Source organism: Jaculus jaculus, chromosome 7, assembly GCF_020740685.1.
Source record: "Jaculus jaculus isolate mJacJac1 chromosome 7, mJacJac1.mat.Y.cur, whole genome shotgun sequence".
In the NCBI taxonomy this organism is placed as follows: domain Eukaryota; kingdom Metazoa; phylum Chordata; class Mammalia; order Rodentia; family Dipodidae; genus Jaculus; species Jaculus jaculus.
The window spans coordinates 138,030,634-138,140,510 of record NC_059108.1 but is presented as its reverse complement, the minus strand read 5'-3'; the positions used below and the strand labels follow the sequence as shown (position 1 = coordinate 138,140,510).

The following is a 109,877-nucleotide window of genomic DNA, read 5'->3' as shown; positions in this document are numbered from 1 at the left end:
AGTGGAGACAGAAACCCCTGGGGCTTTCAGGCTATCTAGTTGCCCACCTGGAATCATGTCCCTGGAATTACAGAAACCAGCCCTTGGAGTTCACTAATAGGTTGCCATCTCCAGCAGCAAGCCTGAGGGAAAAGAAAGTGACCTTCCAGTTGTTTAACCCGCTGAGTCTGCCCTGGGAACTGCTCTGATCTTTCTGCAGCTGTAGCATTTTTCTCATGGGCACTCTTTGGTGATTTTATTGAACAGGCCAAAAAAAAAAGCGTACTGTTATATGGGCAAAGGGCAGGAATTTTTTACTTTGAATAATCCTTAAACATTTGTTAAAGGAAGGGATTCAGGGGTATGACCAGTTGAACTCTGCTGATACAGAGCACACACACAGATGCTTCATTCACAAATAAGATCACACCTGCTGCTGTCATCAGATCTATGGTGGTAATATGGACAGTTCATTACTGATCTTGATACCTTCAATGAGCACTTCTTGCACATATATACTTACTCTAAGTCAATAGTCCAAACAGAGTAAATTGGAAAAAGAGCAGAGCTCAAAATCAGCCAGCATCTCTAAACATTGCTTGTCAATATTCATCATCTATGCTGTTCAGGCCAAAGGTCTACCAAGGCAGAGGAAACCCACTCACACTGCTTTAAGAATGTGAATTACATGATTGTAAGATGCACTCAGGGCAAGTTACAAATAAGGAATCTAGCAGAAAAGCTTGTCATAGCAATCATCTCAGAAAAGTTGTTTGTAAGGTCCACAAGAAATATTCCCATAGTTTTCCTCTAGTCCATTCCCACATTTCATTCTTATAGCACATTTCTATAGTTTGTTCTTAGTGTTAATTTCTATAGTTCATCCCTACAGCTGGTCTAGACAAATCACTGATCTCTAAAGTCAGCAACAGACACTGTTGCAAAAAATAAATAAATAAATAAGATGGAGAGATGGCTCAGCAGTTAAGGCACTTGCCTGCAAAGCCTAAGGACCCAGATTCAATTCATCAGAAACTACATTAGACAGATGCACATGGTGCATGCATCTAGAGTTTGTTTGCAGTGGCTAGAGACCCTGGCATGGCCATTCTCTCTTTCTCTCTCCCCTCATAAATACGTACATAAATAAATAAAAATATTATTTAAAAAATGGAGAATGATTGAGAAAGACACCTGACCTCTGACCTTCACATGCACTCAACTGCACTGACACATATACCCTTACACACACACACACACACACACACACACACACACACACACACACAAAAACATGGACAGGTTAGGAATTAAAGCAACTACAATAATAAGGCAATCTCCCCTCCTCTCCTTACTTTTCTAATTCTTCTTTTAAACTTCTCGATGTAAATACCATGTTGCTCAAATATATTTTAAGAGCCTAAGCCACATTCTGCCTGGTGGGTCAACCATCCTCGACTTCTTCTCTTGTCAGATGAGGAGCTGTGATTTGATAAACCAACCCGGGGCATTTACTCTTACAGCTGGACAGAGGGAGGTTGCACACCATTTTCTGGCAAGTGTGTTTGAATGAGCATTCAGAAAGGAAATCTGATGACTGCCAAATCATGGGTAATACTGAAAACATTTTTCTGTTCGAGGATTGCATTCCCACCAGATGTTGGCATATGATTTTTGATCTTTTCAAGCAAGCCATACTAACTCCAGAATGCCCTGCGCATGTGCACAAAAGCAAGGAGAAGTCGTCAAAGCTTCCGTCAGCCCCACAATGCTCAGATGAAACTCTGGATCCTGAGGGCCTCTGTGAAGAAGCTCGTGCCTCCTGCCCAGTGGCATCTGAGTGCTGCTGACGTTGGCAGGTTAGAGTTGGAAAACACAGAAGGGACTGATTTCCCTTATCCCACCTCAAAGAAGCTTGGGTTTTCAGTTTATTTTTAAAAGCAGATGCACAGTAAACATGGGACTGTGAGTTTTATGCTAAATACATTTTGGTTTAAGAGCAGTTATCTCATGCTGCCAGAATAGCCCTGAGGATTAAGATGGTTTGTTGGGATCAAATGCCTAGGAGATTTATTACAGTGCAGACAGCATCATCCCATTAAAACGTCCATTATGCTTATTCCTTTCCTCTTTCCCACCTCCTTTCTTCCCTTTCCCATAACCCATCATTCATTATTTTATTTTCCTGCTTTAAAATGAATCTTAGATTTTTAAACTTTATTCAAGTGGAGTCCTTGGAACCTTCATGACTTTATGTCTGCTAAGGAGTGGAAATGACACCTAGGTCACCCTTAGATTTTGAGAACACTATGCATCTGACAAACAACTGTGGTCCATAGAGTTAATATTTTCAGGAACCATCCCATGACTAGAAACATGGACACACACTTCTAGTAACTTACTTTGAAGGATCACATACACCCTGGTAATCATTTGCTGTAATATAAATCCAGGTAAATGTAATGATAATTTTGCCAGGCATACTCTTTACTTGGAATAAAGGGGAAACTATTTTGTAGCCAAATTCTATGTAAAATGTTCAACAAGGCAGATGAGTTTATACACAATATACCAGTTTTGAAGAAAATTGGCATCATTTCAAGCAAATACAATTACTTAAACAAGAGAGCCAATCACAGAGTCCACTAGGATAGATAGAATGATTCTGTGAAAATTGTGATAGTTTAAGCAAATTTTTGTTGTGCCCTTATAAACTTATCCTGAATCCTTAATGATTCCCAGAGAGTTTGGCACAGGCCAGATGCTCATAGACAACTTAAGTGGAAGGTACGATTGCATATAGCTACTCACAGCATATACAAACACATCACTGTAATCTACTTCGGTACTCTTTGTGAGAAGGTCTGGATCAGTCATTGCCCGATCTATAATTGGTCAGTCTTCTGGAGGCCTCTTGGCAGCAAAGGTATCTGGGCACCATCACCAGAGTCACCAGATGCAGAATATTGTCTCAGAACTTACTTTCGTAACATGCAAAGGCAATGCTGGGTGGTTGTTCCATTGATTGCATTTTGAGAATCACTGTGACCTATAAGGCTACAAAAGAGAAACTACATAACGTAGAGCAAAGAGGTAGTCCACTTATTATTTAAACAATCTAGCTTGCTGGTGAGCATTTGTGTAATGTCTGAGAATGCTTTGAGTCTCAGGTGCATGATCTGGATGCTACTGTTAAGGAAGAGAAGTTGGTTTACTAGAGGTGAGTGATAAAAGAGAGACTGAAGAGCACAGGGCATTGAACACAGTGCTTGCCAAACTCCTTTATATGCATTTCCATCACTCATAATAAAAAAGAAAAAAATCCCCTGAGATCAGCACTTTCTCCACTGTAGTCACAGTTGAGAAAATTCAGGCTGAAGAAATTTACTTGACTAGCCCAAGGTCATACTTCCAGCAAGTGGTACAATAAGGACTGGAGACTGTTGCAGGTTCTAAGAGTGACAGAACCTTTCTCAGCTCTGGTTGGGCTGAGCTTAGGAGTTAAGAATGCCAAGCCAACAGTCACTAGAACTGTGTAAGCAAGTGGCTCTTGGGAGGCCATTATTTTATGGCTGCAAGGAATTGACAGGTGTAGACAAAGTCAAAGGGCAAGAGCAAAGTTTTATTCTTAGAAAGTAAGGCAGAAATATCCCTGCTGGGAGGGACCTAGAGGTGTTATCCCACCTTTTGATGGATAGCCAGGGGTTCTGATATCCTTTGGAATGTAAATTAGGCATCAGGACAGGATGAAATAGTTTGGTTACTTCTCATGTGGGTGAAGGCTTTATCCTAGGAGGTGTAAATTAGGCATTATGTCAGTTTCCTAAATTGGCTATTTTGAATAACAATGGGCTCTTAATGAAAAAGAACAAAGGCACAAGGGCTGGTGGTCAGCAGACATCTTGGAGGGTAATGGTGAGTCAGGGATTTTGGGGATTCAGTCTTTGGACTCTGTTATCTGGACTTATTAGTGAATTTTTTGGTCTGGTAACCCTGACTACCCACAAAATGGGAATTAACTTACTCCTAATTCCTGTCAGTACTTTCCAGATACCTCTGAACTTAAAAATACGTAGGTTCATTTCCAAATATGCTTATGGTAGCAGAACCAGTATTCATAGGATTATGAACATAGTCAATTAGTATTACTCCTAGAGTTCTCATAGTGTTATGGGATGGGGAGTACCAAAGCCCCTCTAACCTCTGGATAGGCTTAGAACTCCCCAAGCAAGTCGATTTTTTGAGCTCTTGTCTTATGGTTAGCAAAGAATTGAGAAACAGAGACACAGAGAAGGGTGGATTATGAAAGGCTGATTTTGCAAGAAAGTGGAAATACAGGAGATAATCTTCCAAGCTAAGAGGGCACCCCTTCCCTAAAGTAGGAAAGCTCCCAAGAGGAAAAATGAGGGAAAGCCACGTGTATATTGATCATGGATTCTAAAGTTCACATTGTTAATCCTATGCAATCAAAACATACCATCCAGGGCTAGAGGGATGGCTTAGCAGTTGAAGTGCCTGCCTGCAAAGCCAAAGGACCCAGGTTCACTTCCCCAGGACCCACATTAGCCAGATGCACAAGGGGGTGCACGTATCTGGAGTTTGGTTTGCAGTGGCTGGAGACCCTGGTGTGCCCACGCTTGCTGGCTCTCTCTCTCTCTCTCTCTCTCTCTCTCTCTCTCTTTCTCTCCCCATCTTTCTCTGTCAAATAAATAAAAATAAAATATTTTTAAAAAATATCATCTAGCACTACCCTTCCTAGAGCTTTCTCAGGCCATCCACATGTTTGAGAAACCTATTATACTATAGTTATTGCCAAATTCTACCCAGGAAAGACTCATTGCATTCCCATTGAAGACAGAAGAAGCAGTAATGAGCTGTTATTAGTCTCTTATGTCCATAAGTAGCTCAGGCAACTGAGTCACACAGAGATGGTACCAGAGATAGAGTGGAGAATCAGAAAATTTATTCATGTCAACAATGACTCAGGGGAATAACTTACAAAGCCTGATTCGTGAGCTCTTGTAGCTGAGAGGTTTTATAGACCATATGGCAGGCAGCATGACAGCACCTTGAATTCTTTACATGATTGGTGGGTTACAGGTTTCTAAGGTTACATGATTTGGGGGCACAACCAAAAAATTTCTTAGCAATCAGTGTTAGGAAAGTACAAATGCAGGGGTCTGAAGAGATGGCTTAGTGGTTAAAATGCTTGCCTATGCAGCCTAAGGTCCCAGGTTCGATTCTCTAGTACCCTGTACAGCCAGATACACAAGGTGGCGCATGTGTCTAGAGTTCACTTGCAGTGGCTGGAGGCCCTGACACACCTGTTACCTCTCTTCTATCTGCCTCTTTCTCTCTCTAATAAAAAAATAAATAAATAAGTAAAATACTTTTTTTAAAAAAAGAAAGTACAAATGTAGAACAGAAAGCTGTTTGTTTGGAGTGTTTGTGCCAGTGGCTGCTCTGACCAGATAACATAGAAGCAGGGTGCAACTGAACAGATAGTGGGGAGACTCAGAGTCACGCTGACTCTCTGCAATAGAAACTATGTTTTAGAGCATCATCTTGGTCTGGTTTCTTTTTTGAAAATTTCTTCTCCCACAGCAATAGATTGATGGGGGAGTCCAAGGATATGTTTTCTTTTCTCGTTTATTTTTATTGTTATTAAAGCAATATATGCGCATAGCTCAACAGGACAAATAGAAGGTTGATCACAGCAGCAGCAGCCTGCTGCTCTGTCTCCTCAGCCTCGCCTTCACCCTACTAGTCAGAGCAGCGCTTCCTCCTCTACTCTTTCTTCTAGTAATTATCTCCCCCTTCTCAGGTGAGCTGGCCCTTTCCTTTGAATTACTAATTTCAAATATGAGTAACAGCATCCTAAAGTGCAGCATAAGGATCTTGTCTATTATTCCTCTCTTCTCTTTCCTTCAGTAGACTTACATTATCCATTACGATTAAATGCAATTTGGTACTTTCATGATGATAATGTAAGTATTGCTTTTTGTTGAGAATAACAGTGTGTCATGATTATCATCATGATTGTCTTTGCTTTTTTTCTGTATAACTTTTCATATAATGCATAGCTTCTCCGGGAACTGAGAATGACCTTTGTTTTTTTTCCTCCAATTTTCTTGAATCTATTTGGACCTGTGACTAAATCTTCTCCCTCCCACTGATTGCCTTGAAAAATGACTTTCAAAATCTGCTTTTACATTACTACATAGGCAAGGTGATGTAGCTATTCTTGTGAATCAGTCTCTGAGATGCCCTTCTCAGAGTTTTTCGCTTTCTTCAAGTTGAACTAAATGTCCTTTGATCCATCTTCTAGCTGTCATTCACTAGCTCCCAACTTCCTGTTTTCTCACCCTTTCCTGTAACGTATTTCTTGTCTTCTGCATTTGATACATTTTTCTTTCATTAACTTTATTCCCTTGTTTTGTTTTCCTTAAAAAATATTTTATTTTTATTGGAAAGAGAGGCTGATAGAGAGAGAGAGAGAATGGGCACACCAGGGCCTCTAGCCGCTGGAAACAAACTCCAGATGCATGCACTACTTAGTGCATATGGCTTACGTGGGTACTGAGGAATTGAACCTGGGTCCTTGGGCTTTGCAAGCAAGTGCCTTAACCACTAAGCCATCTCTCCAGCCTCATTCCCTTCTTTTCTAAAGCATGGTCTTAAGTGGCTTCCTATAAAAGAATGGTTAGTTTTCACTTTTTAAGGTTTGGAACACCTGAAATTGCCCCCCATTCAGATGACTGATAATTGTGTTGGTGTATAAACCCTAGGTAAACAGTCATTTTCTCTAAGAACTACATTCCATTCTAGCTTCCAATGTTGCTACTGAAGGGGTAGATGCCATTTTGATCCTCTGTTGTCAATGTGTGACCTGGTTTTGTCAGAATCTTCTTCTCCTGGAGTTTGAAATGCCATGTAAAATATGGAGGCTGCGGCTGGGCCAGCTACTCTAAGACTATAATCTTATCAAAGACCAGAATGAATTATGGCCTCCAAAGTTTATAAAAAAATCCCCTCTTTAGACTGTGTTCATTCAATGCAAGAGAGAGAGAGGCTTGTGTGGATGATCTAACCAAATTTAAATAAAAATTAAATCACAAATTCTACTGACACAAGTAAGGAATGCATGCTTACTTGCTTTTTTAAGAGGGCCCGTACAGGACACAATTCCCCCTTCCAGAGTACTTAGAATTTAGCAAAGCAGGTGTAATTTAAAGACACCTAGACCACACTGGAGAGATGGTTTAGCAGTTAAGGCACTTGCCTATAAAGCCAAAGGACTCAGGTTCAATTCTGCAGGACCCATGTAAGCCAGATGCACAAGGTGGCGCATGTATCTGGAGTTTGTTTGCAGGGCTAGAGGTCCTGACACACCCAAATTTCTCTCTCTTTTCTCTCTCTCTCTCCCTCCCTCTCTTTCTTTGTCTCTTTCTCTCAAATAAATAAACAAAAATAATAAAAATGTTAAAAATAATTCGCAGCCATCCTGTGACTGCAGAGTGAATTCCAGGTCAGCCTGGGCTACAGTGCGACCCTACCTCGAAAACCAAATAAACAAACAAGCAAAAAGAAAACTGGGCCATACTAGAATGGAGAATTCATAGTGGTTCATGTAAATAGCTAAGTGTCTCAAGGCCATAGGCACACACTTCAGGTAGGGAGACAGGGAATGTGTCGAGGGGAAGGGACATTCAGTGAGTCACAGTGGCAGAAGAGTGCTAACCACAGGGCTTTGCATTAGCATCAGTATTTCTGAAGCCTGAGTGCGTTAGTCCCAGAAGGAGAGGCATGCAATCACGGCAGCAACTGCTAAAAGGCATGAAGATCAGGACTTTACAAACACATCCTACACATCAAAACTGGACTAAAGCCTAGCTGACAGATGAAGAGGAGATATATAAGAGGAAATCTGTAACCAAAATATGGCAAGTTTTACATAGAAATGCAATTGTGGAGGAGTACTTTATTTCATTCATGTCTTTTTCATTTGCTAATTCACAACCTGCTGAGTTACTGTGTTATGTTAATGGTTGAAACACCTTGCTGTTGTTTGATGTGCTTTCTTAGTTGGTGTATGTTTATAAGCATGTGACCTAGAACAAATTTGTCAAAGTGCTATGAAGTGAACTGACTCCAATCCCTCATCCAAGATAAAACACATAAACATACCTCCACCCCCCCCAAAAAAAATAGGAAAAGGTTACTTGTTTTCTACCTCACATTCTTTTAAACCAAGGAAATAAATTGCCAACAAGTGCCACCTCTTCACTTCATGTTTTTACTATTCATTAGAGAAGGGGGGCATGGAGCCATCCCCAGTCATCAGGCCTCAGACATGCTAATAATAACGTAACTGCAGCGCTTGCCACTTGGAAGCAAGAGCAGGTTGTCATAACCCTTGGCTGGGGTGGAAAGCCACATGGGCAGCATGAAACTTGCTCTGTAGGCTGTTAAAGTAATTGGCACTGTGGCTACAGTGTGTCATTCCCCCATCTTTGGTGCATGAGTAAATAATTCCAGGCCTATGTTTGCCATCCTGCAGCACGGGCTATCACTAACCTTGAGCTCTCCTTTTGAAAATTTCTCCTCATGACGACCTCTCCACTTTTCTTTTTGGATGGAAACACACTGCAATTAGTACTAAGCAATAGGGGCTCATTCTATACGAAATAATACATGATCTGCCACATGGAAATAAGGGTTGCAAGCTGGCTCAGGGATAGAAACATCTACCCTGTCATTCATTCCTTATTTGCTGTAGTAACCAACTGTGGTAGCGGGAATAGATGGGCCCCCATTACCTTCAGTGTTTTGTTAGCTTGTAGTTTGGACCCTTATTTCCAAAACAGCATTAACATTGTAGGTAAATGTATTCACAATTATGTGATAATTAAATACTGAGTCATAAACAAGACATCCATATCACCCCTTCCAAGGATCAGGGAACATCATAGAAAAAGGGACAGAAAAAAAAAAATAGAAGAGCCAGAGGAATAGGGAGAATGGTGTGGAGCTCTGACTACCGAGCATGACACAGTCAATGTCACTCATGAACTCACAGCTGCTTGAAACCTGCACGAGATTGGGTCCAGCCCATATCCTGACAGGAAAAAGAGGAGCTCATGAGGTCCTGCCCTCCCCTGAGAATCTATAAGCAATTAAGGGGCACAGAGTGAGCAACTAGTTCTATTGGATTACTCTTTACTTTTAAGGTAGCCTTTATGGAATTTCCCCAACAGGAATTCTAGTGTGGCCTATTCCTTTAATTCAACTCAACTTCCTTTTGGGATGGAAGGTCCCAGACTTCTAAGTTTCCCTGATGGCTAAGGTTCACTTGTGGTTTATTTTATTTTATTTTTATTTTTAAATCTCGACTATCTTGGGCTTTCTCTGCTAAAATATGCTAGTAAGCGCATATTCTTGCCTTACTACACTTTTCCTTCCCTCCCCGTTGTCTTCTCCTCCAATCAGCTTCCTGAAGAAATAAACAAGCTGTGAGAGAGGAAAACTTTGCCCACTGGGGCCTCCAGGCCTTCCAGACGCAGGACTGATCCCGTTACTTGCTCATTGCACTCCAACCCTAATTTAGGGCAATTCAATCTTCACTTTTATGACCGAGTGATAGCACCTCATGAATAACAATGAGGGAATATCCCATCACCCCACGCTCCCCTACAACTAGTGCCCTCTAAATGCAACGCTAATTGCCATTTAAAAACAAAAGCTCAATTTATTTTTTAATTTCATTCGCACACAACCCATTGAAAGGAAAACCTAGACAAAACATGAATGCACTTGGCTTTCTGGCATTTATAAGAGTGGGCTTCAGTCTAGCTAAAGGAAATAGCCTTTGACCTAGGGAAAGCATCACTTAAGCATGCCAATGATGTCTAAAGAAAACTAAAGTAACAAGATTTGGAGCTAAAACCCGGCAATATGCATTAGATGCAAGATGGTAATAAAAGGCGATCAGTACACATGCAGTTAGGGACTCAAGGATCAATTGTGCTTTTAATTACTCAGTGCATCAGAAGCCTGATCTCAATAATCCAAACCACATAGGGTAATTCTTGCAACCATGGAAAAACTGGGTAGCTAAAATAATTAAAGACCACACATAATCCCAACCCTGATGGCAACAATTCATTAAAATCTCCTCCCTTGGAGAAATGGTTTTATAAGTGCTACAAATCATTACAAAACTGTCTGGCTTAGGCTCTTCTTTGATTAGCCTGCTGTAGTCTCAAGGGAATACCACGTGAGGCCTTGAAATTGCTAAGTCAGGAGAGAAGGAACAGGACACAGCCTCAAGGAGAATCCGTAGAACTCCCAAAAGACAACAGTGCAATGCACAGGAATACTGATGGAGGCAGGAACCAGTGCACAGATATTCTTGTGAGCTATGTATTTATAGTGCAAAATCTCAGGACCTAAAATGTATAGCATTTAATGCTGTTTTGCCTTAACCTATCATTTGTTACTTATTTTACTTATTCTGAGTACTGTGTTACAGATTTACCAATCTCTGTCTTTCCCTTCCTGTCTTTCCTCTTCCCTTCTTTTTCCTTCCTTTCTTTTTTTCTTTAATCCTCTTAAGATAACTCTCATTGGCAGGTGAATTTATCCAATTGCTCAGAAACAATTCAGTACTGTCTAGCAAGGCTGGATATGTAATAAGATTGTCATGTCACAGAAATTATTATCCCATACCAAAAGGAACTTGCTCATGTGGTCAAGGGCCAAATTTCAAGGGGACAATAGACAAAATTTGGGAGAGAGTTACCTCTGGGGAAGAGGCAGAGTAATAAGTAGGGAAGAAGTACCTACAGAGAAGCAGTTCTATGCCTGCTTGATGAATGCTCCTTACATTAGTAAAAGTAAAACCAATTAATAAACAAAGACATTTCATGAATCAATGACTATGTTCTCTGACTCAAGGCTTAAGACTAATGAAAATCTGAAACTATAAAGTCCATAAGAATAAATACACATCATTGTTTGGATTTTGTAGATCCAAAATTTTGATTTCTAAACATAACATCGATTCTAAAATTATATTCATTTTACTTAGAATATAAATTATATTACATTTTAATATTGGCTTCTCTTTGACAGATTTACTCCCTTAAGGCATTGGATAGATTCCCATGCAATGGAAAAAAAATTAATGAGAATAAAAACCAAACATTTGGTTGGCACTTGAAAACATTATCTCATGATTAATGACCAGATAGTCAGATTTACTCTCTCAAGGGCTTCTCATTTAAGGAGAATTATAGGATTTTCATGAGTTATCTTGAGCATTAATAAATTAATATAGACCTTTTTTTCAGAAAGACTGAGACAGGTCAATTCACAAGATTAGCTACTTTATAGTCATTTATCTTGAGACAAAACAATTGTTCACATTTATTATTTAAAGCCCATGTATTACGTACCATCTGGTTTCTCATGAACATTCAAGGAAATTTCCATTCTTTCAAAGAAAACTGATTCATAGTGAAAAGTAGCAGTGAAAGAGACCTGATACCTAAATAATTCATCTAAGAGTAAAACTTAAAAAAAAAAAAAAATGAGAGAGATTCAGGGTTAAATTTTCCCCAATGAACTCCACTGTAGTTTTCGGCTGAAAACATGAGTTTTAAAATTTTTAAATAAAAAGTTCCTGCTCTTAATGAAAGATATTTTATGTTTTGTTTATGAAGCATGAAAATAGCTTAATCACTTTTCCTTAAAAATGGGGAAAAGTCATAGAAAATGAAAGTGGAAATGTGGACAATATTAGCATATCATAATTCCTTGATAACCACTATATGTGGAGGATGATTTTGAGAGTATAAACTTCCAAGTTTATCTTCATGACAAAAGCTTGACTACATTAATTGAAATAGTGAAAGATAAAGTTGAGGAAAGCATCCCTTAAGTAAACATGAAGACAAAAAGAAACCATCCAAAGGGCTGTGGAAACAATTCAGCCATTAAAGTGTTTACTCTGGAACATGAAAACTCAGGACCCACATTGAAAAGCTAACAAGCCAAACACGATGCTGCTGGGGAGTTGGGGGCAGGTGAATCTTTGAAGCTTGCTGACCAGCCAGTTTAATCTAATTGGCAAGTTCATGGCCACTGAGAGAGCCTGTCTCACAAAAGACGATGACATCTGAGGGATAACACCTAAAGTCCTTGACCTTCCCATGCACAAGTACACATGTACACACACATTGACGCATGTATCCATACATCTATGTGCGCAACAAACTTACACACATGCACAAACAATATGAATTTCTCTAGTAGAAATTGTTTTAAAGGGAATAGGTATTTATGTAGATTTTAGTTATTATGCTTTAGAATTTTAGATAAATGCCTCAATTTGTGCTTCATAGGATTTTATATATATACATATATATATATATATGCGTGTATATATATATATATATATATATATATATATGTTTGCAATTTTAGAAATCAGCTCTTATGTGAACAAAAACTACCTATTCTGTAAATATTATAGTTAAAATAAGCATCTAATTTTTGTATCAATATAATATTAAACAAGTAAAAATATTCATAAAAGAATTGAATTATGTTACAGACATTATTTAAAAATGCAACTAAGACAATTATCAGCTGTTGGAAATTTGTTAAAATCATTTTACACATTAAAATTCATGTTCAAAACAATTTTATTTATATGTTCAAAAACTTATGTTATGGCATTAAGTTTAACAGACACACAAAAAACTAATTGAAAGTAGGTATAGAGAAAAAGTTAAAAATATAAAAGAGTGAAAGATAGGCCTATTATGTTTCACTATTGTCATGTCTCCATTTTGGAGCAGCAAGAAATATTCTGAATTTTTTAATATATTAATATTTCTTTATCCGCAAGCAGAGAAGGGGTGAATGTGGGCACATAAGGGCCACTTGCCACTGTAAATGCACTCCATGCACGTGTGCCACTTTATGTATCTGGATCTATTGAGGTATTGGGTAATGAAATGCTCACCCATCAGACTTTGCAAGTAAGAATGTATTCTCCTAGTGGGATTTACCAAAGGACTAAATAAAAAGGGAAGAAAACTCAGTAGCAGAGGCAAGTTAGCTAGAAAGGAAATATAAAGGGAATAGAAAGGGAGGAAGGGGGACTTAATAGGATGGCATTGTATAATATGTAAGTAGAAGAACAGATTAATGGGAGTGAAAAGGCCTAAGTGAGGTCAGGGGAAGAAATTGAGTAAAGGAAAGGTAGAGGGAGGGCTAATCAAAAATCTAAGAGGATATAAATAAGTCATATGGTAACCTACTTTTTTGGACAATAGAACATGCATTATAGGCCATTGCCAAGGCCCTTGGTTTCCCACCAGGAATAGATGGTAAGACCCTATTGCTGAAAATACCACATATTTGGGCTGCAAGGTCACTGAGAAGTTCTACCGGAGCTGAGATGAAAACCTCCTCCATGTAGACCAGCTGACAGAAAGCTGGAAAAAGCAACACTTCATGCAGTTCAATGGGAGAGAGAAAAATCACCAGTGAAGATACTGAACAGTGGACACTGCAAGCCTCATATTTGGCCAGCCAGGACAAATGAGTCAACAGGTGCAATAGTGGGATGTCTGTTATGGGGGAAACCAACCACTCTTTAATTGGACTGGAGGCCCGCTCCATGGGAGGGAATACATCCCTGATACTGAAAACCTACACGAGGGGTAGTCATGAGTCCTAGGAGTGTAACGTCTGCTGGTATCTGGGCAAATGTATATACTATGCTCACCAAACTGCCAAGGAAGCACTTCTCTTAATATATTAATGCTACTCTCACTTTTGGTTAGAGAACCTTCTCTTTTCAGATGGCAGTGGCAGTGGCAGAAGGCACCATGGTGCTGAGAAGAAGTGACAGGAGTGCTCAGCACTGCAATATCTCTGTCTCACCTTTCATGGCTCAGGGTCTGATGTGGAAGAGGTGGTGGAAAGAATATAAGAGCCAAAGGAAGAGTAGGACTCCTTGCAACATGTCCCTCCAGACACAAAATGGCCTGGATATCCATGACCTCACAGTGCCTGACACTACCTACATAAGACCATCATAATAGGAGGCAAAGATCATGACATCAAAATAAAAGAGAGACTGATTGAGAGGGGGAGGGGATATGATGGGGAATGGAGTTTCAAAGGGAAAAGTGGGGGGAGGGAGGGCATTACCATGGAATATTTTTTACAATCATGGAGTTGTCAATAAATAAATCAGAAAAAAAATTTTAATTCACATTGTTTATTATAATAGTTACATAAGAACCTGGCTAAAGTTTATTGTATATAAGCATCTGCACACACGCACAAAAATAAAACTGGGTGAAAATAAAAACTATGTTTTGAAGGGGAGAAAACTCTAAACCTCCATCATTTTACATAGCACAGAGTCTAGAAGAGGTGGTAATTGTGGAGTGTTCTCACTCGGAGCAGCTATGAATTTCTTTGACCATGTAAACTAGTGGGGAATATATTTCCTGAGGATATTTACAAAGTGTCCTAGTCAGAGAAAATGTCAGGGCGGGTCCCCACATGCTTAGTACCATGTGACTTAATGGTTTCCACTCAATTCTTTTCCTTATTTCCTGTAGTAATAAAACACAAAGACAAAGTAGGAGAAAATGGGCTCAAATCCTGAAGGGTCTTTCCACATCTTCCCTTTATACAAAGGATGGATGACAATTGGGATAATTCTGAGGATTTCTTTTGTTTAAATTTATTTACTAGTATGTTAGCAATGTAGAATAAAGTGAACAAAGGTTTTCTTCCAAGAATGCTTATGTGTGCATTATTTTTCCCGTGGCTGTGATGAAATAACTGAGCAGAAGCAAAGGAGGCAGGGTAGATGTTTGCATATAGTTTCAGGGGCTCTCGTCCACCGTGGCAAGGAAAGCAGGGTAATACTAAGACCGCTGGTCACATTGCATCCATGGGTGGGGATTGGAGAGTGGACAGGACGTGGGGCCAGGCTATCAGATCTCAAGGCCTGCCCTAGTGATTTACTTCCTCCAGTAGGACTCTACCTCCCAAAGGTAGCACGAACCTTCCAAAACATCACCACCGACTGGTGTTCAGATGGTCAGATGATTAAACACATGCATATATGGGGAACATCTTTTATTCAAACCATAGTGTCGTGGAAACTGTAAGTTCTGAACATAAAAATTCAGGGACTAGAGAGCTGGTTTACTGGTTGTAGCACTTGCCTGCAAAGCCTAACAAGCCAGGTTCGATTCCCCGGTACCCACATAAATCCAGATGCACAAAGTGACACTTGTATCTGGAGTGTGTTTGCACTGGCACTTTGCCCTGGCACACTCATTGTCTCTCTGTCTCTATTTTTCTCTCTCTCTCTCTCTGCTTCCAAATAAACAAATAAAATATTTGCTGGGTATGGTGTCACATACCATTAATCCCAACACTCAAGAGGCAGAGGTAGGAGAGGATTGCTGTGATTTTTAGGCCAGCCTAAGACTACATGATAAATTCCAGGTAAGCCTGAGTTAGAGGGAGACCTAACCTCATTTTTTTAAATAAAAAAATATATATAACACACAGGAGAGTGACTTTAATAAGGAGCCTCTCCCCATGGACCTAACTCTCCAGACCTAAACACTGATGCTTCATTACCTAGATAGGTGTCCTGACTGTGTCCCTTCATTTCTCTGCACTTAATCTCTCACCTATAAAATAAGGAACTAAAAAGGAAGAAAGAAAATTAAAAACACAATCAGGAACCAAAGGTACCTAATTTACATCATTGTCGTGAAAATTAAGAGGTAAGAGGTTGGCATAGAATGACTATAAGTAAAGTGCATCTTAATTATCCTTGTCTTGTCTTCCTCCTGAGGGGTTGGCTGTCTTTGATGAGACAACGCATCCCTCTTCCTCTCCCCTGTCAATGACTCTGGGTATGGTAGAGATTGCAAATTATAAAAGGAAGCACGGCTCACTGGTCAAGCAAAATGTATTGCTTTGCCTGCCATTTCTTCTTCTCTGCTACAGATATTAAAAACTAATTCTTTCAGCTGTTCATTGCTTCAGTGTTGATTAATTTAATCTTCATGGATAAAGTAAAATGTTTGGACAAAAGCAGCAGCTACTCTGCTGAAGCTAATTGTGAGACACATTCGGGTGAATAACTCATTGTGTGCAATATAACGGTATCATAGATGGCTAGGCTAGAACAAACATCAGTTCTATAAGGAAAATTAAACTAAAAACCCAAGTCGCCTTGGCAGTGGAAAATGAATACAGCCCCTTTAGCTACCACACATCTCACTTTGGTAAATCTTGCCATCGTTTTGGAAGATTCTATTTTCATCAGTTGATTATAGTCTATCATATATGCTATTATTTCTTCTTGGCATAGATTCTTCACCTTAAGTAAAATCACATACACTTGCCCTAACATACTTTAGAGTCTTAGAGAGACATTGGTAAAAACCCACTACAGTTAAGGTACTCTGTAGCATTGGGTAAATTAATCTTTTTCAGCTTCCTGTCTCTTAGCAGAAAAATGACAAAAACAAAACATTAGGCTATTGTAAGCATTACACACACACACACACACACACACACACACACACACACACACACAAACATTTCATGTTAAGTGTTGGTAAGAAAAAGATGGCTTTTAATTCTGGACTGTTACATGAGCTTTCTTGAACTATACCATTGAATAATGAACCTTTCATATTTAGACAGTTTTCTCTTGAAACCCTATTCAACAAAGCAGGTTTTAGTAATCTGCCTCCAGGCCTCTTTTCCATTTGAATAACAATTAATATAATTACTAATTTTTTCTGGGCCTGAACAGTAAACAGAGGAACTTCCTATTTTCTTACTTTCTCTGTCCTTTTTCTGTTTGTTTGTTTGTTTGAAATCATGTTGGAAAGTACTTTTGCTTTCTTATTGAACTTTCTTATTGTGAAAGAAATATGGAGGTCTGTTTGTTCTCTGTAGAATCTTTTCTTTCTTTATCTTAAAAAATATTGGGCTGAAGAGATGTCTTAGAGGTTCAGGTGTTTGCCTGAAAAATCAAAGGACCCAGGTTTGATTCCCCAGGACCCACGTTAGCCAGATGTACATGGGGCACATGCGTCTGGAGTTCATTTGCAGTGACTAGAAGCCCTGGCATGCCCATTCTCTGTTTCTCTTCTATCTCTATCTCTCAAATACATACCATATATATATATATATATATATATATATATATTCATTTGTGTGTGTGTTTGTATCTTTTGCCACTGCTTGGCTTTATGTGAGTGGTTTGAAAATTGAACCCAAGGCAACGGGCTTTACAAGCAAGTGCTTTTAACCCCAAGCCATCTTCCCAGGCCAGGCCCTTTTTTTTTTTTTTTTTTTTTTTGTCGGTGATTCATTTTCATTCATCTCGTCACTCGTTTTCTATAGTATATTTTCTGCATAGCACTATTTATGCCATTAAGCCATTTTTGCTTTTGCCTTTGAACATTCGTCAGCCATCAACTTCTCGTCTCTACATTCTCCCTAGCGTAATCCAAATGGTAGTCATAGCATTCAGGGCTTCATTCAAAATGTTCATTTTAGGATACATGGACAGCAGTAGGCCCAACGGGCACTGCCTTTGGGATTCAAAGAAGCTCTAAATACACAAAAGCAATAACCATAATTTTATAAATATGAAATAAAAAAATGGTATAGCACCTACACAAGACCCTCACAAGAGGAGAAAAAGATGATGACATCAAAGTAAAAGAGAGACTAATGGAGAGGGGAGAGCAGAGTTATGAATGGGAAAGCGGGAGAGGGGAGGAAAATACTATTGTTTGTTGTCTGTAAGTATAGAAGTTGTTAATAAAAAATATATGTATTAAAAATGGTATAGCCAAGCATGGGGGTGCATGACTTTAATCCCAGCACTCGGGGCACATGTATCTGTAATTTGTCTGCAATGGCTGGATGCCCTGGCATGCCCATTCTCTCTTTCTCTTTCTATCTGTCTCTCTCTCTCTCTCTTTCTCTCTCTCTCAAATAATCAATAAAAATTTTTAAAAAGTTGGTTTTTGTTTTAAAAAGTATTTTGGCCACTCATGAGCTTGTTTTCTATCCCTTTCCTTTTTTATCCTTTCCTTAGCCCCGTTTATTGTCTCCAATCTGGCCCAAGATACTTATCTCTTTCTTTATTATGTTATAGTCTCCTTAATATGCCCAGAGAAGCTAGATATTTGTGCCCCAAATTAGCTAATCAAGCTATACAGAGGCAAGGCCTCTACAGTGAAATGATGTGCCTCCATTGGGGAACAGGAGCAGCTGTATCCAACTGGGATTTCCCAAAGGCCTTCTGTGCTTGCTTGCTTTGTTCTGGAAGCTTCCATGATATCTATGCAGATGTGCTGGCAGATGGAGGGGTGACTGCAAAGGTGAGGTTTCTAAGAGGAGGTGGCGCTTTTACAGAGCTCACTGTGGGAAGGGGCATATTTAACAAGGGCAAGGGATAAAGATTAAGTCTCTGGGGAGATGCAGGAAGGTAAGTGAAGGTGGGGAAACGCCACAGTCCACATCTGTGGAAATGCCTTTTCCTGTGTTTACTTTTGAAAGCAATACAATTTGCAAAAGTAATAAATATATTCATTGCTTAAAGAAATTCCCTAGAGCCTAGGGCAATGGCTCAGCAGTTAAAGGTTCTTATTTGCAAAGGCTGCCAACCCAATTTCAATTCTCCAGCACCCATGTACAGCCACATACAAAGTGGCACATGCGCCTGTGGTCCCAGCATGCCAACCACAATGGGAGTCAGGAGAACCCAAAGCCCGAGGGCCAGCTGGACTGGCATTCATTTGCAGCAGCAAGAGACCTCGATTCAAAGACGTGGATGAACACAGAATCGGAAGGTTGTTCTCTGACCTGCACACACACACACACCATGTCACACATGCACTCATATATACATACCTACATACACAAATTAAAATGTTCTTAGCATATCAATATGTTAAAAAATGTAAGATCTGCCTTATCCCCAATTATTTCTATTTCAAAGATCTAGCCACTCTTTATTGGTGATGCTATTTAAGATTTATTTTTCCCTTCAGGTTGTCCATTTCCATACTTACATTGGGACTAGCCATGTAATGTATGTTAGGCATTGGGATGATTAAAAAAAAAAAATGTGACTCAGGCTGGGAAGATTGCTTAGTGGTTAAGGCACTTTCTGGCAAAGCCTAAGGACCCAGATTTGACTCCCCAGTATCCACGTAAGCCAGATGCGCAAGATGGCACATGCACCTGGAGTTCGTTTGCAGTAGCTGGAAGGCCCTGGCGCTCCCATTCTCCTCCAACCTCATGTGCAAGCCCTATCTCCCTCTCTCTGTCTGCCTTTCTAGTTTCTCTCAAATACATTATTTTTTAAAAATCTGCCTGAAACAAGAACTTGAAAATTCACAACCATGTGAGCAAGCGTCTGTTGGTGTCCTGATAGATGAGTTGCCACATAGAGAAAGCACCTCCTCCACCAGCTTCTTGTAATTCCAGACATGTGAGTGAGTCTGAGACATCGCTCTAGACCATCCCTTATAGGCTCCTGTATTTGAACACTTGGTCCTCAGCTGGTGGTTCTGTTTGTGAGGGTGGAAGTAAAGTCGAGCCCTGCTGGAGGAAGTAGGTCACCAGGGGGTTTCATATCCTGTCTCTACTTCCTGTTCATTGTCTGCTTCCTGACTCTCACTACAATAGGAAAAGCTGGCCTCCTGTTCCTGCTGCCATGCATGCCCACCCATGATGCACTGTGTCTTCTCAAAGTTGTAAGCTATATTGAACCTTTTTCTTTCTTCAGCTACTTCTTGTCAGGTGTCTGGTCCCAGCAACAAGAAGATAAAATACAATTCAAAATAATATTATCACTGGAATAGCATAGGATTATATTATTTAAAATTTCTATGATGCCAGTCATTCCCAGCACGTATCCTTTAATCAGTAGCCCACTATTCCAATCCCAAAGGTGCTGTCTCATCAGTAGATGTAAATTCTTCTCAAACTATGCATGCCTGCTTTGTGAACTACAACACAGAAATTTCACTTTCTTCCATTTAACAGTATGCCCTGGAAATATCTAGATACCAGTAAGCACAAATCTCTCTCTCTCTCTCTGCATACAGCAGACTACTTCTTAAAGCTTTAAGATTTGAAATCTGTTAGTCCTAGTTACTGTCAATTTATGCTTTTTCAAAACTTCCCTTCTTGTTCTTGCATATTTATTGTTTTACCTGAATTTTAGGCTCAGCTGATCAAGGAAGATAAAACTATCTAGTAAGGAATTCTGTGGGAATCCACTGAACTTACTACATTTGAAGGAATGTAACTTCCCATTCACAAACTTAAGTCTTTTAATCATCAGCAGCAATTTTGATAATTTTCTCTACATTACTGCAATTTATTTCTAGATTTATTCCCCCTTGCTTTATATTTCAATGCCACTAGAAGAGAATATGTAATCCCATCTTGTTTTGCAGATATACAGAAAGCTTTATGTTTTATTTGCATCATTTATCTTTGTCAGGCCACAACGCTGCACTCATTAATTCCAACAGGAGAGTTAAGACAAATGAAAAGCCATAGAGACATATCACTTGTAAGTAATAACAAAATTGTCTCTTCCCCTTCATATATATGCTTCATATTTGTTTCTTGTGTTAATCATAAGAGCCTTACAGCCACATCAAGCAGTGAAGATATTAGCAGGCAGCTTTATCTAGTTCCTGACTTTAATACGAACATTACTTCTTCCATTCTTGGTGGTGCTTTGAGTCAGGTAGCCCCCTAAACTTAGGTGTTATGGATGCTAGGATCTCCATCTAATGGAGATTTGGGAATTAACTCCTCATGGAGGTGGTGTATTGTTGGGGGCGGGCTTATGGGTGTTATAGCCAGTGTCCCCTTGCTAGTGTTTGGCACACTCTCCTGTTCCTGTGCCCACCTTATGTGGACCATGGGATGATGTCCACCTTCTTGCTCATGCCATTGTTTTCCCCTGCCATTGTGGAGCTTCCCCTCGAGCCTGTAAGCCAAAATAAACCTCTTTTTCCCACAAGGTGCTCTTGGTTGGGCGATTTCTCCCAGCAATGCAAACCTGACTGCGACAAGGCTGCTGGTAAAAAGCTCATCTCAAGTCAGAGTTGCCGTTTAGTTCTCATTGCTCATAGTGGTGGTAATGTTTAATAAAGAATGAGCCTAGAAAATCACCAAATACTTTTATATATTTATTGAGATGATACTCCAATATTCTTTACTTACATACTGTTCTTACATTCATGAGCTAAAAACTTAATTTCATTGTATTGTCTACATTATTATCAGTATTTTATTTTAGAGTTCATACTTCTGTTCACAGATGAAATTATTTTCTTACTTTCTCCTAGCTTTGATAACAAATGAATATGATAGTATCCTGCTCTTGACGGTTCAGCTCATGATTTTCAGACTTGACTCTGGTGCCTCCTTCACTAGAAAGTGCCCATTGAAATTTGAATTTAATTTTTTCCGAGCCTGGCCACAAGTGATGCTCTGTCGCCATCATAGTGGGCAGCAAAAGTAAGCGGTAGCTCCGTCAACCATGGGGGCTCATGAGTAAAAGACCAAGGCTGCAGTGCAATCTGTTTCTGAACTGTTCAGTAGACAACAAGTGGTAAATGAATTTTTTTTCTTTTTTTTTTAATATTGTATTTATTTATTAGAGAGACAGAGAGAGGGAGGGTGGGCATACCAGAGCCTCTAGCCACTGCAAATGAACTCCAGACATATGTGCCACCATGTGCATCTGGCTTACTTTGAAGGAAAGTGCCTTAACTACTAAGCCTTCTTTCCAGCCCCCAAAGACATTTTTTTTTTTAACTTAGGAAATTTCCACTTTACAATGTGATAGCATAAGCACAGCCATTTTATGACATGGTCCACCATGTCACAAGCTAGGTTTCAGAAATTGAGAAAGCAAAGCTCAGCTTCCCCCAAATCAGGTAATCATGACCAAGCCCAAATGCCCCACCCACCCCCGCCCCCGCCCCCAGCAAGAACCTCCCTGCCTGATAAAATTCTGCCCGAGCCCACTGGCTGCTGCTCTCGCTCACTTCTCAGACAGCCTGTCAGACCTCGGACATTAAACTTCTGCTCCTAAGGCATGAAACTGAAGTTCCCAAGGGTTCGTGTGCTCTTTCTGGAAGTCCCTTTCATGCGAGCCGTGACTCGGAGTGGCTGACACCGGAGGCTATGGTGTTCCCTCTCCGGAATCAGAGCTGTCCCCCAAGGCCAGTCTCAGAGACTCCAGAGGTCCACCAGCTCAGGCGCTGCCTCCTCCGGTCCCGAACACTTCTTCACATCCATGCATGGGCCTTAATTTGGGTAAGTCCCTCAAGTCCTGAGGCTCCCTCCTATGGCAACTTCTCCTCTATAAGGCCTGGTTTCTGCCAGAGTCCCGGCGCAGGGCACTAAGGTCTCTACGGGCCCTGACTGATGGCTCAATTCCCCGACTTCCTCTTCCTGCTTCAGCGTCGTTTGAATTATGGGGATGCCCTTCTCCACCCAGCACAGTTACTATTGCCATGGAGTTCTTAGTCTCATCCCTCACAAAACTGCCCTCTTGGCTGCCTACTGAATAACTTAAGGCCACTTGGCTTCACCCCCCCCAACATCTCAAGGTTGAAAAGCTCATATGCTTTTGCAAGCAAATCTGGCAGTGGGTCCAAATGGCCGCTTAATGGCTCCCTCAATCCTGACATTATCAGGGATCTTTACAACTTCTCAGGGAAATGGAAGGAGATCCCCTACATTTAAGCTTTCTAGCTCTTCTCCTCTAAACTGACCTTATGCCCCTGCTGCCCCCTGCACAAGTTCTCCTGCCTCTAGAGCACTTTTCCCCCACACCTTTAGCTAAACTCTCAATCCAGCCCCTAAGCCTTCCCACCTTCAGGCAGACAATTCTCTGTTGGTGACCCCACCATATGGGGAGCTACCAAGAGCTCCAACTGCTCCCTCTGCCTCCCCTCCTCCTACCTCTCCTCCTACTTCTCTCTCTGAAACCCCAAGTACTAAGTTCAGCCTTCCTAGGACAGGCCCTCAGGGTGTTCCCCCAAGCCCTGCGCCCCTTCTCTCTGTCCGTGAGGGGGCAGGCACCAAGGGCATGTTGTGAGTTCACGTCCCTTTCTCTCTCAGTGACTTCTCTCAAATTGAAAAACGAAAAACCCTTCTGGATTTACAAAGGAGTCCCAGTATCTTACACAGTCCGATGACCTTACTTTTCATGATATCTACAGGATCCTTTCCAATAAACTCGTGCTGGGGTAGTGCTGGCGGCTCTGGGAACTGGCTGGCTTACTTGCAGATGAAACACACCGCACTCAACTGCCCACCCTCCAGGTCCAGTAGCAGCTCCAGACAGAGACCCAGATTGGGGTTATAACATAAGAGCTGGTAATACCAGCTGTTGCCAATTTATTCCCTGTCTCCTGGCAGGCCTTAGGCACTCTGCCCATAGGCCATCAACTATGAAGAAACTTCAAGAGATCATACAAGATAAAAATGAAAATGCTTCCAACATTTTTGGCCCTCCTAACAGAGGCCCTCCTACAACGCACTTAGAGCCAGAACCTCCTGACGGCTGTGACTTGCTGGTGACTCGTTTCTTCTCAGAGCTTCCTGACATTCTGGCGAAGCTTAGGCACCTAGAGAGAGGCCAGCTAACACCACAGACCCAAGTACTGGCAGTGGCTTTTCAGGTGTACAATGGACGAGTTGAAAAGGCCAGCAGATATCAAACGTTAGCCTGGGCTGTCTGACAACCGGCCCCTGCACCAACCCAGGTCGCAGACTGAAAGTGACCTCCAGGGCCTTGCTACATATGTGGTCAGACGGGACACTGGTGGGCCCAGGCCTGCCCCAAGCCTCAAAAGCCCCCAGGTCCCTGTAGAAAATGCAGCCAACATGGCCACTGGTGATTGATTGGCCTCTGGCCCTCAGGGGCAAAAGCCATCCATCCTGGCTCAGACACCAGCGGCTGAGGAGGCCCAGGGACTCACAACCCACCTGCCATCACCGCACGGGAACCCAGGGTAACAATCATAGTACTGGGCAGACCAATCTCGTTCCTCTCAGACACTGACTTGTCCACTTTTGGGAGCCAACCTCTACTGCGTCAACCTCCATTGTTGAGGGGGAGTGCAAACCTTATCAACTTGTGGGAACACCTACGCTGCTCTGCTCTTTTCAAATTGTTCCCTTTTCATTCTCCTTCTTGGTTGTTCCCTACTGCCCTATCCCACTCCTGGGCAGAGATCTCTTACACAATTCAACTCATATGTGTCCTTTGGTCCATCCACACTGGACCATTTCCTAGACACTTGGCATTTCTTCTGTTTCTCCTTCCTTCTCCTTTCTGGTCTGATATTACACCAACCTCCACATCTTGCCCTCTTCCAGCCTCTATAGTAGGACCTAAGGTGTGGGACATCTACAGCCCCTTCGTTGCCTCCCACCACCCTCCTATACAAGTAAAACTAAAAAAATCCTCCACTTTCCCTTCTTGCCCCCTTGCTAGCTTGAGAGGCCTTCAGCCCATCATTTCAGTATCTCCCTGTTATGCCTTATAGCAACTGAAAATGTTTATTCTGCACCATTATATGTTGAAAGTATATAACTTGTTTGCTTTTGCAGAACTCACAGCTAAGAGACAATCTTAAATCTCAGAGAAGAGTTGGGACTTTGGGACTATCAAGTTGGTAAAGACTGTGGAGACCTTTGAAATTGGACTGGATACAATTTACAGTGTGAAATGGGTATAAATCTATTGGGGACCATGGGTGGAATGTGGTAGTGTCAATAGATGGCCCTCAACATATTCAAGATTTTAGTACAGTTTGTAATTTAGACCTGTAGCCACCTGGCTGGAGGAGGTATTACTGAGTGGATCATAGGGTCCAGTCCCAAGATGTAGTGGTGGATTTGCAATTCCAGTCTGAAGATATGCAAAGGGCCTTCAGTTCTTGAAGTATGCTCTGTGGTGTGACTACTTATTTATTTATTATTATTTGGGGGGGGGGCTTCTCTCTCGCTGCTTGGACCTATGACAGCAGGCCAACTTCTTCTGCCATTATGGAACTTCCCCTGGATCTGTAAGCTTCAATAAATATCCTTTCTTCCATAACTGTGCCTGGTTTAGAAGTTCCTCTCGGCAACCTGAGGCTGCCTGCTACATCTTAAGGTGTTATTTGTGTGTGTTTGTGTCTGTGTATGGCTATGTTTTTTTCTGCCAATGGTGTATATCTATATCACATTCAGGTAAATTGCCTATCTCTAATATAATCTTCTAAATATCTACTATTGGCTGATCTGAGTAATTTCGAATCTCACCTTCTAAAACACCTGCTAATATTTCTAGATCTATCTTTAGTACCTGTTATTTTCTTACATTTTCTCAGCTTTCTGAGATAATCACTAATAATAAAGTTAACACAGACCATTTTATATACAGCCACTCTTCCCGGTGTTCTTTGCACACAATGTGATATTCATTACCACCCACTTTGTTTGATAATGATAGAATTAATTCAAGGAAACAAAGCCATACTGGGAGTTTCAACAGAAACACATGGAGAATTGTGTAAGCAGGGGTTAGGGCAGGGGAAACGCTGAAGGAGCTCCCAGAGTTGGGCAGGAGTAACAGTGGCTGGAAGTGTCTACTCTCCCCAGGTTTGTGGAATTGAGGGGAGGAAAGGTCATGGGAATCAAGTAACTCAGGAGAGCTGGAGCGCACAACCAGAAGAGAGGAGCGGTGCACAGGGAAAGGCGGGATGGGCCTGAGAAGTGGGTCCGGAACCCATTAGGCTGACAGGTGAGGGAGTATAAAAAGACCAGCTCCAGATTGCAGAAGCAAGAGAGTAGAACAAAGCTATTTCTTAGGTCACTTGCAGCTGTTAAGACACTGGTTTAGAAACAACAAGAAACAGAGATGTTTACCACTGCCTCTTACCTCTTGGTTGTTTTGTGCTCTTTCATATGACTGCACAGGAAACCAAGGTTCAAAGCAGGATTAAAGACTTACAAAGTGCTACTTCCACTTGCACATAAAGGGAGTTAAGGGGTATATTTGGAGCTTAGTGAAAATAGTCTAATAATGAGCACAAAAACATACATAGCTTTTTTTCTATTGCATAGGTAGTAAGACATGCTTCCCTCTCAAACCCAGGCAGTGGGTTTCTGTGCTCTAAAAGGATGAAAGCAGCCTCTAGAAGTATCTGAACTTTGAATTCTAGCATATTTGAAATACAGAATTTCTTGGCTTAATATCCCAGATCACTAGTTTCTCTTAAACTCTTGAAGCTGCTGAGCTCTATTTCTGTGGTGACAGCTTTAATTTCCACTGTCAGGGTGATTTTTATTATGGGTGAAATATCTTACATCTTTAGGGACAGAAATTGTCCTTTTGCTATAACGTCCTGTCCTGCTTCTTATCCCCAGTCTCCATCCTCAAGACTCAGTTTTTCTTGCAGGAACAGCAAAGTCCTGACTCTCCTGAAGTGACTGGTGATGGGTGTGCTGTCACCTGGGTGGCAGAGACCTCTTCCTGGCCTGTCTCTTTACCAGAAGGGCTGCCACAAGTGACTATGACTTGGGCTCAGCTCAGTGATGCACCACAGTTCCCTGCCACGGCATTCAGCAATCACCTGACTCCTCTTAACTCCAGTTGCTCACTGCACCTCGCCTACAACCTGACGAGCCTGACATCCCTGTGGCTACTTGATGCAGAAGGTGGGATTTGCAGAATCTGACCTCTTCTTCCCCGTCACATAGCTGGTAATGTTTACATCAAGTATGACACTCACTAATACTCCCAACTTTTCAGACAAAGATGATCTTTGTTTTAGGACTTTATTTATTTATTTATTTATTTATTTATTTATTTATTTATTTATTCCTGTTGTGTTCCTTTCATTTTCCATCCTTCATGAATTTCTCATATGTTCAGGTCTATCAAGAGTTCCTTTACTTGGGCTGGAGAGATGGCTCAGCAGTTAAGGCACTTGCCTGCAAAGCCTAAGGACCCAGGTTCAATTCCCCAGTACCTACATAAAGCCAGATGCACAAGATGGTACATGTACCTGGAGTTCATATGTAGTGGCTAAAGGCCCTGGGGCACCCATTCTCTCTCTCTCTCTCTCTCTCACTTTCTCTCTCTCTCTCATAAATAAATAAATAAATAAACAAATTCATTTTCTTGGAGCTGGGAAGAGTTTTCAGTGGTAAAGGGCACTTGTTTACAAAACCTGATGAGCAGAGTTTGATTTCCCTGTGCCCATGCAACACCAATGTACCGAGTGCTGCATGTGTTTGCAGCTTGTTTGCAATGGCAAGAGAGCCTGCAGGAGCACCCACTCTCTTTCCCTGTCCCTCTCTCTCTCTCTTTCTATCACTTGCTCATTCTCACTCTCCTTCTTTCACTCTCTATGCTTCCAAGTAAATAAAAATATTTTTAAAGAGAGTCCTTTTCTTGACTTACATATTATAAATTTTAAAGGGAATTATAACTACTCCTTGTATATGAAAACTGCCGTGGTGGCCGGTTGGCGGTCTAGAATAGAAATCTTGTATCTTTTTTCAGGGGCTAGCGGTGTAGCTCAGTTGGTAAAGTGCTTGCCCAGCATTCATGAAGCCCTAAATTCAGTCTCCACCATCACATAAACCAGCAATGGTGGCATACGCCTGTACCCCAGGGTGTGGTTACAGAAGTTCAAGGTCATTTTCATAGTTCAAGAACATCCTGGGATACATGAGACCATATCTCAAAAAACAAAAGAGTGAGTTCGAGGCCACCCTGAGACTCCATAGTGAATTCCAGGTCATCTTGGGCTACAGTGAGACCCTACCTCGGGAAAAAAAAAAAAGAAAGAAAGAATTAAAAACAGGTTTAAGTTAAGGGATTGGAACATAGATTAGTCAGTAGATTTCCTGTTTCCCAAGTATGAGGAAGAGTTCAGCCCCAATTATCCATGCAAAATGCCCAACATGGTGCCATGTACCTGTAATCCCAATGCTAGGAATGCAGAGAGATACTGGTAGAAAAGAAGCTAAAAGTTGAACTGATTCACTGAGTTACTGAAAGAGTTAATTGTTGAGGAGCTAAAACTTATCTTTGTCAGCAGATGGAAAAATCCCAAAGAAAGAACTGTCCAGAAAGGGCCCAAAGGGATGATAAGGAAAGACAGTTTATGCTAAAACAAAATAAAATGGAGTTTATTGTTAGGGTGGCCTGGCTAAAGAAATGATGGATATGCAAATTGCCACATCTTTTTTATTCACTTAACCCTCCCCTTGACTATGGAAACTATAAAATGGAAATAAACTCTCAGCTCAGGGCCAAAGGTTCTTCACAGGGCTACCTCAAGCTTCCCCCATCCCCGTAATAAACTCCTCTACTTTTACTCATTCTGGCATTGGAGTGATTTTCTAGAGAATTTCTACAAGATCACTGGAGCTCACTGGTCTGCTTGTCTAGCCTAATTAGTAAGTTCCAGGTCAGTGAGGGCCCCTGTCTCAAAGGAGGTGAACAGCATTCCTAAAATGGCATCTGAGGTTGTCTTGTAGCCTCGGCATGCACAGCTACCCATGTGCAGGCACAGTGTACAAGCATGTGCATACACATGCATAAGATTATATGTATTATATTATACCATTTATATATATATATAATATACTATATATATGGAATAGGATTTTGCCCCTCATCATGTTTTGCAAATAATAATAAACTTTTGAAGGGTTAATGGACTTTCTTCAGGAAAGATTGATGAACCTTCTTTAACTCAGAAAGCTCTGAGGAACTAAAACAATTCAAGACATTCCACCCTGCAGCAAAGCACTGAGGCGGCTCCTCTGACTCACGGTGGAAGATCCAACAAACCTGGCTTTGTCATTCGCTTACGGTCTTCCCCACCAGACTGTGCCTGATTCCTGTGTTTCCTCAAATAGCGCCCTTACAAGATGAGCCCCTTCCCCCGCTGAGTTCTTCAGCCTCCCTCCCCCTCAGAAAGGTTACAGCCCCTCACCATGCTTCAATGAACAGTCTTCTGTTGAGAACCAGTCTGGTCTGCTTTTCTCTTTCACTTTCCTGACAACTGTTAGTGCTATTTTAGTTTTTTGAGACAAAATCTCAGTTTGTAGCTCAGTGTTGTGTTAACTTTTCTAGGAAGATGCGAACATCTGCTCAACCCATGTAGGATATTAATGAGCTACCAAATTAAGTATCCACCGAAGTCTAACTGGGAGCATGAGTTTACTGGGCTTCCTTATGGAGATTGTGAGTAAAGTGTTACTGACAGGACCGTAGATGACTCCACGAAAGCACCATCGCCCACCACGTCTCCACCGCCTCCTGGAGGAGAACCTTCTTGAAGCTCTATCATGAAGCTCCCTGTACTTTTGCACACTGTGCATGAATAGAAGAGTCTCTTCACCCAGCAAATGCCACTGTTGGGGCCCTTTGAATCTGGTAAGTTTTAGAAGCTTCCTGACATTTGTAAATTTTGTTTACTTCCTCAGTCTTATGAGCCTCCCACCTCCTTCCTGGAGAGGAAGATTCAATAATGGAGAGACGGGTATAAAACGCTCAGGCTGACCTTGAATTTGTGATCCTTATGCGTCAGCCTCGAAGTACTGGGATTAAAGGCAAGGGCCACCAATTGAATTATTTTTAATACGTCAATAAAGCATAATAGTACTTCCATGGAAACATTTTGTTTGCCAGCTGCAAAAAAGTAAATTTTATAGATGTAATGTGGCACATTGACATTTATTGACAAACACTGTGTTTTGTTTTCAATTTTTACTCTTACAAACAAAATGATGAAAAATTTCATGTATTTTTAACCTATTTCTGTAGAGTAGGTTCTTCATTTCAGATTTGTAATGTCATAGGAAGTGTTCATGCAATATGATTTTCAAATAAATAATTCTTTTTCTCATATCTTTGTTTACACTGAACTGCATGAACTCAAGCTTTGCTATCTGACATGTTTTATTATTGGTGCATTCTCTTTTCTCTCCTCTCTCTCTCCTCTCTTCTGCCCCTACTTCCCTCTCCCCTCCCCTCCCCCTTCCCCCTTCCCCCTTCCCCCTTGTCCTTTCCAACCATCATTCAAAATTGTGTTTGTATGGGTTTCTTTAAATTCATCTCAACTTGAGGTTATATATATATATATATATATATATATATATATATAGTTTTAATATCAAACGTCCCTGAAATGCCTATGGCTAAAGCCTTTCTATGGATGTTAGAAGGTGGCCTTTTTAAAAATTTTATCAATAGCTATGTACACAGTGTATACAATCATGTTGGTACCATCGTTAGCCTCCTCCCTGTCCTCCATCCCTCCACAGGGACCCTTCTAGTTGGGGATTATGGGTCATGCATTGTGGGGGCAGCCATCAGTTATGGGTGAGAGGCAATGTCTCTGTGCATAGTAACCCAACGTGTGGCTCTAACAATCTTTCCGTGCCCTCTTCCACAAATTTCCCTGAGCCATTATGGGCTCGTTTTAGGTCTGCTTCAGTGATGAGGTCTTGAGAGCCTCTGTGTCTCTGGATCTCTGGTTTGGCAGGAGTTGAGTGTTCTCTGTGCTTATCTCAGAAGGTGGCCTTTTAAGGAAATCCATAAGTCACTTCAGGCACATCCTCAAAGGGGATCATGGAACCCTAGTCTTGCGTTCTTTGTGACCTTTCTTGTGATGGGCATGGTTTTGCTCACCAAATGTTGGCCCCAAAGACCCAAAACTATTGGACCACTAAATTTAGACTAGAACATCTAGAATTGCACACCAAGAATAAATATTATGTATTCATGCATGAATTATCTTGGGCATTTCTTTATAGCCATGCAAACCTGCCTAATATGAATTAAATTAATATAAATAATATAATATATATATATAATATAAATTAAACCTCTAAGATTTTATTTATTTATTTTTTGTTTTGTTTTTATTTATTTGAGAGTGACACAGAGAGAGAGAGAGAGAGAGAGAGAGAGAGGCAGGCAGGCAGAGAACGAGAGAGAGAATGGGCACACCAGGGCTTCCAGCCACTGGAAACGAACTCCAGATGCATGCGCCCCCTTGTGCATCTGGATAACGTGGGTTCTGGGGAATCGAGCCTCAAACCAGGGTCCTTAGGCTTCACAGGCAAGCTCTTAACCACTAAGCCATCTCTCCAGCCCCTCATTGTTGTTTGTAATTTACTAATTATTCCTCCTGCTTTGATCTGCCTTTGAATGCCCAGTAGTCAATTTCTTCACTGAAATTGTACTTCCCTGTGTCCAGGATATCTTTTGGGTTTCTTATTAGATGATCTTTATTGACAGATATCCTTTTCTTGACTTCCTTTATTTCTTTGTAAAAATTGAAGACCGTTCTCCAAAGTCATTTAATATCTTCTATCAGGTCTTTTTCTTTTTTAATAGCAAGTTATTTTACTTCTTTTAAACATGTTATGCATTGCTGTTTATTTTTATATCTTGTTGTTTTAATTGAAGAACACTGGACATTTAAAGTAAGTACTGTGTTAATGCTGGGGATGATATCTTTCCTTCCTCCAGATTTTCTGGGGAGGAGTCATCACTGTTAATGGTAGAAAGTCTCTGTCAGTCTTTAGGCTGAGGTTTCAAGTTCTCCCTGACATTTTTTAAGATGTGCTTTCTATATGTGCAAGGATACTTTAAGGACCTAGGAGGGAAGGGTGACCTCATTTAGAATCCAGTTGTAGACCCTTTCAGCCAATGTGGTGGGACTTGAAACCCTGAGAGGAAATGCAGGAAGAATGGCATCTCTGGCTGCAGCTCTCTCTACCCAAAGCTGCAATCATGACTCGGATCACTGAGCAGCATTACAATAGACAGCCCTGCTTTTGCTTGCCTTGGATGCAACAAGCTCTCACAAACTGTTGCAGGAATACATGAACAGCTGCTTGTTAAGGTTGAGTAGTAGAAGCTGGCTTAGCAACTACTGTATCAAGAACATAAATTGAAAAAAATGAACCTCACTTACAGTCCAGATCTTCCTCTAAAAGTTGCCAGACTTCAACAGACTTCAGAGATTTCACATAATAACAGGAAGTAAATTCTGCCAGTGCCATTGTTATCAATGTGGTAGACAAGCTTATGATGCCTCCTGCTCCTCCAAATTTCCAGAATCTACTTTCTATAAACATTTTGTTTTTTTACTTATTTATTTGAGAGAAAGAGAATGGGTGCACCAGGACCTCTAGCCACTGCAAATCAATTAGACGCATGCACTACCTTGTGCGTCTGACTTATGTGTGTCCTAGGGAACCGAAACTGAGTTCTTTGGCTTTGCAGGCAAGCGCCTTAACTGCTAAGCCATCTCTCCAGCCACAGAAATTATTTTTTTAAAAGTCACTAAATTTTGCCAAATATTTTAATGCAGTAGTAGCAGCAACAGTACTAATAATAGCCTGACACCACAACACTAAACAAAATGGAAACTTGCCTTTTCTAATAGAAATACATAAACATTGTAGGTTGTGCTTAAAACACGGGCTATGAAGAGAGATGGACACACACACACACACACACACACACACACACACACACAAACACACAAACATACACACGGTCTTGGTGCAAATTCTAGTGCAGAATCTTATTACTGACTAGCAGTGAAGCTCGGGTGGGGAAGGGGTGGGGCGCTTGTTCAGTGGTTTAAGGTACTTGATCTCAAGTCTGCTGGCTCTGGTTCAGTTCTCCAATACCCACCTAAAGTTAGCTGTACAAAGTGACTCATGAGCCTGGGTTGTTTTGCAGTGGCAAGAGGCCCTGGTATGCATGTTCTCCCTTCTCTCTCCTTTCCCCCTTCTTCAGCATTTTGTCGTGTTCTGAGTTGGACGTGATTAAAGTTGCACTATGTCCTCTCCATGTTTCACTGAGCACTGCCCTCCTTATGAAGCAGTTCTGTCAGCCACCTTTCTAAGGACTTGTTGGCCTTGACCCTGACATCACATGCTAAACATTTTTTTGTGGAGATTTATTTCTCTTCCTCCTCAACACCTGCATTTCCTCACTGTTCAGTTTGGTAGATTTGATGAGAATTAATAATTTATTCATTTGGAAGAAATTGATAATTTTATTATTTAGCAAGTGTATTTCAATATGCCTTAGGCTCATCCATCTAGCGTTTCCTTTTCCATCAGCTCATGAATAAAACAGTAGCCAGGGTCTTACCCATGTAACTTACTAGGTCAACCTTTTGAAGAAAAAAATCCAGTTGGTCCGGACCCGCCTTGGATTTTAGTCATCCTCAGTAAAACTGGTTTCTTGACCTGAAGGCTCGATGCAGAAAATACTGGGAAATTTTCTCTCTGTGTGTTATTGTGTAAAATAGTCATGAAATTGTGTGTGAATCTTGTTCAGCTAAACATGAGCTCACATTCACAGGGTATCACTAAACCTGTTACAATGATGAGATTAAAACTTAAAAAAATCTTATGCTGAAGCCAATTCTAATACAATTGCTATCTTCCTACATTTATAACCCCTGCCATGCCATTTATGGATAAAATAATGAAATTTCACAGAGGATTAATTTAATGTTCCTAGAACAACTTTCCATATCTGTTTGTTCTTCAATTACTCAAAATGGCTCTGTCTGAAGAAGGGGTAAAAATCTTGAGAAGTTAGATTCTATTACATGGCTTGATTCAGAGCTAAAACAGAAAGGAGCTGTTCCTCTTCCTTATTTTCCAGATTAAAAAATGACGTATTTATTTATTCATTTTTGGTTTTGTTCTCTGTTGGTTGTTTGGTTTGATTTTTCTTGAGACATGGTCTCACTCTGTAGCCCAAATTGGCTTAGAACTTACTATGCATATAGCCCAGACTGGCCTTGAACTCACTGCAACCCTCCTACCACAGCCCCCTAGATGATGGAAATTTTTCTACTGGTCATCAGTCCTTTACTTTCCTAGCTAAGACTCATATAATGAGATGAGGCTGCTCATTTTGAAGATGTGTTACAAAGCCAATAGGACCAAGTGGCAATTCGTAATTTGTTGGGCTAAGTAGTCCAGTATTATTTTAAGTCGTTACCACATATGTAATTGCTCAAAGTGCTTGAAAATTGAAAATATGAAGTATTGATAAATTGTATCTTGAAAGTTTGGAGGTTCCAGAAAACACTTATAGTCTGGGCATGAATGCACACATGTATGTGTATGTGTGCATATTTATAATGAAACAAAGACCATGGGACTGTGCTTTCTGAAAGAATGGATGTGAAAACAGGCAAAGCTAATGTCCCGGAATTATTGAGAACACACAGCAGAGACCCCTGAGGGACATTTCTTTCCACTTATTATAGAGCTGATGGTGAGGCAGCCTGTGAACGAACCCCACTCCCTTCTCTTCTGCCCCCTTCAAGCTAGACCATCAGAGGCTTCTCATCTCATCCAACCTTCCATTCCGGCAGTTTCTGATCTTTCTACTCTGTCACAACATAATATGTGTCTAAGAGACCTTAGGAGATAGTGGGCATTAATAGAATATTTTCATACAATTATAATTGGCTAGAAACATATGCTTGTACTTGGGTAGAATGTCTTTTTTTGTTGTTGTTTCAATGTTTCTATACTTTTTTTTTTCTTCTTCTTCTTCTGGATTAACTTCTTTGGTTTTTCTGATTTGGGGTTGTGTTTCATTTGCTTAGTCATAGGAGAAATTACCAAGGTGTGTTTATTAGGCAGTTAATCTCATGCATCCTAGTGATTGTGCTGGGATTTCTGAAGTGGTTGTAATTTTCTTCCCTCCTCTTTATACACCACTACAAAATATTCTCCACCCAGTCAATGCTTAACTCTGATCTATGATGTGTGACCAAATCTGTTGCTGAAGAAATAAGTGCATACACATTTGTAAGATAATTAGCATGTACTCCACAGGCACAGCTGTTTTTCCCTTAAAGAACTCAGGGTATATTATTTTCAAGCCATACCATACCAGGGAAACCATACCAGGCTCTTTTTCATTTTTGGTCTGTCTCCCTTCCTTCCTTCCTTCCTTCTTTCCTTTTCTTTCTTTCTTTGTTTCTTTCTTTCTTTGTTTCTTTCTTTCTTTGTTTCTTTCTTTCTTTCTTTCTTTCTTTCTTTCTTTCTTTCTTTCTTTCTTTCTTTCTTTCTTTCTTTCTTTCTTTCTTTCTTTCTGTTGTTCGAGTAGAGTCCCACTCTAGCCCAGGTTGACCTGGAATTCACTATGTAGTCTCAGGGTGGCTTCAAATTCACAGAAATCCTCCTACCCCTGCCTCCTGAGAGCTGGGATTAAAGGCATGCATCACCCTGCCCAGTCTTCCTTCTCCTTTATAAGTGATAAAGACCAGTAATATTTTTGTGGGCACCTACCAAGTGTCACATTTTGCCTAATGTCAATCCTTGTGAAGAAGGTATTAGACTTATTTCACTTTACTGGAAATAACAACATTGTTAGCACCAGCCAGGCTGAGTTAACTGTTCCATTCAGAATTCATTCAGATTTTGCTGGCCAATTTCTACCTTTGAATATCAGCACCACATGAGATAAGCATGTCTGATTTGAAGTGATCAGGAAGAAAGCAAATACAAACAATTTCAAACAAGCAGATAAAACCAAAACCAACCCAAAAGCAAGGGTTGGGATTTTTGTTATTTCTTTTATTTCACCAAATAAGCACCAAAGCTATTATAAACATGACTTGAATCAGTTAGGGGAACTTTAACTTCTGAATTTTTCTTTGAATTTTACTAAAATAGCCATTTTTAATGGTGTCCTAAGGATTTTTACTAACCGAGGAGTGAATATTTATGTATTTTTGTATGCATACTCAAATTCTAAACTGCCTAAGACATTATTTCTACTCATTTTTAAATACTAGAAATTATGACTGAACTGTAGTTAACCAAGAGTTTTATTAATCCAGGTGTGGTAACAGACATTGTTTGTCATTCCAGCACTGGCTGAAGCAGGAATATCCTGAAGATAGTCTGGTCTGTACAGTGAAACCCTGACTCCACAGTGACATTGACTATACTAAATATTATTATTACTATTATTGTTGTTGCTATTTGTATTTGTATTTCACTTTGAAAAATCATTATCTTATTGAGGAAAACCTAGGCACCTACTAGACTGAGGTTGTTTAAAGTCACTGGGTCTTGGGCCCCCATCCACATCAAATAAAATTTAATTAAGTTTTATTAGAAATACAAGGCACTAAACTACATTATTCCCAAAATAGTAGAAAATGGTACTGCGGGGTACAAAGGAATATTAATAAATCTCAGCTAGGAAAAGACGGCATGCATTTCCAGTCTTCAGGGTTAGAAGAAACATCCACACAGATGTGAAGTGCTCCTTAGGAAGATGCGAAACCTTGGTCCGGGATATGAAGAAGCTTTGCAGTGTCCCCTGCACAGAAGTGGGTACATTAAAGCATCTGCTTTATCCACAGAGGCACCTTTGGTGATTAGGTCTCCCTAATCTGAATTTTCCAGATCTCAGTGACATCCAGTATTCACAGCAGAACTGAGTATCAACATGTAATAAATCACACACAGGACCCAACAGTCTTCCCTTTCTATCTCCTACACTCCAAAGCTCATATTCCTCCAGGGAGAGCATTGTTTTACTCTTAGGGTATCTTTTTCTTCTGAACACTTTAAAGTGAAGTCATCATTAAATCTGCAAGTCAGTCTTTTTTTTTTTCTTTTCTTTTTTTCTTTTTTCTTTTTTTTTTTCTTTTTTTTTTTTTTTTTTTTTTGCCCAAGACTCAAGTGGCAATACGGGTTGTGGTTATCTAAACAGCCAAGGGCTTAGTGGCAGACAGAATTCCAAACCCAGATTCTGAACTAAAGCAGTCATGCAGACCGTAGGCATTGATTTTGCACCAGGGAGTTTCATTAGGAGAAGGGGAATTCTACTACAGCGGTCAGAGATTATTTATTTAAGCATGTATAGCACACATGTGTTGAGTTCTACCCTGTGAAATACAGACTCTGAGCCAAGTCACTCTCTGGGAACTGTTCTGGAAAAGAAAATATTTTCATAGGAGACGATAAGCCCACAGTGGATTAGCAAGTTCTTAACAGCTGAGACTTTAAAGGATTCGTATTGAAACTTTCCAACTGGAAGCAAATGCTGGAAAAGGCTTGGGAGTCACACAGCTAATTCCATAGCAGTTCATCAAGTCCAAAAGACTTCATTAGAAACCCCCTGTCTGAAGTGCCCCAAAGGGATTGTGCAGAATTTGCTATGGATGTCCAAACCAATGGTTGGTTAGAAGTTGGCACCTCCCTGTTCCCTTGAATTTTAAAGAGAAAGTTTCCTTTCGCCTTTTGAGCCTTTTACCTCCAGTCATTTCCTCCTTATGCAATGCTTACCTCATTTTATTACCATTTCCATGTAACTGTGATTTGGAAGTGGATGCCTAAGGACTTTTTAAAGCATTTGCCAAGTCCCTTCCTTAGAAAGTGACTTGACAGTTATCTCAAATTCACTAGAATCTCTGCAGTTCACATCACATACAAATAAGAATAAGTACTGGACTCAACTATAAGGCCAAGAAAGACATATTTAATTATCCCTAGGTGAGTGTCTCTAGTTATCCATTCTCTAAATTATTTTCTTATTAAAATCTGGTACCAAGTTTCTGTACCACTTTGATCATTATCTGCTTTCATTTGCCAGATAGTAAGATGGAGTTTTTCTTGATTTACTTTCATTTATGTATTAAAGAACTGCTTTCCTGGATTTGACACATTGCTCTTTATCTACTGCCTAGCCTTTTCTGGTCAAGAGCTTAGACTATTTTTGTTTTAATTTTATACCCCTTAAAAGACCCTCTTGCAAATTATAAGAAAAAAGCCAAGCTTGCCTTGAATTAGAAACATACACCCTCTTTGTTCAACTCAGGGCAAATTATATATATATATATATATATATATATATATATATGTGTGTGTGTGTGTGTGTGTGTGTGTGTGTGTGTGTGTGTGTGTATATATATAGGTTTTTTGAGGTAGGGTCTCACTCTAGCCCAGACTGACCTGGAATTCATTATGGAGTCTTAGGGTGGCCTCAAACTCACAGCGATTCTCCTACCTCTGCCTCCCAAGTGCTGGGATTAAAGGCGTGCACCACCACGCCCAGCAAATAATATTTTTTTTGAGGGAGGGTCTTGCTCTAGCTCAGGATGACCTGGAATTCACTATGTAGTTTCAGACTAGCCTGGAACTCACAACAATCTTCTCCTACCTCACCTCCCAAGTACTGGTATTAAGGGTGTGCATCACCATGCCCTGCTGCAAATCAGTTTTCAATCCAGTAATTAAATCATTATTTACTTAAGGGGAGAGAGAGAATATATATGCTTCTTTATCTCCTCTATTTCCCTCCCTCCCCCTCCTCTTTCTCTCTCTCCGTCTTTCTCTCTCTCCCTCTCTCTCTCTCTCTCTCTCTCTCTCTCTCTCTCTCTCACACACACACACACACACACACACACACACTCCCTTTCCCTCTCCATTGTAGCTTGTAAAGTACTAAATATACCATGATGGCACTGAGGAAAATATGCTGGCATACTTTGAAGAAATAGTAATATAATAATAATAAAACCTTTCATTCTCTTTCCTAGTTTTCTAATCTAAACTCTGTGTCTCTCTATCAATCATTCTTATGGTTCCTCTCAGCTCCCTTCATTTCAGTTGTATTCTTCCCCTAAAAAAAAATATGAACAAACCATTGTCAAGTTTCAGGTGGCAATCTCATGCCTTCCCCTGGCTTTATTTACTCTGCATGCAGGTGGCAGCCAGCTCATTCCATCAATCACAGAGGCAAATTCCCATGAGTTCCCAAGATGCCTCGATCTATTATTCCTGGGCCATTCCCTTTGAGAGATTTATCAATGAAAGGATGTTTCAGAGAAACCTAACAATCCTTGAATTGAGGCTCTTTCAATCACTTAGACAGTCTAAAGCATCACATTTGTGAAGCCTCTTGAAGAATAGACTAATGCAATAAGAGGAAAAGAATTCCCACTGCATTTTCAGTAGTGGGAAAGCCTGAATTGTAGAGGTTAATAACACAGGCTTTGGATCAGTCAATCTGGGATCAAATCATAACCTCTCAACCCATTAACTACTATCTGCATGCTGGGAGAGCAGTTTCTCAATCTGTTTCTAGATAGATGACAGAAATAGATAGATAGATAGATAGATAGATAGATAGATAGATAGATAGATAGATAGATAGATAATAGTCAGATAAATGATAGATGATAGATTATAGATGATAGGTAAATAGGTAGATAGGTAGGTAGATAGATAGATAGATAGATAGATAGATAGATAGATAGATAGATAGATAACTACTAAAAAAATCAAATGAGATAACATTTATAAATATAAAATTTTGTGAGGCTCTGGGAATGTAGCTTAATTGATAGAATGCTTTCCTAGCATGTATGAAGCCCTGAATTCAATCCTCAGCACTACAGTAAATTAAAAAGAAGAAAACCTGATGTGGAGGTAAATGCCTATAATCCTGACACTTGGGAAGCATGGGCAGAAAGATCAGAAGTTCAGTGTGTCTTTGGCTACATAGCAAGCTTGAAACCGACTGGGGCTATATGAGAACCTGTCTCAAAAGACCACACACACAAAAAAAAAAATAAAATTTAAAAAGGCTGGAGAGATGGCTTAGTAGTTAAGTGCTTGCCTGTGAAGCCTAAAGACCCTAGGTCAAGGCTCGATTCTCCGGGACCCATGTTAGCCAGATGCACAAGGGGACGAACATGTCTGGAGTTCGTTTGCAGTGGCTGGAGGCCCTGGGGCACCCATTCTGTCTCTCTCTCTCTCTCTCTCTCTCTCTCTCTCTCTCTCTCTCTCTCTCTCTCTCTCTGTATGCCTCTTTCTCTCTCTGTCACTCTCAAGTAAATAAATAAAAATATACAAAAAAATTTTAAAAATAAATAAAAAGGAAAACCCTAGTGAAATGTCTAGAACATGTTCAAGGCTTCTAAGACAACAACTACACACAGCTGTAAAGCCCACCAATGAGTCAGTGTCATTATAAAGCAGTTTTGATAGTTCTGTGCAATAGAGTGTATGCTACCGACCCCGTCAGTCCCCTTCACCATGGCCAGCATCATCAAGTGTGAAGTCAGCATTCCCAACATACTTTGAAATGGTCAGCATGGCAAAAGAATGTGTAGCCTGATTCAAGGACTGTAAGTCAATTTGCGTAAAAGCCAAAGGAGTTACTTGACTTTAACTTTAACTTGAAAATTTCAATTTATTTCTCAGTTCCGTGCTGTTGTAATATCCATAGCTCTTAATTAATTGAATGGCTTCTCGATGCTAGGCACTAAAGGACCTGGCACAAACCTTTCTTAATTTCAGGACATACTCAGGAGCATTTTGGGGACACAAACCCTGGGCAGAGCAGTAACAGCGTCAGAATTCAAACCCACTTCTCCTTTGGCTTTAGGTATGCCGGTGTCTCACTAGGCCATGGATGACTCCCTGACTCTCCTGCTCTGAAGGCTGCATGTTCCCAATTTACTCACCAATGTGCAGAATATTTAACATCTAATGGGTTTTTACAGACATGTGAGAATGCCCTGGCACCAGCTGTGCCAACATGGTGGCCATTGGCAATGTGTCTAGGACATTTCTTATAGTCCAAATTTTATCAATATGATGGCAGAAGAGCAGAAATACTGAACAGATAACCCTGACTGATATGTCCTAACAGATTGTAAGTAGACTATCTAATACAATGCCCAAGCATGGAAGCAGACCTTTCATCATGGGGAGAGTGCCTCAGGGTCTTTCTTTTCCCAGTCTTGATTATGCAGACCTGAGTCTGGGTGCCAGCATTCTAGAGTCATAAGCTCACTGCCAAACATTAACACAGAAATCATCGTCTGTGACACAGGTGGCTACGTCACCGCCAAAAAGACCATAAAAGCCAAAAATAAAACCAAAATACATAGGGCACAAAGCTCATCCAACTGGTCTCTGGTCTTTTCTCTTCAGAGGGATTGCAAATGCACATTGTACTGGGGAGACCTGTGCTCTTTACCAGTTCCTCCAGAGCTGCAGCTCAGGGTGAGTAGTTTTGTAGTCTTGCATAATTACACATCAATTTCTTTTTGAATGGAGGCAAACTTTGCCTGACAAAAGGTGCTTAGGTTTGAAATGTGTTTCAAGTTATATCCAAATCGAAAATAATAATAATAATAATAATAATAATAAAGTAGCTCTAATGATGTAGCTGGATCTAAACTTGGAATCAGTACTGACAAAATGTAACACTCCAGTTTCTTGTTTTACAAATAATGATTTTTTTCAAATAGGAAAAACATCTGAAGAATTTAACACTTAAGTTTATTGTATTACAAATGATAATTTTTCAAAGAGGAAAAAAATATGAAGCAAAATATGACAACTAGGGGCCTGGGGATATGGCTCTGTTGGTAAAGCACCTGCTGAACAAAATGAGGACTTGAGTTGGCAGTCCCAGAACCCACGCAAATGCTGGGCCCATGGGCTGGTCTTCCTGTAGTCCCAGCTCATGGGAGGAGGAGACAGGGGATCCAGGAGCAAGCAGGCTAGCTACCCTAGCCAAATTGATGAGCTCTAGGTTCAACTAAGAGACCTAAGTCTCAACAAATATGGTAGAGAAAGATCAAACAAGACATCTCAAGTCAATCTCTCACTTCCACAAGCAAAAGCACACATGAGCATGTGTACACATATGAACACGTACGAATACAAGCACATGAAAGAATCACAAATAGAATATATCAACTTTTTAATATAATCTTATTTCCATCAGTGCTATAATTGACATCCTGTATGAACATTTTTTTAAACATAAAACTTAAATCTACCACTCACCTGATAACAAAACACTTAAAGGGTTCTTCTAAAAGTGAAGCTCAATCACCAGAATGATATTAAGTAATTTCAAATAAGGCTGACTTAACTTTCCAAACGTTCCTTCTACCATTTTGTTTCACTTCCAGAATTTGTACATAAACCATGGGTCTGTTGACATTTTTCTAATGTGCCATGAATTTATACCTCTTTGTTTCTTCTGCTTGAATAACTCACACTCCTTCTCTGCATGAAAAGGTCCAAATTGTTTTGCAAACACCAACCCAGTGAAAGCTGACAGAAGGGATTGCTTTTTGCTGTGTGTGCACAGTGCCTGTGTCAGGGCACCTGCCTTGTGCGCTGGCTCTGAACCACATCACAGTGACCAATTCTATTTTGTCATTGTATCTCTAGCACTTGAAATGCCTTTGGGGATCCAGTGAACAGGAACAACATTGTTGTTTGTTTTTTGGGTTTTTTTCCTGAATGAATCATTCCCAGGACTACTGTCTATAACTTTGCAGCAGCCTCAGGGGCTGTAGTTCATATAGAACATGGTGTGAATAAGATCGCTTGTAGTTATGAAGTGCACATCATGAATGACCATTTGGAGTAGCTGATGCCTCAGTCATGCGAATGCTCATTCATACTCTTTCAGGTTAATTGTCTTTTGTCTGCTCCCACCCTTCTCTATCAGGTGTAGAATCCTGCTAAGTCAAGATAAACTAAGGTTGGGCTGCAGAAATGAAATTATGCCAACACCTCAGTAGTCAGACACACAAAAGCTAATTTCCAGCAAAGGAACTTGGTTCAACACTATTCATCATGATCCAAGGCTCACTTTGGGTTCCATCTTGACACATCAGCCAACCCATGATCACTGAGGTGCTGAAATCAGATTGCTATAATGAACGACTTCTTAGATCTTCTGCTTGGATGTGGCATACAACTTTCTCTAGACTATCTCCTTATCCAAAGAAAGTCCTATGGTCATAAGCCATATCCAAAGGTCAAATAAAATGTGTTTCTCCTAGGTGTTATAAAGAAAAGGAAAATATGTATAAACATCTCTATGTATAGGCACAAATGACTCTTTGATGTGACAATTTGTTTTTTCTTACTCCGTGTCACTAGTTTAACTCCATAACTCAAAGCTGGGCTGTTACCATACCTCCCCTAGCCTCTTTGCTCATGCTTTTATTTCCCCTCCATTTTCCCTCAACCTTTTTTCCCATCACAAATGGATAATCACTCTAACATCTATTCTTGTCTTTCAAGAAGACATTTTAATTAAAAAATTTTCATTGATTCCTCATTTGACTATCAAATTTGACCCTCATGTCTTCCTCTACCAAACTCATCTTTCATTCCTTCTGCATTTCAGTGCCTAATGAGGACTAGGTCCCACCCACCTGAGACAATTAAGAGAAACAAGCTGTGGTTCCTGGATATTATAGAACATACTCCTGGGTGAGTCAGTCACAGAGTGAAGATAAGTGTGATGGACTTAGTGTTGTAGTGGCGTAGGTCAGTGCTATATTAGTCAGGGTTCTCTGGATGAACAGAACCATTAGAATGAATATATAATGAAAGGTTTATTACAGTTGCTCACCTGATGAGGGCTGGGTAGTCCAACAGTGGCCAGTTGCTGTCTACATATTAGAGAGCCTGAGAACCAGGCGGCTGCTCAATCCACCATGTTGGATGCCAGTGTGGGACTGGGGAGATGGTTCAGCAATTAAAGTACTTGTTTACAAAGCCTGCTGGCCTGGGTTTGATACCCCAGTATGCATGTAAAGCCAGATACAGAAAGTGGCACATGTGCCTCAAATTTTTTACAGTGACAAGAGGCCACAGTATGCCAATTCACTCTCTCCTCTTTGTCTCACAAGTATATAAATAGAAACACTCAAAGAAAATAAAAGTATTTTCTTCTAGAAGTCCCAGTCTGGTACTAAAAACTAGAAGATGTCTGGAGAGCTGCTAGTCTTCAATTTATATTGGAAGACCAAACTGGGTTCTGAGGTCAGTAAAGGTCCAGCAGTAACAACAAGATAGTCATACTCACCAGCAGAGAGCAAGGGACAAGCAAAAGGCACCTCTGCTTTTTCCTGGAACTCTTGGTATCTAGGCCAGAAAGTTACACCCAGTCAGGTAGAAGGCCTTTCTCCTGTAGTTAATCCTTTTTGGAAAAGCTCACACAGATCTACCCAGAGGCAAGTCTTACTTCATTCTTGATCTAATCAAATTGATAATCAAGACCAACTATCTCAAATGGTACCTCAAGGAGTCAGTAACTTCAGTGAGAGGTGAGTGAGAAATATCTAGGCAAGAGATTTTGAGGAGGTACTGCAATTTTCAGTACATATTTTCCAAGCATTTATCATGAAGAATGGAAGGACAGGTAAATGAAGTTTACAGATAACATTTACTCTGCTGAGAGGTATTCAGAGAAACAGCATCTTCCTGTTTTGCCTTCAGACTGAGCACACATTCAAACCTAAAGATTGGGTCTCCTGGGTTACAGGCTTGCCAGGCCACCCTGCAAATCCTGATGAGCTGGCTTCCATAATGGAATGAGTCCAATTCCTTATATTAAACTGCTTCCTATCAGCTCACATCCTATTATTTGTGTTTCTCGGGAGGACTCTTGCTACACAGACCGTGGTGCAGAGAAGTGTTCAGAGAAATAGCATCTTCAGGAGCAATCTTCAGAGTTGGTTCTGGGGTTTCTGAAATTGGCTTCTTCCTAATTTGATTATTCCAAAGTACTAATGACTCTTATTTTAATGGAAGAAAAAGAGAACACTGATGGTCCACGGTGCGCTCTAGCAAGAGATTCTCCAATGGATACTCCTAAGTTATAGTATTGAAGAATATGGGTGATCATCTAGGGACATGTTTGAGACATTGTTATCCAGTTAGTGAGTGTGGGTGGAACAACTGCTTGAAATTGGACAAAGTAGGGAAGGAAAAGAATGGGCCCAGAAATCTGAATTTCCAGTGCAAACATTGTGCATATGACCTGAAGGTTGCTATGTTTGCCCTGAAAGACAGATACTTACTTGTCTCCAGTAGCTGCAGGGATGAAACTGCTGAAAACTAAACTCAGAATCCCATCCTGAAAATTGCTGAATTACAATGCAAATTGAATTCCCAGCCTTTCTCAACATCTTGAAGACCTCTGTAATGACTCTTTTCAGCCGACCATAACTTACAGTGGAAACTTCTATTTTTAAGTTGGAAAAGTTACATGTGATGCGAGTCACTGGATTTTGGAGGGGCAGGGCCAAGTGTCACCAATCAATGCCACAAGCAAGGTAGACATGGTTCCCATTAATGGCAGATGAGCCAAAGTAGGAAGCAGAATAGTCAGACCTGTGCAGAACATTAGTGCTGGGTACTCGATCACAGTGTTCCTAGAAGTGTAATAGGCAGCCTACTAAATTGTTATTTATCTGTATAAGCAGAAAAGTTCTTGGATAACTGAATTAAAGGTCTAACCTTATTTACAGAGTCACAACCTCTCAATCATTTCTTAGACTTGAGTATGTTTACAGAACCTAGAACTGATCAAAAGACAAGGAAGTTGAGTCTCCTTGAGAAAGTACTCTGGTGTAGTGCCCAAGATTTATAATATTCATTCTTCTTCCAGCCGTCTAAAAAGTGACTTACAGCCTTTTCCCAGGGTAGCCATGCATCAGAGGAAAGGAAATCAACTTTCAGAGATGGGCACTGGCTCTGAAAGTTACTGGAATCCTCAGGCAGACAAGTGGTGCAGCACAAAGAGAAAGAATTTATTCATCACAGCTCCATTGGGAAGGATCAGGGATAAATAGCACCTTACCATGTCTTTGGGGGTATTGGTGAGAGCTTGAGAATTGATCACATAGAGAAGGAAGAGATTCAAAGATCTTAGACTTGCACATCCAGTAATCTTGGGGTGTGATGTGGTTAATCATTATCTCAGAATGGTCCTACAAAGACTGTGGGTGACAGGTACATTGCTGCTCCTTAAGAACACTCTGACTACAAGATATGCAGAGACCAGCTCTTTGTTTCGGTAACCCAGGGTGACTGCAGGAAAGGATTGCTCAGAGAAAAGACCAGTCAGAAAGTCAAGATGGAATGCATTAGGGCAAAGATTGGACCCTTTTTCAGGTTAGGACAATGATTGGAGACTTCCAGCCACCAATCTGGTGGACCTGGAGTAGTATGATAGAAAGTTAATCTTTTTTTTCTAAGAGAGACAGACAGTGGGAGGGAGGAAGAGAGAAAGAGAGAGAGAGAGAGAAAATTGGGTGCACCAGGGCCTCAGCCACTGAAATCAAATGCCAGACCTTGCACCAACTAGTGGGCATGTGAACCTTGTACATGCCTTGCCTTTGTCTGTGTCTGGCTAATGTGGGATCTGGAGGGTTGAACATAAGTCCTTAGGCTTCACAGACAAATGCCTTAACTGCTAAACCATCTCTCCAGCACTGGAAAGCTAATCTTTGACAATCTGTTGACTATTATGTCTCTGAAGAATTTTTTAAAAATACCTTACTTACCCTTAACATCTTAGACTTTGAAGTGAAAGAATTATCAGTTTTTGGCACAGACACAAAATGATGCCAAGCTTTTATCATGTTGTCAGCTACCTGTTGGTCATCAAAAAGCCTGCCATGGTTGGAGTGTGAAATGCCCCCTCAGAGGCTCACATGTTTGAATACTTAATCCCCAGCAGGCGGTGTTGTTTAGGAACTTCGTGGAATCTTTGGGAGGTGGGTTTTTGTTGGAGGAAGTGGTTCACTGGAAGAAGGTCTTGAGATTTCATAGTCCTTCCCAACTTGCCATTTTGCCTTTGCTTTCTGTCTGCCGGGGTAACTGTAGTCTCCAGCTCTAGCCTGCCAAGCCTTCCCCACCATGATGGAGTCAACCTCCTATAACTCTAAGTTGACTTAAACCCCTTTTCCTTCCGTAAGTTCACTTCTGGTTGTCTATTCATTTGACTCTTATATCAGTAAATGTTTTTATTGCTGGCAGAAATAGAGACAGCACCTGTTACATGTACCAGCATAATTTCAGGACTTGCAAGTATCACTAGATTCTACCAAGTTAAACTGACCACTTTAGCCCATGTCTGTCACACAACAAGCCAGAGGAGAAGACTGGGGTAGGAAAAGCCACCACATTGAAGTGTGCGAAGTACTGTCATGCAGAAAAGTAAATTTTGTTTTCGGTAAATTATGGGGTTAGGCATATGGCTCAGCAGTGAAGGGTGCTTGCTATATAAGCATGAGGACTTCAGTTTGATCCTTGGCACCCACGCGCTGAACCACACATGATTATATAAGCCTGAAAACCCAGTTCTGAGGGAAGCTAGAGCAAAGCAATTACTGGGGCTTACTGGAAAACAGTAGATTCAGATTTAGTGAGCTTTTCTGTCTCAAGGAAATAAAGCAGAAGAGCAATAGAGGAGGACACCCTGTGATCTCTGCTGGCCTGTACACAAGTGTGTGCGGTGTGTACACATCTGCATACATGAGTCCATACATCAAACATACCACACATAAAAAATAGAAATTTAATTGTTTAAAAATTTATAAATTACCAGTGGAGAAAAAGCTACTTGTGCAGCATTTTAATTTTTTAATATTATATTTATTTACTTATTTGAGACAGGGAGATAAGACAGGGAAGAGTCAGATAGACAGAGGGAGTGGGCATGCCAAGGCTTCTAGCCACTACAGACAAACTCCAGATGCAGGGGCCATCTTGTGCATCTGGCTTACATGGATACTAGGAAATCAAACCTGGGTCTCTTTGGCTTCACAGGCAAGTAAGTGCCTTTACTGGTAAGCCATCTCTCCAGCCCACATGTGAATTTTGTGTCACTTAAAATTCCTAGTAGCATGTTGGGCATTTTGTATTTTGTATATGCTCATTGAATGGAAGAATGAACAAGGAGTGAATCAATCAATAGAGTTATAAATATTCAATTGACTTAGCAATAAACATGGGAAAAGGCTGAAGCTAAGATAAGATTGTGATAAGAACCAGAATTTGATGTTTGGAATTACAGACCTGTGCCATGGAAAGAAGAATGCCAGTGTGACTCCTTACCACTGTTTTGCAAGTAGTGTCTACAAATCAGGTTAAGAGCTAACTAACCAAGTCCTCATAAATTCATAGGACCCTGCCAGGTGGCAGCCTAGAAACGCTCCTAGGAGCACTTTTCCACATGTGGCCTGATTTACAGTGTGGGTCTCATTTATACACATTGTGACATTCAACCTTTTTATAAAGCTACTACTCTTTCCTTACTTTTATTAGATATGAGCATATGTAGTACGTAAACAACACATGTTGGCATCATTCTTTCCCTCCTCCCTGCCCCTTTCCTGAAGAGGACTTCCTTGTTGTGGATGCAGGTCAAACCCAAAATGGGGCATCAGTCACTTATGGGGGAGAGGCAATGTCACTGTGCAAAATGTCTTTCTACCCCCTCTTCTGCAAAATCCCCTGAGCCATGCTGGGAGCATTTTAAGTCTACTTCAGTGATGGGCACTTAGGAGCCTCTGGATCTCTGGTTTGGTAGGTGTTGAGTGTCCTCATTGTCTATCTCCATCACCCTTGTGCTGATGTCACATTCACTAAGAAAGCAGCACTCATGCTCATTTCCGCAATTCCTCTGAGGTTCCAGACGGGGTGAGGTGGAGTGTGTGGGGTCATTTATCTCCTCTGGCCCAGCTCCCATCTGAAAATCTGCTTCTCTAGCAGATTCTCCAAATGAATGAATGAATGAAGTCAGCACCAGTTAAATGGGATAACCATTATTACTTTAGAGAGAATTAAAAGGGTGTAGACCTTCTTATAGTCATTCCATCCTTTTGATGATCTTACAGGCTTAGGATTTGACAAGACAGAAAACAGTCCAAGAAATGGTCATTGACTTGCCAAAGGAAGAACAATTTAAAGAAAGGAGTGTCTTGGGCTGAAGAGATGGCTTAGCGGTTAAGCGCTTGCCTGTGAAGCCTAAGGACCCCGGTTCGAGGCTCGGTTCCCCAGGACCCACGTTAGCCAGATGCACAAGGGGGCGCACGCGTCTGGAGTTCGTTCGCAGTGGCTGGAGGCCCCGGTGCGCCCATTCTCTCTCTCTCTCTCTCTCTCTCTCTCTTTCTGTGTGTGTGTGTGTGTGTCTGTCTGTCTGTCTCTCTCAAATAGATAAATAAAAAAAATTAAAAAAAGAAAGGAGTGTCTTAAGACCACATTTACTAACACTAGAACAATATTTTCTGTACCATATTGCATTGCAGCTAATATTATCACCAAAGTGGAATGGAACCCCAGATTTCTGTTCCAGGCCCTCACACTTTAATTAAACCTTGCAACTCCCTGGAAGGAGCCCAGACATTTTCAGTGTAATTATCATGCAGATGTGGATGACTCACTAACACTTACAGTAGACATCATCTAAGGAGACTGACCAACGAGTGGCTCAAGCTCCCCACAAAAAAATTTCCATAGATGTAAAGAACCTGATCACATTAAACACTGGCAACATTTTCTGCTGGCCTTCTTGACAACTGGCAAGCAATGGTTAAAAATTGGATCATTTCTTCAGATAAATTCAGTTGGGTATAATATCACTTGAATTTATGTGTTAGGACCAATGATGAGTATCTGTAACATAACATGCTAGTAAGACCATGAAAGCACTGTTATACAGATTCACTAGGAAGTAAGCTAAAAACAATGGAATTGTATCTTTATGTTTTAAAAGTGTTTATTAACAAACTTCTCCAACTGTCTGGGGGGAGAAATATCATTCAGTATTTTCTAATCAAGGAGGATTAAAAGGTTGTGAAACTATATCCAATGCACAAATGTTGTAATTATGATAAATATTTGTCCTTTCTGTTTTTACTACAAACTCAAAAATCCTAGAGTCTGTGCTTGGCACATTCAAGAGATTATAGCCATCTGCTTGGAGACAAAGCTGTCAATTATAAAGCAATCTGGCTTTTACTCCATCCCATTTCCAGGTTAAATGTGGTCCAATTGAGGTAGTATCTTTTTATCATCATTATTACTAAATCCGGAAGCTTCTTGTTACAATCTGCCCCATGACCCTATTGTCAGGAACCCAAGAGGGCCAATCACCCTTTGAACAGGTTATTTAATAAGATAACACACTCACTCTCAGCAAACACTGAGCTATTTATCCATTTTTTGAACACAAAATGAGGGTTTCCTTCGATTAAACTGTGCTTTAGGCTAAGGAGGGAACTGACGGCAGACAGAAACAAAGAGATGTGGACAGGACTGTCCTCTGTCAGCTGGAAGGTGAGCATTTAAAAAGCCCTCTGTGAGGTCTGAAAAGAAACATCACAAAACATGGAAAGCAAAGTGGCCACTTTAATAACTTCAGATTCAGTAACTCCAGGAGCTATAGTGGGAGACCATAGCAGAAACATTTTAATGGGAGAGGCAGTGGCCCTAACAAAGAGGCCATTAAAGTCCTAATGGAAGTGAATTAGCCTTTGTTTTGGCCACATTCCAGGCTAGAAGATTCACTTCACTTCCTCCAATTCTTCCTGCAGCTTTACTGGAAACAGTTATCTTGTGTTATGTCTTAAAATAGTTAAATTATCTTTCCCAAGACTGTTCAGAAACTTGTATTTCTGAACAGCAAAGAAGACAAGAATTGGCTTTTTAAACAAATACCTCATAGTGAAAAAAAGATTTTTCACACTGGATATGTATGTGAGTCAGACCTGAGGACACCTCAGAAAGGCCATGGAGGGCTAATGACTAAGTTTCTGTTTACATAATGCTAAATAGTATATTCTGGAAGAATTCTTACTTAAGGCCATTAGTGACCAGAAAGAGGAGAAAATAAACTTGACCTTTCCCTAATGCATGTTTCCTCTCTTCAATTCAACCCAATAACCATGTTATTTCATCATGGCAACCCAATCTCAGTGAATAAATTCAAGTACACACACACACGCACACACACACACACACACACACACACACACAGTTCTAGGGGAAGAGCTCACTGGATAGCAATTTCTAAAGTAGATCATACTTATCAGATAAATATTAAAATGTCCACTTGAAAGAATTCAGTCTGAAAGTTAGGCAACAATCAAGGGCATCTGTCTAGTCATGGAAACAAATTTGCGTGGTTTAGGAAGGTTAGTTTCGACTTCAAGTTCCAGCAGGTAATATCCGGTGGTGTGGGAACTGCCTATTAGAGCAGTTTCCTAGGTGCTACCCTTACAGTCTTTCTTTGCCATCCACATACATGTCTCCTGGACCTCACTCCTGGCAAAAGGACTGATTGTTGACCTGTGGTAACAGCTGTTACCTAATCTCACTGTTGTGTGCAGCCATTGTCCACTGCAATTTCACACTGCTGTGGTCTAACTAACTGTGAGGTTCATTACAGGTATTTTGACCTCTACTCTGGCGTTCCTGTGCTTAAGGAATCTAACTGTCTGATGCTGTACAGTTATGTAGGAAACATCACTCTAAAATAGGATAATTCTCTTACCTCCAGTAATTGCCCTTAGTGACTCATCCTCAAAACAGTACTGAGGGCTTGTTGCAGTCCGGTTCGCATTGCTGGTAGAAATCACCCAACCAAGAGCAGTTTCTGGGAAAAAGAGATTTATTTTGGCTTACAGGCTTGAGGGGAAGCTCCATGATGGCAGGGGAAAACGATGGCATGAGCAGAAGGTGGACATCACCCCCCTGGCCAACATAAGGTGGACCACAGCAACAGGAGGGTGTGCCCAACACTGGCAAGGGGAAACTGGCTTTAATACCCATAAGCCCGCCCCCAACAATACACTCCCTCCAGGAGGCATTAATTCCCAAATATCCATCAGCTGGGAACCTAGCATTCAGAACACTTAAGTTTATGGGGGACACCTGAATCAAACCACCACATTCCGCCCCTGGACCCCATAAACTGATAATCATACATGATGTAAAATGCAATGCACTCATCTCATTTTAAGTCCCCATAGTTTTTATCAATCCTAAAGATGTTCATACATCCCCATAAGTCCAAGATCTTTTAACTGAGCCATAATACCAAAATATAACCTCAAAAAAACCATAATGGCACAGAATAAATATTCACACTGAAAAAGATGGCATTGGGCATAGCAAAGAAACATTCAACCAATACAAGATTTAAACTACCAGGGCAAACATCAAACTCTGTAGCTTCAAGTCCAACAACTCTAGCCAGTGACAAATCTTCAAGTCCAATAATTCTAACCAACAACAAGTCTTTGGAATTCCAATTCTGCCCCTCCAGCTAGACTACTTACAGTCCTGGGAAACATCATCGGGGCCGGCAGCTCCTCAGCAGCCATCTCATGGTCTTGGCATCTCCACTGGGTCTCCACTGCAAGCCACGGTTCATCCTCATGGCCCCATGGGGTCTCTATCCAGGCAACCAGCAAACCTGCTTCACACTGCCCATGGCCATTTCCAAAACACAAGACCGTGTTGCAAACTCAATGACCCTCTTTCCAGCATTTCTTATACTCCACGATACCAGGTAGGGTGCCAATTTGTTAATCCAGGGGGGATTAAAGCAGACTTTGAAGAACAGGACTCCTTGAGCACTCAGGCCCCTTCAAAAGAGTCTACATTCTTCTTGTTGCCCCAGCGCAGGTCAGCTAGCCCAGTCTCAAAGGTTGTAATCTTTCAGTTGCAGCTGAATGGGCAACAGTTCACCCAAGGATTTTTCTTTCTGTGCCATATCCCTCTGCACACACCAGTTCATTTCTACGCAAAGCAACCCTGCACAACTTCTCAGGACATGGGCATAAGAGCAAGCTTCTCACACAAACTGCTAGCCCAGTTCAAGCAAAGCTCTTTCTCACCCTCATAAGCCAAACCTCACAGTCCATAGTTCTTAATGCCTTCAGGTCTTTCAGCTCTGACCAGAACAGTCCATCGAGCTGTACTTACAGCACTGCAAGGTGTCTCTTAGGCCAAGGCTTCAACTCCTTCCACATTCCTCTTGAAAATCAGCCCCAGAAGGCCGAAACCACATAGTCAGGTGTCTAGCAGCAATCCCACTCCTCGGTACCACTTTACTGTGGCAGTCGGTTCACATTGCTGGTAGAAATCACCCAACCAAGAGCAGCTTCTGGGAAAAAGATTTATTTTGGCTTACAGGCTCGAGGGGAAGCTTCACAATGGCAGGGGAAAACGATGGCATGAGCAGAAGGTGGATATCACCCCCTGGCCAACATAAGATGGACCACAGCAACAGGAGGGTGTGCCAAACACTGGCAAGGGGAAACTGGCTTTAATACCCATAAGCCCACCCCCAACAATACACTCCCTCCAGGAGGCGTTAATTCCCAAATATCCATCAGCTGGGAACCTAGCATTCAGAACACCTAAGTTTATGGGGGACACCTGAATAAAACCACCACATGGCTGGAGAGATGGCATAGTGGTTAAGGTGCTTGCCTGCGAAGCCTAAGGACCCAGGTTTGATCTCCCAGTACCTAAGTGCACATGGTGGTGCATGTGTCTGGAGTTTGTTTGCTGTGGCTACAGGTCCTGGCATTTCCATTCTCTCTTTCTTCTCTTCCTCTCTCAGTATCACTATCTCTATATGCCTCTCTCTCTCTCTCTCTCTCTCTCTCTCTCTCTCTCTCTCTCTCAAATAAATAAATAAAAACAAAATATATATTTTTTAAAAAGGGAGTATTGAAAGAGATCAGAAGATTTCACTCCAACTATGCTACTTTGGTTTAAGGATCATTTTGAGCTAAAAGTAACTGAACAGGCACCTGCCCTTGTGAAGGTGCCTTCATTTTAACAGTAGGACTGATTTGCCCATGAAAATGGAGTGAACACAGATGAGTATGCTAAATATATACCACCATGTTATTCCTCATCTTCTACCCTTTAACATTTCCTAGTTACCTCGCTAAGATTTATTGCTCCTCAAAGGCTAAATAGCCGCTTCTTCATTAAAGTGCACTACTGATTGCTGTTGTCAGCTTGATGGTATTTTTAAAAATATTTTATTTTTACTTATTTACTTGGCAGAAGAAGAGGGAGGGAGGGAGAGAAGGAGAGAGAGAGAAAATGGGCGTGCCAGGGTCTCCAGATGCTGCGAATGAACTCCAGATGCATGTGCCCCCTTGTGCATCTGGCTAACATGGGTCCTGGGTAATTGAGCCTGGGTCCTTTGGTTTTGCAAGAAAATGACGACTTAACCTCTAAGCTATCCCTCCAGCCCAACTTGATGGGATTTAGAATGGCAATGGAAACCAACTACTGAGCATGTATATGAGGAAGTTTCTAGATTAAATTAAACTGAACTGGGATGGCCATCCTAACAGTGGGCAGCTCCATTGCATGGGTTGGGGTCCTGGACTGATTAATAAGAAGAAAGTGAGCAAAGCAGCAGCCATCATCGCTCTGCTTCCTGACTGGCTGCAATGGGAGCAATGGGAAGGGTAACGTAACTAGTCCAAGTCTCTGAGTCTACCGCTTCGTAGACTCACTTCTTTTCTGTGCCCTCCCATGCACATATATGTCACTGAAAATTGCAGGTAAATTCACAATCTTATAGGCATAAGGAGGGGAGAAAAAAAGTTTTTCTTTCCTGACACCACCTAGAAGTGGTGTCAATAGTCAATATTTCTAACAGGTTGATACTGGAAAAGGATAGGAATATCGTTGAGACTGTAAAGCTCAATGATTCTGATGGACATGGATGGTGTAGGCCCCCAGCAATTAACATCTGTGCATCATCAAGTTGGATGGCAAGGAGGAAAATGATGGTGACTAATGGAGTTTGTGTAATCCATTAATGTCCTATGTGGCAATCACTGCCCAATTATCTATAATATCTATTATCCATGTCTTCCTCATTTATAACCCTGAATTCTTTATGAGGTCACATTTTATTCAGAATAACACTGCTTAATGGTTTAGGCCAACAAAGAGAACCTTCCTCCTCAGACCTCCATTACAACTAGTGGATTATATAGCCTACTGTCCACTGATGGCCTTCCTCCAGGTAGAGATTGAGAATGCTACTGTTCCATGTCAAAAAGAATTTGAGTCATCTAGATGGAACCTGTTTCTGCTTATTGTTCTTTTGTCTTTTAGATGGAATGAAGCAGAAATGTTAGGTTATAGCAGCCATCTTACAGCCATGAAGTTGAAGGATACAAGGTAAGGACTAAGACAGAAAGTCTGGTGTGTAGTGACCTCCAAGAGCAGCTACACCAGTTGCGCACTGCCCTGCTCTGCACTTCTTGTTATGAGAAAAAAAATCTGTTTTCTTCAACAGAGTCAGGGTTTCTGCTGACTTCACATTAGCAATTCTAAGTGACACAAACTGCTTCTGCTGATTTTAATATTGATGAGGCTAGTCTAATTTGGAAACAAAAATTCTAAAAGATATGACTTTAAAACTTTGAAGAATCAGCTCACCTTGTTCTACAGGACATCACTGGATGAGCAAATAAACATTCCCTTAATCATGACTCTGTATATTTATCTATTTACTGTGACACACTCTTATGTACCCCAGGCTGGCCTTGAACTCATTATATAGTGAAGGCTTGCCTTTAACTCCTGATCCTCCTGCCTCTACCTACAAAATGCTAAGATTATAAATATGTATCACCACATCAGATTTATGTGGTACAGGGGATCGAACCCATAGCCTTGTGCATACAACACAGGCTCTCTACGAACTGAGCTACATCCCCAGCTCTATAACTATTCAACTGTGAAAGAGCTAGCTAAGCATTAAGGGTTCATTAAATTACTTATCTTAATCTAAGTGCTCTGAATAATACTCCCATAGCAAAGTCTCCTTCCTCCCTGTGGAAGTGCCGTTGTGATAGAAGGGTGACATTCCTGGAATTGGGAGCATGCCCATGGAAGTCTGTGCTGCGTGTCCTTTGGCATATTCATACAAAGAAATATTTTTTAAATTCTACTAGGTAAAAGCAGTCATGGCTCACTCTCTGATTAACATACTTCAACTGTAACAATACCTCTTGACCTAACAAAATGCTATAGACGTATGTGGAGGTTTAGGGAAATTGTCCTTTTCAGAATTCAAAATTTTTTAGTTCTCTACTGTTGAGGCTCTTATCAAACATAAGTACTGGGTCAAGTCAGAGTTGAAAGAAACTAAAGGAAGAGGATGCGATATCCTCCTTCGGAGCACCTTGAATATGGGTCTTGACTTTTGCTCAGTAGTAGTCCCTGCCCAGAAAAATATGGGCTATGCTTCTCCCCCACCCCCACCTCGGAAGCTTCCATTCTCATAGCTGCTTCATGGGAATCTGCCTCACTACTAGCTCCTTGTCCCCTCCTTGCATCAACCAGCAACAATGTTCCAGGAGTATTTGCAGTCCAAATGGCCAGAGATTCCCGATGGATGATGATTCCAGGCAATCATCCTGTTCAAGATAAATGCATAGGAAAGATGGCTAACATTCCATGTCCTCAACCCAGCACAGAGCTTGTGCTTACATTCTTGTTTTTACTCCAGTGGGCTGATCTGTTTTATAGCCACTTAGTCATGCCACCCAAGACTAGAAAGCAGTATCAGATCCGATGGAATCTGCAGGGGAAATTTCAGGTAGCAAAATATAATCACCTGAGTTATGACACTGAGGTTAAATAACATCTAGACGGTCTTATTTAAAAGGTATCTCAGACCTTTACCAGCCATAAACGAGTTGGATGTGAGTTTTATAACGTGGTGGTGGAAAGGTATGCCATGCTTCAGCAGATAGCAATCTCTCCTCAGAAGCCCTGCTTCCATCCAGCATGGCCTGCATGTGCCCTTGGCTGGCATCCCCAGAGAGATGAGGATAGAGCCAAACTCACCAGTCTGCCAGGGCAGCCAGGAGTGCAGCAGAAGGCCGCGGGCTTCCTGGCCTCTCGCGGAGGCCATCTGGTCTCTCCAGCACACCTGCTTGGGAGGGATTCCGTGGCCTGGTTTACAAATGTCAAAGTAGCTCAGAACATTCTGGTCCAGTGCTGGTCACTGGCTGGTACTTTTGAGGGAGTTAATTATGCAACAAGATCATTGCTAGGCTCATTTTCCTCTTCCATTACCAACTTTAGATGGTAAAAAATGGTGTGGCTTGGTACTATTTTTTTTAGTGGGATGAACAGATGTAAAAGTGCTTTCAGTTCCTTAATAAAGGTGACATTAGGCCAGATTTGATATTACACCAAGTCCCATGTAACATTTAAAAATGAGTTTTTTCAACCATAAAATTACTAATTGATCTGTCTTGTAAAAAGATAAAGGAAATGAATGCCTATTTGAGTTTCATTTCTGTCAGCCTCCCTATTCCTTATTTTATGTACTGCAAAATGAATTTTAATGAAGCAGCCTCCAAATTTCAAACTGTGCCATTTCCCTGTGAAAGTGATGGCTTTTCCTTCCTATACTCTGTCTGCCTTTCATGACTGGAAGGCACTGTTCCATCCTACCTGTTCTTCTGCATCCCAGACAAGAGAAGTACGTGAGAACAAGACAAGACCAGAGAAGTCATTCACTTGGCTGCTCAACAAGTATTTAGGAAAATTCTGTAGTTTTTAGATGCTATTTTCAAGTGTGTCTAAAAAAGAACGAATTATAAAACTGAGAAATTCCCTGCCCCAAGAGCATTTCCATTTTAGTCTCAAAGAAAAGAAAACAAACTGAAAATGTACTCATGTAATATTTAGGTGATGATCAGTGTTATGAAGAAAAATAATGCACGTAAATGGAAGACAATTGGTAAAAGGAAGGTTGTGTGCATAGCACCACATATATGTTGTGGGGGTCAGAAACAAGGAAAGAGAAGGTAGTGTAAGAGCTCTTAAAAGAATAGGTCCATGTTGTGAAGGCTAAGAAGAAGAAATCTGCAATGAATGCCAGCAGGCAGGAAACCAATGGATGAATCCAAAGGCAGCATAGTAGTTACATTCTCATTGCTAACACAAAACACCCAACCCAAAGCAGGTTTTGGAAGGAAACGGTTATTCTGAACTTATAGTTTTGAGAGGGAATTTCCATCATGGCTGTGAAAGCATGACAGGAGCAGACTGCCAGGCACCCATCATCACATCAGCAAGAGGAAGTAGAGAAGGAGTTTACTGAGTCCAGCAAATGGAGCTGGGCTATAACATCCCAAGGCCCACTCACACCTCCTCAGGCAGCACTCCACCTCCAGCAGAGCTCCACCTCCCAAAGGGAGGAAATTAAGTATGAGGCTTAATCACAAATACATGAGGCTATAAAGGACATTTTACATTCAAACACCCACAGACCATCTGGAAGTGGACTTCTTCCTTCCCTGGATGGCTCCTTCCAGATAGTTGCTCAGAAATTATTGCTGCAGAGGCCTTTCAGGGTCACCCTGGTTAAACTATACTATATATACAATACTCTATATCACTCACTAACTTTTCTTTGTAGTCCATCACTGCTTTATATCATATTAAATATGTGCTTGATAAATGTTTGCTAAATACAACAAACTTCCATACCTCATTTCCAAAATATCCAAGGCTCGAGAACCTGACCATAACATAATGATGCACAACCGTATCTGTCAACTGAATGACCAACAGTCGTCATCATAGTATCATAGTAGTATTCTACAGAAGTGCTCGCAGGATTGTGGAGAAGAATCAATATGGCAGTATATGTGCACCAGAGACTTCTAATGTTAACTCTCACTCCATTTAATACTAATCTACTCCTCAATTTTTATTTGGTACATGGATTCCCAGAATAATGACTCTGTTTTCTGACCTTTTTATGACTTAGTACTAGCCAATAAGGGGCAAGCAGAAGAGCCATATGCAACTTCTGGGAAGAAATTTCCAAAAGACATAGGGGGTAGGGAGCTGGGTATTATGGCTGCGACCCCTGACTTCTGCCATCCATCCTGAAAACGAGGTGACCTTGTAGTAGAAGCCAAGCGCAGAGGATCACACGACCCCAAGTCCAGGCCCTTGCTGCCCTCTACTGTTATGCCATGCCCTTCCCTGCCTCATAACTACTCGAGTTAGAGAGAAAATGTACTTCGGTGCTAGTTCATTTCCTCTTACAGTTACAAAATACCTCAAACTGGGTAACGTTATAAAGGAAATATGTTTCTTGAGCTCACAGTTCTGGAGGTTCAAGTATATGCCCCTGTACCACACTGACTCTGGCAAAGGTCTCTGGTAGATGGCATCTCAGTGGCAAGAGCTTACCTGGGAGGAGGAGATCACATTGCAAGATAAGAAACCAGAAAACAAGTGGCCAGGCTTGTTATTTATGACAACTACCCCACGCATGAGAACTGACCTGGAGTACCATTAGAACTTCCACAATGCCTTTCAAGAGCAGTGCCCCAATTACCTTCTTCCTCTAGACACCCCTTTTTAAAGTCCCCACATAAACTAAACTGTACCACACTGAGAATTATTCCCTAGCACATGAGCCTTTGGGTGACAAATCTCATCTGCTCCTGGCTCTCAAGTTCAAGGCCACCTCACAAAACACATGCATTGCATGTCTAACAGCTACAAAGTCCTATATGGTTTAAAAGCCCAAATCCAGAGCCAGACATGGTGGTTCATATGTGTAATCTTAGCTCTTGAGAGTTAAATATAGAAGGATCAGGAATCCAAGGTCATCTTAACCTGTCTAGTTTGAAGCCAGCCTATGCTACATGGGATCTTATCTCAAAGCAACAAAACAAAACAAAAATAGTACAAGTCCAAAGTCTCCTTTAAGACTCAAAGCAAACTTTCAGTAGCAAATCACATCAAAAATGGGCCAGAGGAGATAAGTCAGTCTGGTAAAGGACTTGCCTTGCAAGCATGAGGAACTGAGTTTGATGCCCAGAACCTACATTAAAAAAAGAAAAGAAAAAGCTAGGCATGGTGGTATGTGCTTGTAATCCCAGCACTCGGAAGGTGAAGATAAGCAGATCCTTGGGGCTTCTGGCCAGCCAATATCTCCTACTTGGCAAGTTCCAAGCCAAGGTGGATGGGAGCTGGGGAGATTACTCATCAAGTAAGAGCACTTGGAGAAAAAGCATGAAGACATGACTTTGATTCTTCACACCCACAAAAAAGGATGGGCATGGTCACTCATGCCTGTAACCTCAGTGCAAAGGGCTCAGAAATTAAATAAATGCTAAAGCTCACTGATCAGATGCTTTGACCCCGAAAATTCACCTACAGGTTCAGTAAGAGATTCTGTCATGAGCAAACAATGAAAAAATGATTGAAAAGGGGGGGGTCACCCAATGTCTTCTTCCACTGGCCTCTGCTTGCATGTGCACAGGCACATCCCTCTGCACACATGTGCAGACATCATATACACACAACATACACAGACAAGGTGTACAACATATGAGGAACAACATCTGAGGTTGTCCTTTGGCCAAACACACACACACACACAGACACACACACACCCCACACAAACATGCACACATGTATAAACACATATACAATCAGAGAACTAGTTATAGCTGTCTAAAACATAATGGGGGTTGAAGAGATGGCTTAGCAGTTATGGCACCTGCCTGCAAAGACTAAGGACCCAGGTTCAATTCCCCAGTACCCACGTAAGCCAGATGCACAAGGTTTCACACGTGTCTGGAGTTCATGTGCAGTAGCTAGAGGTCCTGGTGTGCCCATTCTCTTTCTCTTGCTCTTTCTCTCTCTCTCAAGTAAATAAAGTAAAATATAAGGATGAAAGGCATCAGATAAACATACAGATTTCAAAAGAAGAGACAGGAAAATATAATAGAGTCTATAGTCTGAACCAAATCCAAAACCCAGCTGCAGACATTAAACCTAGAAGCTCCAAGCCCAACACAGTCACCCTGTTGCAGGAGTGCCAGCCCTGGCCAACATGAGCCCAGTCTCCACTGTGTCCATGGCAGCTCTCAGTGGCTCACATTCACCATGGCTGTTGCCAAGGATCTTTTCACTTGAAAATAATCCTGAGGTCCTGTGCAGTCCTGGTTAGAAATCCTGTGGAGAACACCCGAGGCTCTTGCCTGCAACATTTCTCCTCTGGAAGTCCTGAGACCTGTGATGGGAGGTATAGCTGCAAAGGTATGTGACATACCTTCCAGGGCTTTTCTAATTGGCCACATGTTTACCAACTAGCTCTCCTTTATCCACACAAATCTCTTCAGTGGACAGTAACCTTGCCCTGTGCTTTCATGCTTTTTGCCTCCCTATTTTCCTGACTAGGCTGCAAATTTTCAAAATCATTCCACTCTATTTCCTTTTGTTCTCAAGCCTCAGTGTAAATTTGACTAAAAGCAGCAAATAAAGCCCATGTTATAACCTGAATGCTTTGTTGTTTTGAAATTTCTTCCACCTAATAAGCTAGTCCATTATTTCTTATTTCCACCTTTCACAAGGTTTTAGGGAATGAACACAATCATAACATTATTTGCTATGGTGAAGCAAGAATGACCTCTGCTTTTAAATCATTTTCCTTTTTGTGTGTGTTTTAATTTTTCTGTCTGAAATAGGTTCCCTGGACTTACGATTTGAACAATCAGCAGAATTACCCATAGTGCTCTGCTCAGACCATTCATTTCCTTTTCAGTAGAATTACCCATAGTTCTCTGTTATTTCCATTCACTTCCTTTCAGTAGAATTACCCACAGTGCTCTGCTCTTTCCATTCACTTCCTTTTCAGTAGAATTACCCACAGTGCTCTGTTCTTCCCATTCACTTCCTTTCAGTAGAATTACGCACAGTGCTCTGTTCTTTCCAGTCACTTCCTTTTCAGTAGAATTACGCACAGTGCTCTGTTCTTTCCATTCACTTCCTTTTCAGTAGAATTACCCACAGTGCTCTGTTCTTCCCATTCACTTCCTTTCAGTAGAATTACCCACAGTGCTCTGTTCTTTCCATTCACTTCCTTTTCAGTAGAATTACCCACAGCACTCTGTTCTTTCCATTCACTTCCTTTTCAGTAGAATTACCCACAGCGCTCTGTTCTTTCCATTCACTTCCTTTACAGTAGAATCACCCACTGTGCTCTGTTCTTTCCATTCACTTCGTTTAAGTAGAATTACCCACAGTGCTCTGTTCTTTCCATTCACTTCCTTTTCAGTAGAATTACCCATAGTTCTCTGTTATGTCCATTCACTTCCTCTCAGTAGAATTACCCACAGTGCTCTGTTCTTTCCATTCACTCCCTTTTCAGTAGAATTACCCATAGCACTCTGTTCTTTCCATTCACTTTCTTTTAAGTAGAATACCCACAGTGCTTTGCTCATACCATTCACTTCCTTTTCAGTAGAATTACCCATAGTGCTCTGCTCATACAATCCACTCCTTTTCAATAGAATCACCCACAGTGCTCTGTGGATACTATTCTGTTCCTTTTCGAGCCTGTCTTTTCAAATTCTTCTAAGGTTTTAAAATTTCAATTCCATAGCTTCTACTACATTTTATAGTAAAAGTATGGTAATAACCACATTCTTAGTCAATAAATTTTGATTTTAATCAGCTTTACATTATGATAACAGAAAACTTGAAGCTGGGTGTGCATAAGAAATTTACTTAGCTCATCCGTTTCACAGCTCAAAGAGCAGAGTGCTGGCTCTGGCGAGAGCCCCCTCGGCTGTATCATTTCATGGCCAATATTATCAAAGTGGCAGGAGCTTATGTAAGAGGGATCCCATCACAAGACAGGAAACTCAAGAGGCTAGTGTTAGCTAGAATTGTTCTATAATAATAACCCTTTCATCAGAACAACTTCAGGGGTCTGTTAATCATTTTAAAGGTCAATGGTCCAATATCCTAAGGACCTCCCTTTATATACTCCACCTCTTAAAGGCCCATCACTTCCCAATATCACTACACTGATGACCAAGCCCTCATGTCCCTTGGGAGACACTCTCAAACCATATCAAAACTATGGTAACTTCTATCATGTTAACTTACAATTATTTTGGAGATTTTTCCTTGCAATCCAGTGTACTCCTAACAAGTTTAACCTGCAAGTTGATTGAGACAAACCTTGCCTCATTCATAGTAAGCCTTCAATAAATATTATATTTTACTATGTGTCCTAATTATCTCACTTCTATTTTTTTCTATATCTTCTTAGCATTGCTATTGTTATTACATGTTGTATCCTTTGCCAGTATCTAAGGATGAGAACAGGAAGAAGAAATTGACTTTAAAGGGCACCATAATGCAGAGAAGGCAGAAATAAAATTACAACACAATGTAAAATGTATTTTAATAGACATAATAAAATCATGTTGTGGAGGGGCTAGAGAGATTGTTATGTGGTTAAAGCACTTGTCTGCAAAGCCTGATGATCCAGGTTTGATTCCTCAGTACCCACATAAAGCCACATGCACAAAGTGGCTTGGTGCACATGTCTTAAATTTGTTTGCAGTGGCTAGAGGCCCTGATGCACCCAGGATCTCTCCCTTTCTTTTCTCACTCTTTCTCAGTCTTCCTCTCTGTTTGCAAATAAGCAAATAAAAATATTTCGATAAAAAACATGCTATGAGTATACATACAAAGTGTAGTAAAATGAAGAGGGCGTCAATCTTGAACTAAGACTCAACTCTGTGTAGGAGATTATATATAATAAGGTCAGGGGATTAGGCAAAACATACGGACCTCCTTCTCAGGTAAGCTGAAATCATATAGGTCTTACCAAAATAAGACTTTATTGTTCTTAAGCCAAAGCATTAATTTGCTTGTTCACTTCACCCAATGCTTGATTAAGTAATCAGTTTCTTTCATACTGACAGTGTACCTATTTTGATACCTTCTCATATCAGTAATCAATTTAAGCTATTCTTTATACTTATCAGAACTAAGTTTTTCTCCATGCAAACATACCTCTGAAAATATATCAGAAATCTATTATAAAATTCTTGACATAAAAATTCAATTTGCATATTTTAAATTTCAAGCAATACTTTAATGTAAACAAAACAAATGAATTTAGTCAATAGAGCAAAATGAGCAAACAAAAACATAAACCTATCCATATGTTAACTGGTGTCTTGAACTGAAAAGAAAAGCAACATTTGCTTAATATTAACCTATTAAAATGTATCTATCAGTTCAGCTTCTCTTTGCTGAATTCTAAGGCAGTAACCCTTCTCCTCGACTGTATAATTCAAATCTTTCTTTGGAGAACTATGCAATAGTTGGTAATGGCATTTATTCTGAAGCGTCTCATTTTATGTCCCCCAAATGCATGGTTTACTTTCAATGATAAATATGGCTATGAAATGGAGTGTTTCCGGCATTCACAGATCAAATGTAACCAGGGAGGAATAACTCAGCTGCATCCTGATGTTTTATATTTCCACACACTAATATTTGCTTCACACCATATGTCCCAGTAATACAGGAATGTGATCATGTTGAACAGCTCAGTGGTTTTCTCTTCGAACATCTGGTCTTCTGAGAAGTCTAGTACTTCAGAGGCTTGGGTTTAAATCCCAAGATAGGTGGCATAATCGAATGCCTTTGTGAAGGGTAGCAAAGGGAGGGCCACAAGGGCTTGTTTGCTGTCATTGGATTGTCATCTGTGAATACTATGACAGTCTCAGTGGATTTCAGCAGAATGAGGACTCTGCTGGACCCTCCCTAGAAAGCCACATGCAATGCCCACTCACTGATAGTAAAGAGAATTAGATGTCAGTCTGCCTTTTAAACGGTGGTCACCCTTCAGGCCTGCTGACTCTGTGTTTAAGGCAGCAGCCAGGAGGGATTTCAGCTTCCTAAAGAATTAAGGGAACATCATTTTTCTCTAGAGTGGGCATTGCTGTCTGCCTGGCAAACAGAGCAAGACCACATAAGCTCGACTGATGGAATTTACAATTTCTTCAGTCTTTTTTTTTTTAAAAGGAAAATACACACTTTCATTTTTCCTACTCCTCTGTATGTCCCCACTCTTTCATAGAAACTACCCACAGGGGTCCCAAAGGTCATCTCAGAAGTTACATTACGAATAATATACCTTTTCCAACTTTGTTTTTCTGTACCACAGCATTTAGTGTGGCTGACTGCTTACTCCTTCCTGGAATATTCTTTATGCAAAACAATATACTTCTCTGCTTTTTAAAAAAACTACTCTTTTATAATTTGTTTTTGTCATTTCTTAATGTTTTTTTTTATACCCTCCAATTTGAATGTTTAACAAGACCATACTTAGGCTTTCTTTTTCCTGACTACACCCACTCCTAGATTATCCCTATTTTCCTCAAGATTCCAGTTACAAATCACCTACGTGCTACAGGCCTTGTTACCTTGTTGGCCTCCGATTTCTACTGCCTGGCTTTGCACCCTAGGATGCTGATCTCTCTGGACTGCATCATGAGATCCCTCAGTATCTGGATGATGGTTTGCATTCACTCATGTGAGGTACTTCTAGGAAGAGGAATGGTAGGAGGAGATAGATGTAAGATAGTAATGTATTATTATTCAATAGGCTATTCTTACTGAGTTCATTTTTAAAAATAAAACATGCTAATACATTTGTGTGTGTGAGTAGGGGTGGGTGTTGGCTCTCTGAGGTTCTTGCTCCACAAATGAACTCCAAACATATGTGCCACATTGCATCTGGCTTTATGTGGGGGCTGTAGAAGTGATCTTCAAATGGCAAGCTTTGCAAGCAAGCTCCTTCAACCACTGAACCATCTCTCTACCTTCTCCATTTATTGATGTAAATGGTATTGTGTTTTGAGTTTCAAACTCTTGTTATTGCAGTATATAAAAGAATGATTTGCATATATTGGCCTCCTATCCTGAAATCTTGCTATAATCATTTTTTAATCCTAGACTTGTTTTTCTTGATTTTTGTTGCAGATTTTCTGTAAGGTTATTTATATCATCTATAAACAAAGGCAGTCTTATTTCTCCCATTAACATATACAGAATGTACATGTATATGTGTACATATGTGTACATATATTCTTTCTTTCATGTTTTGCCTCATACTGGGAGCTAGGGTTTCCAGTATGATGTTGAAAAAGAGTGGTGAAAAGAACTTGGTCCTTGCCTCATTCCTGATCATGACAGGAAAGTTCCAAGTGCTTCCCTATATCTGTTGGATTTTAGCAGATGTTCTTTAATAAAATGAGGAAATTCTTACTTTTATTGTTTTGCTAAATCAAGAATACCTTTTGAATTTTTTCAAATGCCATTATTTTGTTGTTGTTGTTTTGTTTGCAAGATAGGGTCTCACTCTAGCTCAGGCTGACATGGAACTAAACCTGTAGTCTCAGGCTGGCCTTGAACCCATGACAATCCCACTACCTCTGCCTCCTGAGTGCTGAGATTAAAGATGTGAGCCACCACACCTGGCTCAAATGTCTTTTTTGACCCTGTGAATATTATCAGGTGGCTTTTCTATTTTAGCCTGTTGATTGATGGGTTGTTAGAATCAAGATGGTTATTTTTCCCTTCTTCCCTCTGGAAACATTAGAGATTTTTTTTTCTCTGATATTCAACATGAGCACCTGTTATAATCCCTGAAATCACCATCACAAAATGAGCCCTCTTCTCACAAATACGATCTCGTGGAGTTTTTCTGTCTCACACATACCCACATGGAACCTCCAACAATTTGCAAGTTACAATCAGGTTTTCCTACCTTAGAATCTGTACCATGGAGGTCTCGTTCTTTCTCTCTTACATACATAAATAGCTAAATAAATTTAAAAAAATATTTTCAAAGGATATTGTTTTCCAGTGTGCTACGATATCCTGGCAAAACCCTTACCCTTGCCATGATGCCACCCTAATCTTTAGCTCCAGTCTATTTTTCAATTTTCAATAAGTGGCTTCGACATTTGAAACAATTAAAGCCAGTTTCCTCCATTCATCCTTTAACCTAATCATACCTTCAGTTCCTGCATCCAATTTAATGTCAAGTGCTATGGACTCATCTTTTTTTAAGTCTAAATTTGACTTTATTTGGACAAGTTCATGTTACATACGCAATATATATGTAGATATATTCATCACGTTCCTCCTACTACACTCTCATCCCCTCTCACGACCACCACACTCACTCTTTATCGCTTTTTTTTTTTTTGGATTCATCATTTAATAGTTTTTAAATTCATACACCTTTTCCACCTCTATCTATGCTAGACTACATCTCTTTCAACTTTTGTGCTATTTTCCCAACAACCCACATTTCCACAAGAAGTCTTTTTGGCTTTTTAAATACCAATTCCAGTAAGCCAAGATACTATTTAAAAGCCTTTAAACGTATTTGTGTTGCCTTTTGATAAAATCTTGTCTCCTTACCATGGTTGTATGACCCCCTCTATGTGACCCAAGCTCTTGTAAAATATTCATTATACTTTAATATATTTTTTAAATGTCAACCTACCTCCATTAGAGTAAAGTTCATAAGTTAGGTTTCGTGCATTGAATTGTGTGTCCTCCTAAAATTCATAGGTTGAAATTATAATTCTTAGGACAGCAGGATGTTACTCTTAGAAATGTACTTCTGTAGAAATAGATCATTGCAGATGAAATTAGTTAAAATTAGACATACTGGAACAAATTAGATCCTTAGTCTGATGTGACTTGTGTCCTTATAAAAGAGGAGAAATTTAAACAAAACAGCAGGCATGCACAGAGGAAAGAGTACGAAGAGACGCAGAGAGAAGTGGACCTTGTGCCAGCCATAGCGACCAATCTAGAAACCCACCTTCCCTCACAGGCCTGAGGAGGAACCCCAGCCCTGCTGACATCTTCATTTTATACTCAGTGTCCTCAGAACTGCATGACAGAATGTTTCTGTTGTGTCAATTACCAGTTTGTGTTACACTGTGGAACACATCTGCCTTGATTACTGTGGTCACTCAAGGTTCCAGCAGAATCTCAAACATACACTGTAATTGTCTGACAAGTAGCTGTTGAATGAAACAGGCCATGATGGAGCACACCTTTAGTCCTAGCACTTGGGAGGCAGAGGGAGGAGGATCACCATGAGTTCAAGGCCGCCCTGATACTACAGAGGGAGTTCTAAGTCAGCCTGGGCTAGAGTTCTACAGTGAGGCCCTACCTCGCAAAAACCAAAAAAAAAAAAGTTGTTGAATGGTTGAATTAATTTCTATAAGTATTCTGAAGTAAAATCAACAAAAGAAGTTCAAGCATTTCAATATGACATAATGAAATATCAAGTATCTATCCATGAAACCTACAACCACAAAGTTCATATAACCCAGCACTCAAGAGGCTGAGGCAGGAAGAATGCCAGGAGTTTGAAGCCAACCTGGGCTATATAGTGAGTTCCTGGCCAGCTTGGGCTTCAGAGCCAGTCCCTGCTTCAAATAAATAAATAAATAAATAAATAAATAGAGCAAAAAATCTAGCATACAAACAAAAAGAGCAACAAAACAAACAAAAAACCTCCACAAAAACAAGAATAGGCCTGACCCCCTCCACAGAAAACTAAAGGCAATGTTTTAATCAATCCATTTGACATTAACTAACAAATTAGGAGAATGGAGAAACATAGGAAGAGTTACATACTCAAGGCCCTCACTCAGAGTAAGTCATTTTGAAGACGCTGTGTCAGGTTTACCTTATTCCATGCACAAGCCCTTCATGTTTTGCCTACCTGCATAACAGAGTCCTTATTGTCAATGGAGACATGCACACAGGGAGTGGAGCCATTTGAGTGGGTTCATTATTATTTTTACCTACATCACAGGCACCAGGCAAAGGAGACTGTTTGGTGCTGCTTTTTGAGTTTATCTCCCCATAAGTCAACCCAAGAGCTTCAGCTCACCCTACAGAGTACCTCTGGGCTAGAGACAGGAAACCCTGTTAACATTCTGTGGACCAGAATAAAACATATTGGTTCATTCAGCTTTGTTCAGAGCTCCTCAGGTTGAGGTGATTCACTTGAAGCATGACATGTTGATTTCTCAATGAATAGTGCATTCTAGAAGCCTGTTTGTAGTCTAGAAAGTATTCCACTATACTCAATCAAACAATAAGGTCCCTAGTATCTTGGAAGCTGAATTTCTTTTCTACCAGAGCAATTCAGGTTGGACTTTTGTAGATGAACTAATCTTTTTTAAGGAAATGACCATGATAATGAAGCAGTGAAAACAGTTGTAACTAAAAATTATTCTGAATGGCTATGTCTAGAAAAATCAGCATGTTTGTGCTCAAAGTACATTATATACTTGCATGAAAATGGCTTGTTTGATCCAATATAATATATTAAACATGCAATAAATAATTTATTTAAAAACTAAAGAAAGTAATTCTTGTCAAAACAAGGGGGAAAAGTTCAGGGAAGGAAATAAAGAAAGGATAGATGAGAGAGGGAGGAGGGAAGGAAAAGGAAAATCAGCAGCTTAAACAATATTAGGAATTATTTTCTACCTGATGATATAAATTACCTCACCCAATCCCAATTCTTCAGGTGTAAAATCTTTCTGTCTCTCTCCTCTCTCTCTTTCTCTCTAACACACACACACACACACACACACACACACACACACACACACATCTTATGGATATCATAAAGAATCAAAATTGCATTAATTTAACCACTTTAATAGAGTTTCTTCTTAATTACTATTTAATTACTATTTTCCACATTGACAACATGAATCAGACCTTGAAATGCATTTGCTGTATATCATAACCACTAATAAAACTCCACAATCCCAGTCAAATTCTCCACACAGAGAAACTAAGTGGCCCCAAATTTATACTTTCACTACACAATCTACGCCATGCCACATGGCCAGCTCTTAAGGAATCCCCACGTACCAATACATTTTTTACCTATGATGTTCTGAACTTGGCCTAATTAAACTTCAATTCTTCATAACATGTCACTGTAATCATCATTTTTTTCTTGGGTACTGAAGCTTGGGATCTTCAGACTAACAATGTTCAACATCTGATATGTGTGCCCTTGTTTATACTACCCTCTGCTTGCCATGTTGAGAGGAGTCTGACATGAAATTATCCAGAACCATCTCATTTACCATGCAATAAAGGCAAAGATTTCTGCACTGTTAGAAATTTAACAATTACAGAAGAGGTACGTTTTGTCTTTGTTGCTACTCTAAAACACATGTACTTTCACTAGTTCATAAACTCAGATGTATTGATGTCACCGTGGTTGCTCCAGGCACAACTGCCACCTGTGTTATAGGTGGCACATTTTGCTAAAGCTTACAGATATCAAAGAATGCTTCCTCCATATTTTATATGTACCTTTGTCCAATCACCATAGCTAATCAATGTTTGATCAGTGCAACTGACACTTGTAAAATAAATTTAAAGATAATAGTCCTGAAACATCTTCTATAGTTGGGCTTTGCCAAGAGCCAACAGATATTCGGTTTAGCATTACTTACAAATGAAAGATTCTTAACATCTAATTTCCTCTTTTATTTAAGACAACTGTTTATTCTAGTTTAACATTTTGGGAAGGAAATGAAGAAGATAAGAGAACCCCTAAGAAGGAAATTGACTGACAGTGTTTCTTGTGATTTCTGAAATGCCAGGTCCAGCTTAACAGGCAAGATTGTCATGGTGGACACCTGTATCCGTTCACAGTTCAGCCAGTGTTTCAAGTGGCTTGTCTGATATCTATGAGAAAGTCCACAAATGATCATGTCTAACCACTACAAAATGTGATAATTACCTTCAAAGATCTTAACTAGCCTCAGTTCTTTGCATCTAAAGCTTTTAAAATATGTGCAAAGTGTGCTGGAGAGATAGCTAAGTGGTTAAGGCATTTGCATACAAAACAAAAGGATCCCAGTTTGATTCTCCAGTACCTGTGTAAGCCAGATGCACAAAGGGGCACACATCTGGAGTTCATTTGCAGTGGCTGGAGGCCCTGGCATGCCCATTTTCCCCACCCCTCACTTTCTCTCCTCAATTAAATAAATATCTTTAAAAAACTATGTGTGAAGTGTTCATTGTTCTTGAGTTTTGATATGAATTAGGACAAAGGAGACTACCAAATGCTCAAAATCAATGAATATACATAGAACATGCAAAAAAAATGTTCATTTCATAAGAAGCATAATCAGTGTGTTAAACTTTCTAATAAAAATATAGATAACTACCACCTAAGATGGAAAGATTATTAATAATATTGATATTCAGAAGAATGTGAAAGAGATGGGAAACATTGTCAGTGAAGTACAATCTCTAAACAGCAGGTAAACTTTGTCTAGATAAAAACATTATAATTCAGGTATTTTATGAATAAGCAAATACAATTCAATGTTTACGCTTGAATGCAATATTGAATGTTGGCTCACAAAATCCCCCATAACTGGATAAGCAAATATAATTCAATGTTTAGTTCTTGAATACAATATGATATATTTGCTCACAAAGTCCCCCATAACTGGATAAGCAAATACAATTCAGTGTTTATCCTTGACTACAATTCTGAAGATTGGTTCATAAAATATCCCATAACTGGATTTCCCTGTAAGAACAAAGTTCATACCCTCTTAGAAGAAAGATCATATGCTTCACAGTTTCTTTATATTGGCACTAGAATAATTATCTAATAATGCATAAATCAATCATAATCTTTGTACATATAAGCTTGGTCGAATACGAAACCCTAAAATTCTTCTTGTGGTTTGATTGGTCAATATTTCTGTGAATTTTAGAGAGAAAAAAAAAAAACATAAGAAACAAAAGCAATTTTCTCACTTCAGTGTTGACTTTCAAAATAGCATCTGCACAATGCCTGTGGGGGACCTCGAGAACCAAGACTCTTTTGCAATTAGCAAAGGAAAATCGAAGAGAATTTCCAGTAGAGACTCAATTAATTTCAGTACAGCAGGGAGTGCATCCTAGCAGTTAGGGTAAGTGGTGGAGAGAGGTTGCCTAAAATATACATCCAGTGACAGACCTTACAAACGCAATGACCAAATTCCGACTTGCCTATCTCAGCTTTAGTTTTGTACATTCTGATGGTAAACAAGTGGCATTTAATTTGCTTCTATCACACAGCGACATTTACTGAAGGCTTAGGTGCTCTAATAGCAGCATTCATAATGTAGAGCAAAGGGCCAGGCATGAACAAGGCTGGTAATTGTTGGCTATGTCCTACGCTAAATTTTGACTCCTCAGGCCTTCCTTGATGTGAGGAATATTTTCACATTCGTCTTCAGTCTCAGATATTTCCACTTGTCTGGATGGGGCGATATTGTACCAGTGGTGCTGAGGCAGCTGTGATAGGATCAATTTCCATTTCACTTCTCTCTTGAGAGACACTCTCATCGCATAAGTTCATGGTGCTGATTCCATAGAAGTCTCCTAAGTGGCCATCCTCGGGCCGTATGCATGCACTTTAGCTTCCAGGAGGAGAGTCCAGGGAGCTCATGGTTGGTGAACACTGTTTTAAGATAAATGTAAAATAACCAGTAGCATACTTTATATTTACCTAAGATAAGTGGTCTGAGAACTTCCAGCGATTCTCCTGCTTGTTTTCAAGTAACAATTAAGTGACAACATTGCAAAGCACAAAGATGTGGGTCTTATTGGTCACAGGTGCAGCCTAGCCCTGACAAAGCCTGGGGCGAGTTATTCATCTGAGGAAAAGCTAGATGCCAGAACCTGCCTCTCACAGAGGATGAGACAACTTAGCTCCAGGGGGGACAGCTCATGATGACAGTGGGTTTGTCTTGCTTGCCTTGATTGATGAAGCAATAATTTATACTTCACTTTTTCAATCAAAACAAAAAACTGCAGATTAAATTCCCTAAGACATGACAAGGTGCTTTGAAAGTATAAACCGATTGCCCAAACCCACTGGGTAAATTAAGTTGAGGCTTATTGTAATGTAACAAAACGGGGTCATGCTGGTATTTTTGATGCCTCTCTCCTTGTCTACTGACATAGAAGCCCAGTCGTGAGGAGAAAAGCCTTCCTCAGTAACATGAGCAACACCCCCAGGTGAGTTGAGTGTGCACCCACTGTCTTCCAGAACTTCCTGTGACTCCCCCTTGTTTTCCCAACCTCTCTCACACACCAAAGGAACATTTGATTCACTTGCTTTCTTATAGCTAAACAGTGGCTTCCCTGGAAGCAGAGAAGAGCGGACATCGTCATTGAAGTGTCATTCAGCACAATGCGTGGCACAAAGTACACTAAGCATGTGTGTGTGTTCACGTGGTTCATGGGTGTGAGCGGAGGTGTGTGCACGCCACAGCACACAGGCGGAGGCTGGAGCATAAGCTCTGCTGCTGGCACTTGCCTTCCGCCTTGTTTGAAATTGCATATGCCAGGAGAGCTGGTCTGAGAGCGTCCGGGCACTCTCCCGTCTCTATCTCCCATCTCTCCATTGGCGCGTACAAGTGTCTGTCTCATCTGGTTTTACTAGGGCTCTGAGGATCCAAATCCAGGTACTCACACTTCTGTAGCAAATGCTTGTAGCCAGTGAATGGTCTCCCCAGCCAGAAACCTAGGTTTTGAATTGCTGTCTCTCCAGCCTTCCAGAAGTAAATGCTTAGAGTAAGTAGCATAGATCAGATTTACATATTCTATGAGATTACTTCAGTTTTCTACACACCGTTGCCTATAGATAAATGGGTTATCTTAAACCTTTGATGTTCCTAGGTTGACCTCTGACCCAAATATCTCTTAACCATAATTTATTCGGATTTGTAGACTTTACTAGAGCACGGGCTATTTAAGAAAAAAAAATAGCAGTGCCCACTTCCTGTGCCTCACAGGCATAACAATAAATACCTTTTGAATAAATAACTAATCAATATGAAAAGATGACTGATGAGGCCCAGGCCGTGGCTAGCAGAGGGCAGAGGTGTTATGGATTGATTTAGCAGCTGCACAATTAATCACACCGAAGTGACAATGGGAGTCACAAAGCGAGGTGGGGCTGGAGCAAGAGGAGTTTAAGAAAGTAACACGAGATCCTTCCACAGACTAAAGATCACCAGGCATAGTCATGAATTAAAAAATATCTCCTATAGAAATGCTGGGCTATTGAAAGAGAGGACCTGACTCCACAATATAGAACAGTTAAAACTTGGGTCATTGGTTAAAAAAAAAAAGGGAGGGAGGTTGTTGTTTTGTTTTTTTTTTACTCAGCTAAGAAACTTAAAAACAACCTTGAGCTATTCCAACTCAGAGAATAGAAGCTGGCCTGTTTAAGATACAGATATGAAACAGGCAGTTTTCCAGGGAAAAGGAGAAATTACTTGGACATAGGTTAAAGGAGCAAATATGGGAACATGATCAATTGTGCCTATGGAAAGCTGGCTAAGAATCAGGGAGAAATAAGGGTGGAAAATATTTTCTACCAGACAGGTGTGTTCATTTCCAAGCAGCCTGGCTGCTTCTTCCACCCTGGCCTTCTGCCAAGTAGAACAGAGCATCATCCAGGGAGCACATAGCTTAGCAAACGCAGCCTGGTGCTTGGGCTGTTCTGGAATGTCTCTGTATTGCATCAAAGCACCCAGGCTTCAGAGCATCTGCACTGCCCAAATTGGAAACCAGCCACATCTCCCCATGCCTATGTGTTCTTAGGATATACAAGCACTTGGAAAACCCTTTAGGGGGATTACCAGCCAAGGTATCATATAATGCAGCCAAAAATGGTTACCAGCACAGGCTATCAACACCAGTACATATTTTGTTGAGACAAATTACAAAGCTCCTTAGCTATGAAAGACATTTCCTACTCAATAGTTGCCAGCCCCAAACTGGTTATGCAGATCCATTCTATGCTAACAAGAATATCACACACACACACACACACACACCCTCAAACAGCACATGATTTAGCACTGAATCTCAGAAAAGAACTAAAACTGTTTTTATTTTTCTTTCTTGTCATTCTTCCAGGTGGAGAGGTTGGCAATCAGATCCATCAGAGAATGTGGATAAAGAAGCAAAAGGCTGGGCTGGAGAGACGGCTCTGCAGTTAAGGTGGTTGATTGCAGTCTAATGACCTGGATTTGAGTCCCCAGTACCCACATAAAGCCAGATGCATCTGGAGTTTGTTTGCAGTGGCAAGAGGCCCTGATGGACCCATTTGTCTCTCTGTCTGACTCTAGTCTGTTTCTTTCTCTGCTTGTAAACAGATTTTTAAAAATTAAAAAGAGAAGCAAAGGGCAAAAAAAAAAAATGAGTGTGTGTGTGTGTGTGTGTGTGTGTGTGTGTGTGTGTATGCATGTAACACAGAATCTCTAGGGAACTCTGGGGATGTGGAAAATGTCTTTCTGTACTATTGAAGTGTATTGCCTTTCATCAAAGACTTATAGTGACTGAAACATATTGTTTCCCTCTAGACTTGTGAGCTTGGTACTGGAAAGGAGAACTTGTGCAGGTTTGTAGGTGATAATAGAGAACCTCCTTTCCACACCAGCACTAATCCAATCACTCACACAAAGGATCCCAGGGTCACCAGACCATGATTCCCCTTCGTAATTTGTATGGCTAGAGAAAAGTCAAGTTAGACCTATTTTCTGTCATTTGACTGATACCAAAAATTTGAGGACTGTCACAAAGCAGGTGGGAAACTTCACAAACATGAAAGGACAAACCTAGCTATACTGACCGGGATTCAGCAATGAGAATGGAGATCACTCAATCTTCCCAGTGCATTCTGAATGGGCAGATGTATTAACTTGGTTCATTTGCAGTCATCATGTAGGAAAACAGACACTTTCCCATTGATTGTTAGCCTTTCTCCTGGCTTCACAGTCATCTCTAAGTGGATGACTTTCTTGTCAGCACCTCAGTTCCATTACTGCATTCTCAAACTTCTCTGGAGGTTTCTGAATGCCTCTGTGACTCCAAGCCATGTACACACCATGTATGGCCCTCAGGACCCTTCATCCCTGAGCCCTGCCCTGCAGCCAGGAGACATCACTGGACTTGTGCCTGAAGGGCCTGATCTTTGGTAAATCAAATCAACTCTGCTTTCATATTTGCTTGACTGTGACCCACACCATTGACCCAATGTATGTGTTCTTTCTGTGACATTCAGTCCTTATAGACCACGTTCCAATATTACATTTCTTTCTTTCTTTTTTTTTTTTTTGGTTTTCCGATGTAGGGTTTCACTCTACCTCAGGCTGACCTGGAATTCACTATGTAGGCTCAGGGTAGCCTCAAACTCATGGCGATCCTCCTACCTCTGTCTCCCAAGTGCTGGGATTAAAAGCGTACACCACCATGCCCAGCTCCAATATTACATTTCTTACTGCTCTCTTGTAATCCTAGCAAGCTGTGACCCTGAGTCGGTAAGTCATTTAGTCACTTATGCTTCAGTTTCCCCATCGTAATAGTGAATAAACTATATTTACTTCTTAGCATTAGTAAAAGAAAACTCCCTAAGGTTTCCACAGTCCCTACATTTCTTCTGAAAATAGGCTCATGTGCTTGGCCCCTGAAGGTGTTTGTATTTGGTGCTTTCAAAGTACTTATCAACTACTATAGACCTATGTTGAGGAAATAAGCACTACAATATGATAGAGGACTCTAAAGGAACAGATAACTAGTGGCAGTCATTTATTCAAATAGAGGCTCTTCTACTCAGATGTTATTGTGAGACTTTTAGAACTCAAAACACCAGGTAAACTTCGCTGTTCTTTTGTGCCCAGGAGGGAGCCAGACAGAAGACAGATCCAGACTTCGGGGAATTTTTCCATTCAATTTTCACATTGAAATGTGATGGCATATTATATTTAAGGATTATAAAAAGCTAGCCAATTCAAAATGAACTCTACATTAGGACAAATGAAGGTTTTCTGAGCTCAGAGAGGGGAGAAGTATTCCAGTGTGAACCACTAGACAAAGAAGTCCCTCCTCCTTCAGCAAGTTGTGCAGGAGGGAAGGGCAGGATGACAAGCCATTTCCATCTGCACAACAAGGGAGATCTAAAGGTGGTGGAAATAGCCTTGTGGCATCTTAGTTTAATTAACTAAACAGACTTTTTTCAGGATGTTCCATCGTGCATGTGTGTTCTACATATAAATTTCGGGAACTGAAATACACACAAATGTATAAACACACATTTTTCTTCTTGTTTATGGGCACATTCCTTATTAGTATAAAACTAAAACCTTAAATCTTCTAAACCTAAAAACTCACTAAGTGACTAGAGACAGAGCTCCACCTTCATGACCATCACAGAGGAGATTTTGTTTTAATTAGCTGCTGTTTCTAGGACTGTAATAGTTTGATGCTACTTGCTATGTATCTCTTGCAAGGATTCTGCTTCCAGAATCTTTCTGTTCTTTCTAGACTTACTACTAGATCTTCCATCCCTCGTTTGATGTGTTGATTCTGTAAGTTAGCAGACCTCACTTCAGGGGCAGGATAGGTTGCTTAGTGGTCAGGTACTTGCCTGTGAAACCTAAGGACTCAGCTTCAGTTTCCCAGTACTCATATAACGTCAGGTGCACAAGGTGGCACATGCATCTGGAGTTCATTTGTAGTGGCTAGAGACCCTGTTATGCCCATTCTCTTGCTCTATCTATCTCTCAAATAAATAAAAATAATTGAAAGATTTCACTTCAATACCTATAAACCCTCTTGCAAATGATCAATAAGAACATACACTAGTGAGCTGGAGAGATGGCTTAGCAGTTAAAGTGTTTGCCTGCAAAGCCAAAGGACCCAGATTCGATTCCCCAGGACCCACGTTATCCAGGTGCACAAGGAGGCACACATGTCTGGAGTGCATTTGCAGTGGCTGAAAGCCCTGGCACGCCCACCATTCTCCCTCCCTTCCTCCCTCCCTCCCTCCCTTCCCCCCCCACACACACCCTCTTTGTCTGTCAAATAAATAAATAAATAAATAAAATATTTTTTAAAAAAGAACATATACTAATTTGCTACCTAATTGGACCTATCTGTATATTGGGGGGGGGGAGAGTAAAGAATTGGCATGCCAGTACTTCCAGGCACTGCAATCGAACTCCAGTCACCTACACTACCTTGTACACATGTGTGACCTTGTGTGCTTGTGTCAGCTTGTACATCTGGCTTACATGAAATCTGGAGAGTCAAACATGGGTCCTCAGGCTTTGCCTAACTGATAAGTACCCTAACTGATAAGTCATCTTTTCAGCCTTAATTGGACCCATCTTGATGGTTGGCCACAAAGCAGCAAAAATTTCCTCAAGCCTCTTCCTATTCCCAACTCCAATTTTGGCACTCTGTCATACTTTGCTATTTCTCAATGATTATTATGTAAAGATATCTCAACATATGTTTGGGCCAAATGCTCCCATACAGTAAAGAACAGAAATTATTTTGGAATTGCCTTTAAGATTGAAGAGAGGAGGAAAGCTGGAGAGAACTTTTCACTGCAGAATAAAGACTAGAGAGTTCTTTTCTGCTGGTATATACCAATGGAAACGATTATATAGATTTGTGAATACCATTCCATATTATTTTCTAAATCAGGGCTCTGAAACAAATATGTATGTATTTTGCTGAATTGCTTGTTTCTTTGTCCCCTTTCCACTTTTTCTTCCTTTCCTCTGTTCTTTAAACTAAAATTCTCTAAGCCTGCAGCCCTCCTTGGAAGGAACATTCATTATTTATTTCAGTGATTTATAGAGTGCCTCATCTGGCAACTACTTATTGAATTTTAAAATTAAACATAAATTAGGTAAGTTATTCACAATGTATAGCACTGTATAAACTGCTTCTGTTACCACTAGGCATAGATTGATATGGCCGGCTGCTGGAAATGAGAAAAACATACCAACCAGACAGAAGCTAAGTCAAATAAATGTATTTTATTTTGGGCCTTGTTAAAGGTAGATTTCAACCAAAAGTGTGCAGGTTGCAATTTGATTTTTGGTTTTGTTGCAAGTATTAGGACACCTTTTAAGTACTTGTCACCATATAAGACAACGGGATCAGTTAACATAAATATTGATGCATCTTTTAAAAATGTAAGGCATTGCTTTTCTTTTGTTTTTTTGAGGTAGGGTCTCACTCTAGCCCAGGCTAACCTGAAACACACTATGTAGTCTCAGGGTGGCCTCGAACTCACAGTGATCTTCCTACTTCTGCCTCCAGAGTGCCCGGATTAAAGGCATGTGCCACCATGCCCATAAGGTATTAAGAATCACTAGTTTTTCTCATGTAGGACTGAGGAGCCCTGCTTATGTAATTTGATTGAGGCTTGAAAAACCAACTTTCCAAAACAGCATATGGAAATTGGGGTGAGAAATGAAAGTTATTAAGGTCTGGACATACGTGCATATGAATTCCACAAATGCAAAAGGATTGTCTTTCAGGAGGAGCCTCCAGTATTTCCCCAAGAATGGTTAGAAACTGGCTGAATAATAGAAAAGTGGGGAAACTAAGTTGTTGAGTCAATAACCTTCTGATGCCGCCAGCTCAAAACACCCTTCATGGAACATGGTAATTCTCCTAAAAAGAAACATGAGACCTGTGGAAGATGAAGCCATGCTTTGGAATTATTGGGAGATAGTCGTGACTGAGGAGGTGGGCCCCAGCAGAGGAGTCTGGGCATTAGGGTGTGCCGTGGTGGGGAACAACTGTCCCCAGACCCACTGTGATGCTTTGTTTCCTAGACTTCTGTGAGGGGAGAAGCTTTTGTCTGTCACACTTTACACCATGTTCTGCTTCACCACAGCCCAGAAACCAGCCAGCCAGCCATGAATGGGAACCTCTGAAACCATGAACCTAAACAAATATTTCCTCTCAGGTGTCGGTGACAGTGAAGAAAAACCGGCACAGAACATCCACACCTCTGTAAAAGAACTCAAAGCACTCCTTTCTCATCCTGCAACCAACAAACAGCTTCTGAACCTCCTTCTACATAAATTCACTGCTATCGACAGACAACTGGGGAGACAGATATATTCACCACTCTTGAACACCTTGCTTGCTAGTTGACCAGACAGAGAAGCTGGGACACACCAAACAGTAAGCTCTTGGCAACAAGAGCAGCTGATATAAGGTTTTATCCCTGCTAGGACTACAAAATTAAAATAATAAGTACTTAGAAGGCAATATGGTGGACAAAATACATCTTTGTAGCCAATCAAAAGTATGGCTGGGCGTGGTAGCACACGCCTTTAATCCCAGCACTTGGGAGGCAGAGGTAGTTGGATTGCCATGAGTTTGAGGCCACCCTGAGACTACAGAGTTAATTCCAGGTCAGTCTGAACCAGAGTGAGACCCCACTTCAAAACAACAACAACAACAAAAAAAGAATGTAGCTCCTCTCCACTCCCACCCTAGGACTTAACACCTTCCCAGCCATAGGCTTTTGACTACATTTTCAGGATGAGGCACAAATTCCCTTCCATGGAGCAGGCTTCAGAAATCTTTAAACCAATGCTCTTTTAGGTTTTGGACACCAGGCAGCACAGCATTAGGATTCCAGTGAGAGTAGAAACACATTTCAGTTGCCCAAGCTTCCCCCCTTGCCATCACTTTGTCCGAAATTTGACCACAAGAGAAGGATCAGTAGCAGAAGGAGGGAGGAACTTTATAGCACTGAGGACACAGTGAGCAGAGGTCAGGAAAGGGAGGAGTGAGACAGCTGAAATGTGTGCATACTGTATTAGAGGTAAGAGGATGACATTAAAAAACAAGAAAATCTATGTAAGGTACTTTTGCCTCTGCAACTGAAGCAAAGGGGGCAAAGGCATAGAGTCACACTCAGAAGTCATAACTGACCAGTGCTCAGACTCCCAGCACAACTGCACTGGGAAATGCAGATTCCAGTCAGAAACAGAGCAAAATGAACCCCAAAGAAAACACCGCAACTGCATATTCAGATACCAGGTGTGGTGGTTTGATTCAGGTGTCCCCCATAAACTTAGGTGTTCTGAATGCTAGGTTCCCAGCTGATGGATATTTGGGAATTAATGCCTCCTGGAGGGAGTGTATCGTTGGGGGCGGGCTTATGGGCTTTATAGCCAGTTTCCCCTTGCCAGTGTTTGGCACACCCTCCTGTTGCTGTGGTCCACCTTCTGTTGGCCAGGGGGTGATGTCCACCCTCTGCTCATGCCATCCTTTTCCCCTGCCATAGTGGAGCTTCCCCTCGAGCCTGTAAGCCAAATAAATCTCTTTTTCCCAGAAGCTGCTCTTTGTTGGGTGATTTCTACCAGTAATGCGAACTGGACTGCAACAGTAAAGTGGTACCAGGAGCGGGGTTGCTGCTAGACACCTGACTATGTGGCTTCAGCCTTTTGGAGCTGATTTTCAAAAGGAATGTGGGAGGATTGAAACCTTGGCCTAAGAGATGCCATGCAGTGCTGTAAGTACAGCTTGATGGTCTATCCTGGTCAGAGCTGAAAGACCTGAAGGCAGTAACAACTATGGACTGTGAGGACTGGCTTATGGGGGTGACAAAGAGCTTTGCCTGGATTGGGCTAGCAGTTTGTGTGAGAAGCTTGCTCTTGTGTCCATGTCCTGATAAGTTGTGCAGGGTTGCTTTGTGTAGAAATGAACTGGTGTGAGCAGAGGGATATGGCACAGAAAGAAAAATCCTTGGGTGAACTGTTGCCCGTTCAGCTGCAAGTGATAGATTACAACCTTTGAGACTAGGCTAGCTAACCTACACTGGGGCAACAAGAAGAATGTAGACTCTTTTGAAGGGGCCTGAGTGCTCAAGGAGTCCTGTTCTTCAAAGTCTCCTTTATTCCCCCCTGGATTAACAAATTGGCACCCTACCTAGTATCGTGGAGTATAAGAAATGCTAGAAAGAGGGTCATTGAGTTTGCAACATGGTCTTGTGTTTTGGAAATGGCCATGGGCAGTGTGAAGCGGGTTTGCTGGTTGCCTGCATAGAGACCCCATGGGGCCATGAGGATGAACCATGGCTTGCAGTGGAGACCCAGTGGAGATGCCGGGATCATGAGATGGCTGCCGAGGTGCTGCCCGCCCTGATGAAGTTTCCAAGGACTGTGAGTAGCCTAGCTGGAGGGGTGGAATTGGAATGCCAGAGACTTGTTGCTGGTTAGAATTATCGGACTTGAAGATTTGTCACTGGCTAGAGTTGTTGGACTTGAAGCTACAGATGTTTGCCCTGGTTGTTTTAAATCTTGTAATGGTTGATTGTTTCTTTGCTATGCCCAATGCCATCTTTTTCAGTGTGAATATTTATTCTGTGCCATTATGGTTTTTTTGAGGTTATATTTTGGTATTATGGCTCAGTTGAAAGATCTTGAACTATGGGGATGTATGAACACCATTGGGATTGATAAAAACTATGGGGACTTTTAAAATGAGATGAATGCATTGCATCTTACATCATGTATGATTATCAGTTTATGGGGTTCAGGGGCGGAATGTGGTGGTTTGATTCAGGTGTCCCCCATAAACTTAGGTGTTCTGAATGCTAGGTTCCCAGCTAATGGAGATTTGGGAATTAATGCCTCCTGGAGGGAGTGTATCGTTGGGGGCAGGCTTATGGGCTTTATAGCCAGTTTCCCCTTGCCAGTGTTGGGCACACCCTCCTGTTGCTGTGGTCCACCTTATGTTGGCCAGGGGGTGATGTCCACCCTCTGCTCATGCCATCCTTTTCCCTTGCCATCGTGGAGCTTCCCCTTGAGCCTGTGAGCCAAAATAAATCTCTTTTTCTCAGAAGCTGCTCTTTGTTGGGTGATTTCTACCAGCAATGCGAACCGGACTGCAACACCTGGCTTCAGAGATAATGGAGCTAACATGTAAGAACCTGAAGTCTATCAAAACATTTGTCAATATTTTACAAGAAAACAAAAACTCAATAACCGAAATAAAATAAATTCAGAGTATTGAACATGCCAACAAAATAATAATCACCAAAAGGAAAATATGAATATAAACCATTTAAAAATCATCAATAGAAACAGACCAAACATGACTTACATAATAAAATTATAATAAAAAGCTTAAAAATTTCTATTTTGGATTGTGGTCACATGTTCAAGACTTAAACAACAACAAAGGATGGATAAAATGTGAAGTAGCTGGCCTTTATCACAGCACTTGGGAGTTGAGGTAGGAAGATCACTGTGAGTTCGAGGCCACCCTGAGACTACATAGTGAATTCCAGGTCAGCCTGGGTAGAGTGAAATCCCACCTCAGAAAACCACACACACACACACAAAAAAAAAAGAAAAAAAAATTGAAGTGAAGGAAAACATATAAATAAAGTTCTAAGTGAAATTCTTTTTTATTACATGTGTGAATATGTAATATGTGTGTTGTGCTGTGTGTGTATAACATATACATGTGTGTGCACACATAAATGCACCTCATGTATGTGTGAAGAAACCAGAGGATGTCAGGATTCCTCCTGTATCATTTCAACATGTTCCCTTGAGAATGAATCTCCCAGTGAGCCCAGAGCTGCCATTGTTGTCAGCCTGGCTAAACAGCAAGTCTTAGCAATTCCCCAGCCTCCACTTCGCACAGAATTAGAGTTACGGGCATGTGTGGTCTTTCCCAGCTATTTATATAGGGCCCTGGAGAATCAAAAACAGGATGAATAAGGCCTTCTAGGGTACCAATGCTTGTTCAAATAGCCCTCTGAACCACTTCCCCAGCTCTGCAAGTATAAATTCCAAAGATCAAAAATATAACGAGAAATTTAGTGGATGGAATTGGCAGCAGTTTAGACAATACAGAAGTAAAGATCAATAATCCTGAATGCTTTGGATAGCTATGGCCCAATCTAAAACACAGGGAAGAGGGAATGAATAATAACAGCAGGCTCAGTGGCCAATGAGATGATATTAAGTTGTCAGTAGATGTAAATAGCAAGTCCCAGAAAGAAAAGAAAGGTGTGTGCCTAATGAAAAAAAAAAAAAAAAAAAAAAATTATGCTTCTGAGTTTTCTAAATTTAATGAAAACACTAAATTCATGGAAGGAATTTTCTCAGTAAGCCCAAAACAAGACACACACACAAACACAGACATGAGTGCACACCCACTCCCTACTGTCATTACCACCGGCATATCAGGGCGCTTGATAATCATGTACCTACGGTGACTATGTGGTCAGGTGCACATACAGAATGAAGAATGAACAGCTGTCAGCGCTGTAAAACAGGTGAGATGCTGGGATATAAGTATCAACTATCAAAATGGCATTCTAGATCTAGCAAAATCATCCGCCAGGCCTGGACAGATCACTCAGTGGTCAACGTGCTTGCCTCCAAAGCCTAAGGACCTGGATTTGATTCCCCAGTATCCATATAAAGACAGGTGCACAAGGCAGTGCATGCATCTGGATTTTGTTTACAGTGGTTTGAGGACCTGGTGTGCCCATTCTTTTTATCTGCCTCTCTCTCTCATTCATAAACAAATAAAGAAATAAATCTTCCAATATGAAGTTTTAATATGGATATGTTCAAACAAAAACTGAAAGAATTTTGTTGCTAGCTACCTGCAAGATTCTTCATACTGAAGGAAGATGACACCCAATGGGAACTTGAATCTAAACAGAAAAATAAAAGGTACTAAGAATGTCAAATATGTGCCGAATATCAAAGCTGTTGAAATCTTACTTTCAGCTTTGTTGAAATCTTACTTTCAGCTTTCCTTAAAGCTCAATTGATTTTTTTAAAGCAAAAATTATAATGAAAGTTTGTCTTTCTCACATGTAGAACTCAAATATTGTATGACAGTAGAACAAGGAAGAGGAGAAAAAATAATAATAGATTCTTTTAAAATAATAATAGATTGTTTACATATTTTTTACAAAATATGTAAAGTAGTATGTTATTTGAAAGTAGACTGAAAAGTGGAAAATGGCAAATACTGGAGCAAATTGCCAAAAATAAGCACACAAATGAAAACAATAAAAACTTAAAGCTAAGAAAGTAGCAAGCACTCTCAAGTCATTCTCTCCATTGTAATCAGTTCTTCATATGAACCAAGCTTGCTCCTTGGCGTTGGCTTGAGTAATGTAAAATGCCCTGTGGGTTAAGGCCCAGCTTGATAAGAAGGAAGTCGGGTTGTGGATTTTCTAAAATCCGTGATGCTGTGGATGCTAAGGCATTTAGACAGAGAAATTCTATTAGGATCAGCCACAGATAAGATTGTAAAGTAAGCAAAGTGTTTTTTGGTCTTTGTTAATCCGAATATAGAAAGCTGCTGGTAAATCTAATTAGCTAACTTCTTCATTGCTCTCCCATCTACCTTCCAGAACCTTCTGTCACTGCTTATTACAGCTTTTCAGCCCCTTCATGAAAAATCTGGGTGCTCTGCATGGTGGTTGGGGTAACAGGCATGCCTTCATTCTAGACATTTTTTGAACTCCTGCTGTTTTACCATGCAGGACTTTTACTGTGGGCTATTTGCTGTCTCTGTATGAGTAAGTTTCATTGATTTATAAAGTTAATTTGCCTTTTGTCTTTTTTATAATGCTATCCCCTGCTCATAAAATCATCCTTTTTAACATCTTCTTACCTGGAAATACATTGATGTTGCCCCTTTCTTAGACCTTTCATTACCTATCTAGTATTGGAGTACCTGTATCATATTCCTTGGCTATCCATTGCCTATATTTGTGCTGGCTCCCTTCCCCTAAGCAGATGCCTATACATTGAGGGGACTTCAAAATGCAAATGTGGAGGGGACAGTTTTCTGAGAAGGACTTAGTAAATAACTTTACCTATTTTTCAACTCAGAAGACAAAATGTGTCTGAGGTTCACAAAAATGCATTATAATCTGTACCATAGAAACACATTTTTCTCTTTATTAGCTAACTAAAAGATATAACAAGAGAGAGTAGTAGTCAGCCCCACTGTGCTTTGATGAGCAACCAACAAAACACGGTTTTATGGGAGGAAGGTATTTGTTTCAGGCTTACAGAATCCAGGGGAAGTGCCATTGATGGTAAGAGAAGCTCAGTTCTAGTTATCCAAGCAGAGAGAGAAAACTACCACCAGCAAGCAACACACAAAAGCAGCAAACATGAACTGGCAATAAGTAGGAGACCTAGAGCTCAAACTGTTCTGCACAATTTTGGGCTAGAATTCAGATTTGCCCTTAAAGCCACCTTTGGGCTGGACCCCAGAATCTATGCCCAGTGACAGCCAGGTGTCTACAGACCCAAGTTACAAATTTAATTTTAACACCTGAGTGAATGTGGGACATACATTCAAACTACCATATTACACTCCTGGCCCCCATTGACTGATAACTATATCACAATGCAAATTTCATTCAGTAGAACTTCCAAGGTCCCCATAGTCTTTAGCAACTTTAATACTGTCTCTTAAGTTGAGTTGTATAAAATCAAAACAAGTTGCATACTTTCAATATATAATAGCACAGGGCAAACATTACCATTGCTATAATGCATAACAAGGAGAGTCTGATTAATGCAAGATTAATAACCACCATGTAAACATCAAACATTTCTAGTTCAAATATGACATTTATAACCAGTGATGACAGTCTCTGGATTTTCAATTTCCACCTCTCTAGTTGGGCTGAATTGCCAGGGAAAATTGTCACCTTGAGCCAACAACAGTTTTCTATTTGTAGGACTTGAACACTCCCAGTATATCAAAAACATCTACAAGTCTCCATTGTAAACCATGTTTTATGTATATATATATGTATGTATATATATAATTTTTTTCTAGGAGAGACAGAGAGAAAGAGGTAGAGGGAAAGATGGGGAGAGAATGAGCATGCCAGGGCCTCCAGCCACTGCAAACAAACTCCAGACACATGCGGTCCTTCTATATCTGGCTTACATGGGTACTGGGGTATCAAACTGGGGTCCTTTGGCTTTGTATAAGCAACTTAACCACGAAGCCATCTATGGTCCATCTTGTAATGACCTCACTAGTCTCCCTACCAGAGACATCATGTCTTGCTTTCAACGCTGCATTTCAGCAGTGGTTCCTGGAATGTTCAACAATACATGATCTGCTTCCATGCATTTTTCATGCTTTTAAAAATGATACCAGATGTGAAAAGACATGGCCATTGGTTAATCCAGGGAAGAAATAAAATCTTGATCTTCAGCCTTTAGAACTCTTTCTGCTAGTCATAACCCTTCAAAAGAATTTGCATTTCTACCATTCAGTCTTTTCTGTATGGATTCACTTCCAGAATCTTTGCACTGTTTCAGTGTAAGGCAGTTGAGCCATCCTTAATCATGGTAACCTGCTTGACAGTAGTACCTTCAGTAACCTGAAACTTGTCTCTGTGCCAGTAACTTTAAACTTCTTTGAGTTTTTCCAACTTTAAATCATATATCTTTCACCTCCCTATCTTCCACCAAGCACATCGGTCCGTTTCTTTCAAATTCAACCTTAATCAAATTCTCTGAGCGGGCAGTAGAATGAAGCCCATCTTTGTGCCAGCAGACCACTCCCAGCAAGGTTCTCTGTTGTCTTTCCTTCCCCTTTGAAAGTTCATAAGCTGACACAATTCTCTCTTCATTTAGAATTTTCTAACTCTCACCAGAATAGCTCATAAAATTTGGCTTACTGCTCTCTATAGCTTCTGTAGTCCAAAATATCAAGTCCATGAATATTCTTTCCTGTACATAAGTTCCAAAAATCCAAAATACACATGGTCAGATTCATCATGCAGTAACAACCCGCTCCTGGTACCAAATTTATGTAGTAGTCAGTTCCATCTTGCTGGGATGAGCATCCAACCAGTTTTGTGGGAGGAAGGGATTTATTTAAAACTTAGAGAATACAGGGGAGATCCCATCAATGGCAGAAGAAGCTGGATCCCATTCATAAGTCCCAATAGAGAGAAACCACCAGCAGCCAGCAACACCAAAGAGCAGCAATTATGAATGGGCAGCAAGCAGAATCCCAAGAGATGAAACTACTCTGAATACCTTTGGGTTGTAATTCAGATCTTCCTCCAAGCACACTTTTGGGCTAGATACTAAGATCTACCCCCACCCCTGAGCAACACCTCCTCCAGTCAGGTGGCTGGAGGCCCATGTTACAAGTTTAATTTTAACACCCTAGTCAACAGGGGACATAAGTTCAAACCACTGTGGATTGTTTGGGCAGAAGCATCATGCAGGGTTGGAGTCACTACTGATAAGTTCTAGTGCCAGAATTAGAATATTCCCACAGTAAGTTGTTGATCAAGGAGGCCCATGAAGCCCTACCAAACAATAAAGGTCATTAACAAAGTATTTGGTTACCTACCAGCACTTAAATGTAAGACTATAATGCTAAAGACATCAAAGAGGGACTGGAGGACTGGAGAGATGGCTTAGCGGTTAAGCGATTGCCTGTGAAGCCTAAGGACCCTGGTTCGAGGCTCGGTTCCCCAGGTCCCACGTTAGCCAGATGTACAAGGGGGTGCACACGTCTGGAGTTCGTTTGCAGAGGCTGGAAGCCCTGGCACGCCCATTCTCTCTCTCTCCCTCTATCTGTCTTTCTCTTTGTGTCTGTCGCTCTCAAATAAATAAATAAAAATTTAAAAAAAAAAGACTTCAAAGAGGCTTCTGTCACAGGACATTGAGAGATCATGCTGGAATTGAGATTGTAGCCAGCACCCTGCTAGCGAGTTCTCACAGTGTCAGAAAGTTCTCTGTGAGCTACAGGGGAATAAAGATAACCAACAATATGAACAAGCCAGTGGATCTTAAAAATGCTACAAAATCAATCAGGTAAGCAAGATGTAGACACAGGTGCAATAGTGACGGATGGGCTATGGGGGCAATCAACTGCCCTCTGAACATGAGGACCACTCAGTGGAAGGGTATTCATTCCTGGTACCAAGTTAGAAACCTATGGTTTTGAAGGATATAGACCTTAAAGTGAAGCTTCCACTGTTCTTTGACTAAAAGGAGAGGTTGTGCCCATCAAAAGCATCTTCTAAATGTTTATGCTTATCCACTTTGAGCCATGTTACTCTCATTCTTCACTAGAGAATCTGCCTTTTGCAGATGGTAACAAGCAACAGGAAAAACCCAGACTCATCATCATGGCAAGAAAAGTAATCCAACTGGATAGCACCAGAGAAGTCATCTCCATCACAGCATCCAGGGCCCAGGAAACCTTATAGAGGAAGCAACAGACTAAATATAAGTGCTGTCATCACAGCTATCCTGAGAGCCTCCTTCAAGGAGATGGCAGTAGACACAGATAAGACTCAAAACTTGCCAAAGCACAGAATCAGAGGCCACTGAGACCACAACACTAAGGAGACTTATAACATGCCCTCTGAGGCTCATGGTACACTGCAGAAATAATGTAAGAGCCACAGGGTGGAAGGTGTATTCTGAGTCATTTCCCCTCCCACAGAGCATGACTGGTGCATTCATGACCCCACAGTGGATACCAATAACTTCACTGTGCAGGGTCCTCAGTGTAATGGGGTTCGGGCAAAGGGGACATGAGAGTAGAACCCAATGGGAGTATGGCCAATATGCAATATGTTTATATTTTTTAAACTCACAATTAAAATTAATTAATTAAAATGTTTTTAAAGTGTACTTTTTTCAGGTCTTACTCCTCTTGTTTGCTCTAATTGTCAGAAAACTCCTTACTCTGATCAAGAAACTGTGAATGTAAATGGCACATGTCATGTATGGAAACAAGCCTTGAAGAGCCAATATGCAATATTCTATGCTCCACTTCTCTTTCCATAGAGAATATAAAAGTTCCCAAGTGTGGAAACTCAGCCTGCCCAGTTTCATCTGTGACATATAGTAGAAAGTAGTGTCCACTTCTATAATTATATTCTGAACTTGATGTCATGCTGCTCCTGATAAGAAATATTTGTAGTCATAAACCAGAACCTACTCCATCCTATAGATACTTTCATAAACATCTAAAGAAGACCTAATGTGAGCACAGCAAGAGTCACTAAGGCAAGAGACACCCTAGGGAACCAAGAAGTTAATAAGGGGGGGGGGTCAATCTTATTAATTGTAAATCATCGCAATTATATAATGTTTTTCCATTTATATCTCAACTGATTCACTTGCATGTGTATAGTACCACCTATTATTACTGTACCTAGTACCAAATACTCTCTTTTCCTTGACAAATGAAGTTTTAGTGCCACTAGATTCAATTTATCTGGCAGTCGATGACCTGTGCTGTGCTGGGAGATTTCCCTTCGCATATGATTCAAAGCTGAGACCAGGAAATTTCAGTTTTGTCTTGATTTGGTCATAAGAATATAGAGAATTTACAACTTGGAAATTTCAACATCCCCTTTTTTTTTGTGATAGAAATTATAGAAGAAAGACCTTGAAGAGATGGGCTGAAACAGACGTGACCAAGGCATGTTTAGTAGATCAGGCGCTCACATTTTTAAGGTGGTCAATCACTTACTGCTGTAGTTACCTTCTAGATGCTGGAACAAAGCACCTAACCTAAAACAGATGGTTGGGGGAAAAAAATTTGTTTTAGTTTACAGTGGAAAGCTTCATTGATGGCAGGGAAAAACATAGCATGAGCAGAGGCTGGACATTGCCTCCTTAACACAGCAGATGGAAAATAGCATCAGGTGAGTGAGCCATCTGTGGCAAGAGGAAGACAGTTATAACATCCCTAAGTCTACCTTCAGTGCACCTCCTCCAGAGAGAATCTTCCTCCCAAATGGTCAACTGGGAACCTAGCATTCAGAGCACATGAGTTTATGGGGGACATCAGATTCAAACCACCACATACACCCATAGAGTTTTCAAAGCAGAACAAGATGGCAACATCTGAGCAGCAATGATCAGAATTCCATGTGCCCAAAGCAGCCCCCACTGCTCATCCTAACCAGCATGGTGGTTCTCCAGAGTGTCTCTGTACATACCAAGTTGAGTGTGGCCACCAGTTACTCAGATGGTTTGTTCATTCTGAATAACATTAGATAAGTGTTGATCCAGCCTCAAGGAAAGGCAAGGTATGTGACAGATAACAGGAAGAATATTGAAGTCATAAAGAGCAAATAATCTTGAAAGTTAACCACTTTGGTAGGAGTAAAAAGTTTATAAAGAAGCTGACCCCAAAAATCTGCCAATGTGTTATTTCCATGACCATAAAGTTGGCAATAACTTGATCTCCCAACCATTCCACTGGACCTTCTTGAAAGAGAAAAGCATATCAGTTGCTCGTGCAATCTACAGCTTCCTCTTGATACCTCTCCTCTCTTGAATTAAGAGATCATTAGAGGTCTATTACTATCCCCTTCCTCTAATTAAGGCATTAACATTTTTGTATGTATATGACAGGAACTCCTTATATCTGCTGATTTATGTGTTACTTGTTTTAGGGTGCCACTGATACATTATCACTGGCATCAAGGGAGTCAGCAAGACTTGTCTTAGAACCAGAAAGATGCTAAAAGCACCAGGTAACATAATCTTGAAACTATCACTCATATGATAGAAGTTACACTTTCTAAGCATTGCTATGTATCATCTCTGCATAGAGACTTGGGAAATGAGGTAGAGGAAGGGATGTGAGAAAAGAAGAGAATGTACAAAAGAAATGTGGGAGATGGCCCTTCACTATCCTTCCATAGAAGGAAAAGCAATTCTTTTACTCTCTCTTTTTTTTTTCTGAAATTGCACGTCACATTTCAGTGATTTTTTGCTTGAAATGGGTATTAGAGAAGTAATACTATTGTCAGAAAGTCACACAGAGGCAGGTTCAACCAGATAAAATGGAAAGCAAAATGGAAACTGAAAGGGAATACAAATTTTATTACTTATGAAGTGATCATTTTTTTTTTCTCTCCAGGTATGGGTTAGGTAGATCCAGATATGAAAACCAAAGTTTGATACTGTAATCGAAATGGGAGTCCTATTTCCATATGAGTACCCAGATACTTTAAAAAAAATTAGACATTCACATTCCTTCCACAATTTAGGCAGGCTATTGGAAAGTTCTGGTTTTAGAGGTAATAAAGGTGCCGACAAAATGGTGGGTTAAGATTTATTGCTCTCAGAATGAGTTAATTCTAGAGAAAAGCACTGCATGGTTTATGCCTCACCCTTACAATGATTTGAAACACTGGGTCCATATGACTTCCTTGTCTCCAATTGTCAACCTTCACTTTTCACTGTATGGTTTAAGATGATTTTCTAGACTCCATGTTATCTACAACTAAGTCACTAGGTGCAGAAACATCTATAGAAACATTCATCCCAACTCTTAAACATCTTTATAAGCTATATAACACATTTATACTTTTATCTCATTGGATAGAAATCCTTTTCATGACTAACTATAGATTCAAGGAAGATGGGAAGTGTAGTCCACCTTTTGGATGATCACTGCCCAGCTAACATTCAGAAAGTCCATTATTAAAGAAAGAGGTGGATGAGTTTTGAAAAACTCATGCCTGCCTTTGTCTCAGGTTCTATATTGTAGTCATCTGTCATTTATGCCTACTCAAAAAATTTTAAATATGTTCTCTGTTTTTTTTGTTGTTGTTGTTATTGTTGATATTCAGTTTCTGTTACTGTAAGTTCATAATGAGAGTAGTGAAGAGGATAGCCATAGAGCTGGGGAGAGTACAGGGATTCATGGGGAGTTTGATGGGATTTGTTTTTTTCTTTTTGTGGGGAAAAACTGGTTTATTTTGGCTTATAGTCTCAATGGGAAGCTCCATGATGGCAGGTGAAAATGATGGCATGAAGAGGATGGATATCAGCTCCTGGCCAACATCAGATGGACAACAGGTATGACAAACACTGGCAAGAGGAAGCTCTCTATAACAACCATAAGCCCACCCCCAGCAATATACTGTTTCCAATAGGCTTTAATTCCCAAATTACCATCAGCTGGGAACCTAGTATTCAGAACACCTAAGTTTATGGGGGACACCTTAATCAAACCAGATTTTTGGTTTCTCTTAGACTGAGAGTCAGAATGTGTAAAATCATATGCCATGCTTAAAGCTATTTTAGCATGAAGGATAGCAAAAAATAAAACTGGCATTCACTTTTAAGGAGTATAATTTTGTAGTAAAAATATGCCCATAACTAAAATCCAGAATAAAGGAATAAAATTTTGTATCCCACTTTAATTTACAAAGCACTTCTATATAATGATTGAGTGAATTATTGGATCAAAGAAGTAGGAAGAATATTCTTGGATAGTAATAATTAAACACAACTAAACAATATATAAAATAAATAATATATAAAATAATAAATAAATAATAATAAAGTAGTATAATTTTTAGTTTTGAACACTTAAAAAATAAGACTATCACCCAGAATATTGTTAAGTGCTTATAATCTCAGCTATTTGGAAGCTGAAGTGGGAAGAGATTTTAACCCATAAGTTGGAGAGCAATCTGGGCAATGCATCAACAAACCTTGTTTCAAAAACAAAGTAAAGTAAAGCAAAAATCAAACAACAACAACAAAAAAATTAGGATTTCTAAGAATATACATAAAGATTGGTTTAACTTAACTAATCTTTGCTAAACTAGGTAATACTTTAGATAGTGTGTATCCAAATTCCCAAAGATATGGTCATCCCAGGCACATATATGCCATAGGTGATAACAAGTCAATCCCTTATGATCAACTGTGTGAAGGAAAACAATGCATAACTTATGGCTCTGACCATTGCACTGGCTCTGATTAATGATCTGGGATATATAGACTCTGCCTTCAAATATGTCAATGTTTCTGTCAACTATAATTGTGTAACAAACTTATTCCCCCTCATAAATAGTTTTAAACAATAACAATTCAAAATTTCTCAAGATTGTATAACAATTTTAATTAGCATGACCAGAAGAGTGGGATTCCACACTGGTCATAACTATTTTGGGCAGTTTGTCCTGGCTGTAACTGGGAGCTCGGCCGAGGCTGTCAGCCAGGGTCCTCAATTTCTACTCACTAGATCCTCTCCTGGGAGCAGCCTGGGCTTCCTCATAGCCTGGTAGCCAGGATCAAAGCACTATTCCAAATGGCAATGGTGGAATATGTGGACATTTTAAGGTCAAGTCTCAGAAGGTTTATTACTTAGTATATGTCTCCATTCTTCTGCTCAGAGGAAGCTATTGAGCAATCCCAGTTTTAAAGAGGGGGAAATCTACTCCAGGTCTTCATGGTAGTGGTGTGGGAGGCATTATGAAGTCATATTGAAAAGAAGTACATGAGATGGCAGAAATTATGGCAATCATATATCTATAAATAATCTTCCATTGTCTCCCTCATACGTGGAAAAATACATATTCCTACCACATGAAAATTATTATTTGCCTCTCATCCCATCTTAGATCTGAACTCATGCTAACATCAAATACAGAACTCGAGTTCCAGTATTTTTTCACTGACTTCAGACCTAGTTGAAAAGTCTTATGTGAAAAGCCCTATGAACTACCTACTCCATACTTGAACCCAACAAACAATAGGGACGGTAAAGGTAAAATGACCGAATTAGACATTCTCATTAAAAAGTGGGGAGACCAAGTAACCCCTAGCTATTACTCTTTTAAAGAAATTCTGGAATATAGCCAGACTCATGGCAAGGACCCTCCTTGTTCCAGTGATGAGAACCACACATTGGCTGGGGAATATACCTGCTCCTTCCAAGTGACCCTTCTTGGCTTTAGGTTGCCTTTTCTAGACTATACATGTGTTGTGCTTTTGTTTCTGTAAGATAAAGCCTGCTTGTGGTTAAGAGGACTTCTGATCCTGCTTCCTGAGCGTACACTGTTGGCATCTGGGTTCAGCTTTAACTAAGTCCTTTGTGCTCTATGTTGAAAATGCTCCTGAGATTTGTAGGTTGAGATTAGCATGATTGTACTTAGGTCTTGCTTGCCTCTTAGATTTTCATCCCTGAACAAAAGCCACATTCACTTAGCATGTTTAAGATGTAGACATTTTTTTTTTTTAATGAAAAGAATGAACTTCAACCTTAAGGGGAAGCATAGAAGGAAATGGATGATTTTCCTTCAAATTCTGTAATTTCAGGGCTGATTACAAACATGAGGGCTAGGACACACTTTCCAAGTATCGGGGAAACTCTTGGAAGAAGAGGCAGAAAGCTGATAAGAGCAGGATAACAAGTGGGACTGTGCAATGCTGTCTTCTGGATATGACAAAGATGCCTCACTCATGGATCCACAGAGGATGTGGTCTCCTGCATGCCATCGAGCCTGTCAAAATCTCATCAAAAATGAGGGAGGAGTCCATACGTTCCCACATCTTCCAGAGTAAGTAGTAGAAACTGATGATTGCTGGGAACAGGCAGTCATGTCCTTAAGTCATGTAGCCAATGGAAGATTACCCATTCTTCAGTAAATAACCTCCCATACATGATGAATATGCAAGCCATTCTAATTTAAATCAGTGGGTAAGAAAACAGTTATGAGGCCTAGAAGTAGATTGAGGATCTAATGAGAAAAAGAAGGGATTTTTTGTGAGGACAAGGGGCAAGAGAGAGGGTAAGTAAAGGGATCAAAATATACTGTATACAAGCAAAAAATTATCAAAGGGGGGGGGATCAAGCTATTTTGTCCACCTAAGAAGATCTATACAGCACACCCTTAAGATGAGAGCATCCAGAGGCACAGGCTTTTATCTTTGTAAGGTCTTAACAAAGCATCTTACAGAAACATCCTTGAAGTGACCTTGATCTGAAAGTGCACTGTACTCGTGTCACCCTGGGTTTGATTTTTTTCTCAGAATCATTCGTTACTTTGCCAGTGGTTACTATCAGAAGAGACTCGGATTGAGACACCGATTTATTTTACAACTTTGAAACTTTTAGATTTGAAAACGTTTCTTCTACATCCTTCTTGAAAGTCAGATTATTACGTTAGACTTCTCTTTTTCAACACTCTATTAGCAATTTAGAGAGTACAACTGACACTTCTGCAATTATGCTTGGAAACTCTGACAAATCCAGCACTCATTAGTTATATTTTCATTAGTCATATATTTCTCTCTTCCATGCCATTGTCAAGTTTCCTCTCACTACCAGTCTTCCTGTCTCCATTGTCAATGTCCTCAGTGCCTCTTAAGCTTCACTAAATCTCTCTACAGCTCTCAATGCCTCCACCAACTTTACCTGTATACTACCTGCTAACTTAGTTGCTTAAGACAATAAAAATGTTACATATCACAATACTATCAATGGACAATGTATGGATGGATGGATATATAAATATATATATAGGTGAGGTGGGTCTCACTCCAGCCCAGGCTGACCTGAACTTTATTCTGTAGTCTCAGGTTGGCCTCAAACTCACAGTGATCCTCCAACCTCTACTGCCTGAGTGCTAAGATTAAAGTCATGCAACTCTATGCTCTATTGTGTTTCTACATTGGTTGCTTGCTAGAATCAATGGGAAGTCCAAACATGATGCCATTCACATGATGCTCATTTGATGAAACCAGAAATTAGTTAGGGGTCCTGGTAATCCTCTACACTGGTGGCACCTTGTTTCCCTTTGGACTTCTTCACATGTTTTATCACTTTTCACTTATCTCTATGAAGTAGATATCATGACATTGGGTTATTTACTGGCCCAGCAAGGACAGCATCAGTGAGTAGAAGTGCTGTCCCAGGACTTAAGTGTTGACTTATAAGAACAGAAAACCCTGCTTTCTGTTCACAAAATGTTAAGGTCAAGAACTTGTTATTTATTTTGAAGGAAATCCTTTTAAATCCTCAATGGACGTTATACCTAACTGTTGGAATTAATCAATGGTTATAGCACAAATCATGAAGGGGTAAATTAATGTTCAAAAAGTTTGTGTAGAGGGCTGTCTAGCAGCCATATTGAGTTTTGAACCTAGATCTATGCATCCCCAACATGTATATATTTGATTAAGCATGGCTGAATATTAAAGTCAGTGTACATTTCCAAAATAATGCTAGTGATGATTTGGAGAGTGGAAATTAAATCATTGTAAATTAAAATATTACACAGCTATAACAGATGGCACTAGATGACTTTTGATAAGGCAGATAGGGTCTTCAGAAGGATCAGAGGTGGCTCCATGGGACTGGAATTAGGAAATCAGAAGCACAGATTGCTAGTAAATTTGTAAATTCTTTCATTTCATCCACATTAAGCTTGGGGAACTAATCAGACAGGCAAACATCCAGCATGCACAGTAAAATCAGAAATTTAAAGAAAAAATTTTGAAAATCTATAAAGTTAATGCTGAGCATATGAATAAGGAGCCATAGCCCTGTCTTCATTATTTTAATCTTCAAATAGCAAGTAAAGTCCCACAAGCATCTGATTACACTTTACTATAAAAAGACCACAACAAGGAAAACTAGGAAGAAATTAAAGATTATTTCAAGGTGACCATGTGCATTTGGAGAGCACAATGGCCAAGAAGAAGAAAGAAGAAAATGAAGAGGGATACTCATTAGAATGAAGGTCCACAGAATTCTGTTAGGAGAAAGCTCAATGAGTAGGAAGAGAGCTAACTGCAGAAATCAAGGGAAGATACTTTTCTTTATGTTTTGAGGCAATTTTAAATGAGATTGTTTCCCTCATTTCTTCCTCAGCATGTTCATTACAGGTATATAGGAAGATTACAGATTTTATATGTTAACTTTGTATCCTGTCACTCTGTTATAACTGTTTACCAATTTAAAAAGTTTTCTGGAGGAGTCTTTAATGAATCATATATATAGGATAATAGCATTTGCAAATAAGGATACTTTTTATTTCTTTCCTCTTTGTATTCCTCTTATTTTCTCCTTTTGTCTGACTTGTCTAGCTATGACTTCCAACACTATATTGAACAAGAAAGTGGGCATAGAGTTGCATGACTTTAATCCTAGCACTCAGGCGGCAGAGGTTGGAGGATCACTGTGAGTTTGAGGCCAACCTGAGACTACAGAATAAAGTTCAGGTCAGCCTGGGCTGGAGTGAGACCCAACTCAACCATATATATATATATATATATATATATATATATATATATATATATCTCCATACATACATACATACATACATACATACATACATACATACATACACATATATGGAAAAAGTGGACACCCTTGTGAGGTCTTTTGTTTTTCATTAGTTCTCATTATGTAAATTTACGTTATCTAATAAAACTTTTAAAAGAATATACTAAAAATGCTATATTAATGGAATTAAACAGTATATTTACTTTTGAGGGCAAAAAAATTAAAGGAAGAGAGTTTTCAAAAGTCCTATCTAGTCTTGGGAGAGTTAGAGACATCCTACAGGAATGAGATGGCTGGGAATGCTTATATGCAATAAGCATAGAGTGCTCAAAGAGAGTTAGTCCAAGAGAGGCTTGTTTTATTGGATTTGATTCCAGTCTTTCTTTCTGTTTATGTGAAAGTCAGACAAACTATGATAATTCAAATATTCAAAAACATTAAAATGACTTTCAGACAAACACGTATATTGTTTATATAGCTGTATCATAATGACTCATATCCCAGGAAGGATAAATGAACTATAAGCTGAATGAGAAAGAAACACTTAGCTAAGATAATTAAGTTGGCTAGGCTTAATTGGGGGTTCAGAAGCTCTGAGATTTAGAATGAAAATGGTAAGGAATCAGCTTATTTTCAAATAAAGAAGGATAATTTCAAGTTTTTAACTCAGGAGTCATAAGAATATAGTTTCTATGTCTGTCCCATTTGAACTTATTCTTCTTCCTGAAAGAAACATCATCAACAACAACAGGGAAGAGCTGTATGTTTGGAAAGAAGGGAGCAGATATATGTTTTTCAACTATCTATTCCCTGTGAGAACAACTTATCTTCTACAGAAAATAATTTATAATAAGACACTAAGATGGTGATTTTTCTCTGTTTCAGCTGAATCCTAAAGACTAAGGACAAACCAGGTGCCAAATACATCCATGATCAAAAATGAGAAGCTAGGCCATATATGTGGGGCCAGCATAAATGTTGCCCTAGAAAAGTGTTTTGATAACCCTTAGCATAATTAGTTGCTTCAGTGATATTTAAAAGTCTGGAACAACTAACAAAGAGAACTATTTTTTGAAAGAATTTATTTGGGGTTATTGGAATACCATGGAATTCATTACCACTTCTGGCTCAAGCACACACACACTTCATTCCCATGAGGGAGAACAGCAAGCATAGGTGCTCCCCATTCAACCTAAGGAAGTGGACGACATAAATAAAATTCCCCAGAGAACTTCACTTTTGTCCCTGTCAGTGTCTGTGATACACAGACTAATGTGATTTTCATGTCAAGAAAGTCCAAGTGTTAGAAGTCATTGTCTCAGTGAACAGTTGAACTGTCCCCCTGTTTCTCAGGGATAAAATGTAGGACCCAGAGTGGATCCAGCATGGAGTCCATGCAGGAGAGGTACTGGAGAAAAGGTAGGAAGCAATAGTGTAGACATCCACAGGATGCTCTGAGTCTGCGGTAGAATTACAGACTGAGATCTAGAAGAGAAACTTTTCTCTCAGGAATTGTGGCTCGAGGTTCTCCATGGGGAAATTCTTAAAAGATCCCCAAGAGATAATGAGTCGGCTTTGGACATTTGCCAAACATAGCAACCAGATGAAATACCGGCCATATCAATTCTTTCCTTTCTGTGCCCTCTCATTGCTCCTCTTCAAAAGCCACTCTCAAACTGAAGACTTGGGACAACTTGTAAGTCCGGTGAAACAGGATCCCTAACCTTAAATGAATTCTGGAATATAGATTATAACTACAGGCTATTTCACTTCTAACATGTGGTTGCTGCTGCACCCAGAAGTATTAAAGAATGTTTTTATTAGCTCTGAACCACTGGCAAAGCTATGGGAGCTGTCCAAGGTTTCTCGATACCCAGGAAAGAATGAATTCTACACTTCTTTTAAAGAGGTATTGTATTTTGTTTTCATTGCACACACTCAAGAATCTCTCTCATTTGTCATAACTGTCATACCTAGAGGGTGTTATCTTTATAGTTCAATACAACATAAAGATTAAAGTTATCACTTATGGAGAAAGATGTAGACTCAAAGACAAGCTTCACTTCCCACAATCCACAAGAACTTGAGCAAATGACCTAATCATTCCAAGCTTCCTTCTTGATAAAGTATGGATAACAATTGTACCTGCATCACAGGATTAATCTGAAGGCTAAATAAAATGATACAGGTCAATTACTTAGTAGGTGTTTCCTATAGATAATGTTTTATAAATAGTAGCTGTTATTAATATTATCAAGCAGTCACAATCTCTCTGTCCTGTCCTCAAGAGCTTACTACTCATTGATATTTTTATGCACCTAAAATTATCACTAATTCTTCTACTACTCATTGAACTTGGCATTGGGATGCAAATTTGTAGCTCTCCTCTGAAGGAGAGGCGTGTGGTCATCCCCACAGCTCCACAACATTGCAGGATGGGAAATGGGAAGGATGCCATTCAGTTGAAAACTGCAAGGAAAACTTGAGCAAGCTGAAAGTGATTATTTTGTCTGGCATCTCCCCAGCTCCCCGCAGAACAAAAATAATCCTCTGTACTTTTGGTCAGAATGGCCTAGGATTTTGAAAGACTTCTGGGCCCATCATAGTGATTTTCCACCACTTATGAGAGAATAATTTTGCTGAAATACTAGTTGCATGAGGCACGTGTCATTCTGATATTTTCAAATATTTCAATGTAAGGATTGTTGTCAGATTCCTTTCTTATGGTAGAGAGGAAAACAGTCAACATAATTTAGGCTGAACATTCTTGGAAATTGAAAACCACTCATCTTAAAGAGCATTAGATTATCAATCTCAGATGTTTCTGCTTTTCTGAAAGACCTGAAGAGAAAAGAGCTCATCAAAACTAAATTGCAATGGGTAAGATACTCAAAGAAGGAAAGATTGACATTCACGATGTAGTATACATATCAAGCAGCTGTTGTTTCTGTCTAGCTAAATGGGGACTTCATTGTACAACAGGATTTTACACTTGAAAGTGAACAGAGAGGTCATCTGCATCAGTCCTTGGTCCCTTAGTATTCCAATATTCCAGGCAGAAATCCCTGATGATCTCTAGCTTCTGTGAATTATGCATTTGGCTGGGCTTCCTGAATGTTTATTTGATTTTATTCAGTGCATTATTTTTGAGATACCATTTATTTACTTGGCTCAAAAAAGTTAAAGGCACAAAAGAGTATGCAACAAGATGCTTTTGTCTTATCCATATTCACAGCCAATCAGGGGCTCTTCCCAAGGGGAACTAATGTTATCTGCTTAATATGTATCTACTAAAAGAAAGAACTGGAACAATGGATGCATATGTACATAAATTTACACTTTTCTATTACTCAACTTGCAGAATATTTGATAGTATGATTTGTACCTTAGTTTCTGAATGTCTCAAAAACTTTAAAACTTTGAAAATTATTCTGTATCTATACATAAAGAGTTTCTTATTCTTTTTAGCTGCTTAACTTTCCATTGTATTAATCTATCATAATTCAACTAGTTCCCTGTTTGTAAATATTTTTCTTGTTTCTAGTTGTTTGCTATATCAAATAATGCCATGATGATCAATTTTACATAAAGGTATTTTCAAAATAAGCACATATGCCTGGGTGTGGTGGTGCACGCCTTTAATCCCAGCACTTGGGAGGCACAGGTAGGAGGATCACCATGAGTTCGAGGTCACCATTCACTCCATAGTGAATTCCAGGTCAGCTTGGGCTAGAGTGAGATCCTACCTCAACCTCCCCCAAATAAAGAAATAAATAAAAATAAGCACATGTGACTATCTATATATCAAACCCCATAAAGCAAATTATTCAGTGAAAGGATATGTACATTGGCAACGTGGTAGTGGTTGTACAAAAGTAATTTACACACACACACACACAACACATACGCACGAACATGCACACACATGCATGTATACACACATCACATGGTATGAGAGAAAATTAAGTTTATGGGGAATTCACAATCACCAAGGCCAATGTCTACTGTGAATAGACCATAAAAAGTGTCCAAGGAAGAGCTCTTTGTCCTTATTCTGCTCTTTGTAGTCATAGGGTGACTAGGCATGAAATCTTTCTGGTGCTCTGGAAGAAACCATGCTTTCTGAGCTGGAAAATGCCCTTGTGAGACTAGAGCTCAGTCACGGCCTTAACCAGAGATCTTGTGTTCACCCAATGATCAAACTGCAGCTTGGTGAACAAGTTTTTTGCCAGGCTGCCATCAAGGAGGAAAGAAAGCAAGGGCAAGTGGGCATATGTGAGTTATAGCCAAGGGTTAAGTAAGAGTCGTAACATTTTTAGGAACAGCCTTAGGACACTCCCCAGCAGCTGTGATTTACAAACATACCTGTGAGAGTGCTGTTCCCCACCAGGAAGACATTCTCTCTCTTTTTATATATGATAATGTGATGGTAAAAAGTATAGTCTTAATATGATTTATGTTTAAATTTATTATCTAGACTGAGTATCTTTTTATATGTTTTTAAAATAATTCATTTTCCTCTTTTGTGATATACCTATTCATATCATTCTGTTTTCATCTTGGATTGTTTTTTTCTTATTGGTTTGTAGGAGATTTTTATCTATTATATATGTATTAGGAAATTCATGCTTTTTCTACAATATGACTACAATAGTTTCTCAGTTTATCTTGAGTTTGGCATTACTTATGACTAATATTTTTGAAGGAACTTAGGTATATTTTTAGTTGAATTGATCAGTTCTACAATTTGTATTATATCCAAGATTACCTAAAGCACAAAAAAGCAAGCAAATTCCAATAGAAAAAAAGTTCCATGACTTCTTTTAGTACATTTATATATACTTTCTCTAAGAAGAGAACTCCTCCAATTATTTATGCCTTTTCAAATTGGTGAGTCATGTATACCACACTTGTGGTTAAAGACTTAGGAGGAACATGATAGCATAACTCTAAGTTTTCCTACTATTTTCTTTTCTTTCCTCAATATGTATACCACACTTGTGGCTAAAGAATTAGGAGGAACATGATAGCATAGCCCTAAATTTTCCTACTATTTTCTTTTCTTTCCTCAGTACACTTTGGTATGCTAACTACTCAGTCAATAAACTGTTGCTTTGGTCTCCTGTGAGTATAAACTCCCCAAATCTCAATTTTATATTGACTCAGAACTCCTAACCTGAGAGTTAGGATGGGATTTCCATAAAACCTGCTTAGGCATTTTTCCTATTATCACTAATTCTCATTGAGTTAACATCACATTCAATTTTGTTACTTTTATATGCTTTTATCGAAGTTTACAAACATTTTGAAAATAAGTATAGTTTCCCAAAGGTGTGTTTGTATTGATAGGAGACTTGAAAACCTGATTCAAGTCTATAGCCATAGGATCCTAAATGTCTTGCCTGAAATGCAAATTTAAAAGCTTTCTAAAAATGAAAAAAAAAAAAATGTCAGGTTCGGTAGCACAAACCTTTAGTCCCAGCACTCAGGAGGCTGAGGAAGGAAGACCACTGTAAGTTCAAGGCCAGCCTGGGACTACAAAGTAAATTCCAGGTCAGCATGGTCTAGAGTGAAACCCCACCTTGAAAAAAAGGTGAAATAAATAAAAAGTAAATAAAATAAATAAACAAGATATTCCAGAAGATTAAAAAAAATAACATGGAGAATTTATCTTTTAGAGAATTGATAATATCTACAAAGCTCAGTCTATGTGGTACTGGGTGTAGAAGTGGATGAAACAAGGAAACTGAGTATAAAATCTATAAATAAATTCATACACATTTACAATCTTGATATATGATATGTCTAGAAAAATAACATTCATGTCGAAGGAATGAAGTAGATCACAGACTTCAACTCATCAGCAAAGTATAAATTCCTGGTTCATTTAAAAATGAAAGTGAGGTCTAGAGAGACGGCTAAGCAGTGAAGGCACTTGCCTACAAAGCCTAAGGACCTAGGTTTAATTCCCCAGGACCATGTAAGTCAGATGTACAAGTGGGCACACGCATCTGGAGTTTGTTTGCAGTGGCTGGAGGTCTCAGTGTGCTTATTCTCTCTCTCTCTCTCTCTCTCTCTCTCTCTCTCTCTCTCTCTCTCTGTTTCCTTCTTGCACCCCCTTTCTCTGTCAAATAAATAATAAAATATTTTTAAAAACAAAACAATAAAAATGAAAGTGAATTCCAAGACTATATTTTATTTAGTTTTTAAATATTATTTTGTTTTTTTTGTAGGGGTGTGTTCAAGGTAGGGGCTCACTATAGCCCAAGCTGACCTAGAATTCATTATGTAGTCTTAGGCTGGCCTTCAATTCACCGTGGTCTTCTTACCTCTGCCTCCCAAGTGCTGGGATTAAAGGTATGCTTTACCACACTCGATTACACATTGCTATGTTATTTTTTGTAGATGACATATAAAATAACTTCATGACTTTAAGATGAGAAAGAGCCTTTTAGATACAAGTACAATTGGCCTTGATTTTCTTGTCTCAGCCTCCCAAGCATGGGGATTGGAGGATGTGCCACTCCACTTGCCTTGCTGAGTCATTATTATTGATTCATTCCCATTTACCTTTACTAAACTATGTCCTGGGGAATCTCAGAGATATGGCCATGGGTGCCATTACCTCAGTAAGATTCATGGAGACATTTGATGTGGTAACATGTCATCTTCCCATTCCTTTCCTCATCTGACTTAGTAAACTCACTACCTTAACATGGATAAGTTTGAACAACATAAATAGGTGATTCTACTTTACATCGTCTAGTTTCCCTCTAGTCTGCACAAGATAGGACAATCATTCTCCAAATGTGGTCTCAGGACTAGCCACACCAGCATCAGCTGAGAACTTACTTATAAATGCACATTTTCAGGCTCTATTTCAGACCTACAGAATCAGAAGCCCTGGCAATGGAGGTCAGAACTCAACCTGAACAACTCCCCACCAGTGTGGCTAGAGTATATACACAGTTGAGAAGTACTGGAACCATGCATATGAAGGCATTTGTCAAGTTGTCACAGCTGGATATCAATACCAAAACTGTGTTACTTTTAGGTGTATCTTCCACACACATTTCTGTAGTCTCTTCAACAAAAAGAAACATTGGGCCAGGCATGGTGGCACACGCCTTTAATCCCAGCACTAGGGAGGCAGAGGGAGGAGGAGTGCCATGAATTGCAGGCCACCCTGAGACTACATAGTGAATGCCAGATCAGTCTGAGCTAGAGTGAAACCCTACCTTGAAAAACCAAAAAAATAAACAAAGAAACATTGAAGGCAATATGACATTTTCTAAAAGGTTCTATAAGGATTAAATTAGGTAATCCATGCAGAATGCTTACAGTCGTGCTTGCTTGTATTATGGGTGCCATATACATAATAGTTAATGTAACTACTTGCTGATGTAAAACAACAAAACAAAACCACTTATCTAATTCATTTTCCTGCATGTCTTCAATGTTGGTCTAAAACAGACTTTGTCCTCTCTGGGAAATAAAGGGCTTAATTTTTTTTCTAATTCTCCTAGCTACCATTTTTATAACCCCTTTATGTAGCTATAAATTTCTGTTGCTATAGTCATATCTGAAGGATATTTTTGATTGAAGAAATGTAAATTAATGGTGTAAAGTATACTTCTCCTGGGCCCAGAATTAAAATTAATTCAACCCACAAGAAATTCTCTCCCAAGTATTCACCCATTCCACGTTTCATTTTTCTCCTAATTATATTTGTCTTTTTTTCCAGCTGAAATGTTTTCCCCCTTATGAGACAATATGAAAGAAAGCAGTTCCTTTTGATCATTGGATCAGTTATTTTCTCATTACTGTGGCAAAATGCCCAACCAGAAGCAATTTACAGATGGAAATGGATTATTTCAACTTACATTTCTAGGGGGAACAGACCAATATGGTGGTAAAGCATGGAAGATGCAGAAAACCAGCATTACATAATCACATCAGCAGGGAGGAAGGAGGGAAGGAGAGAATGAGAGGCAGCATGTAAGAGAGAAAGAGAGAGAGAATAGCAAGCAGGGGTAGGCTCCAAAACATCAAGGTCTTCTCCATAGTGATATATTTTTCCAGCAAGGCTTCAACTCCTAAAAGTTTTACAACCCTTCCAAGTAGTCCTACCATGTGGGAATTAAGTATTGAAATTCAAGAGTCGATGGGGAATATTTTAAGTCCTTTCCACCACAATCATCTAAATTTTCCCAAAAGATGAGTCTATTACTTCACTGTCCTTCAAGAACAGCACATAGTTACATTACACTTAGTTATCTATGCAGCAAATGTTTATTACATACCTACTATAGGCCAGCAGCAGATCAATATGCTAGGGTTATCACATAGACATAACACACAAAAATACCATGCTTAAGGAAATTACAGCTGTGTGTGTGTGTGTGTGTGTGTGTGTGTACATGTGTATGTGTCTGTGTGTTTGTGGAGAGAAAGAGAGAGAAAGAAAATATAACACATTACCAGGTAAGGAAATTATTGAGTAAAATATAACACACTCACAGATAAGGAAATTATTAAGTAGATCAAAAATAAATACTATAAGGAAAAAACTATCAAGGTAAGGGGAAGGGGCACTGTTAGGACATATAACTTAAAATAATGTTTTAATAACTGCCCAATTTTAACTCCTCCAGTATTCTCCCTTCCATTTTCATCTCATGTTTTTATTGGCTTAGTGTTTTATTTCATTGCAGTTTCTGTCCTCTAAAGCTGAAGTTTTGGCATAAGGCCTGCTTGTCTGGGCATTGAACTCCATGGAAGATTAGATCTGTCAGTGTATCAGGGCAATTGATTTCCAGCATCTAGGCATGGGATGGGTTCAGAGTGACCAAGTCTTCTTAGAGTAGTCTGGGTAGCGGAAGGCTGCAGTTACAGATGATCCCACCTGAGTAGCTAAAGTGGCAGAAGTTTATCATTGCATAGTTCTAGAGGCTTTTCCAAATCCAACACTGGGTAGGACTGGTTCCTCACTGGAGAGAAAGCACTCCAGGCTTCTATCCTGCCTCCAATGACACACTCCTCGCTGCGTCCTGTAATCATACCAGGCTGACCTCTGCCCCCATCTTGACTACACCTCCCATTTCTGCTCTCCTCATCAGATGCTTGTCTTTTCTTTTCACCTGAATGAACCAGGTTTATTTCATTGACAAATCCTTAATTAGACCTGAAAAGGCTCCCTTTCCAAACAAAGTCACATTCACAGATTATAGGTAGACTTAAAAAAAAAAAAAAAAAACCTGCGTAGGGGAGGAGAAATGGAGGAACAGCATTCAGTTCAGCATGGGTGATATTACTTTCTAACAGGTAGAGTTAGACAAAAACATGCTAATTTGAGGTCAAAATTAGAAATTTAAAATTTATTCCATTGTAAAGTCATGTATTTTTTAAAGCTAATTTATGTCCATTAATTAGCAACATATGATACCACCTGTACACTGAGATGAGTCCTGATTAACAAGTCCTTATGTGCAACTCCATGACAATCCCTATCTAGTGAAATTTTATCCATAACAAATATGCCTGTTTTTGATTTGGCTTTCTATTCACCACTACCACCAAAAATAAACTTCAAGGCATACCTCACCTAGGGTTTGCCTATGAACACAGTCATCCCCCCCGCTTAATATTTTAATGTAAAATTATTGAAGCACACATCCAAGAATGACACAGTTTTCCATGAACACCCAAATAACGACAACGCAGACTTATCATTCCTTTTTTTTTTTCCTTACACATGTTAATCACTCTCACTAACCTCAGCAAACATTAATTCATAGCAAACAAGTCAATGGACTTCTATTTAAATATATTAAACCAGCTTATCATCAGCCATTCAATATTTGTAAGAGATACCTTTTTGATTTTAACATTATACATAATGAAACAGTCTCCAATGTCTATTCAGTAAGAATTGACAGAGGCATATATCTATGTAACACATAAATCCTATCAAAGTATAAAACATCATTATTGAGTCATACACCAAACTCCCCCCAGGAACAGACTTTTAAACAAATGCATCTCTGGAAGACATGCTCCAACCACAGCCAAGACCAAAAGGAAGAGTAGGAATAAGAAGCTCACCTAGTGTCTTTTGCTTCCCAAAATGTTAGTTTCTCTCTGGAATCTGCTTCTGTCAATTCTCCATTACTTTCAAATACTTTGCTGGGCTTTTCCCAAAGTTCATAATTGGGATCCATGGAAGGCAAACTTAGGTAGGGTTTCCTTGGCCCTACCAGAAACAGTGAAAAAAACATTTGAAAGATGCTTGTAATTAGAACATGTTCATAAGATGGGAGGAGTATTTTTCTTAAAGAAAGAACTCTTGGGCTAGAGAGATGGTTTAGTGATTAAGGTGTTTGCTTGCAAAACCAAAGAACCCAGGTTTCATTCCCCAGGACCCACATAAGACAGATGCACAAGGTGGCATGGGTGTCTGGAGTTTGTTTGCAGTGGCTGAAAGCCCTGGCACCGCCCCCCCCCACTCTCTCCCTCTTTCTCTTTCTCACATCAAATATTAAAAACAAAAGAGGAAAGAACTTTTGAAAAGCATTTTGTGGTCCTTTTTTGTTAAGGCCAAGGCTTAGTGGAATAAAAGGCATTCAAAAATTCAGTATAAAACTTGAGTCTGAGGAGATGGCCCAGTAGGTAAGAGTACTGAAAACACGAGAACCTGTTTGATCCTCAGCACAAGCCAAGAAATGTAAAAAGTTGGGTGTGGCCAGAAATGCCTGCAACCACAGGGCTGAGGGAGGCAGAGAGAGGAGGGCTGCCGGTGCTTGCAGGTCACCAGGCTAGCTTGAAACAAAGCAAAACATACAAAACAGAACAAGGAACTCCAGGAAATAGCATGGCAACGCAACAGAGGAGGACACCTGTCATTCTCCCCTGGCCTCGTGTGCACACACATTTGCACATACATGCACCATACACAAAATAATAGACACAAAAGAATTTATTAAAAGAATGTAAACTTATTCATCATAATAAAATGCCAAGAATATATGTAAGTTTTGATGGGATTGGAGCGGTTCTGAACTCAGAAAAGGACAGAGATGAAAAAAAAAAAAAAAAAACAGTAGCACAGAAAACCAAGGATTCACTAGTAGAGAATAAACAGGATCAGACCAATTCAAGTTCAAGTACTTTCTCTGTTTTTGCTATAGTTCTTTTCATTAACCTAAACCCATGTTATATCCCATTCACTGCAAAAGGAAAAAATGGAAGGTTCTCTCCCTCAACTGATTGCTGCCCTGTATTGATTATATATTTCTTCCCTAGCAGATATTTTCAGTGGAAAAAAAAAATACTTAAATTAACTTGAAGACAACAACAGCCAGGAAAGATTAATGATATATAATTTACCTTCATGAAAGAAGCACGCATCCAATAAATTAGAAAATGTGTGTCATCATCCAAGTAAACGGTTAAATACCCTACATGGTTTTCTTATTGAGTATTTGACAAATGGATTTCACATTCATTGAATTTCATCAGCACTGTTTTCACACCACTGCTCCATTGTTTGCTTAAGTGCATGTGTTTTCACTAATAGAGTTATACGCACCTAACTCCATTCATAGTGTCCAGGAGGGAGGCTTAGGATAAATGGTCATTTTTCAGCACTGAATAGACCCTGATCATGTGTAATTCATGCCACTAATTCAGATTCCAAAATTTCAGTTATTTTCTCATTTGTCTGTATACAATGCCAAAAGTTCAGATTCCTTATACAGAAGATTTATTTATTATTATCACCATCTTCTACCACTCCATGATTAGAAACTCTTGGTCTCAACTAGAAATTTACTTCTCACTTCATAAGAAAAATGGCAAGGGGCTGGGAAGATAGCTCATCAATTAAGGCGCTTGCCTGCATAAGCTTAACAACCCAGGTTGGATTCCCCAGAACCCATGTAAAGCCAGATGCACAAAATGACACATGCATCTGGAGATCATCTTCAGTGGATAGAGGCCTTGATGTGCCTATT

At 40.1% G+C, this 109,877-nt stretch overlaps 1 long non-coding RNA gene across 1 annotated transcript; it reads left to right on the top strand.

Annotated features, from left to right (window-relative positions):
- The first annotated feature begins 29,007 nt into the window (after positions 1-29,007).
- Positions 29,008-75,005, top strand: LOC123462047. Its single transcript, XR_006638064.1, has 3 exons — positions 29,008-29,548; positions 55,126-55,191; positions 74,875-75,005. It is a non-coding gene; the product is annotated as an uncharacterized LOC123462047 (long non-coding RNA).
- The last annotated feature ends 34,872 nt before the right edge of the window (positions 75,006-109,877 follow it).